This window comes from Labrus bergylta, chromosome 7, assembly GCF_963930695.1.
Source record: "Labrus bergylta chromosome 7, fLabBer1.1, whole genome shotgun sequence".
Taxonomy (NCBI): domain Eukaryota; kingdom Metazoa; phylum Chordata; class Actinopteri; order Labriformes; family Labridae; genus Labrus; species Labrus bergylta.
In genome coordinates this window covers 9,392,628-9,510,143 of record NC_089201.1, presented here as the reverse complement: position 1 = coordinate 9,510,143, position 117,516 = coordinate 9,392,628, and the positions used below count along the sequence as shown (strand labels likewise).

General features: G+C 39.2%; 8 protein-coding genes and 1 long non-coding RNA gene across 12 annotated transcripts; 4 read left to right on the top strand and 5 right to left on the bottom strand.

Moving 5' to 3' along the window:
* The first annotated feature begins 4,213 nt into the window (after nt 1–4,213).
* Nucleotides 4,214–14,274, top strand: znf276 (zinc finger protein 276). 3 transcript variants are annotated; one of them, XM_020642529.3, is made up of 12 exons: nt 4,214–4,342; nt 5,767–6,077; nt 6,256–6,571; nt 6,670–6,716; nt 6,810–7,229; nt 8,874–8,955; nt 9,085–9,168; nt 9,261–9,377; nt 9,599–9,674; nt 10,892–11,009; nt 11,633–11,732; nt 11,866–14,274. In XM_020642529.3, exons 2-12 carry the CDS (start codon nt 5,828–5,830, stop codon nt 12,137–12,139), a joined length of 1,884 nt encoding a protein of 627 aa, XP_020498185.2. In that variant the 5' UTR covers nt 4,214–4,342; nt 5,767–5,827; the 3' UTR covers nt 12,140–14,274. The 3 variants fall into 3 exon arrangements, with proteins under 3 accessions (XP_020498185.2, XP_020498177.2, XP_029134777.2); XM_020642521.3 differs by having other exon boundaries at nt 4,226–4,342; nt 5,764–6,077; XM_029278944.2 differs by having other exon boundaries at nt 4,233–4,342; nt 5,772–6,077.
* Nucleotides 14,275–14,526: 252 nt separating this feature from the next.
* On the bottom strand, nt 14,527–36,060 carry LOC109990382 (FA complementation group A). The gene is made up of 42 exons (XM_020642509.3): nt 35,888–36,060; nt 35,228–35,340; nt 34,179–34,275; nt 33,857–34,011; nt 32,127–32,222; nt 31,819–31,892; nt 31,023–31,135; nt 30,548–30,658; nt 30,299–30,368; nt 28,468–28,580; nt 28,178–28,254; nt 27,168–27,309; nt 26,686–26,819; nt 25,976–26,086; nt 25,659–25,754; nt 25,465–25,527; nt 24,240–24,322; nt 24,075–24,135; nt 23,926–23,975; nt 23,619–23,689; nt 22,928–23,026; nt 22,492–22,625; nt 22,290–22,360; nt 21,771–21,870; nt 21,438–21,625; nt 21,197–21,293; nt 20,569–20,772; nt 20,373–20,446; nt 20,143–20,271; nt 18,992–19,070; nt 18,697–18,872; nt 18,479–18,584; nt 18,278–18,337; nt 18,055–18,159; nt 17,316–17,431; nt 17,048–17,204; nt 16,487–16,549; nt 16,157–16,250; nt 15,903–15,978; nt 15,309–15,459; nt 15,110–15,208; nt 14,527–14,990 (listed from the first exon to the last, which is right to left on the bottom strand). The coding sequence occupies exons 1-42, from the start codon at nt 35,946–35,948 to the stop codon at nt 14,892–14,894; spliced, it is 4,368 nt and encodes a 1,455-aa protein (XP_020498165.2). The 5' UTR covers nt 35,949–36,060; the 3' UTR covers nt 14,527–14,891.
* Nucleotides 36,061–40,182: 4,122 nt separating this feature from the next.
* Nucleotides 40,183–42,612, bottom strand: slc10a3 (solute carrier family 10 member 3). Its single transcript, XM_020642182.3, has one exon. The coding sequence runs from the start codon at nt 42,166–42,168 to the stop codon at nt 40,753–40,755; it is 1,416 nt and encodes a 471-aa protein (XP_020497838.1). The 5' UTR covers nt 42,169–42,612; the 3' UTR covers nt 40,183–40,752.
* Nucleotides 42,613–45,822: 3,210 nt separating this feature from the next.
* chmp1a (charged multivesicular body protein 1A) lies at nt 45,823–53,532 on the bottom strand. Of its 2 annotated transcripts, XR_010666637.1 has the most exons (8): nt 53,397–53,532; nt 52,865–52,884; nt 52,688–52,765; nt 50,328–50,474; nt 50,022–50,150; nt 49,636–49,829; nt 46,637–48,111; nt 45,823–46,598 (listed from the first exon to the last, which is right to left on the bottom strand). XR_010666637.1 is itself a non-coding variant. In XM_065956710.1 (7 exons), the coding sequence occupies exons 1-7, from the start codon at nt 53,401–53,403 to the stop codon at nt 48,090–48,092; spliced, it is 597 nt and encodes a 198-aa protein (XP_065812782.1). In that variant the 5' UTR covers nt 53,404–53,532; the 3' UTR covers nt 45,823–48,089. The 2 variants fall into 2 exon arrangements, 1 of the variants encoding a protein (XP_065812782.1); XM_065956710.1 differs by having other exon boundaries at nt 45,823–48,111.
* Nucleotides 53,533–55,334: 1,802 nt separating this feature from the next.
* LOC109989917 (charged multivesicular body protein 4b-like) lies at nt 55,335–63,846 on the top strand. Its single transcript, XM_065956610.1, has 5 exons — nt 55,335–55,515; nt 56,545–56,641; nt 56,826–56,943; nt 58,589–58,709; nt 63,632–63,846. Exons 1-5 carry the CDS (start codon nt 55,335–55,337, stop codon nt 63,844–63,846), a joined length of 732 nt encoding a protein of 243 aa, XP_065812682.1.
* cdk10 (cyclin dependent kinase 10) lies at nt 61,639–76,224 on the top strand. The gene is made up of 15 exons (XM_020640954.3): nt 61,639–61,784; nt 63,632–63,842; nt 65,491–65,797; nt 66,911–66,983; nt 67,090–67,161; nt 67,340–67,442; nt 68,108–68,189; nt 68,892–68,959; nt 71,496–71,548; nt 72,393–72,462; nt 72,574–72,633; nt 72,877–73,000; nt 73,102–73,241; nt 74,176–74,228; nt 74,318–76,224. Exons 3-15 carry the CDS (start codon nt 65,708–65,710, stop codon nt 74,413–74,415), a joined length of 1,086 nt encoding a protein of 361 aa, XP_020496610.2. The 5' UTR covers nt 61,639–61,784; nt 63,632–63,842; nt 65,491–65,707; the 3' UTR covers nt 74,416–76,224.
* A 13-nt stretch (nt 76,225–76,237) lies between these two features.
* On the bottom strand, nt 76,238–83,859 carry vps4a (vacuolar protein sorting 4 homolog A). The gene is made up of 11 exons (XM_020640941.3): nt 83,642–83,859; nt 82,369–82,480; nt 82,114–82,258; nt 81,954–82,015; nt 81,715–81,834; nt 81,302–81,458; nt 80,608–80,756; nt 80,255–80,336; nt 79,312–79,531; nt 79,082–79,222; nt 76,238–78,301 (listed from the first exon to the last, which is right to left on the bottom strand). Exons 1-11 carry the CDS (start codon nt 83,660–83,662, stop codon nt 78,200–78,202), a joined length of 1,311 nt encoding a protein of 436 aa, XP_020496597.1. The 5' UTR covers nt 83,663–83,859; the 3' UTR covers nt 76,238–78,199.
* A 1,084-nt stretch (nt 83,860–84,943) lies between these two features.
* On the bottom strand, nt 84,944–114,970 carry sntb2 (syntrophin, beta 2). The gene is made up of 7 exons (XM_020642327.3): nt 114,157–114,970; nt 99,400–99,616; nt 97,648–97,858; nt 93,736–93,878; nt 91,907–92,103; nt 88,607–88,797; nt 84,944–87,450 (listed from the first exon to the last, which is right to left on the bottom strand). The coding sequence occupies exons 1-7, from the start codon at nt 114,884–114,886 to the stop codon at nt 87,358–87,360; spliced, it is 1,782 nt and encodes a 593-aa protein (XP_020497983.1). The 5' UTR covers nt 114,887–114,970; the 3' UTR covers nt 84,944–87,357.
* Nucleotides 102,048–115,228, top strand: LOC136179679 (uncharacterized). The gene is made up of 2 exons (XR_010666636.1): nt 102,048–102,152; nt 114,960–115,228. It is a non-coding gene; the product is annotated as an uncharacterized lncRNA (long non-coding RNA).
* The last annotated feature ends 2,288 nt before the right edge of the window (nt 115,229–117,516 follow it).

The following is a 117,516-nucleotide window of genomic DNA, read 5'->3' as shown; positions in this document are numbered from 1 at the left end:
GAGCATGATCTTATGTTTAGTCAGGTATATTAAGGAATCAGTTCTTACTAAGACTATAACTTTGGTTCTGGTAAAACTTCAAACACTTAAAACAGTGATGCTCAGAAAATAATTTGGTGATGAAGCCTTTCTGGAGGTCAGAGACCATCAATCTTTTTATCATTACATTAGTTAATATGAGAGAAGAATAATGGAGCACAAACTTACAAGAAAGCCATGTGTGGACAGGAGCTGTCGGTCTCGATTATGTTCATCACAAGTCTTTCTGGAAGTTGTTTCTCAGAAAATTTGAAGCAGCACTTTGTAGGTACTGTGCTTCTCAAACCTTCAGCTGTGACAAAGGAAGAATAAGGTCAATACAAACATGTCTGTGAGCAAACTGTGAAGATGAAGAGGCACAAACAGAGATCACTCACGTATGGCATCGCAGCAGCAGACGCAGAGCAACAACAGCCCCAGGATGACGCGGAGAGTCTTCATGATGTTGTATGGATGATGAGGATGATGATGCTGGTGATGCTGAACTTCTCTTCTCTCCTTGCTGTGATTGATTGTGATCACAGCGTTTCATTTATACCCTGTTCATTGGGGAACTGAATGTGTAGGACGTCAGTTTTCCATTAAACACTATTACAGCCATTAGGCAGAAATCCCCCATACCTCCCCTGTATTCCACTACCAAGAAACTCAACCAACATCTTGTGTCTAGTTTAGTGGAAGGAAATGTCACAGTCTTCTTAATCTCACCTCCCTACCACACAAAGAGGAAGAGTCTTTTTTTTGTGTTTTATCTGATCTCTGTATTTTTAGATACATGTGTGAAGGTCATCTGTGGCGTGAAATTTTAAAAATTCAGAGGCAAAATTATAGATAATGCCCAAGTGTTTTATTTTTCTTGTATTTGTATTTGGTCTTCTTTTCGATTCATTTTTCACAAAAGAAGACCCAAATTTAGAATTGACAAAGTTTAATCTTGTTCGGAATAAATGCAAAGCACCAAACTTTTTGTAGTTAAATGTACATCCATTTTCAAATGTGTACAGAGCCACTATTTTTATAGCTTTTGAAAAACCTCAAGAGAGCACACACACAACAAAAGGGCCCATATTCACAACTGAAACAAGAAAGACGAACAAAAACAGACAATAAAACCAAATTAATAAATAGAGTGACAAAAAACACGAGAGATACACACAATAAAGGTGAAATAATTACATTTACATTACAATTTTATTGATACTATTGGCTGCAGTTAGAGGGATCAACCATGTTCAAGACTGGTTGCCATATTTTAACAAATCCCTCATAGCTCCTTCTTCTAATCGACCAATATAAATATAAATGGCTCCTTTCCTGCATGTAATTCTCCACTCTCTCTCTCTCTCTCTCTCTCTCTCTCTCTCCCTCCCTCTGTCTCTCTCCCTGATGTTCGACTCTATCCACTGTCCAATCACTCCAACAAAGGCACAAAAAGCCCACACATGAATCTTTAAAAAAAAAAGAAGGGTCGGCCCACTCAAATATCATGAATGGTGGCATTTGCTTTTAAGAAAAGATACTCGTTGAAAAACTGCCCATACGAGCAAAGTTCAAGAAACCGTCCCATGCCAGTTCTGCTCAAGGTTTCTGCCCAAATGGATTCTTTTCCTTGTCCGATCAATAAGTGCTTGTTCAGTGCTTAATTCATAATAATCTCATGATCAATCTCTTTTAACATTATTTTAAAAAAGTAAAGTCTTGACCGCTTCTGAATGTAACTTTTGTTGTGATCTATATAAATTAAGTTTGATAAATTGATTAAAGATATTTACATTAGCTCTCTGTTTGACCAGGAAGGAACAGAAAAACACATTCACCCAAAAAACACAGCAAGTATATCTGAATAAAAAGCATCATGGATTTATAAATACGAACCAAAAGTACTGACTATCGAAAAAAAAAAAACCTTTTCTGTTTAGGTGTCTTCCAGGGTAAACTACATCACTACTTAACCATGAGTCAGTTCTCCTTTATGTAAATCATTGCGGTGTAGACTCGGGTGATGGAGACAAAATGTTAACAAGATCTTATCACAGCTATTTTCAGATGTGTGCAAAAGATTTTGTTTAGCAATGCATCTGTGACCTGTATGCATGCATTTGCAACCCTTTCAGTTTCCTCAGATTCAGATTACTTTGCATATACAGTATATCTCTCAATCGTCTGATCAATCCATTATACAGCTCTTTATGGTATCAGTAGAATACAAGCAAACTACCAAATGCAAAACAGCACAATACAAGAAGATTACATGAAGATCTACTACTATATACTATACTGACTTTAAGTATATATATTTTATTGGCTGCTGTTTAACAAAAAGAGAAAACTCATGGAATACTCCTTTATTGTACTCATTACTTCATGATAATGGACAAACACTGCTAATTTTATTGATGTTTTTCAAACTCAAACACTTGATAGATTAGTAATGAATACATCTTATTCAAAGGAATTTATCTGGGAGAAAACATACCTGTATCTCTGGTCTGATGTTTTGTTTCTACAATGACATTTTATACAAGTACTTAAAGACAAAGTTCAGACAGTTTTTGGGACTGTGTGAATTATTTGTAAATACACAATATTTTATCCAGAGTAGACACTTGTCAAGATGGCTACTAAAGCACAACACAAGTGTACCCACATATGCAGGGAGAACATGCAAACTCCACAGAAGACCCTGTCCAACTGGTGATTTAATCTGCCTTGTATCCATTTTTATTTTTTTAATTTGATATCAGTATCAAACATTGACTTTTTTTACGTTTTGTATTATTTTTAAAATGCAAATAAAACTATCTGTATGTAATCTCACTGTTTTATTCTGTCCATCATTGTCATCATATGTATGCGCTTCTTCTTGTCTTTTACTGCTGCAACACTTCAATTTCCCCACTGGGGATCAATAAGGATTATCTTATCTAGTGTACAATTTCATTAACGTTTGGTGAGAGACTGCTCATAGACTCATCAACTGAACAATCAAAACTCATTATATTATAAATATATATTTTTGCCGCAATACTGTAGAAGAGTAAATCCTCTTGAACAATCAAAAATGTGTGCTATATAAAGACCATTTCCTAGAAGTTTCTTGGCTGGACAACTGGTCTCTTACCAGGAAAGAGTGGGTGGGTATGTGTAACAGAACATGATTCAGTCATTCCCGGGGTCCGGGAGGCAGACACAGTCTGTATTTTCTGAACTTCTTAGACTGCGTTTTAATATCGATGACAACGTTTGTTCATTTTTCAAAAATGACATAGAAACCAAGGACCATGTATTTTTTTGGGTTGAAATCCACAAATGGATTGCAAAGGAAGTTTCATCACTTCCACTTTCATGTACATAAATAATCTCAAGTAATGTTACAAGCTACTACAGTAGAAATGTCATGACTGTAAGGTGTGCTTTTAGATGAGATACACTTTTTCATTGTTACAACTTCCCCAAACACTTTTTCAATTGCACTCCTGGGTCATAAGGAGTTTGCTAATTTTAAGAATGCAATTATAAAAGAAGTATCTTTATATTTACAGATGTTTACAGATGACTTCCTGTAAAGTACAGTCAACTGCGCAAATATTCAAATATCCCCAAAAAACATTTCACCAGACCACAAAAATAATTCACAAAGTGCAAAAATATTCTTTGAAATCAAATACAGTTAAAAAAAAACTTAAAAATATGTCATGAAACTTAAAGCGCATTTAAGAAACAAGGTAAGATGTTATTGCAGAAGGTAAAAAATAAAGTTTTTGTAGGTGTAGTTTCGTTTTTGTTGAGTGACTTAATGTTTTTAATGTTTCATAAAATATTCTTTTGCTTTGTTTTTTAATGTATTTGAGTCTGATTTTATATTTCTTTGCGTTTTGTCACATTTCTTAGCATCTGGTGAAATGATTTTGCAATCATAAACTATTCACACAGTCATGGTGAGCGTGTTGAAGCCTATAACAACACAGACACATCCAATGTAGAGTCATTACTAGCTTTCACTGTTTCTAAGAGTGAAACACCTATCTCCAGACATTTAGTTAGGTAAAAATGAATGAGTTACACAGTTCTGGTAGCTGCAGTAGAAACTACTTGACTCAAAACAAGTTATTCTACATGTACGGAAGATGGCGCTGTAACACATTTCCTCCTGGATTGTCTTCCGTTAGCACTTCCGGGTTTTAATGTTTACATCTGGGAGCAGCGCTGGAGCCGCACAGTGTTGTCTTTCTGGCTCATGAAAACAATGTTTTATATGAGAAACAACACGACTTCCAAGTTCTAGGACTTGTATTCATCCACGGTAGGAAATGCATTTGTCATAACGATCATGCATTTTCACATTTTTACACACTAGTCAGAAAACGCATCTTTTCTGGTCATGCTAACAGCTAACGTTAGCTACCTGCATTAACACCTGCAAGAGGACACACAGTCGTGTTGTTTTAAGAAGATTTCAGACCTGTCTGTTTGTTTTAAATTAAATACATAGAAATTGCAGGTTGACTGTGGATACGGATAATGACTTTAATGTGAGAATAATTTATTTAGCTTATTAAATAGTCTTTGAATGGTTTAGTATTCAACTTGTTTTTTAAATGTTTCTTCATGACTTCATGATAAAAACTGTTATGCTGTTTAAACATGACGTGTTGTTTAAATAAAACTTATTACATACTATACCAAAACAATGATAAAGGAAAATCTACAAACTTAAGGTTGACTCGTGATGCAATATTTGATGTGGAGTGTTTTTTTTTTTAATGCTAACCAGTAATACATTAAGTTATATATATTACATTATATTATATTACTCTTTAAGTATGAGAAGAGTTTATATATGACGCTATATTTGTTATGCTTTACAATCTAATTCTTTTTTATAAATCTGACCCATGGATGTCCAAGAGGCTGAGAAACTATGCAGCTTTTGCATAGTTTTAGGTAACTGTAGTCATGCTATTAATATCAAATACATATAAATGTGACTATTGCTTTACATTTTTTAAAGCTAGATTAACAGTGGTGTCTATTATAAACTGCAAAAGCAAACAGGATCATCAGAAATAAGATTGATTTGTTCAATATACTTCAATTAATGAGCGAAACCTGCTGCCCGGGAGTTGCTGTCAAACAATTTGAGCCACTGCATGCTGCAAAACAGCCCTTATGTTTCATTTATCATGGCAAAGATTCACTGTGAGAGAAAATGTAACCCCTTAAAACATTAAAAAAAAAATAAGCAAAAGACATATGAGGTACCACCTTGTTCACATGATGTGCCCAAAAAAATCATCACAAGACAAAATGTCCTCACAGAATGATTGATAGATTATTAACCAATCATGTGGTTATGGCGACCTGATCATTTGTTAATGGTGAACTCCAGAAACTCACCATGAGTTATGCATTACTCAGGCATTGCTTAGGTGTTTTTTTTTTCATTTTTCTTTTTCAAGGGCTGCAGCCTCTGTACATAGGGCGCACAAACTAACCACTCGGCCACCTGCTCATGAATTTATAGCTGGGCAATTTTGTTAGTTTCAAACTCTTTCCACTGTCCTGTCCCTTCAATAAGACAATCTTTAAAAATGTAAGAAATAAAACATGACGAAATAACTGAAAAGCAACATATGTTTTATTAAATTGTGTTATATAATTCAAAGAGATATAAAAACTGAAATAAACACATTGGAGCTTGTCTTAATTTGTACATCTTTTTAGCAGTACAGGCTGCAGTGCTCCATCATCAGGGTCAGCTGCTGAGAGTCAAAGAAAATAATACATTATGAAGAAGAAAAGTAGACGTCCAAAGTCGGAGACTTCAGGGCAGACTAGCACGACAAAGACCACAGTGAGCGTCAGTGGGGAGAAGAGGCAGACTGGAAACAGAGGGAGACTGCGGAAGACTGTCCCTGTAACCACAGATGGTTTCTATCATGAAAACACTGCAAAAGACAAAACTGCCGACTCAGACTTCAGTGTTACAGCAGCTGACGACACACAAACACATCCAGGGAGCATGTCCAGACCCTCAGGTGAGTGTCTTTGTGTCGGTCCTAATGTGCTGTTTTTTTTTTGTCTCGTAAGGAGTTGACATTGCAAACAGGAGACACAAGTAGTACCATCAGACACGTTACAAATTACGTCCATTTACAAGTTTATATTCCTTACTAAACATGACAGAAAAACATAATCTGATGTATGTCATTGCAGGTCGACTGTCAGCAGCTATCTGTCGCCTCTGCCACGGGAAGTTTTCTCCACGCAGCCTGCGGCACGCCTTCGACAAGTGGCCTCGGGATTCTGTTGATATTGGCGAGGATGACTCCGACTCTGTGGTTCAGTCGCCCCTTTTATTCCACACAGACTTCCAGCGACTGGTCGGCGTTCAATTGGACCGTGACCCCCGGCTTTCAGAGTTCATCTGTAAGAAATGCCACGCCAAGTTCTACAAGTGCCACAGCATCCTGATCAGGTTTCTGCAGAGAGTCAACCTCCCGCCAGTGGGGAAAGAGAATCTCAAAAGCCAGTAAGTCCGCCTTAAAAGTTTGTATTTATTGTGGGGTTTTCTAAAAACTAAGGCAAAAAAACTAGAAATACTACCAGCTGTTTTTTTTGGTTTTTCAGGAAGAATGCAAAGTGTCCAGAATCCTCAGTGAGCCAAAGCTCAAAAGGTAAAAAAAATAAATAAAAAGTCCATTCTCTTCTTCTGAGTACAACACAGGTCATCCCAATTGACAGAAACACATTCTGCTTTCTTCTTTTAGCACGACCTTCCTTTAGCTCGGACCCAAAGTGCCTCCACAGTCTAGTTTCCTGGGCTCATCACCACGGAGAGGGCTGCCACTTCTGCCCCGACCTGAAGGAGGTGCTGGAGGGCCAGTGCTGGGGCTCTGTGAAGGCTGTTTGGGGCTGTGTTGATGGTCACAGATACATCATGGACACTCAGTGCACAACTGCTACAAACCCAGGGTACACTTATAACCTCAGCACTGAAGCATTAGGGACTGGTAACGGTGAGAGGGTGATGTCAGAGGAGGAGGAACAGGAGGACGAGGGCGATGAAGAAGAGCAAGCCGGCAGGTATGGAAAGACTCCAGTGGGAAGTCTGGCTCAACACATCTCACCTGCAGTCCCAGCACAGACCCAGAGCTCAGTGATGGCAGACTGGAGCAGCAACACTGAAGGTGAGACTGAGAGTCCCAGGGTCCGAGAGGGTGTGAGTCATACAGAGTCTTTTTGTCGCCCCCTCAGAACAAAGGTGTGCCTCTTGTTTCTTTGCACTGAGAATCTTTTCAGTGCAAAATGTTTAAATAAAAAGGCTGTTGAGGCAGCGTGCTATAAATCACTACATCTGATGATCCCACAGCAGCAGATACAAATAATGAATATGTGTAATAATGGTTTTGTTTGCTTTTGTAGCATCAATTTTAATTTGGCTCCGTTCCATAATCATCTAAAAACTCCTCACAGGAACTTTAAGCCGAACCAAAAAAGCCAATCTGACATTAGTGTTGATCAATGAAATCAAAGACTGGGAAGGAATTTCCAGAAGCTGATCTTCACATTGTAATGCCGTGAGCAACATCACATTACCGTAAGCAATCAAAGAAAATACAACTAAAGGAAAACTTTTTTTATATCCCTCCCAATATGTGCTTGTATAAAAATCTTTTTACAGACTATGTAATGCTGAAAACAACACTCGGTTATTTTTGTCCAGCAAAGTGCCCTCTGACTCTCATCACCATCTGCAGAAGATCACATCTGAGCAGACGCTCTCCTGCACTAAAAGTGGCATAATGATATATAATAATAATGTTAAACTAAAGTTATTTGTTTATTAAGAGAACAGTCTTCTGTGTACCTTAGTATGGTCCCATTAATAACTGTTATTTTATCCATTTAGAAAAATAGTGATAGAACCAAGTACGGCTGTTAACGTTCTTCGACACTAAGGTCGACACTTTCAATACCGCATGTGTTACAATGATACAGTCTCCATTATCTTTATGTTCAATATTACCAAAAAGAACTGAAAAGAAACCTACGGATCTGCAGTTGTATTTTTAATCCAAAGCTGTCGATAGTGAAAAGAGTGAGCGCATCGTCCGTTGAGTGACACAAGAGGAAAGTGAAGAGGGCGAGTGTTACACCCCACCATAAGGCGGCCCTATGGGGCTAACAACAATACACAAATTGACCCATTGAAATAATTATAACACCTTCACAAAGTCAAAAAGAAGGGCTTTATTACAATAACTTAAAGAGAACAAAACACAACAGACAATCCCTGACTCAGAGGCACAGCAGTCCCAACTCCAAATGACTCTCTTTCTGCAGCCAGCACTGGGCTCTTAAGCACTGAGGCCAGGTGTGCCTCGTTGTGCAATTAGTGGCTTCACCTGAGCTGGAGAACAGAAAGGGAGAAGGGACAAACAGTGCAGGGAAACATGCAGCCGTAACAGGCAGCAACGCTAATGAAAAGAAAGCTGTTAAAGACATTCATTTAGTATTTTCTGATTGTTTATCAGCAGGTTCACTGTTAAGCACGTATAGTATCAAAGCTATGCTAAAGCTTACAGAAACGTGCAAAAGTTTGACAAAATTTCTCAAATTTCAGTGCAGACTTCTATTTTTGTGGTATCGTAACAGGTATCAATATGGTTTGATTTTTACTAATGCAACACTAGAACTTTTGCATTTTGATTACTCAGTAGATGTAAACACATGCAGTAGAGCCCCACATGATTGAAACTCATCACAATGAATTATTGTATCTGTTTGTTTGTATCAACCATTGACTCATAGTAGTGGTTTCCCTCCTTCAGTTTTTACAGGTCCTGTGGGGGCGTTGTCTACTCCTCAAACCCAGCTGCTGGAAAGAGTGGCTGACAGTGATCTGTCTGACAGGTTTGTGTCACTCTTTGTTCTTGTTGTATGAACACCAACGTAGTTTCAGGGTGCATCTCCGTCGTTCAAGAGATGAGATGGAGATTAGGCCAGGTCATTGAGAACATCGTTTTCTGTGTTTTTTTTCAGGGGGATCTCAGAGGATGAGTTCGAGGAGAGAAGAAAAGCGGGTTTATCAGACGATGAGTTGTTTGAGCCGTATTCAGACAAGAGGTGGGCGTAGATATTCTTCAGCAAAACTTTGTTGTTACTTCTTAAACAGCTAAAGTGGGCTGAATGTGACAATAATCATCTTGCCCTCCCAGAGCTCACAGGGTGACTGTCCCTAAGAGAAAAAAAAGCCCAAAAGTCCTGGAGGAGCCCAAAATCAAAAAGAAACCTGGACCTAAACCTGGCTGGAAAAACAAGTTCAAACCCAAAGCGTAAGTCAGTCACATTTGATTGAACTTGAATCTTACCTTTTCTTTAATACATTATACAATATATCTCAGCTAGTTAAGTGTGTTGTCCATCCAAATTAGAAGCACATTGCACTCTGTTGAAAGTCCAAGCTTTGTATTTTAGTCCATTTTGATAACTTATTCAGTTAACACGTCCATTAACTAATATAACTCTAGTAATGCTGTTGTGTTTTTCTTTTAAGAGAGGAGCTGCCCAACATCTACAAGTGTCCTTATCAGGGCTGCACAGCTGTCTACAGAGCTCCTGACGGTTTGAAGGTGAGACTTCACTCAGACAGACTTTCAAAAATGTATTCAGTGAAACAGGTTCTGTAATTGTTCTTCTGCTGATTCCCTGGTAGTTCTTCTTCCTATGTAGGTCCAGTTAAAAGGCAAACTTCCTAAAGTGGCATTGCAGACTAATAGTCCTGATGGTGGCACAGAATAAGAATCAGAATCAGGGTTTTATTGCCAAGTACATTTACACATACAAGGAATTTGACTTGGTGTATTGATGCTAAACAATTAAGAAGTAAATAAAGCAGAACTAGCAACAACTTAATAGTCCAGTATAAGAAACTATTACAATATATAAAATAGAATTTAAAAATGTAAAATAAAAAACACAAAATGTACAAAAGGTCTAATGTAGGAGCTGTGCAGTGGACTATGAGAAAAAATCTTAATGTGTGTAACTACCTACATTTAAAAACTAGAAATAATAATAATGGTTATTTGGCGTGCCACTTTATGCCACTGGAACCAAAAGGGCGCCGGTAGCCTAGGGGTTATGCTGTGCACCCAATGTACGGGGGCTATAGTCCTCGTCCCAGCAACCGGTGGTTTCAAATCTGAACTCGGCCCTTTGCTGCATGTCATCCTCCACTCTCTCCTCTCAATAATTCCTGTCTCTCTTCAGCTGCCCAATCTAATAAACACAAAAATATCTTTAGAAAAACATTAGAACTGGAAAGGTCTGTTCAAAGGTGCTTTTTGCCAACTTAGTGCGATGCATCAACTTTCATTGGATGAGTAATGGTGTTTATTACTATTAAAGGTTAGTATTTGGTATCCTATACAAAGTTCATTTAATTAAATTTTCTGTTTGAAAAAGACATTTCATGTGCAGAAAAAGTAAATTACAGATGATTTAATGTTGAATAAGAAAAGATGAAACCATAATCCTTCACTGGATGTTGATGTGTTAAAACTTTTATTGTAAGATGGTAATATGTAGTCCAAATCAACATGAGAAATGTCAAACATCAGAACCACACCTGAGCTGTTTTAACAGAATGACAGTCTTTGTAGTAAACTCATCAGTGCAGTCACTGAGGTGACCGTATAACAGCGGCCTCTTCATTATTGCACACAATGCTGTAATGAAGACAATGCAACCTTACTACCATTAAGAAGGATAAATTAACATCTGTTTGTTGAATTTAAAAGTGTTTATAAAGTTGCCAGTTGTATGACAGCTTCTATTCTTCTATTAGAAGCACATCAAGGAGCATCATGAGGAGATGAGACAGCGACCCTGTCCTCATCCCGGCTGCAACAAGGTTTTTATGATCGACCGCTACCTGCAGCGACACATCAAGCTCATCCACACAGGTGAGTTCAACTCCAAGATTTAAGTTTCTTTTCAGACTCTGTGTCTTTCTGAAAAGATTATCCGAGCATTATATTGATTATGTGTATTGTGTATATGTTGCTGTATGTGAAAAATGTACATCTTTTTTTGTTGTTGAATTTATACCCTGCATCATGATCCATACAGCTCTGGGAAAAATTAAGAGAAACAAAAAACATTTTCCTATTTATATTCAAATAACTAAATACTAATAATTTTACATATGAAGAGTTCAAAAATCAATATTTAGCCTAACAAAGCTGGTTTTCAATTACAGATTTCTTATCTCTTGGCATGCTCTCCACCAGTTTTCACATTACTGTCGGGTGATATTATGACTCATTAGACGCAGAAACTCAAGTAGCCTGTCTTTGTTCGATGGCACCAAATCAATACCTGGTTTTGTAAAAAGAAACAGATGGTCAGGGGTTGAAATTCAGCAGACACTTGAATTAAATGACTTTCATGCATGTCATGGTGCTGAGTAGTCTTCACATTTTCGCCAGAGCTGTATATTACCAAATGTTTGACAAAAACAGAACCCTGGTAGTTTGCGGTGTTGATGCATGGTTTGTCATGTGCTTCATTTGATCTGTGAGTACAGAGGAGAGGAACTACATTTGTGACCAGTGCGGCCAAACGTTCAAACAGAGAAAACACCTTTCAGTTCACCAGATGAGACATTCAGGGGCCAAGCCACTCCAGTAAGTACTGTCTGTGTATGCTGACATAAAATAAATACAAATTAGATTTAAAAATGAGTTATTAAATTTGAAGATCAGAAAAAAGACAGAGGGCACACTGGAAATGTTGACAGGTTGTTTTCTTCCCCTCTAGATGTGAGGTGTGTGGCTTCCAGTGTCGCCAGCGTGCGTCGCTGAAATACCACATGACCAAACACAAGGCGGAGGCTGACTTGGAATTTGCGTGTCTGATGTGTGGAAAACGCTTCGAGAAGGCCCATAACCTGAATGTACACATGTCTATGGTTCACCCGCTGACTCAGGCCGAGGGTCAGAGAGGCAGCAGCCAGCAGCAGCAGCCGCTCTATGCCAACCTGCACACCATCACTCTGACCGGGGAGGTGGTTCAGCAAGACCAGGACAGATGACAGCAGGGGCTCCGAGTACAGATCTGCTGCAAGAGTACATAAACTGTGGGGAAGGGACCAGTCCTGAAGATCTTTGCTGTAGTTTCCAGATTTTCAGGTTTTTGGACAGCGATGGTTGGCTTCTGACTTCACCGACCTATAGAGAACTGGCTCAGTCCTTTATCGATGTAGCATTTTAGCTTAGCTTTTGTATCATAATGTCAAAGTCAAATTTCATATTCAAGTTTGCTTCGACATTAACTTATAATTCAGAGGATGTTGACCAGGCTTGTGTCAATTAGGTTATCTTATGGGCAGCTCTTAAAGGGTAATTGGGTATCTTAAAAACCTGGACTATTCTTTTATATGTTGGAATCTAAATTAAGTTTTTGTGAAAGGGTGAAGCATTTTTCAGGAAACCAGATGAGCCATTTTGCCTTCTTTAAAGCCTCCGAACTTGTTTGAGTGAAACAATTGTTTACCCACAAAACAGATGCTTGAATCTGAAGTAAACCTTTTTTTTTAAATGTATTAATCAAGGCAGCATTTCCTGTATTCTGTGATGTAAAATGACTTGTTGTTGTTTTTCAATGGTGTCCGGTGGCTTTAAAGAATGTGATGTAACAGCCCTTTCTGGTTCCAACATGTATCTGACCTCAAACAATAAATTGTTTCCGTTGTCAGACACTTAAAATAACACTCTGAACCTGTAGGGTTAAAAACTCTTTTAGTGGATGTACTTTGTTCAGGTGCATTTGCCACACGGGATTATTTTGCGTACGTCGTGCTTGTAGACAGTTTAATGGCTGCTGGTTAATGCATTCAGCGTGAACAATTCCAACACTTAAATATCTATCCATAATCCGATATCTATACTTCTCATCTCTGTAGGGTTTGCTGGGGTCTGGAACAGATCTCATTGGTTAAGAGGCGGGGTAAAGCCTGGACTGGTCGCCTGTCAATCACAGGGCTGACATACAGAGAAAAAACAATTACCTGTCACTCAAACCTCTGGGCACTTTAGGCACTAATTAATCTAAAAAGTGTGTCTGGACAATGGGAGGACTACAGGATACCCAGAGTGACCCCATTCAGGCACAGCGAGAGCACGCAAACAAGCCAATTACTCAAACTAGGGGCTGACAGATTATCGACCTGGCTGATTATCGGAGGCCGATATTTTGCATTTGGCTGATTATCAGACAGTATCCCGTTTTATTCTAAAGATTTTGGCTTCGCTGCAGGTGTGTCTTTCCATCTGGGTCTGTTTTCAAACTCCACTCTGTCTCACCCAATGTGCCGCCCACAACACTATCTGATTGGCTAGACGTCACACAATAATAGCCAATCAACACTGAAGCCTGTGTTCCACTGACATGCACAGAGGCGAGAGCAGCCTAAATCAGGAGAAACTCAAGTTGAGCATTTCAATAAAAGTTTACTGCTGGCATTTTCTGAATTCTAAATTTTGACCAATTATTTTTATGCAGTAAATGCATATCAGTTCTAACTATCGGTTATCGGTCTCATGAACTAATAATCGGCCCTAAAAAAAACAAGATTGGTCGACCCCTAATTCAAACCAGGAACCGTCCTGCATCACTCTGCAGCCCTGAACTTGAAGATGCAAGAAAAAACATGCAAACTGTGGGCTAAGGTTGGAAAAGATCTGCTTTTTCTTCTAATATATTTCAAGGATCCAATCTATCATTCCAAAATTCAACATTTTATTGTCGTCAGGTATTTTAAGCTGTTTGTTTGGGAAGCAGGAGGCTCTTCTTCAGATATAACATTGACAAACATGTCTGTGCAACCTGATGATGGAGGGCCATTCAGGATCTCATAGTTTCTGTGTCAGCAGGTATATGAACTTGAGAGTGTTCAACAGTCAACTATCTGAAAGCAGAAAAGACTTCACAAACCTTATTCTGGCTTTGAAAGTTGTAATCCTTTAGATTTCAGTTCATTTTTTTGAGAAGTAGATCATTTAAAGGTGCAGCTATGTAAACATTGTGTTGTTATATAACACATTCAGTCAATAACGTATTTAATTGTCCTGAAGATTGTTACCTTGTGGAGTTGGCGATAATTATAAGTAATAAGTGAACACATAAAGTGTCTTTTCTGTAAAAAGTGTATAAAATGCTTTGATTTCATGACAGACTTAAGTATTATAACTTGAGGGGACAACAGCTACATCTGAGGTGTTACAGGTGTGATGTAAAGATGAATTTACACTTCCTGTGGACTAAAATGAATCCATTTTGATTTCACAGCTGAAGTACAATGCAGCATCCAGCGGATAGAAACTACTTCAGTGTTAGTCAGATAATGCAATATTGTAATCATGTAACGCACGTGTCTGTGCTGTGTAACATCCTCGCAGTGCAGAGAGTTATACAGAATCGTTTCCTCAAAACATTCAGTTTTATTAAGTTACTGTTTTTTATGAACTTGTTACAATGCTGAGTCTGTGTTGTAAACAGTGGAAAGGGCTTCAGATGTACATGTGTGTTATAAAGTACTGTGTCTATAATGTGAATAAATGTTAACTTTTTTTTACAAAGCTGTGTATAAACAGTTTTTGACTCTTTCCCGTTAAAATCTGAACAGTTGAATAAATATCACAACAGGTACATGTGTCTGTGGGACGTAAAGTAGATTAACATTTGAACAAACGGCTGTACAATTGAAAAGGTGAGACGTTTCTGTGAAGTATATTTAACTGATCACTTTAGATAACGTCTTTGATTGAACATGAGTGCGTAGCTGTTTACAGGAAGTCCATCTCGGGGCTGAGGCTTTGAGGGTCGAGCTGCACGGAGAGAGCTGCTGCCACCTCTGGGTCCAGGTCTGCACACTGAGACTGCAGCTGGACCAGGAAACACAATAAAGCAGGGATAAAGAATACAGTTTGAGAGAGTTGTCCTTGATAAAAGATTTTACCAGGATGCACAATACAGATTTATACGATGTGTTTGTGTGTGTAACCTGTGCGAGTTGGCTGGCGGACAGAGCAGTTGGAGACGTCTGTGAAATCGCTCTCAGAAGAAACTGCTTGGCCTGCCTCAGAATCTTGAAAGGCTCCATCTGACAATACAATGAACAGATTTAACATCAAGTGTGATGTTACAGCTTTGAGTGACAGCGTCTAGACACCGAGAAAAACCATGTTCTGAGGCTTGATCACCTGATGGTCAGAGTGCTCAGTTGTTGGTGTAAGGTTGTGTCCTTCCAGGAAAAGCTGCAGCAGATTGATGTAGCAGAGAACAGCTGTATGAAGGAACCCGGGACCACTCACAGCTCTCTGATGCAGCTCAGCACTCTGCTGGAGCAGCAGGCTAAACACACAGACAGATTAAAGGTAGGTTCGGGTATTTGTCAAAATTTTCAAACATACGACACTGTTATATTGTCCTTTTTCTAATGTTAATATTGATCATGGACAAACTTAGGTATGTTATTACTGTAAGTATCTACATAGATTTTCAAAGCTGAAATTAATGTACATATTTTCAGACAAAGTCCTTGTTGCAGCAGCCGTGGGTTCAATTCCGATCTAAGCACTTCAGTACATGTCACAAATAAAAGCTAAAAATCCCCCCAAAAGTTTTGGCTTTAAATGCCCTTTACTGAGAAGACAGGACAGTGCATAGAGTTTGAACCAAGGATGGAGGCGGAGGGGTAGAAGACCAAGGGTGGGAGTTCAACCCGGGGCTGTCACTTGGAGGACTGTGGCATCTGCACATGGGGCACAACATTTGATGTTTGTAAAAACACTTACCTGTAGAAGGCCCAAGGCATCAGTCGAGTAAACTCATCTGATGTCACCATGGTTACCAAATGGTAAACATTTTTATCTAGAGCCAGGGAAAAATGAGCCCAGTTACAGTATTTAGTAATGTATACATATTTAAAATAGAAAACACTTAATGCCAGAGCTAGTGGCATTGAGTTAAACTACTAAATAATTACTACCAGGCAACAAGAATGATGTATACAGCTTAGTGAACCAATACGTGACCATAGAAGAAATACCATTTGAATTAAAAATGAGCAGCCAGTCAGCTGAGTCCACCAACACTCGCAGCAGCTCAGTGCAAACACTCATTGCTTTCTGGTGGCTCTTCTCCTACAGCAGTAATCAGACAGATAAGGACATGAGGATTACTTCATCTTTTAAACAGACAGACTCAGCTAACAAGACTGTCAAAATACAACAGCTAGCACCACAGAATTGAAATGTATGGTACTCATTAGGTACGAGCTGGGGCTGAAAGACAGATCTGTAATACCTACTCCTATACTACATCCACCCTAAAAATAACATAACATAACCTGTTTGAGGAAATCATTTGTGGCAGTTACCTGAGGAAACAGAAGTGCTGACAGATAGTCGTTTACAAACAGGAAAAACAGAAGAACCACCACCTGCAGAAAGAAATGATACAGCAGCAGGTAAATTCACAAGAGGTGGGAAACATACAGAGAGGAAATTGTAGCTTTTTACAGAGCAGGCATAATACAATCAATGATAGATGAACCAATGAATCAACCACTAACACCTTCAAATGTACTGTAGGGTAGTTTAAAGTAATTAAGAACATGTAGCTCTTCATAGTTTGTGTACAAAAGTTTTTATTTGTAAAGGAACAGAAGCTGTCAGTCGAGTGTAGTGGTGTGGAAAACTTCACCACAATTATCATGATTATAATTTTTTTGTTACTTTTCTTGAACTGAATATTATTTACAAACTATTACTACAGGCAATTACCTGCATGACTTGAATTCAACAATGTTCATCAAGTCAGCATTATAACAAATGTAACTTACTATATGCATTTATAAACTACATTTTTTCAGAGGTTTCATGAACACAATCCTTGGTTTGCATTGACTCTTGTCAGTGAATTGGTTCTTGACACTCACCTGTTTCGTCCTCTCTGGTCTCAGCTTATTTATGGCAGCACTAAAGCCCTGTGGGTCATAACCACAGCCTCGCCAGGCACAGTGCAGGCAGGCTGCCAGCAGCAGAGCTGACGCTGCAGGTACTGGTGGTGACGACGACAGCGGATCCTTCTCTAAACTGAACACCACACAATCAAAATCTGCACTAAGTTCTCTTTATTCCATACACCTACAGTACGTTATAGTATAGTTTAAAAAAGTAGTGAGAAATGAGAATGAGGTTTGGTACCTGGATGCCCAGCTGTGACAGTCAGTGAGGAGCTGCAGCTGCTCTGGCAAAGGCTCTCCATCACACAGACGACGCCACAGAGACAACAGCAAAGGAGACAGACGCTCCCACCAGTGCTACACAAACACATGCAAAACAAATACACACTGACAACTCAGTTAAAGCTCCTGTAAACTCCTTAAACTGTTATAAACAGACTGAAATGAAAACTGATGGCTCTCTATGACCTAAAGAAGCAAATTAAGAACATCAACAACAATTCTGATCATATCTATACAGTTATTTTTAAAGCTTATATCTGCTGCTGCAGGCTGCTGGGTAGGTGTCAGACAAAGTGATTCAAAGCAGAACTGCAGAACCAGCCTTGGTTTACATTTTCCGCAGCAAAGAATCATATCATATCAAGAATCAAATCATATGTTTTACTTTAAAAGACACCAGGATGAGCGTTTTATCATAAAATACTAATTTCACAAATACAGAACAACATAGGCAGGTCATTAAAAAGTTGATGTAAACAAACTGATCATATTATTGGATCTGACAGGAAAGTTGAGGCAGAGAACCAAGCTTGGCAGTCACACTTTTCTACATCTCATCCTGGTTTTTCTTGGTAAATAGAAAAAAAACATATAACTTGTGTTGGCAGACGATATTTGCAAGAATCTATGTTGGATTCTTGGACATCCTTGTAAATAAGTAAATCAAGATCATCAGCTATATGAAGAACAAACATTACCACTGTGGAGAGCAGGAGAAGAGGACAGTGTAGACTGATCTGAGACCAGCCTCTGTTGAATTCCTCCGTTGAGCGACCACAACGTACACTCGCACATAACACACCCTGCAGAGAAAACAAAGACAGCTCCATCACTTGTTTATTTTTTACCCAGAACTCGTACACATACTGAGGCGCATTTTGTTTTGAGTCTTTTTCTGTGTTTAAACAAAGCGGTCCTCACTTTCAGGAGGTGTGCTGTCAGATGGAAAGACAGCAAACCAGCTGGAGAACACGCCTGCCTCTGTTACATGAAGTGGAGAGGAAAGCAGAGAAATAAGGTTGGGAGGAATATGCATTTGACTTAAGCGGACACTTCTCATACACAATCACTGCACAACTTATCAGATTTGGTAAACATTGATACAACATTTCAACAGATGACCTGATGCTGGTTGACATGTTCAATCAGCTTGTTGCAGTCCAGAACTGTCCTCCCTCCTTCAGTCTTTATATGAACGATCAACACAGCTGGGAGAGCCAGCAGCACTCTGCAACACGCAGACATTATCTTTAGTGACCATACATTCAAGTCGTGTGTGTGTGTGTGTGTGTGTGTGTGTGTGTGTGTGTGTGTGTGTGTGTGTGTGTGTGTGTGTGTACCTGTTCCATGTGTTCAGTGTGTGTTGCAGGTTGAGCTCGGTGCTCACGCTGGGAGAAGCTGAGGTCCCCGGAGGAGAACATCTCTGATTCACCAACTCAAAAAGGGAGTCACACACATCAGCTCTTCCTCGACGGCTTCTAGAGAGGTCGGTCACTTCCATCTCATAGACAAGCTCCTACACACTCACACAAGATACACAGGTTGGAGACCAAAACATGACGGTAATCAACAGTTTTTACTTGTGTAAGCTGAACTGATGTGACACACACACACACACATACACAGTAGACACACCTGTAATCTAGACAGGATGTCTGGCAGACAGGTTCCGGTTTCTGACACTCTGTGATGAAGTTTTTCGAGGCTCTCATTGCTGTCGACATAAAATTCATGGATATGTTACATTTTTCCAAAATGTAAAATTAAAGTGGGTATGATGGACTGCTGAATTTTTAAGACAAGAGCACTAGGCGTGTAGACCATGACTCTGCACACACATGAGGGGGGTCGATGGTCTCATTCACTTAACGTTTTTAGGAAGAAAATGAATCTCAAAACTAAATGACGCAGAGTTCAAGAAGACATGCACCCAAAGTTTTCTTATCCGAGATTTTGTTCTTTTTAGCTCAATTCAAAATCTACAAACACCTGAGAACATACACATGTTTGAGTACTGAGTGCAAAATGATCATTCTTCCTTAATTTAAATTCTTTATGCTTCATTTTCAGGAACTTCTTGAGAAAACAAATTCAAGAAAAACTTAGATGTTGGTAAGGAGGTTGGTAAGGAGGCCCAATCATCTTAGATCTGCTGCTCATGAGTCGCTTTTCATATGAATGTTTTCAACCAGGCTGCATTACTGTGGTCAGAGTGGAATCGCCTGAAAATATTCTATCAGGAATAGAGAAAGATGCTTTTTTTTTTTTTTTTTTAATCAAGAGCAGCTGTTACATCAATAGCTAAAAGTCACCAGACACAAAACGGTCATTGAAACCATGCAGAACACACGAGTAGCATGTATATCTAATAATAATGCAAAAGAAAGCTAATGGAATTAAGGGAGCCATGTCACACTTTATGTTAAAATAGTTCCCTTTCTGAGACGGTCGAGCACTTTAACATGCATTACCCCAAAAGGGCCTTAAATACCTGATGAAGAGGCACTTTTTAAACGCAGTGAGCGACATATGCTCCAGGTGTCATACATGCCAACTTCCACACATGAACTTGACTATCATGTCCTTTTGGAGGTTCCTGTCAAATAGACCCTAAAAATTACACCCCCCCACCCAAAAAAGGACAACATCTGAATGAAACCAGTCTGTACCCTTCAGCTACACGAAAGAAGAACATCTAAAAAATGTGAAGGCATTTTTGAGCCAACATGCATTTACAACACAAAATATAACAAACACAACTTTTTTTTAAGAACATGCACACACACCAGTGCTGCTGGTCCATGATAGCACTAAGCAGATGAGTGCACAGGTTCTTCATGTCTCCTCCACAGCCTCCCTGCTCCACTGAAAGAGGCAGGTAGTGCTCCAAGCAGGCCCACTGCTGGTACTCCTGACTTTATTCACACAAACACACAAAGTTACCGTGTGAATAAACATTTCGTATGCTGTGTGTGTAATGGCACATGTGAAAGTGTGCCACTGTTTTCTGCCTCACCGTTCGGGATCTGACAGGGCGTCTTTACTTCTCTGTACATGGAGCTCATTGGCCAGCCATTCTGAGAACAATAACTTTACAAACAATCAATCCATCAGTTAAATTTAACATCAAAGTGAATATTTCAAAGCCTCTCATTTGCTTCTGATGCTTACTACATTATAATTTGCTCTTAATTAAACAGGAACCACTTTACCTGATAATGATGTTTATGTTGTAGCTGACAAAAAGCAGGGTGCCTCCACAGGTGCCAGGCGGTCTTCCTCCAGTTGCTGTTGGTGTCTGTGGCGCTGCTCCACAGACCGGTCAAGTTCTCCTCCTGGTGTTCACTAACTGGACCTCCAGCAGTGACGGTAGTTCCTCTGGCTTCAGGCAACAGTCTTGGGATGAGGTACAGAAGCTAAACAAACACAGTAAGTGTACATGTTGAGTTTAAGTAACATATTGACATTACGTTTATATGTTGTATGTTCTGTTTTTTTTTTATCAGAGCGTACATGGTTGACAATGTACAAAATTATGTTACATATTTAAAAAAAGATGTTATCTGTTAAAGAAAATGGCCTTCTGGGTCATATTGGTGAAGAGTTATCTATTTCCATTCTGTGTGGTCACATATTTCTTTAACTGGCTGCATAACAGAGATCTGTGTTTCTCCCCCTCTAAAATCAGTATCGTTGTAGGTCTACAACACTCATTGTAGACAGTCATGACTCAGAGAGACATTTACAGGATGTACTTGATTTCTATTGTATTTATGTGTTAAATGTTGCACATTCTGCCCTTAAACTCCAAGTTATATATTATCAATCATAATAACATACCTTCTTATAAAAGCTGTTGATGATGTAGTCCTGTTGTTGTTGCTGAGGCAGTGTGTCTCCTCTGCAGATCCCGTAACACACAGCTGACACACACAACCTGGACACCAACAAGAAGACTGTGAGGACACGTAGCAGCCAGGCCTGAAGCCAACACAAGGGCTTTGAGTCAATCGCATCATAACATGTTGGTCACAGAGACATTTTCTAAAACAAGTCTACAATGATTTGTCTCTAACCTCACCTGACACAGAAAAGCATGTTGGTGTGTGTGCTGCAAACCAGCGCGAGGCTCAGAGCTTCTCCAACAGGCACGGGCCTAGGCAGGATGTGTGGGACCAGCTGAACCAGAGGACTTTGAGGAATGGAGGCGTGCAGGTGGACCACTAATGCTGCTACACCGAGTACGTGTGCTGCACTCAGCGATGACCCCTTTTGCACAGAAGAGTTAAACCATCGGAGTGATGTGGAGCAATCAATGGAGGAACTCATTTTAACTTTATCTGATGAAAATCCATTGCAGATTTCAGATACATATGGAAAGACTTGATATACAGAAAGGTGTTCCTTTAAGTACCTGGTTATGAAATAAGTCCCAGAGTCTGTGTAAGAGGCTGGACAGGAACTGTGTGCTACCCAGCAGCATGCCAACAAACCTGGAGGCCCACAGGCTCTGTCTGCAGAGACAAAAAGTATCAACACCGAGGCACAGGTGACATCATGACTGACGGGATCTGTCAGCCTCAGACTTTTGGGTGGAAGTTAGCTTAAAGGCGAGAATGTTGATGTTTTAAATAGGAATGATATCATGGCCTACAAACCTACAACAGATGAATAAGAGAGAAGTTATAGTGAAAAATAGTGCCAGTTAGAGCCTATCTAATAAATATGTCAACAGTAAAATATTCAAAATAACACATAAACTTGAAATGATTTTGGTTTTGCTTCAAAACCGTTTGTAGTTGTTCATAGTTTTACCTCCATGTCAGTATTCCAGCCTGCTTCTCCAGTTAGGAGCTCATTTATTTGGGAGTTGTTGTTTTTACTCTTCCTCACTCATTATCTGTAAGGCTTAAGAAAACGCTGCATTACTTACTTATTAGGAGGGTTTCCTCTGCAAGACCCTAACATGCATTGGCAAAAGTTTCTCAGGATCATATTGACGACCTAAGGATACAAAGAATAGACTCATAAGGAATGCACATTATCACTAACGATCTTACAGCCGTCTGAAATAGCATAACAGGCAATACAATAATATGTTTAGAGAGAAGACAGTAAAATCATTTAGTGCATACTTTGACATGGAGCTCGGGAGACGGAGGAGTGTTGATGTGAAGGTCGATGACTCTTTGTCCAGTAGAGTCGTTGGGACGGCCAGGAAAGATGACGCTCAGTGTGTGCAAGATCCTGGATAGCTGTGCCGACATCTCTAACAGTACATGAGAAAACAGGAAATGTGTGGCAGACTGTGAGAAACTTAAAAATTGTGACTGTTTCCTTTAATGTTGCATTTTGATGATCCAAAAAGAGTTCTTTGCATACAGATGTTAAGGAATACAGGAATACCGCTGAAGAACAAACAAACACACACTGTATGTGATCCATTCCTATTTTGGTAGAGAAAGTCTGCTGATCAACATCAAATCATGAATTCACTACACTTACTACAACATATGAAACATCAATGTGTGTTTGTGTGAGGTATTATTTCTTCTGTCCTTAAATACCTACCTCCATCATTTCCCTCAACAACCAGCTGTGTGAAGTCGTGCAGCTGACTCTTTAGGACCTCCAGAGGATCGTCATTAGTGTCCAAACACACTGCACTTCCTGAAACAAACACATGTCTGAACACAAGAAGGACACGGCCGAGCAACAGAGTCTGATTCTATGAAGACAGCTTTTGCTTTGATATTGATGCTATGTGTAACTGGACCGTATACAAGAGCAGAGAAGAACATTCTGGTGAGTAGAAAAAGAAATGAAGCAGTTTCATTACATGCATTGAGATCAACCAGTCCAGCACCAGTAATAAGATATAAACTTCATCATCCCCGCTCACTCTCTCGCACAGAGTTTTCCTGAAAATAATCGGCTGCATTCAGTCATCGTCTCACCCTGACTTCATGTGGAAAGTTTGTGCGGGGGCTGGCAGGTAAAATTCCAGATAATAGTCAGGGTGAAGAATGTGGCTGTTTGTGCAGCTCACCCCAAAAATTAGATTTTACTTCCTCTCACTGCAGCCTTACAAAATGTTAGCATGCTGTGCTACTCTGGGATATTTCTCTTCCGTTTTAAAATGCATTGTTTGGCATGCCATGTCAGTTACATCATTAAAGGAATCCAAATGTATGTTCTTAAAAAACCACAAACATAATTAAATAAATGATGGTAATCTTGTTTAATTATAGGAAATACTCACTATCTGTCTGTCTCTCTTTCTGACAGGCATCCACATAGGATAAATACTGAGCTGCAGGGATCTTATCTGCTCTGAATACAGACAAAACAAACAGAAAAAACAAAATGAATAATAGCTCATTTCAAAGTATAAAATTAGCTCTCTGTTACACCAGACCCACAAATGCTAACAAAGCAGCAGAACTTAAATTTTAAAAAGAATTCATAGGATTACATGACAAGATAAAATCATATGAAACCGTCATCTATAAATAATAATAAATAATGAAATAAATAAGATGTTGAGAGTCATGATAACAAAATCTCACTTTTTCAGAGCTTCTATGAAACTCATCCGAGCATCCGCCTTCACAGGAAGCTGAAAGTGAAAGAAAGGTGCATTTGGGATGAGGATATCTGACAAATTGCCAGCCTTTTTGAATGAAATAATTAAAACTAGAAAAGTGAAGTCGCTCACTATTCGTGGTGTCAGCAATGCAGAGAGGAAGCGTGTCAGGAAATATGGCCTGCGGAAAATACTGAAAGGACAGAGGTGTCATTAATCTGTCCTTGTTTGTTCAGCTCAGTTACCTGTGATATGTGGATGTGCTGCAGTAAATGAGATGATAATGCAGCTGAATACCTGGCCTCCATAACCGTGGCTGAGATTTTTCCTGTACTCTCAAACAGAGAAACAGCCTTCTCCACATCCTGGGTGGCCTGACACTGAAACAGCACACACACACTACACTGTTTTTAAACTTTAAAACAGTTAAGTTTAACTATTCATGCAGCGCACAGTATCTCATCAGCTATTTCAGTTTGGCAGTTTCATAGAAGAGACGACAAATACTAGAAAATAAAATCATGAGGGAACATACGAATCGCTGTTCATAGTGAAGACAAGAGGACACTTTTATGATGGAGAGTACACAGAGGAGAGTCAGTTTGTTTGATAAGTTGTTCTTTTCTTATTATCAAGTTAGGGCAAGCTTTGGAGAAGCTTGGCTAAAGCAGTTTTCTTCAGGTGTTAAGTGTTTAGCTGCACTATTAGTGGTGAACAACTGCTCAAGAGACTGAACATGGACTAAACAGCAGGGTCAAAGTCTCTAATTCTTCTTTCAGCCATCAAGGCAATTCTTTCAAGTTGAAGAGTGATGTGAGACTGGGAGAGGATCCAGAATCGACCAGAGACTTGACCACTCAAATTAGGGAAAAAGGTTTTCTCTCTCTTCTTTCCAACTCACGCACACACAAACTAACACGTTTACTTTATTCAGGGAACCTGCAGGAGACTTATTCCTCCGCTCTAACAGTTAGTCATTATGTATGGACTAAGTTGATCCCTGTACTTGGTTTTTAGGGTTACTGACGCCTTAGGAACTTGTAACCCTCCTTTAAAGCTGACCGGCAGCTGAACAGTTTTAGGAGGATATTATTCCCTGCACACAACATGTTTGTCAGGACCTCACCTCAGACCCACAAAAAGACCTCTCTAACCTCTCGGGAGGGACAACTTACAACAGTTTCACAAGTTAAGGTTAACATGTTGAAACTGCATATAAGAAAGGCTGGTGTGCTGATCCTCTTGAGGTGCAGATAACTTTTATGGGGTAACTGGCTTTGCAGGTTCAACCACATTCTTACATTGGCAGGGATTTAACATAATGCCCCTCAGGAAATCAAATGTCTCTAGAACATAACAATGTTTAATTGCCTTTCCCCCTTTCCTAAGCCTAGTGATTCACAGAGCCTCGTCAAAATATTCTGCCTGAGGTCTGGCATTAATTGTAATTGTTAAAATTGAAGCATTAAAAATCCACCAACAGGAATCATTACACAAACAAACCACTAGGTGTCAGTCTTACCTGCACTGATGCCCCTCCTGCACCAGAAATATCCTCATATAAACCCATGTCCTCCACTGATTCCTGCACGGACACAAGATAGTCACTGGTTAAGTGTTTCAAAATAAAAAACAATAATGTTTGATAATGCAGTAATGAGGGATTGAGAGTGTATTACTTAATGTAGGAACTTTAGTTTTCACCCCTGCTCCTACCTTGAGATCAGCGAGTCTCGTCTTTGCCAGAGAGATATATTCCATCAGGAGAGTGCGGTGTTTCACGGGTACATATGGAGGGTGCAGGATGTGAACCTGCAAGTGTGTGTGATGAAAAGGTGGTAAAAATCACAGCTGTATTTCTCATTCCTTATTTCAGCTTGCTCTATAGTTATCTATCATCTACATCACTCAACATTTCACCCTCTCAAACAGTCAGTATTTCTTCTACACGCTTCCATTCAACCATCCTGACTATCAAAGGCCCATCTATCACGTATCATGTTTCAGAGTCAGACACACATGCAGGATGTCACCTTGAGGTATTGTGGGGGCTCAAAGGGCACCAAGTCTGAGAGGAACTTCAGCAGAAACACCAGAGATTTCTTGCTGGTTGCATGGAAGCTGCTGCCTCCACCAAATGACATCTGAAAACGTAGAAAGATAGCATGCTATTATGAAAACAATGAACTAAGGCAGAGGTTCTCAAACGTATCAGCTCATGTTCCCAAAAAAAGGTACTGAGTGGACATACAAAGCTTAATACATAGACACACAGTGTGTGTGAATCTTTATGTGTAAAGAGCAAGCGGCAAACTCCTCTGTTGAAAACTAAAGCCAATGCAGAAGTGCAAAATCCTGTAGTTGGTTGAGTGTCCACTTGAGGCTGGCTGCAGAAGGACCAGAAGTCACATACACACCTCATTCAAAGACGCCAGCAGAAATTTACATGTTTACAGTTTGGTGGAAAAAAATGATAGTGGTATGATTGGCTCATGCCTCGATCGGCACACACACAGTACGGACGAATGTTTTGTAAACTCATCCTTACTGATTTTATGAAGGATAAGCGTTATTCAAAGTTAGGTTGAGACAGCATATAGAGCATTGTGACAGCTAGATAATTAAATCTGTAAAGATAAGGCTCAGGTTTAAACATTACATAACACTTTAACTCTAATATAAGCAGCAATGATCAGATGATATCAGTAAACACTGAGCTGATGTCAAAAAGATTTTGTGAAACCTTGAACCAGTCGTTGTACGAGGGGAATATGCCGGGTCCCTCCAGCGCTCCCTGTCGAGCCAATAGGAAGGCAGTTATCATGTTTTCCAAGTCGTACCCTTCGAATGCCTTAGTCAGTAGTCTGGAAAGCAGATCTGACAGAAACAGATATGAAAAGCCTGTTAGAATAGAATCCATGTTCAATACTCTTTTACAAACTACTCAGAGAATCTGATATTTTTTTCATTCACATTGATTTTTTTGTGTGTTTTCATTTGTTTAAAAAAAAAAGAAAATTGATAAAAACTGAGTTTATCTTCTGATCTATTTCTAATGTAACATTGTAATTAAACACACGTGTAAAAATGTAAGTTTTTATGCTGGTTCAGAAAAAAAAAGAAAAAAAAATAAAGAACAGTACTTTTAAATTTTCTTTGCCTACATCAGATTAGGTCATATCCTGGCACTTGGGAGTTTTCATGTAATCAACTATGAGCATGTACCTCTCAGGCTGGACTGGGCACAGGGGTTATAAACCAGCAGAGTGGAGACGAAGCACAGGACATGTTTCCAGTTGACCTCATGGGTTTCCAAAACGTGTTGCAGGTGACTCAGCAGCTGCTCCATGTTGAATATCACAGCCAGCTTTAATGGAAAAAAACAGCAACAAAAATTATATTTAAAAATATCTCTGTATGTTTATTAAGAAGGCTATAATGATAAAGTGGATTTGGGAAGAATCCACTTCTTTTCAACTGTAGACATCTCTGCTGTCAGATGTTGTCACTTTAGAAAAGTTAAGATTCTGTATTTGAGGACGAATTCAACTTTTTTAAAGAAAATGGGAGAAACATCTGAATCCTTGAAGCTTGGCATAAATAAAACTCAAAGGGTTTAAGGATTAACAACACTGTTAATCCTGTGTGTACTGTGCTCTTTAAAAATGCTGAGTGAGATTCCTGCAAATACTTTGTCAAGTAGTGCACTGAGCTTTTGTTGTTTTCTCTTTAAAAATCAATGAAAAATAAGGTTAAAAAAATAATTCAGGTTCCTAACAAATTACTAACTGCGCAGTATTGTGGTAAACGGAAACACGAAATTACAGCTAACGTCTGAAGTCAAACTGTTCTTCTAGAAAAGAGGGCCTTCATCAGTTAAAGAATGGTTAAAGCACAATTAATAATCAGGTTTCTTCAACTTTCACTCAGGAGCAAACAATCTACCTTTATAAATGTGAAAGAAACATGAATTGAAATTTATCATGACAATTATTGATATCGACTGATGTGAAAATGTCCTTTGTGATAACATTTTAATGTCATATCGCCCAGCCCTAGTTTTGACTGCTCTGGATCCATCTTGAACAAGAAGAAACAACCCCTCATTAGTCAGTCTCATGCTTTTCCCTTTAGTTTATATTCTGTGGAGAAAGGTGCAAACTGCAGCGAGATCAGGACACTAAACTCCTTAAAGCATTGTCTTTGTGGATTTCTTGGTGTAACAACAAATGTACCTTACGAAAAAGAGACGTCAACAAGCGGCTGGATTTTGCAAATATCCACTTGTTCTGCAGAGTGATGGCATCTGAAACTGAGGACACGAAGTAGAGATTTTACATTCAGGTTTTTTTTAAATGATTAATAATATTAAAATGAAGGCAGCATGTATTTTACATCACAACACTTGTTTCAAGGTTTTCTATTGTCTGACTTTCTCTAAATTTGTACCTGATGAGTGTTGCTGACGTGTATTTCAAGGTAAATCTTTGTCAAAGCTTTAAAACAATCTGTAACTTGTGCCTACCTGTAAGTCGAGGCTTGTAAGTCAGAGAGTGTGTAAGGGAGTGTGTGAAGAAACGCTGCAGGGCGTCTGCTGAAGCCGACACTCCACACAACGAAGCATCAAAGATCTTAATCCTGCAGAAAACCCAGGAAGAGAAAGAAAGAAACAGAGACAGCCTGTATCAAACACTTTCTCCATTTTAAACACATGACCCAGAATAAAGAAATGTTCAAACCTTCATGAGAAACTTTGGTATAAATATTACTTAGTAGAAACAACACAAAAAACTTTTATGCTGTTGACCAGCTTTTCTTTCCGTTAAGTTGATAGATAAGTTGCTGTCATGGCTGTAATTATAACTTTATATACAGTTGCAGGAAAAAGTATGTGAACCCTTTGGAATTTCCTAGTTTTCTGCATAAATTGGCCATAAAATGTGTTCTGATGTTCATCTAAGTCTCAACAATAGACAAACACAGTCTGCTTAAACTAATACCACACAAACAATTATATGTTTTCATGTTTTTATGGAACACAACATGTAAACATTCACAGTGCAGGGTGGAAAAAGTATGTGAACCTCTTGGATTTAATAACTGGTTGACCCTCCTTTGGCAGCAATAACCTCAACCAAACGTTTCCTATAGTTGCAGATCAGACCTGCACAACGGTCAGGAGGAATTTTGGACCGTTCCTCTTTACAAAACCTTTTCAGTTCAGCAACATTCTTGGGATGTCTGGTGTGACTCGCTCTCTTGTATTTTCTTCTGTTGTTGATTTACTTCTGTGCTTTGGGTCGTTGTCCTGTTGCATCACCCATCTTCTGTTGAGCTTCAATTGGTGAACAGATGGCCTTAAGTTTTCCTGCAAAATGTCTTCATAAACTTGGGAATTCATTTTTCCGTCGATGATAGCGATCTGTCCAGGCCCTGATGCAGCAAAGCAGCCCCAAACCATGACACCCCCTCCACCATACTTCACAGTTGGGATGAGGTTTTGATGTTGGTGTGCTGTGCCTTTTTTTCTCCACACATGGTGTTTGTGTGTTCCTTCCAAACAACTTAACGTTGGTTTCATCTGTCCACAGGATGTTTTGCCAGTAGTGCTGTGGAAAATCCAGGTCCTCTTCTGCAAACATCAAACGTGCAGCAATGTTTTTCTTGGACAGCAGTGGCTTTCTCTGTGGTGTCCTCCCATGAACTCCATTCTTGTTTAGTGTTTTACGTATCGTAGATTCATCAACAAAGATGTTAGCATGTGCCAGAGATTTGTGTAAGTCTTTAGCTGACACTCTAGGATTCTTCTTCACCTCATTGAGCATTCTGCGCTGTGCTCTTGCAGTCATCTTTACAGGACGGCCACTTCTAGGGAGAGTAGCAACAGTGCTGAACTTCATCCATTTATATACAATTTGTCTTACAGTGGACTGATGAACATCGAGGCTTTTGGAGATAATTTTGTAACCCTTTCCAGCTTTATGCAAGTCCAACAATTCTTAATCGTAGGTCTTCTGAGCGCTCTTCTGTGCGAGGCATGGTTCACATCAGGCAATGCTTCTTGAGAATAGCAAACTCAAAGCTGGAGTGTCTTTTTTATAGGGCAGGGCAGCTTTAACCTACACCTCCAATCTTGTCTCATTGATTGGATCAGAACACATTTTATGACCAATTTAATCAGAAAACTAGGAAATTCCAAAGGGTTCACATACCTTTTCCTGCAACTGTATTACTGCAAATGGCTCTGCATACATCTATGTTCCTTTTCATGTTGTCTGTCTACATAACTCTTGGCTCCTTATTCAGACAGAAGCTTTAATCTCAACAACACTGAAGTTTTTTAAATCTCAAAGTACCATAGCTCAGGTCCTGGTCCTGGTCCTGCAGCCTGAGGGTCTAAACCCTCCTCCACAGCATCAAGCAGCCCTGCAGAAGAAAGACACAACAACAATGAAATGTTAAAGAGAAAGATAAAAAAGGAAAGTTCTTAAATAATGCTTAGGTAAAAAACAGCTTTCAAGTTCCAGAGGTGTGAAAGAAAGTGCTGTACTAAATATTTGATAATCACAGAGCAGGGGAAGTGGAACAAAGCCACATAGACTCACAGAAGAGCATGTCGTCCAACGTGGAGCAGCAGAGCAGGGACGTCCTCCGCTCTGCTGGCGCTGGATCAGGGTTCTGCTCGAAGCCCATTCCCACCAAAACTCCAAGCAAAGCTGTAACACAGATCTTTGATTAGTTTTATCCTTTTATTGATAGAAGCGGCATGAAATTATTACTCTGCAGAGGTACCAATGTGTTAGTGTAATACGTAAGAAAGAGCGTAAATTAACTAGTTAGTCACCTCAGCTGCAAAAAAAAGTCACTTCTGTGAGACAACAAAGTTCTGAGATGAATTTAGCAAGTCTTACAGAATCAGATCAGTCTTTTTTTTTTTTAAAGTATGGCTCAATTGGAGAAGGACGCTGTTTATTCTACTCCTGTTTAGCATCCCAAACCTGAAGCAGCATTCGAGAGTTGGGCGTATCTGATAAACAGCTTTAAGTATCATGGACCCATACAGCGGATCTGTATCCTTACTCATTAAAACCTTCTGTTGAACCTCTCTGGTCTCTTCCTCCTCTCCATGTGAAAGTCTGCAGCTGCACAGAGACTTCAACTGAGAGCCCAACCAGAGTCTCACGGCGTCATCACTGAAGGAAAACAACAAGAACAGGGCAGAAATAGCTGATATTTAAGTCCCTCTGTAAACTGGACTCAGAGTTTAACTCCAAAACAGCTCTAAAAACGTCCACAGAGGGGCGCTTATTCAACAAAAACTGACAGTCAAGTGTGTGTTAGGAGTCTTTTGGAGAGAATTTAACAAAGTTTTAAATGTTGTTGTATTAGTGAAACATTATAAACTGAAAGTAATCTAAAGTTAGATCAATCAAGATCTCTTTAACAGAGTCACACATACAGTTTGAGAAAATACTCAAAATACTTGAGCTTATACTTGAACAGTGAAAATCAAAATCTAGACATAAATTAGCAACCTAATAATATCAGATTTTAAATTGGATACACTTGAAGTATCTAATTTGTAAACTCTAAACATTGATTTTAAATTTCTGAAAAGTAAAGTTTCCAAAAAATAAAAATCCAATGCTTTAAACATAAGATTATTTAAGATTCAACACAGAGGGTTCAAGCCGAGTTCAATGTCTAACCAATGTATTCATTTTCCATTGAAATTAAACTCAGCTTCTATAGTGTTCGAAGAAATGACAGTCATTCCAAAGTAGTGATTTTTTTTCTTTAATCTGAATTTACTTCAATGTCTAATTATCAAATGTAACCATCAGCAGCATGATATCAATCCTTGACTATTTCTTACCTCTGTAAGATGTAATTCAGAGTAATGATGCTGTAAACATGAAGTTGGTACACCATCTCCAGGTTGGGTAGCCTCTGTAAGAACACTGACTTTAATATTTCATTTGCTATAACAGGTCATCAAGCTGGCTTTGTCTACAATGTTAGTCTGGGTCAGATGAAAAGAATAGATACAGTGAGTGAACTCTTTCACTGTGTTTCAACTTTGACTCATTGGCTTCAAACTCTAAAACAAATGTGTTTAAAGGAACCTGTATGAACCACACAATGTAAGAAGTAAATGTGTTTTTTTTTAAGCCTCACACACACCTCTTCTCTTCTGTACTCCTGCCACAGGAGTTTGGGGCAGAGGGCTCCCTGTGACAGCAGTTCTCTGCAGGTCTCCAGCAGGACACACATCTGGGCCTGTGCAGGACAGGAATGACACTTTTATATTTAACATGCTGTGTGTGTAATCTGAACAAGGAATCATGCAGTAATGAAAGACAACCTCTGGGCTGTGACTGCTGTGGTGTAACTGCAGTTCAACAATGTTCAACCACAGAGGGAACAATCTGCCAACAGATCTGCAGCACAGATGTGAGGCAGCAACAACTTTAGACATTCAGAACTGGTATAACAGGGAGTAGAAATGTGATGGGACTGTGCATACAACACCGTGATGACAGAGATAAACATACAGATCACCAACATATAGACAATGGTCAGTTTCAAAGGTGAAGCTGACCTTTGAAAAAAGACTTTAAAAATCAATTTGCCACATTCATTTGAAGATGAGTGCCGGATATCTATCACATGCTGATTGGCATTAAGAAGCAAAAGTGTATAGTTTGTGTTTAACATTTATCTAGAAAAGTGGTAAATAAAGATTAAGAAATAACTAGAGAATATTTGAATAAGTCCAGACATAAAGATGGGATGAGCCATTAAAGTCATTAAAGTAGCAGAAGCATTTTTATTATTAGTCCGTTTTCTCCTCTCTGGATCGGTCTCACCAAAACCAAAACCTTGGGATTTTTTTTCTGGCTATAAGTATCAGCAGTATGCAATGAAAAACAAAATACTGTGTGTGTGTGTGTGTGTGTGTGTGTGTGTGTGTGTGTGTATATATATATATATATATATATATATACATGTTTTATGTCAGCAACCTTGTGTGTATAGTCCCAGTTGACAACTGAACCAGTGTCAGAACCCCTAAAGCCATCGTCTAACGGCTCTTTAGCCTCACAGGCCGGTACTTAACATTTTGGGGCATCGATGTAGCCAGTGAATAATCAGATAACCAATACAAGATATCCAGGCCAAGACCTCCTCTTTTGTCCTCTGGTCAATGTTTACAGTCTGACTGACAATTCATAGCTTTCAGTCACATGACCCGCGCAGAGGCCTGGAGGGCAAAAAGAGCGTAGAACAAAGCCGGCTCCCATAGGAAACTATTTGGATCTCCAGCACGGGCTCGTACATTTTCCATCTATACAGGGCGATGCTTTTCTTATCCACCAAGTGGGCGGTTCCATAACTGTGTTACGTCACGTGAAAGCTATGAATAGAGTTCTGTGGTTGGATTGTTGTCTGAAATCATCTGAAGATATCACTTTATGTGGATTAAGAAAAAAAAAAAGGTACATTTTCATTAAAACAACAACAGGTGATACAAGTTTGCATTTGGCTAATGCATTCAACCTCTTTTCCACTCCACATGGGACTGTTTTTCTGCATAATGCCTTGGCCTGCTTAAACATGATGTGTGGTACCATGCACACAAACAGAATCCAGGACATATTTGGCACATAAAAGTCTTGAATGCCTACAATATTCTGCATTTATATTTAGATGTGTGTTTATATCGATCACAGCTGGATTCACTTCTCTACCAAAAAACAATGTTGATGAGGCGTTAGGTAAACGTTCTGAGGGTCCAGATTTAACAACAACTTCATTTTGGGAGTTCTTTAAACTTTAACACGAGGGCATTGATTTTATTCTTGACCTGGATTATGCCACAACGACTTCAAATCCTCCTGTCAGGTACTCACTCGTTGAGAGTAAGAGAGCAGATATCTCCTTGTGTCTTCTTCCTCCTTCTGCTCTTCAACACCAGTGATCTCCCTCAGTCTCTTCAGCACCATCTTGACTGAAAGCCCCACCACCGGGACACCAAGCTTTGAGGCTTCGCGCCTCAGCTCACACACTGTCCACAGACAACACAAAACATGCTGCGGTTATGAGATCAACTTTGGGTCATAGTCAGTTTTTCATCATACATTTCAGCAGCTCACTCATATATAAAGATGTTGCTGAGTCTACATAACACAACAAATACTGAGATTGTATTAATTCAACTGATTGGTTGCTTACCCAGCAGTGAACCTTGAAAAGTAGCTAAGACACCTTCAGACTCTGCCTGACTCTGATTTCCATTCTGTGATTGGAAAATGTTGCACAGATCTGGATTCTACAAGAATAGAAGTTCAAAAAGTTCAATTAATACAGATCAATTAAAAGCATAAAACTAAATAAGGAATTATCAAATTTGAACATATCACAGTCCATCAGTCTAAATAGCTTCTAGGAGCTCTCAACACCTGAGGAAATCAGAATGTGAATGTGAGCAGGCTTTTTTAAATCCTAAAGAAATTCAACAGTTTCTCAAGCATGAATCATTCAACCAACAGCAGTATAATGACATTACAATTTCCTTGAAGGGAAACTCTTTTCGGAACTGCAATGTATTTAAGTGATCTTGTTTCATGACACTGTCAGTTGTTATGAGCCACTTTGTCATTCCTCAGAATAGAAAGAATAATAAACGATGTTAAGGTATTGATTTATAGGATAGGATAGGATAGGATAAAACTTTATTGATCCCCAGAGGGGAAATTCGGGCGTTGCAGCAGCACAGACAAGAAAGCTCAAAATACACATTAAACAGAATAGATAAGATAAATAAAAATAAAAACAGGGGGTATATACAAGTACAAAATGAATAATGAAGTTAACTATGCAGGGAATTGAGAATTGAGGCAGTATTTGCAGAGAATGACAAGATAAAGTGACAAGTGATGATTAAAGTGACTTGGTATGATAAAATAGCAGCAAGTAATGTAAATACAGCAGAGAAGAGAGGCAGTGTTGTACCCCAGTAATGCAGAGTGCAGTTATATAATATAATGTAGTATAATATAATATGATATAGTGCAATATGAACAATATAGTGTAATATAATGAAATGTTATATAATATAGACTAATATAATAAAATATATAGAATGTACAGTATATATATAATGATGATAAATAATAATAATATAATATATATATATATATATATATATATATATATAATTATTATAGTTGCAATATTTGGGTATACTGTGTGTTTGATTTGTTTTTAGTGGCCTCACTCACCTCGACCTCCCTGAGCAGACAGCTGAGGCTCTGCTGCTGCTCCAACAGCTGGATCGCTGCCTCCTGCAGCCGCTGACCATCCTCCTGCTTTGGCCTCTTCACAACACGACCAGCTGAGAACACAACAGCAGGAAGAAAAAAAAAACATACAAGTCTCACAACTATCCAATCATATAGAAAAAGCTCAATTAATAATATCATCAGTACCTCTTCAAACAACAGTGTAATTTGGATACTTGAATAAAGTTCTAGCACAAACTTAGCTGACTTTATGTAAATGTTTGTTAACTCACACCATGATAAAAAGATGCTAACATGGGTTCTCTCTCTCTCCTCACTCGCTCCCCCACACACACACACACACACACACCGCACGCGCGCGCACTGAGCCATTCACAGACAGACAGACATACGCTGCTCGTATAACACATGTTGTCATGGCTACAAACTTCAGCCTTTAACCTGTCAATAGATGTGTGCATGTTCATCGAGAGAAAGGGTTAATACACTTCAAAATAAATCAGTGGCGTTACAGAAGTCAGTCTGGATATATCGACACAATGGGGGCATACAATACTGACATGAACGATACTCACTGACAAGTATTTTTAATGTCTTACTGTTTACAACAACACAAAACATACTCAGGAGTCAACTCACCCAGAAGAGTCGACAGAGTCCTTTTCTGAGAGACCGAGTCACATGTTGCACTCAGTGACATTTCACTTTGGATGCAAGAATAAATCTGCTGTTAAAGTTTATCTGTATGGTGGATATTTATTGTATTTGATGTCTGGTGTTTGGTCTGCTAAATCAAGCTACTTCTCCTCCATTTTTCCCCGTCGCGCTCTTCTCTCTCATTGGTCCGTGCTGCAGCCAATCAGAGTAAACCATAAGCATGTGGGACAAAAAGAAACTAACTCGGAGTTTACACGTCCTTGTCAGTGTTTCTGTTGTTGTTGTTTTTTTCTGTTTGTTTGATAGTTTCAGGTGTTATGGTGTGTTTTACTTTAGATAACCACAACTCATAACACAAAATCATCATGAGCATTTATGTGTTTATGGACCAAATTCATCCTCACTAAATTATTCAAGGAATTAAAAGACAGATCAATCACCGCAGACAAACAGGGACAAACAGATCAATACATGTTAAAGAGTGTCTCCATTTGTTAGCAGACAGACTATGTGCCTTCAGGCACTCACCATAAGCAACGACTGACTGAAAGTATGAAGTTGTTAATCATAGAAAAATACAGTCATTCAAAGTGTTTTAGGAAAAGGGAACAATCACAACATTATAAAACATATACATGTGTTTTATTAGGTGCCATTTCTTAGGATGTTAGATAACATGTGGGTATATACCTTTCAATCTTTCTACTGCACTTTAGAGATGTTGCCCAGAAATGTTCAAATGTTTAAAACTGTTGAATAATATTTTAGAGCTGTCTTGAACCTCTACTAGAATATTGGAATTTTGTTTTTTATTTTTTGTGTATTCCCACAAATATTTTTTTTATGTTTGATTGTTTTTAATTTACTTTGTGACTCAAAACGTAGGCCTTGTGGCTCTGGTATGTACAGAGAGCTTCACATGAACTTGCTTAAAACATTGTGTGCTCTTTAAATACAGCCAAGGGATTTTTATGGAACAGGTTTTGAAACTGGACCTGAACCTTTTGTATTGTGGCCTACTTAACTCTCTCAAACACAGCTGAAGAGTATAGGAGCATTTGCAGTGCTTTGTCTGTTCATTATACTTGACTTTATTCATTCTTCTCAGTTTTAGGATAAGACCTTAGGTATTTGTAAAGTGTAAATCTGTCACACCAAAGTCGTTGTCAAACCCTTGTTGTGGGCTACATAAATTATAGCCCACAATTTTAAACAAAATTTTTAAATAATAGTCAAGATTAATTACAGGTGACTGCACTTTATTTAAATAATTGTTTGTGTACCTTGAATTTTAGTACTGTGACGATAAAAAGTACGACTTCTGGTATCTATCTGCAATTCTTTATGATTCAACTTCTCCTTTGTCACTCTTTCTTGTACAGTGGGGCAATAGTACATGAAGACCAATGCAGATATATAACATGTACAGTTACCAGGATGCGGAGTATGAGAGGAAAAGTGTGACTAACATGTCAATCGTGAAATAGCATCACCTTATGATTATAGATATCTAAGCTAATTTTGAATCGATCTATCATTGGGCAAGAATTTTGACTCAGTTGAGGTATTGAATGGTGATCTCCACACCTAACTCTGTTTGGTTGTGAAAGAACTCCCAGAATGAAGTTGTGAATTGGCCTAGACTGTGCAGCAGCAGGCTCCATCTTGCCCTTGATGTGTTGTATGACTCCTCTCAGTGTACACCCAGTGTGCTTCTCTCCGCCCATGACTTTTCTGGATTTCCCAGCTTCATTGCGGCAGGCAGTAGGAAAACCGTCTCATGGGAGCCGGTGAGAGGAACTCATGAAAAGTTAATGCAATGTGTCCTCATAAATTTTTAAGAGCCCGCTCCTCCTATTGTGCCGCTAATGTGCAGGATAGTAGAATAAACAGGAGTGCTGATGTGCAGACAGCTCTGAGTGCAAAACTACCAGCAAGGCAGAGCGTCATCACCTGTCACCAGCCCCCTTGAGGAACAACACACAGTGACACCTGAGTACATACAGACACACACACGTTCACTTACAGTGGCAGCTCTGAATCATAAGTCGGCCTCTGTCACTGCAGGGCAAACTTTTGATTAAAGAATGACTGGCTCTAGACCTCAGCAGGATTTCCTCTGTGTGTGTGTGTGTGTGTGTGTGTGTGTGAAAAACAAATCTTCCAACACATTTTGTCATTTGGCCTCTACTTGTTCAACTGGAAAAATTACACATTTATAAATTGTTTGTAATACTGTAATGTGGAAATTGCTCCTACTACTATTCATGTTTGTATCTATTCTACATTTACTTTATAAATATGATTATGAAACACTTACATTCCTATTAATGTATTTTTGAATCTGTCTTTTGTGTGTAGTTTTCCCAAAACCAGTGAGGGCTTCTACAACCAACTCACTGATACTTTTATATTTTCTACATCTGTGTTCTGTTTTTTAATTAAGGAGAGTGGAATAAACCCGACTAAATTCAATCTGTATAAAAACTGTATGAGCCTTCTACTCCCAGCACCCCCCTTATTAATTTATCTGTATAATAATCTTTATGATCTTTGTACATTGTTTGTTTCTAAATCAAAACAAGAAGGTCAAGATTTAAAACATGAAATACATTTCTGAGATATACAAATCTTGTGTTTGTATGTGTATGTTGTGTATTAGGTTTCCAGTTGTTGCATTAACGTATTAAGTTACGGTTACACTCATGTAGGTCAGTAAAGGGCTTGATTCTTGATACATGTCCCTGGTGACTAAAATCCATAGTTATCCGACCAAACGGTGAATTGAATGGAAGCAGAGAGATTATATGTCTTATTCCAATTGTGAAACACAACTGGAGACCTGCTAGACTTCTCCTCCTGAGTGAGTCCACCACACCAGCGCTGAATGAGAAGCAGCAGCTCCAGCTCAGCCTGGAGGCTTTACAGCTGTGCTACATTCCTGAGAGCTCAGTCAAATCTGCTGAGCCAATACTGCACGTCTCAACCACCTTGTTCTCCACAAAAGAACTTCCTCAGAAAATGTTTTTTATAGAAGCAGAGCGGTCTGCAGTTTGACACGTAAACAGGAAATGCACTCTTTATGTAAAAATACCTGCAAATTAAACCTCCCCTCCCTTTTTTTCCCACTGAGGCTGTGGGTGGTTTCTAAAGGGCGCAAAGGTTTAGCTTTTTGTCTTGATTGTGAACATCTGGGTGAAAGCAGATTTCTGTTCAAAAGTTCACTTCATCACATACTGTTCAACAAGAGGAAGCTGATAAAAGCTGGACCTTGTTCTCTGGAACAATGTGTTACTAAACTGCAGGCAGGTTATACATGTTCAGTGTGGACATACTGACCTATTGCATTGTTTGTCATTCATGGGCTTTTTCAACACTTGGTTGCTTACGTCATCTGTTCCTCCTGATCTCATTTCATGCTGGTGGGTTCTTACGATGTTTTTGTTACGTGTTTAGATATTTTGTTCTTTGGGTACTTTTCCTGTTATGTTGTCGTGTTGTCTTTTTGGGAGTCTCTGCTTTATTTTAATGTTACTTTTGCTTGTATGCCAAATCACTTTGTAAACCTTGTTTTCCGTACTGGAGTGCACTTGGTTTTTCGACCAACTGGCCACGGACTACGTATGGAATTTAGATCAAATTTAAATCTGACATGAAGCATATTTCACCTTTTTGGACATTGTTTTTTTTGAGCCTGACACAAATAAATGTAGTAAACAACACCATAAAATGTCTTGCCATTGACATTTTGCTACAAACCAAAAGTGTCTTTGTGTTGCTTACCACAAAACAAAGATGTATTTGGCATTCTGTATAATCCTGAGAACAAAATGAATAGTCCTTCTATTAAAAACTGTACACAATATGTTCTGTGGACTATTTTAGAAACACATTGTCTGGTAAGAATTTTTACTTTTTTTAGCTTTTACACTTTTGTTTCAACCTTCTAAGGCAGTAAATCCTATTTCGAAGGATTGAATTGAAACATTTACACGTTTTATACCCATCAAACTGCTATCAGTAGCGTTAATCCAAAAATATCTGAAATTTGAACAGGCAAAATGTTCCTCCTGGGAATTTCACCACACAGTGTGACATTGTCCTTCTTTGCATAACCCTGAAGCATTGATTCAATCACCAGTGTGTTAAAGTGAAACACCAACCATGCAGAGGCTAACAGCAACACGTTTTGTGATCTGACACCATCAGCCAACAGTCTTGTCACAACAGACCGGTTGCTCAAGTCTCTCTATACACACATTGCTGCCAAACTGAAGTCTGCTTTAACAATGTTTTTATTTATGTTTTCTTCTTCTCTCCTCTCCAATATTCAAGTACATGGATTCGCAGATCCAGAAAACACAATCAGTAGCAAATACTTTCAAAAACACCACCATCATGTTCCTGTTTGATTTACAAACGTTTATACTTAACCCCCCCCCCCCCAAAGCTCTCCCCCAGGCTAAGACACATGGACCTCTTGTAAACATGATGCAAATCAATCTTTGCTTGATTACAAAAAGTAATCTGGTACAAAAATAACTTTTCTTTGATAGGTATTTCTCTTTTTAGGAATATTTACATTACGTACCTCACAGTATTTTCTGATTTTAAAAAGTACATACTGTAAAATAAACACAAAAAGGTCTCGGAGGGGAAAAAGGCCTTTGGTTTTCATGAAAAATACGAAAAACAAAGACAATGCACAAAAAAGTCCATTCACTGTCCTGCGTACCACAACAGTGAGGAATGGATCGGTGATTGTTGGCATTGTGTAGCCAAAACTTCCACAGGTTTGAGGGGTTCATTTTTGAAAAATAGTTCAGATAAAAGGACTGTGGCTACAATCAGTCGTCACTCCTGGGGACGGCAGACCCACACAACTTCCGATGGGCATAGTATCCCAGGACGATGAGTAGCATCTCTGAGGTGCTGCTGAGGGCCACAATGAAGGGTGCCTGGGACGCAAAGTCAGCCTCCTCACGGCGGAAGGACAACTGCATGACAGCGAGTGCCAACAGACTGTTCTGGACCCCCACCTCGATGCTGACCGTCTTCCTCTGAGGTGGGGGCAGGCCCGCAAGTTTGGCCAGGACGGCTCCTACCACCAGCCCCAGCAAAGGCACTGTCACCCCGACTGCCACAATCTGCGGCTGCAGATTGGCCAGGATGGATGACCCCATTTGGTAAGCCATAAAGATGCCACCAACGATGAGCACCAGGCTAAACGGCCGTATGAGTTTAAGCAGGACCCGTGTGAGGGCGGGCAGGCGCAGCTTCACCAGCATGCCCAGGGAGATGGGGATGGCAATAAAGAGGAGGGTGCCCAGGATTTTCACAAATGGAACATGCAAGGCGGCATGAACCCCCAGTAGCCACCCGTAAAAAGCTGATGACAAAGGCATAGCTGCTGCTGCCACCACTGTGGACACCAGGGTCATGGAGATGGCCAGGGTGACGTCTCCACCCAACAGCAGGCTGTACAGGTAGCCCCCACCTCCCCCAGGGGCTGAGCAGGTGATGACCAGGCCCAGGGAGAGCGCTTTGGGCAGCACAGCTAGCCGGGATATACAGTAGGCATACAAAGGCATCACCAGGAACTGACCCAGCACCCCCAGGAGCAGGGGCACAGGATTCCTGAGGAGACCCCGCAGCACCTCTACCTCCACCTTGCACCCGAAGGCACACTTGTTGACAAAGATGAGGGGCAGCAAGGCAAACAGAATGGGGTTCTCAGAGAAATGGGACAGGCCACCCGACTGGATCAGCCGGGTGGCCGGATCATCACTTCCAGGAGCCACTCTGATGGAGTAATCTGTCCTCTCCTCAATCAGAACCGGAACCGAATCCTGGTCCAGGTCCAGCAGCTGGATCTGCAGCTGAGCTTTGCCTGGGAAACCCGAGCGGATGCTTATAATGTAGCTCCTGGCGGTTCCTGTGTGGCCGCTGTCCGTCACATTCAGGATGGAGAGGACCTCGGGGTCCAGGGAGCGGACTTTCACAGTCTGCTTCCAGCTCTGACGGCCCTTCCTGCTGGCAGCCGAGCTCCTGTACCAGCTGGAGATTACAATCACGCCGTTGGTGTTTTCAGGAAACTCAAACTCCTGAGAAGACCCGTCCCCGATTCTGATATACCTGCTGCTGCTGTCGGCCGTCAGGTTGCTGTCGTTGCTGCTATCGACTGTCAGGTTTCCGGTCGCCCACGCCTCGTCCGCTCCGCGGGTAATAAGGAAGAGACAACAGAATGTAAATAGCGTCCTCATTTTACTGACGGACAGGGGGCGGAGTGGCGCCGCAGAGACACCAATCTCCCCGACAGCGGCCTCCCCAGACGGTTACACCACCGCCCTGTTAAACCAGGACGGTAAATTTCTCATTCTAGTCTCCGGTAAAAAACGACAGCGTCAACAGCCGGCTCCACATCTCGTCTGATTCCCATTTTCTCGCTGCCTTTATACCGGAACCTAAACATCACCCCGCCCTGTCCTGTCCAAGCCGAGCGAAACAGCAGCCGCCCCGGCACACAGAAAACACACTCCCACAGGTCTCTGACTGCTTCCTGAAGGGCTCTACACGACGGTAAAATGTCCGTCTCGACAAACAAAAGCCTCTTCTGCTCTTACTTTTCTATTATGTCCCCTGTTGATGGAAACTGCGAGCATCTTAGCTCAGCTGCCGTGTATTTGCAGCTCACAGCGGTTACGGTAAAGTTGGCTTGTTTTAAAAAATTTAACTTCCGTTTTTTTTTTTTACCAAAATAAAAGCTTCTCGTCAATTAATTAAAACTGGATTAACCGGGTTGAATCGAGACACCGGCTCCGAGTGCCTCCAAAAAAACCCTACAATTAATACAGTGACAGCTGTGTTTAGTAATGTCATTAAGTATAAATTACATTGGGAGTTGCCACCACTATAATGTAATGTCAAGCAGTATGGACGCTTGTAGCCTACTTTGTCAAATAAAGTGAAATTTCACGGTGGATTTATTATTATTCATCGCATTAATCATAAAAAAACTAAAATGATGTTAGATATTCAATTTCTATCCCACAATGTGCAGCGGAACATCTTCATATTTTACATGAACAGCACATTTAAGGCCAGGTAGTAGGCCTACCAAATAATTACTAGTTTCTTGACTTTACATAATAACAACATTGCTGATTACAGAATATTGTGTGTCGAAATAATCCGTTAACCCCCCTTATAATACATTGTATTCGCTTATTTCTAAAGGAAAAATCCCTCTACTTCCTGTCTCTTTCTGGGTAACTATGACTACCTTGACGTAACTCTTCATTAATCCAATCGGAGCAGCACAAACTGTACACTCTCCCCGTTCCTCAGCCAATGAGCAGGGGCGGCCACATGGGAGAGGGAACACCGTGATTTCTATCCGCCGGGGCGGGGGTAGAGGGGGGGGCAGACAGGGATTACCCATAACAAACACAGGGTGACATGCTTTAATTTTCTCTCCTCCAAATAAAATGGCGGAATTGCGATGATAATAAAAAGATAATCCGGCAAAAAGCAAAGCGTATCAGCTATCATCATGAACACACAGGGTTGCTTGGTGTTCATTTTAATCCTGCTTTAAACTCATCTCTCATTCTCAGTTTCCTTTCCTTTCCTATTGTATTCTGCAAATATGGAAATGTTGTTGCTCCTCCCTTTAGCCCACTCAATCCAGAGTTTCACCGTTTCTGTTTCCTGTCCTCTGGTCCCTGTAGTATCTAGTGACACTGATCCATTATGCTTTCACTCCTTGCTTACTGAGCAGTTTCCAGTTTCACAGTTGCTGCCAAGTAGGCTCTATCTTATTTGTTGAACACAAAACAGCAGACACAACAGGGAAACCTGAAACTACCGCCCATCTCGGGGAATGTAGCTTTAAATGGGAACTCCCACTCTTGTCAGCATAACACTGTGAGCATCGCTTTTTATAGTACCACACACACTGGGAGTCACTTAAATATTTAAAAGCCATTTTCAATTTCATAACATCCATCTTTTGAGTCCACAGAGGGTCAGTGAGGACACTGGGTCAGTATTTTCCGTTGAGAACGTCACCCAGGGCACCCACCACTCTGCTCCAAGTATTAAAGTCAGTCCCGGGATAGCCTGCTCATCATAAATTGTTTTTCCATGAGTTGTGTGTCCTCCTTCTGTCAGCATGGCTAAGTCAAGGCTTCCACAGAGAGAAAAGGCGGGGGAGTCCACAGTGGAAACACTCAGTGCACGCCAAGACAACCTGCTGGTGTGATGACTATAGCCCCCTCTTTGACATTTAATGAAAGGACAGCCTGTGGTTATGTGGTTATGGGGCTTCTGACACGCACATCTCCTGTCTGCCTGTGCTGCTCCCCTCCCCCAGCTGTCTAATTTCTGACCCAAGGTACAACATTTCACCTCATGATTTATTTCACAAACAGTGACAGAGAGAATGAGAGAGAGTTAAAAGGAAAGCAAAATGTGGTTTTAGTTCAATTGCTCATTCTCATTTCCTGAGAAAAGTCTTGAGTGAGAAATTACAGTACTCCTTTCTGTTTATGCCGCAGTTTCAGCTGTTTACCCTTAGAACACAGCAACCTGTGAAGAAACTGCGTCAGTGTGAATATTCATGATCTAGTTGAGAGCAGCAGTAATTATCCTTCTTGTGTTGGGTTGCAGTCGGATCATAAGCAGCTGTGATGACATAAAAACCTTGTTCTAAAATGGCAGTAGAGCAACAGTCCACACAAACAGATGCTCTGCTAGATGGCCTGGCAACAGCATGACAACCAGAGCAGATTCATGATCATCCTGTGATTGTCCTGTATCTGTACTGTAGATTTAAGAGTGCAACTAAAACGACCACCTCTTGGGAACGCCAATAACCTAGTGGATATGTCGTGCGCCCCATGTACAGAGGTTATTGTCCTCACTGCGGCGGCTGTGGCTTTGAATCCGAGCAACCCCTTTCTTGCATATCATCCCCTGATCTCGCCTCCAAACGTATCCTGTGTTTCTTCAGTTGTCCTATCAAATAAAGGCAAAAAAGCCCCAAATAATAACTTAAACAAAAACTACTACCTCTTACTATAATTACTGAAGACGCCTTTTAAAGAAAATGATTCTGATAATTGCAGCAATTTCTATCTAGCTTCCTTCTCTTTGGAGTAATTATAAGTGAATTTGAAACCTTAATGCCTCTACAACATTTTATGAGGCTATTCAACGCGTTATAAATAAATCTTTCATACAGATGCATTTTTTTAAGATTAATGTTCAAGATGTTCTGTGTATATTTTTTTGAAAGTTATTATTTAAGCGTGTTTGCACTTTAAGTTCACTTCAGAAACTTTCAAACCAGTTTGTTAATGGCAATAAAGTTCCCCCAACCTTCTCTCAATGCATTGAAGCAAGTCAAGTTAGAATAAAATGATGAACCAACATTTGCTCTCTTTCCATCACGATATATGACCAAAATCTGGCCATCCCATGTATGGAGGACAACAAGTGTCACTGGAAAAGGAATCAAGCATTTCACAAGTGAAGAACTACTTTTATTCTGAAAATTATTTTTGCTATGGGATATTAAACAATTATATAGTGACCTTTTTATTGTAGGATATTTATTTAGTTTAATAATTAAATCAGTAAACCAACTTATTAACTTGTTACATTGTCAAATCAAAATTCTTATTTTATTTTTTGAAATAATGTTTGTCTTTTCTTTGACATTTTTCAATGCTCCATAAATTTTTTTTTATTGTTATGATGTTGTGGATTCATCTTTAACCAGCACCTTTGAAGCATCTAATGCTGCTTGAAATCTGACCTGACATAAAGCACTGTTACATATTCAGCACACACATCAATTTAAAGATCGGGTGAAGTCTGTCACCACTTTAAAAACAAACCACTGAAGTCATATGCATCAGAGGGCAAGCTTTTATTTTCACAAGGTTAATATACAAAACAGAAGTGCTGCAAAGTTCTGCTGAACTCTGAGTTTAAATAAACCCTCTTTGTGATTAAAATGGACAAAAAAAAAAAAAAAAAACCTGGAACATTGTCAGAGGGTGACGCTGACCCGTTACAAGAGGATGTGTGACTACAGCCTATCTGAACTTTAACATCTATGCCAGCACTTGTAACTCAATGCAGAGACTGGATTTAAAAAAAGGAAGAAACAAATGGAACCAGCTTTTAGTGAGCTCATGCAGCCCCCATTATACATTTTATTCCACTATCTTTAAATATCACCTGCTATTTATGCAAATCACATCTTCTGCATTTCTGTCAAACATGACTGATAGACGTTTTAAGCAAAACCTGTGGGTAATAACAACAAGGGGCATGAACTCCCTCTTGTTGTCATATTAGAAAAAACTGTCCAGCATGTTTATCCCTGCTAAAGATACACTGAAGTGTCCTCCTGATAGAACGAGACACTTGAGGAAGATTAAATTATTTGGACACAGAGAAGTTTCCAAAAATATCTGCATGAGGTTTCCGGGTTGGTATGGGAGATCTTCAACACCTTAATTTAAATCAAACACAACAACAACAACAAAAAGAGATCAAACAACTCCACACGATGCAAATTCAAAGAGATAATGTAATGTTATGATTAAGATCATGTCCTCCTGACTGCAACGGCAACCTGAGCTCACACTTATCAATGTCAGTGATGCTGGTTAAGACGAAGCTCAAAACATCTACAGCTCGTCTGGCAGGAAGACGAACTGAAACCGATTTTTGTCTGACTGATGTCTGTGGAGTCTCGTTTCACTGCTGTTCACTTTCTTATCTACAATCCTTCAGGCACTGAAGAGGGAAGCACCTTTACAATCACCTTCATCCCAAATAAGGCATTCCAAGCAACAACTAAAAAATGAATACAGGCAAAAAACAAAACAAATCTGAATAAACAGAAAGAAGAACACCAAAACAACCATTTTGACACGGGGGCCCACCCGGTTTGAAGAGTGTCCTTTGATGTTTTAGAGTGAAAGAACATGAAGCGGCTTTAACTGGGATGATTCTGAGAAGGAAAGGAGACCCCTACCTCCAGACTACTGTGACAGTAATTTAAATCACATTGAGCTCCATCCAAAATTTGTTTTAGCAAAGTATCATAACTATTCTCTGAAAGCCATTTCACCTGACCATTCATGTGCATGCCGGTGTAAACAGGAACACAAAACAGGCCACGCAAATGTCAGCTTGCCTCCTGCACATTTATGCAAAATTCAATCGCAACACAATGCAGCAGCGCCGACTATTACTTCTTACTGTTCAGATAACCGCAGCATGTAAAAAGGTTTATTTTTCTATCAGTAAAGGCCCATATGATAGCGGCATGTCTGAAAAGACCAATCAGCCAGCATATCTGTTTGTTTCCAGTTTTGTTTCTCAGTTTGCAAATTTAAAGCTCACCATCATTTTCAAAAGCTGCAGTTTTAGGGCCACTTGGAGGTCACACTCGTGATGTGTGGATGTCAGCCATAAACGTACCAAAAGTTCTTCTGTGTTCATAAATGAACATACATTAGTGTGAGTTTAGCATTAGTGTTACTTAAATACAAGTTGAGCCTAAATTGCTCAAGCCAGAACTGATTTACGATTAAATGTCTCGCTCCTTAAATCAGAATCACCCAATCAAAGCCCCCCGTGCTGACAAAGTCTGAAAACTATAGAAACAACATGTAGACACATCTTCAACCCACCCTGCCCCTTATGATCGACTGCAGTGTATAACTGCCTAATAAAACTTTTTATTATTATACATCATACAATTTATAAGATTGGTTTCTTTTTGTTTACATAGCATACATCCATAAGAGTGTGATATCAGAGCCAAGGAGTAGAAAAAAGTGGCAGAGAAGAAGGGATAAAAAAAGGAGGGAGGGAGAGGGAAGGTAAAATGAGATGCAAGGGGGAATTAGAGGGGAAAGGAAGGGACAGGAATAGATGGATCGAAATAAGAAGGTGAACCTGGGTGAGATTCAAGCCCTCTCAGTTGGTATTTCAGGCCGATGTGTCTATTTATAGAGCAGGGGGGATGGTAATCAATAGGCTCGTTAAGTCCTCCCGGTAGGAACAGTTCAATAGAAACACACACAGCTCGTGTTGCCATCATTAAGCCCATCTGCTTACACACAGCTGTAGGCGGCGGTCACCTCTCCCGGAGGAGCCCTCAGTTCCGCAAAGCAGCCAACCTGCAACATGTGACAAGAAAAACAGGAGAGAGATGAAGTGTTTGGAGCGTTTGTGAAACGGGGTAAATAAATTATTATGAATCGACAGCAAGATTCTCTTAAAAAATAAAAAACGTATATAACTTTAAAGCTTTAGGCTGCTTCAACACTTATAACTCTTTGAGCCTCACAAATCCTGCCAGAAAACCTGTCAGTAATGAGAACAACACCTCTAGATTTTAACACCTGCTTAATGAGCTGCAGAATGGTTGACATGTGAAGACTGGTTTCTCTGCCTTGTCCTATTTCATGTGTACAATGTCTAGAAATATCTTTTTAGACAAGGATTCCACAGCTGCACAGCACACGCTGATGCATTTCAATCCAATCAACATCAGCACCATTTTTTAAGCATCTCATTCAGGGTAAAATTTCCCAAAGGGGACAATAAAGTGTATCGTAATCATATCGTTTGGAAATCATGTTAAACAACTTTTAAAACAGTTAATTTGATGATCCTCTGTTGACTGATCTCTGATATAAAGGGGGGGGGGGGGGGGGAGGGAAGAGCGGAAATACATGCAGTACAATCCCCCAGAGCTCCTGGTGACAACCCATTGTTGTTTTGCAAAACCAATAGATAAATATTAAACCTATTTAATGGACAGAGATATAGAACAGAGACAAGCATAACCCCCCTGACATTTGAAAGCGTAAACCAGCATGTTTAATGAACCTCTAGTCAAATACCTGTTTGATTAAAAAAAAATGCCTATCAGATATAGAGCTATGACTGAACTAAAATCTCTTGGGTGAAATCAAAACTAACACTTATATTTTTTAATCTATAAAATCTTTCTTTTTCCAGTGTTATTGTCCCCCTGCAGATACTCTTCTGTATGAAATATTGAGATATGCAGGTTGAAGATGTTTCAGTTACAGTGATCCCACAGCAGCAGGCACCACAAGTGCACCTTAACATTAAGAGAGATGATGTTGTTTGCATTGGTAAGTATGTTTGAGGCCGATGATACGTTTCCCTTTAAGAGCTCGTGTCTGTAAGTATTTTAAGAGTCTACGCGTCAGAGAGAGCTTAGTGATGGTCACAGGTTGGGTCTTACTCATTCAGGTGTTTTTCTGGTTCTAGCATGGCTCTTGTAGAAATCTATCAAGGCTTCTTTAGGGGAAGTAGGCCTATACACCTGTGGGTGCACAGGCAAATGAGCATTTGAGTCTATGACGTGTGTGCTTCTTAGCTGTGCAAAAGAAGGATCCAGTGTTTCTGCCTTTAGTTATTTGTATGTGTGTGGTGGGGGTGAGGGTAATCACATTTTCTCATCTCATGCTCTATTCTAATTGCCTACTCATGTGCTGCTTGTTAGTCTTAATCCACAGAACAGTGAAATTGGGTCTGCTTCAACAGTAACGGTATTCATCACTATGCTTAAAGAAATCCCTCCCAGACACAAAGATGCTGCTTGTGACCTCTGTGATACGAATGTAGTTACCAGGCGCCACAAATCATCTACAGATGCTGGTCCTTACCGTCGAGACAGCTGGTCCTCCTTTTCGTTGCTCCGTGAGCTCTCAGCTCCCACTGAGGTGGCCCCTGCAGGCAGCTGGCTGAGCTGGTCCATCACCTCCAGACCGCTCTCCTCTGCTATCTGGTGGATCAGGTCATCCACCTGGTTCTGAGGTGTGGTCAGTGTAGTCGCTGAGCTCATGGAGTCATCCATCACCTGGTGCAGGAAAAAGAGGCATGGATTACTTAGGGAGAGGGACAAACGATTGCAGAACTGGGTTTAATTTTTAAACAAGATGAGTAAAAACATGCCTTGATCAGTCCTAGTCCTTTGTTATGAAGTTCAACTGTCTAACATCTAACCACACAGTGAAGCACAATATACAAAAAACTATCTTCAGAAACTCACCGAGGTGTGAACGTCAAGGTTTTCCACCTGGCTTTCAAACTTATCCATGACAGCAGAGATCTTTTGGAGGTCCATGGACTTAAGAGCCTTGTCCAGGGACTTGGTCACCTGGCCCATGCTTTTGGAAACCTTAAAAAAAAAAAGAAAGAAGCCTTTAATACGTGTTGGCAAAGAAAAGAAACCTCATCTTTAAAGATCATCACAATACAGTAAATGATGCAAAGTGTAAAAACGTGAAAGTAAAGTTAATCTGTGTAAACTCTCAGGCAGCATGGATAGGTGAATTGATTGAACACTGTTACATACTGCTTTCATTGTGACTGCAGTCTGGACTTTGGAGGACACCGCGTCCACTCGTGACGCCATGCGCAGCCAGTTGAGACCTTCATTTTTTTTCCGGATAGCGTTCTCTGCATAGACTCTGGCAACTTCCACATTTTTCTGTTGCAAAGCCTGTTGATGAAACACAGACGCTTTAGTCAAGAACATCATCCATGATTCATTTTTTAGCGGAACACAAAAAGTTATTTACATTACGTTCATTAAAACAGAGTCTTACAGAAACACGATTGTGTGTTTAACTATGTGATATCATTATTGTAAACATCAATCAGCTAAAAAAGGAATCATTCATCAGCACATTTAATATATTATGGGTAGATTTGTCTTTTGAAGAGATTCGACCAGGGCTTTTTATTTTTTTTAAATTTTGTCCAGTAATGAAATTGTTCTTTTTGCAGTCGTTTCAATATGTGGAAAAACTCTTGAAAAGTGTGTCTACCATTAAGTCTGTAAAAAAAACAACAACAACAACAACCACCACAATCCTTTCAGCAGTCATAAAAACAAACAGCATCATTAGCCGCAGCTCACTCCTCATCTCTAATGCATGAGAGCTGTTAGAGAGGAAATGAGGAAAGTGAAGACTATTATGACTCAACAGGGAAATATCACTGCACGGTGAGATGATAGTGGCGCAAGAGAGAAGTACCCTGAATATCTTCTACCACAACATCCAAACAGAACATGCATTTAAAAAAGGTGACATCAGAACAGAATTTTTTACCTCTTAAATAAATAGGCAAAGACATATCGATTTACTAAACAACTCCTGGTTTATTGCTGAGCTGCAATGCCACCTTCTGACTTTATTAGACAAGTAGAATGCATATTAACAATTTGATTACAATAAATATCAATCATGAAGCCTAAACACTAACTCAAAACTATAATAAGTTGAAGATGTAAAAAGGTTTCCCACTTTTTCATGGTGTTGTTTGTGAATGTCATTAAAAACATGACAAATAAGGTGGTGGGGGAGAAGAGAACTTTCTTTTTACATCTTGTTATCCATCTGTGAGCGAGGGTGTTCTTTGAAAGGGTGGAGCAGGAGGGCTGTGAACCTCAGTAACAACAGACATTGTTGGTAGGTGAACTCTGATCATCAGCTGTTTCAGATAGCTCCCTTACTTTGTAAAATATCAGATAAACAGAAGAACAAATGAACACAAATGTACTCATGAGTCATTCAACACGTACCCTCATTTGATTTTTTTTTCTTTATATGATGTGTATTTTCTTTCGCTTGCAGCCCTTACATCACAATAAAGGATGAAATTTAAAAAAAAAAGGGGTTTTAATTGGCAATCAGAGGCAAACAAAGCGAACTAGCTCTTATTTCATGTTTTAAGTTGAGTTGGATTTCTTTCAAAACCAATGATAAAGTTTGATTTTTTATGAGATCAAAATAAAAGCATTAAAGGCTTTTCCCTTTTAATCAACAGACAGTTGGTTATAGTTAAAGCTTTACATCTTTTTCAGACTTTACATACATTATTTAACTCAATGCCTCATCAACTAAAACAAACAGATACGATTGTTCATGTCTTTTTAAGTCTACAGAACACAAAGACTAAGCATAACAGCCACACCCAAACATTAGCACCACTCTCTACAGGCCCACTACACAGATCACATGACACATTAAACACCTGATGCAGAAAAAGAAGACAAGAGAAAGCAACAGATTTCCTGCACTCATATAGTTACAGTCTGAAAGCTTTTCATGGTTTGCCTGCGTGTATAAAAAAAAACAAAGGTAAGGAGAAACATAAAGAACAGGTGTATTTCAGTAAAAGGGGTTCATTTGTGGAAGACTTATGACATGGAATTAAGAATGTGTAGTTCACTTCTGTTTCATTTTTTGTTTGTTTCATTTGTTTTGTTTTGAAATAAATTCTTAGAACAACTTTTGTTCTGATATGTTTTGTTTTTTGTAACCAAACTAGTAGTGTCTTAAATAATATGATTTAGGTGTAATAAACTAAAGCTTCAGCCTCACACCTTTTCAGTCAAAATGTTTTTGTTTTTTTTTGGTTTCTTGTGACCGAAATAAATGATTACTACTACTACTGTGTTAAACTAAGAGAACCAAATGAAAGAGTTATCCATTATGTTATCCATATTTCCCCTAATTTAGTATTCACATAAACCAAATATGGTGACGCCACATAGATAGATTTGTATTCAGCCTTTATAGAGATCAAAGAAGTAAAATGATTAGATAGAAGAGTGTGACATGCATCAGTCTTCCTAGATGGACTTTATCATTGAAGGACATTTCTCACAGTGTCTTCTACATGCAGCTCAACATTAACTGTGCTCACCTTCTTAACCTTGGCCTGCTCCTTTTCAGACTCCTTCTCTGCTTTCTTAGCAAGTCTCTCAAGCTGCTTAGAAGTGAACTGTGAACCAAACACAAAATTGTAAAGAAAACCTATAAATAATCCACTGTGCAATTTGGATCATGCTATTTAGGATTAATCCTTCTCACAGATACATACCCTTAAATTGAAGATCATATCTGTGACAAGGGAAAGGGACAGGATCAGGAATTTGGAGGGTTTAATGTAAACTGTCAACATGGATTTAATATTTCATACTAACAGATCTATAATACATTAAAAAACAAGAATAAAAGCAGCCTTGGCCAAACATTCACTTCCTCTATTGAGTAACATAAGTCATCGTGATGTAGTCATGGTCAGGAGAGGAGACGTAAGGAGGGGTTCAGATCATAACTTTCTAATCACATTTTTAAGTGTTACATTCTTCAAAATACATTTATTTACATTGACAACATTCAGTGTTAAAACAAGAAGTTATTTCAAAGCAACGACATAATAAATCGTCTGTCCGGCTGCAACAAGATGATAAATAACCGAAAACCACAAACAGGTCTGACAGCTAACCTAGCTAACACACACCCAAGCTAACAAGCTAATAATAGCATTCTGTCATTATACTGGTTTGATAGCTTTAAACAGAGAAGACTTGAATCCAGGTTGATAGTTCAGCTATTAAAACACGACATACCATCCATGGCAAGACGAATATGAGTCCAGCTGCTCAAAGAAATCTTATTTTCAGCTGATGAACAGGCTACTCTTGTTTTGTTATGATACCGACTGTCTCACTTCCTGGTCTAGGAGGAGTTCTTCTTCTCTGCAAGGTTTTCGAGCAGTTGTCACACAACGGATTGAAACAGTATCGCCACCATGTGGTATCCAGTTTAATATTCACAGTCTATGGTTTGAATTTGAAATCAAGAAAACAATTAAAAGAAAAAACAACCAAGAAAACAATTATTCTGTATCAGAATCAGATTTGCTGTTTGGCCTTGTATGTAAATAATAATAATAATCTGAAGCTAGATTTTAACTACCTCTTTCCTGATTCTTTTAAGTGCCATTCTCATTTCTGACCAGAGTTAGCTTTTTCCATACAGTTCTTTTTATGGCTTCTTTGCTGATTATTATGTTTGTTTTTTACTTTTATTAATTTCGTTAGCTCTCACCATGGAGTGGTATGGCCTATCCAAGACTCATTCTCAGTCCTATATTTGAACTCTTTAGGCCTATAATAATAGCCTAACTGTTTGGCTCCTGGCAGGCTCTCTGATTTGCTCTGTTAATTAATTCTGTTGTTAAGTTAAACATCTTACCTAATGATGCCAAAGTTGGAGCATGTTCCAGAGGCACCTGAAAATAAATCCAGGGCCTGATAGTGAATGTGATATAACTTTTTAAAGGAGCTGAACTTGATGCAGATCTAAATATCAGGCACCTGTTATTTAATCCGAACCTAATTAATCAGATAAAAATAGTCTTCATTGCAACTCTATTGCCCAAGTCACTTCCAACAAGACATCTTATATCACAACTTGTTATCATATGGGTTTAAACTGAATAGTGGCCTATTTAGCAAATTATCTTTCTTTAAAAAAAACATTATCTTTTCTATACTACAATCTAAATCCTGTTCACATTAATTAAAACTTCTTAATTATTGCATTATTGCAATTTCTGTAAAATAAAGTCCAAATGTTAATTCCCTGATGAAAGTTTCACGATTATCTGTGGAACAACATCCAATTCTCTTGAGGTATGTTAATTCACTTTCAACAAAAGTGTCCAGAATAGCTCCTCTCAATTCAATTAATCTTTCAATCAAGAGATCCTTGATCCACATAACCAGATTAGCCTAATCTACTGATCTAAACTAAAAATACCTCCCTTCACATGATGTCATGGGTCTTTATATAAAATTGAAAGGTTTTCTACTCCGTCCCCATATTGTTTGTGATTGCTTGGTTAATTTTTCTAAAATTCTTCTTTGTTCCCCTTCTCTGCTCGGACTTTCAATAAGTCACTTCAAGATCAATTACGGCCATCTAGGCCTACTGTAGAGTCTTGTTTTAAGTCTTAAACCTATCAACATGATTTGTTTAACCATTTAGGACAACAAAATATCCCTCCCAACACCTTCTGATAACCTTCGAGCTAATGACTTTCTTATATCAGCAGTCCAGTTTATATCATAGTGAAAGAGACATTCCTATTTTCTTAACTGCAGTGGGCTATGTTTTATCCATAAATTAGCCTACATTAAAGATATTTTAATTTCCGTGTTTTGTATTGACAAAGTTTGGGGTAATAATAATAATTATTATTTTAATATTGTTGTTTTCTTTAGCAAGACTTCACTTGGCTGAGCTGGCCCCTTACAGCCTATCTCGAGGCGGTAAAAGCAATGAATTTTTATCTTACTAGAGACTAATTTATAGAAATAATGCTAGGCTATAATAAAATAAAATAAAGGATTATGTTTTGTTTTAAAAAAAAAAAGTTTCTCTCGGTAAGAAGCAGCTGTGGTCAGTGAAGAGTAGCTATATGCTAACGTTAGCTTGGCTGTAGCTGTGTAACCAGGGCAACACAGTGACGTCACGTCTCCATCAAACGGCGCGTCAGGGTCATGTCTCAGTTTGTGAAGATGTTCAGCGGAGGAGAAAAGGTGAAGAAGACCTGCCAACAAGACGACGTAGAGAAACTTCAGGTCAGAGAGGAGTTGCTTCTGAAGAAGGAACAATATCTGAAGAAAAAGATTGAGCAGGAACTTCAGTTTGTCAAGACAATCAGCACAAAAAACAGAAAGGGTGAGATTTAGCATTTTTCAAGCAACCTTCATACCTATGAAATAACCTTAGTTACTGAGGTCATTGAACAAGGGTTAGTGAGACCCTGACCAGTACTGTTACTGACAATTATTGGTCAGAGCTTTAAAATAAGGATGTAATTGCAATTCAGTGTAGTTCATATAAAGAACAAAGCTGAAATGTAAAATTAAGAAAAAGGTCTATAGCAGTTAATTTAGTATCACCATGGTGACTGAGGCCCTCATTGAAACCAAAGGTTAAAAACAAGTAGTAAGGACAATTGTTTAACTTGTGTTGGTTATCAGGCCTACTATTGTGCTTGTCCTCTGTGACGGGATGCATAATTAGAATTAATACCAAATGTTTTTATAATTATATGGATAAAAAGTAATAAGAGCCACTTGAGATTTTCCCTGCAGACTAAATAGTGTATCTCTCTTCTTCTTTTTTTCTTCAAAAACTAGATATTACATCATGACCACTCTGTGTGAGCCTCAAAGAAAATAATATTTCATTGTAAGAGTTTGATAATAAAAGAACAATTGATGTTTTAAGTGTTTTTTGTAAGTTGAAACAAATCAAACGTATTGTGTTGAAAGAATGTTTTGAATGGTCTTCTTCCTGCGCATTACCTTTAGCACACTGAACTGAATCAAATACAAATGAGTGTGGGAAAGTGTGGCATTTCACCAAATATGATATTGTTGTCAAACAAATCAATAAAACATGGTAACATGATGATGTTTGTGACCCATCCTTTATCATAATCATCATATTAAACTACTCAAAATCCAACTAAAAAAAACCAATGTTATGGCTCTTTCTAATGTGTCAAGACAAAAAGTCTGCTGAAAAAAGGACATTACTTTATCTTAATACTACATTTTACAACAGTACCAGAAGCTTACTTACCTTTTTAGTTTTCTGTCAAAAAGCCTGAAAATCATCATTATTATTTTTTCCCCTTTAATTTGCTATCTCCAACAGATAATCTTTCTAACACTGTTCCCCACTGTGCTTTCCTTCCAGTGGCTCTTCAGGCGCTGAGGAGAAAGAAGTGGTACGAGAAACATCTCAAGAACATTGACAGTGCTTTAAAAGCCATTACGTCTGCTCATGAACACATGTAAGCAGAGAAATATCACAATTGGATATTTACAACAATGAACTCAAAATGTAACTTAACACGCAGATATGAAATATTAGCATGGAGAACACTGTTTAACATATACAGATGCTCTTCGTACACATTTCATTCCTTGAGCTAAAATTAGCCTCAGATATTTGATCTTCCTCTTCTTGTTTTATAGAGATATCGTCATCAAGATGGATGACCTGATGAAGGACTTCAAGGAGGAGCCGGCTGACACTCTGGACATGTCAGACAACCTCCACACCTCTGTGAGCCTCGGATTAGAATTTGATGAGGTACACGATGATCATTCTTTCAAGGATTTTTTTTATTAAGTATTACTTTGTTGACCTCGGACGTTATCCTTAGTCCTGTTTACACCTGACCTAAACATCTGTCCTTGGTGATCAAATCAACATGTGGGTAGATCTGAGTATGTCAGTTTATCCCTGGCATAATAATGTCTCCATTTTATGTCTCTAGTGAGCACTTGTGATCACATCACACGTTCCTGATTCAGATGTAATTACACATTCAGAGTGTGAAAATGCACAGAATGATGGAAGTGATATGAATTATATACACATTTTTGATGATATGCAAATGTTCGTCTACAGCTGTGTGGTTTAACATTACAGTTGAAGAACCATACTGCAGACTGAAGTCTCTATTAGCAGTAATAAACTGACACATAGATCAGCTCTGCACTTGTCTTCTTCATGAAATGTGGGTCACATCTCTGACTTGTGATTTGCTGTGGTCATCATCTTGTATATTTAAAAAAGTTTAAAAAGTTCTCAAACTTCTCAGACTATGAAAATGTAAGGTAAAAGAAACAACTCTACTAAACTAATGATACTAAATATGATAATAATCATCATTCATGATGATTATTATTAGAAGTAGTAGGAGTAGTTGCAGCAGTAGTAGTAAAAGTAACAGTATAGTCATAATAATTGCACCAATTAATTGAGACAAATGATCTTGTTTTTTTTTCCCATAACAAGTATAATAAGTACAAATGTAGTTTTTGTTTTCACATAAGTGAACACAGCCTGTTATGATGCAAATGATTAAAGTAGTAAAGAATGACAGGTTCAACAATTAAACTCAAAGTGTTTAATACGTTACAGTTTAGAAGGTTTCAAACAAAGGTATTAAATCATGGCTGAAGGAGAAACAACATTGTTCCCACACCTAAACGTACATGAGATCACAAATGTCCGTCGTATATTTTTGCTGCCTTCTCTTTGTAACTGTATTTTATCCTTGTTGCATTCATAACTGCACTGTGTTTATAACTGAACTGTTTTCATTTTCTTCTCCTTTTTATTTATCTCTATCTATTATTTCTAAAAGCCTCCCGTGGACAGGTGTTGAAAATTAACATTCTGCTAAAAACACTAAGAGCAGTGCATCTGGAACTTGTGCATGGTTAAATGTTACAGCACCAGTGTTACTGTATGGCCATGTCAAATAAACAAATAAATAAACAGGCAAGTGATCTATCACTGTCAGTGTTGTCCTGGTTCAGTGAGGCCCTGTTCAGAATGTGATCCAACATCATATTACAGTGCATCCTGAATGAATCTTGTGCATTCTGTCCAGCTGTGTACAGGTCATCCAGGTTGCATGTAGATAATATAAACAGGGCCTTTGTTTAGCACTGATTATGCCTTTTTGTATTTTTCTATATGTGTGTGATCCCCAGCAGTAAGCATGAGATTGATTGATTTCTGCTGTATTACCCTCCAGGCTTGCTCTGGAGGGTATTTTGACTAAGCAAGAGTTTTGTATGTGGTGATCTTAGTCAAGTTTATGGTGATAACAGCAACGTGTGTGTGTGTGTGTGTGTGTGTGTGTGTGTGTGTGTGTGTGTGTGTGTGTGTGTGTGTGTGTGTGTGTGTGTGTGTGTGTGTGTGTGTGTGTGCTTCCCATCAGGGCGAGCTGCTGGCAGAGCTTGAGAGGCTGGAGAAGAATCTGGCTGAGAGTCTGGCAGAGAGTAGGGAGGAGAGAGTCTCTTGTCAAAGAGAGCTGTCCACTGCATCACCCTCCAATCCAGGTATGAACCGAGGCTCCATGTCAATTCAATCAAGTTATAAAGCAGAGGACTCGCATCCTAGATTCATGGTCATGTTTGTACAAAGCCAGTTGGCGCTGACTCTGAAGGGGGAGTGGACTTCATGCAAACACAAATTACCCACTATGTTTGTTTTTCTTTCCCTCGAAGCAAAGACAGAGGAAGATGAGGTACAGGATGCGTTAGAGTATCTGCGGCGCTGGGCAAATGACTCTACGTGAACACAGTATCAGCTACAACAAACCAGCATTTGTGGGACGAGAGGAAAGTGAAGGCGGGAATAAAAAGGCAAAAAAATGTCATAGTTCATGAGTGTGTTATGATTGTTTAAACATTAGATGCCATTGAGCACTTAAAGCATGAAATCAAATTTTGTTGCCTTGAAAACACCGGGGTTGTAATATTGAAAAAATGTAGGGTCTTAATGATGTAAAAATGATCTGAACAAAACCTTTAAAACACAAAGTTAAAGATTTGCCGTATAAACGTACCAATCGAGGCAGCGTTAGACCAGTAACTCTCGTGTCAATGTTATATCTCTGTTTTTGGCAAAGGATTGTGGGTGTTTTAAATAGATTTAACGGCTGTTTCTGGAAGGATCTTACCATATCAAAGGTCTATCTCTGTAAAGATCATTTATCTCTGACGTTACCAATAACAAAATGAGCCTGTCAAAGGCAAAACAAGCTCTTCAAGAGGACCTGCTTTAAATGACAGATAAGATGCAGAGTTTTTGTTGCAGCCATTAAAGCCTTTAAAGAAGCTGAAGAAATCTAATGCAGCAGAAAATAGGGCCCTCTTTAAAAATACTGGACTCTCTTTGAGTATTTAGAACGCGCAGGGTTGTTGAGTAAGTTCAAGGTCAGGAAAAGAGTACGATCATTTTACCAATACAAAGAGGCCATTGTACACAATGCTTGAATAATTTATGAGGCTATTTGTTCATAACTATACTTGGCAATATGAATTTTCCCCTTCCTCTGAAACTTCCTTCATTGTGTCAGCTACCAGAGCCTTTTTAAAAGCCTCCTCATTAGTGGCCCTAAATGTTTGTGTATTACTACAAGTAGTTTTTAAATACGCAGTTTTAAGTTCTCTTCAGGTTTTGTGCCACAGTATTTATTCTGTTTGCTGTTAAGCTCCTTCTTACAAGAGTTACTGTTTCAAACAGCTAAAAATAAAAAACATTTGGGGCGCTTGTGGCACAGTGGTTAGTGTGCACGCCCCATGTATGGAGGCCAAAGTCCTCCAAGCGGGCGGCCCGGGATCGAGTCCCACCTGTGGCCTCTTTCCCGCATGTCATTCCCCACTCTCTCTCTCTCCCTGATTTCCGACTCTATCCACTGTCCTATCTTTCCATTAAAGGCACAAAAGCCCAACAATTATATTATTTATACAACACCTGTATAACAGTTTCCAGTATTTGTTACCTTGATAATATTTGAGTGATTGACCGACATCATAAGCACAAAGCTAAACAGGTAGAATTTAAAAGCATGTTACCTGTTTTGCCCTCTTTAGGTAATTTTTATGGTGTTGATATTACTTGTCTAAATTAGCCTTTATTAAAGAACTGTGTTTATAAAACTGCATCATTTTATCTACTGTGGGAGGTTATGGTTTCATTTGAACTGAGTTGATTCTTCCAGACACCTGACAATGTTTTATCACACATCTGCTAAGGCTTGTGGTTCGGTTCTATGGATGGGTCAAACAACACAGGCCCTGCAACCAGGAGACTGTGATTTTAGTCCCAGTTGAGGTCAGCCACATATTAGACAATTAGACCACAGACACTGCCATGTGCCTCTGTATGATGTGCAACAGCACAACCTTGGAAGTTGGGCAGTGTAATTAATTGCTATTGGGTTGTAATCGCAATTGGGTGACGCAAGTAACACATTGCAAGAGTCTACATTTATTGCAACAAGAACACATTATAATGTAAACAGGCGAGGCTTTGTCGCTCAGTATACCTACATTTCTTGTGTTGGATTGAGTCGTGAGTGTAGTGGCCATGCTTTCAGACCATTTTGCTAAACTATCTGCTACACTCTGATTTATTGGTGCCAATTTAGTGATGAAAAAAATAGTTTTTTGAAAAATATAGTTCATATCATGTAAAACATGAGGAACAACATTAAGACAGTTCGTTTTTTGTTGATGTTCACTCTCATGATTTTCTGAATCCGTGTAGGCCTACTTTTAGGTCTGAATTTAACACCACAGGCCCGACACCATTGCTATTTGAAAACCTGAGTGGAGAACGTGTTGCCTCCAGACAGTGCACAGAGTATTGTATATAATGGAACAGGAGCTCCCTCTGCTGGGCAAACTTCATTAAGGACATGCTTTCTAAATGATTTCAAGCATTGTTTTCTGCATTTTATGTTCTGTAAAAACTTGCATTTTGCTTTGATGAGCTCATCGTTGATAATAACAGTTCAACCATTTATATGTCAGCCTTTATAATTAACTCAAGGAAACATTTGCATCAACAACACAAAACTTAGGTTAAATCCCATCAGCCGGGAAAGGTTGTTAATTGGACATAAAATATACCATTCATATTAACAAATTATTGAAAATAAAAAATCACATAATGAATATTTTTAACTGTCAATACTGTCAAATTGAATATGCTTTGGATCACCTGTTACTAAATCACCTGGTATATTACAAATATTTTTTATTACAGTTCAGGAGTAATCGTGTGACCGTTTTGTAATATTTTTAAATGACAAAACAAGAGTTTACACTAATGTGTCCTTATGTACTCTTTAAATCCAGAACTTCTTACTACTGCCCCGGATTAGTGTCTGTCTCCTAGACAGATCGAGTGACGACTCAGGGAGGGGGCGTGGCAGAGACAGGGAGAGGGAGACTGGCACAATCTGTTGCCTCAGACAAAGGACTGGTTTTTTAAATGCACACTCTGAACATTGGTCAACATACACTGACCAGAATGTGAGCGACATGTGTGTGGACATGTAAGGACTGAACAACAGCTTGAGTGGAGCCTGATGGGGTCTGGAGCAAGCCAAAAGGAAAATATAGGTAGGAATGAAATACATGACATAATGACTTCATATTGACTTTGAGAACAGAAGAGATAAATATACAGAGTCATTATCAACAACATGGTAAGCCTTTGATTTATCCAGATTAGATCTAAGGATCGCTGCTTTAAAGATGGATTCAGATCATTCAATTTCAATATTTGTTATTGTGTTTGTGCTAACGTTTAGTTTATTTACAGCACATCTGAGACATGGACTGTAGATGGGAAGGTAAATTGATCCATGTAATTAATGAAGTATTTATAAATGTACAGTTAAAGCCAAACAAAGCATATCATTATTATATACAAATCAAGCCCTCTAAATGTGGATTTCTAGCTGCACAGTGTATACATATGACCTGTGTCAATTGGTCAAAAAATGTCTGGTGCATTTTAATAGTGGGCGCATGTATTAAGAAACCTTATCATCATTGTTAATGTATACTGTTGTCCCTCCTTTTGAGATGTAGACACAAACCTAACGCTCTTAAGAAATTAGCACAATCCAATTTGAAATGTGCTGTTGCTCTTCATACAGAAACGCTTTGATCAGACACACACACACACACACACACACACACACACACACACACACACACACACACACACACACACACACACACACACACACACACACACACACACACACACACACACACACACACACACACACAGCTGAAAGACCTAAGTCAGCAGGTAACTTAAAGGACATATGGGTCAGTCACAGGCCAATGCTAGTCCAGTAGATTACTCTTTTAAGTGGGGGGGGGGGCTTTGTTTATTGGACAGAGATTTAAATGGGGGGCAAAATTACATAACATTAAGAGAACTGGCTATTAATACAGATAACACAAAAAATGATTTACAATCCATCAAATTACCCAACAGCCAAATACCACACAGTCCACCACGACCTGCAACACAAACTAAAAATACAACTCAAATAACACAACGATGTAATGAGTTACTTTGCTCTGAAGTGATTTGTTGTGTTGAGTAATTTGGTTCTGTGTTGAATTGGGTTTTTGTGATGGTGTCTTTATTTCTGATATGTTACTCATTGTGCTGAGGTCGGCGATTTGGTTGTATTGGATTTTTTTGTGTTGTGTTATTTGGCTGTGTTGAGTAATATTCTTGTTTTCTGATTCTTAGCTATGTTCATGGTTTTGTGTGTTATTTCACAGTAGTGGGTATTTTGTTGTATTTCATTATGAAAACAAATTCTGTTATTTTGTTCTGTTTTAGTATTTGGTCATTTTGGATGCTTTTTTTCTCTCCATTGAAATGAGTTGAGTCCTTTTGTTGTGTTGTATTTGGTTGTGTGTAATATTTATTTGTATGATATAAGGTTATGATATCTGTCTTTAGTTGGGTTTTTGTATATGGTATTTAGTCATGTTACAGTATTTGGTTGTGTTGTATTTTGTTACCTCACAGTCTAAAGCTTTGTAGAGTCATTTGGTTATGTTTGGGTATCGCTGATTTAGTGCTTTTAGGTTGTGTGATTGAAATGAGTTGTTTAAGTTATTCTTCTTTTTCTTCTTGGTTGACTTGTGTTATTGGACTGTGGTTTGGTATTTGGTTGTGTCATGGCATGTGATCGTGGTTGTGGTATGTTGCTCATGTTGTGTTGTCTGTATTAGCATGTTTTCTCAAAGTTATTTTCAAAGGATTAAACATGTTTTCTTAATTTTCCTCAGTGTTGTCTGCAAGCTTTTACTCAAACTGCAGTGTTGAGCTCTTTTGGCTTCCCCAGTTTTTGACCAACTATATTGAACTTGTACTTTTGTTAGGCCTTGTCTATCTTCATGCTCAATTTGAAGTGTCACTTTCTCCCTCATAGTTACAGAGAGTCCTCCACCACCACCGCCCAGCCCCGAGCCAGAGCCAGAGCCAACTTACATCTCCCGACCTCCACCTACCATCCTCATCACAGCTCCATCACAAGAAGACCTCTTTGCCTCACCGCCCACGATGACGATAGCTGACGCACTCAAAGAGCGGAGGCCTCTGTGCACGCCTTTCATAGTGGGGAATAAACTGGTAACTGGAAAGTAAGCAAACATGACCTGCCAAAGAAGCTAAAGTGGGAATCAGGTACGATCAGAGAGTAAAGCAAACTCTGCAACTATATTATATTATATTTGAATTATCACGAGCAACAATTATTAGATTAACATCATGAAAAGTTAAAAGTAACACACTGTTGTGTGATTCTGAGGTAGGCTGTCAGATTGTTAAATGAAGATAAACTGTGTCTGCTGTAATGTTAATGAACAATATTAAGAACAACTGGCTGCGGTGAAGTGATAAACAAAGTGAAAGATCCCTGAGATGCTGTACTGACTGTTGTAGAGGTTTTTTAAGATTTATTGTTGGGCTTTTTGAGATATAGGACAGTGGATAGAGCTGGAAATCAGGGAGAGAAAGAGAGAGTAGGGAATGACATGCGGGAAAGGAGCTACAGGATGGACTCGAACCTGGGCCACCCGCTTGGAGGACGACAGCCTCCATGCATGGGGCACGCGCACTAACCACTGCGCCACCAGCGCCCCATGTAGAGCACCTTTTTAAGACTATGTTTACAAAGTGCTTTACATAAAAAATAAATCTGAGATTTAAAAAAACCATAACAAATAGAGAGAATGTAAGCTATATGTGATTTAAACAAGTACAGCTAACCACATTAGCAGTCAGAGATAAAAACAGATGTTGTCTAAAACAGAACATAACATCAGGATAAAAAATACTAGAGGATGGTCTACATAAAAGCCTGTCTATAAAAGTATGTTTTAAGAAGAAATTTACAAACAACCAAGCACGGTACGGGACAACATTGCCAGTGTGACCGTGCCCTTAGAAGATGCAACTGATTGTTCTGGCCTAATTTCCTCTGGCAGACTGTTCCACAGGTGCCCTAACAGAGAACGCACAGTCACCTTTCGTCCTGAGCCTGGACTGTGGAACAACTTAAAGGGCCATGCCAGAGGACCTTATAGGGCTGCGAGTCGGCTCATAAAACGTTTTAATGTAGTGACATATCCGGGGGGGCCGGACCCTTCTGTGTCTTAAAAGCAATCAGTAGAATCTTATAATCTATTCTGAAACTTACAGGTAGCCAGTGCAGGTGTGCTAACATAGGAGTGATCTCTTTGTTAAGTGCTAGTTAAAATTCTTGCTGCAGCATTTTGATGGAAGACAAAGAGCTGCAGTAGTCTAACCCAGAAGATAAAAGCATGAATGCCCTTCTCCAGATCATACACAACGTAAAAATTACTTTAATTTTGTGATACTCCAGAGCTGGTAAAAGCCTGACTGGACCAAAGACAGGTTGCTGTCAAAAATCATTCTTAAACTTCTAGCTGCTGGCACTACATAATGTGACAAATCACCTATAGGTCCTTTAAAACCTGCACTTTGTTGCCCGAAGACTAAAATGTCAGTATTCATTGTTGTTTAATAGAGTAAAGGTCTTTGAATGGCCTTGATACAGTTTCTGAGTGGGTTGAGATAGTTGGGATGGTTGTTTGTGATAGGAAGGTGTAACTGTGTATCATCAGCACAACTATGGAAAAGGACACAATGGAAGAAGGCTACACCACGTCAGTAAGAAAGTTGAAATATTTAAACACTTTCATTCATGCATGTAGCACATACATAGGCCTATATGTATTTCTCTCTCTCTTTTTTTTTTTTCTACAGTATTCCTTGAAGGACTCATGATGTACATCACTTCCACCACCCAGCTGCAGACCCTTCCTCTTTAAACTCTCGCGGGAGAGACCTCGTCGTCACACTGGTGGGCCGGACCGGAAACAAAACAACATGGCGGCCCCCATCGAACGAAGCTGCTGCATTTCGGGATAAAGCTGCGGCGGAGGACAATTATTCTCTTTCTTAGATTAAAATAAGAGAAAGAATGGACTCCATTGGAGACGAAGAGCCGGACCCAATAAGGCTGAAGTCCATCAAGAATAATAAAACGTTTACAGTGCCTCAAAATGACAGGGTAAGAGAGAGCTAGTGTGTGGAGACTGTTCACACACACACATCGTCACATCGCTTATTACAGAAAGTCTTAACTTTTCACACATATATCTGTATTAACAAATTCTGCATATATTTGACAAAGCCACCATTTAATTCTAATATGTAACTATGATAACCCAGCTGTCTCTGTTAAATTAATCCTAACACAACACGTTTAAATGCTATCAGATTAGCATGCAGAGGCTCAATGAAGCATCTGTAAAAACATGACCAAACATGACCGGTGACGACCTCCCTTTGCTCTTGTTACCTGAGCTCATGAGGTCACATCGTTGAAAAGTAATGAGTTAGTGTTGAACCTTTGTTTCGAGGTAAAGTTAGTCTGTCATTGTCTCCATTAGCTGTCAATCTCATTACAGGCTTCCTCCAACACATAAGCCGGCACGAATATCCAACTATCCCCTTCACCTAGTGTGTGAATCCACACTGTGTCCTCCTTACCTTCAGCATACCTTTATGACCACTTAGGGAACTACTTTAAAGAGCAGTCACAGTTTCTTTTGGATAGATTTTTTTCCATGTTGCTGATGGCAGCCCCCCCCCCCCCCCACCTCAAGACAATTCTTCTGATTCAAGGAAATGTTTTGTTGACGATCAATTTATAGATTCCTTGTTCAACTTTTCATTCAGCCTCAGTTGAGACTGTTCATTTTGTTCTTTTTTTGTGTTTGTTTTGGTTTTGTTCTGTTTTTCTTAATAGCTCGATTGGAGTATTTTTTTTTTTGTATTGTCCGTTTATTTTATTTTATTGGCTTTTGCATTTGTTAATGGTGAAGAATGGGGGTAGGACTTGACAACCCTAGGCTTCTTCATATCCCTTTTTGAACGAGTCAAATGTGTATTGTATTGAAATTGGCTTTTTATTCTTTTTATTTTATACAGATTTCTTTTTTTCCATTTTTTTAAATTCATTTTAATCTATTTTTAATCAAGAATAAATAAATACTTTCCCAGTATGTGACACAAGTATTATTTAAGCTTAATTCCTAGCACTGATGGATCAAATTGCAGATAGTGTCACAACCTCTTTGTCTTTTCATACATTTGACCTGTTTTTTTTTTTTTTTTTCAGTTTGGAAGCTGCAGAAGCGTCAGAGAGTTTGAGAAATTCAACCGCATCGGAGAAGGAACTTATGGAATTGTCTGTAAGTAATTCATGATGGAGACTATAGAACATTTTCATAATTAAATCAGACATATTAAGTTCACTGTGACTATGTTAAGTGGAAAACCTTTCTTTCCCTTTTATAGATCGAGCCCGAGACACCAAATCGGACGAGATTGTAGCTTTGAAAAAGGTCCGCATGGACAAAGAGAAGGATGGTAAGAGCACTGCTCTAACACTGAGTTGTGGTTGTGTGTGTTTTGTATAATTACATTTTTCTTGGTTTTGTGTTTTTTATGTATGCATAGAATTTGGGGAATGTAGGGAGCATCAGTGATCCAAGTCATTTCCCTTACCATCTTTTAAATGGTCGTTAAATATTCCTCTCTCTTCCAGGGATCCCCATCAGCAGCCTCAGAGAGATCAACCTGTTGCTCAGACTCAGACATCCCAACATAGTGGAGCTGAAAGAAGTGGTTGTTGGAAGCCAACTGCAGAGGTAGAACACACACACACGGACACACACACACATGCACAGACACACAACTCCAAAAATGTGAAATGGTAGCTAGACATAAGTGAACTCACAAGCATGCAACAGACATTGAGTAATGAATGAAAGAAAGAATCTGGGCAGATACACTTCAGGACCCATTTAATGACTATGTTTCTCATTAACGTGTCCATCTAGGTGTTTATTGTGACCGCATTAAATAACACTATTATATAACATAACATTACATGATATAACTTACGTTTTTAGTGGCTCTTCTGGATCAACCTAGTCGTGAAGAGATAAACTTAAACGTTAAGGACAAAGAGGCTTTTTTAGAATCATAAACAACCTTTAAATCACCAAAACATTGATTTTTACCTCACAAAACAGAGGAGTTGCTGGTCCAACAACATGCTAAAATGGTAGTTATTTATGCTACTCCTTTGTTCTCCAAGGTCTAATCACTTGTGTTCTAGTGGATTCTGGATGCTTTGAGGAGAGAAATGTAACGGCTGTTTTTGGTTCGATAAAGAATCATCTTATTTGAACTTTTCGAACCTATTAGTCATTTGTCACCAAAATGCATTATACAGTATCCAAGGTTTAAAATCCACCAGATTTCCTCCTTGACACTTAATCATCTATTGTTCTGTGTGTTTCATGTTCAGTCTGTTCCTGGTGATGAGTTACTGTGAACAGGACTTGGCCAGTCTGCTGGAAAACATGCAGACGCCGTTCTCTGAGGCTCAGGTAGGACTGAGTGAAGATCTTGTGCACATGATTTCAATTTCTAAAAAAATCAAATGGACTTCTGTCTCCATTTGTTTGTACTAGTACTCCACACAACTCATGAATACTTGACTTTCCCTCCATGTCATTTAAATCAGACAAGAGGCATTTCATAAGTGCTGATATAGAGCTCAACATGGCCTGGACTTGATACTGATACCGTGTATCACTCTGCTCCAGGTGTTCCAAATACAGTCCTGTAATGTTTATTCAAACTAAAGCAAACTCTGTTTTGGCCTGATTGATCAGCCACACATACCAGACCAGCAGCTGTGAACGCACTCTTGTTTAAAACATTTTAATGCTGGACCACACACAAGCTGTCCGATTACAGGGTTAGTAAATCTGAAATAAGAAGAAACACATGTCGATATCGCCTTCTCTTTAATTCTTGAAATCTCCTTGTGAAATACAGCACATTTTCACATTTTCTTTGTCTCCATTAATCTGTAAAAATAATACATCTTCGAAGGAATACAAACCTTTTTAACGTGTTGGTTTCCATAGTGACAGTGTGTCTCGTCTCAGTGAATGAAATCAGTGCAACATTTTGATACATCATTTCCTACTCAGACCTGAAAGATACATGCTCTATTGGTGAGCTAAAAAGACTCCTGTGTGGTCAGTAACTTAATGTCTCCTTTTTCTTAACTCTCTTCAAAGGTGAAGTGTATTGTCCTTCAGTTGCTTCGAGGTTTGGAGTATCTCCATCACAACTTCATCATACACAGGTGAGGTCCAATCACTCACATACATGTGTGTCTTGTCTGTTTATTCAGAATGATAATAGTGACAGCACAGGAACATGGTAAAATCTAACACATGTTAATTATACAACACTCAGTTTGTTAGTTAGTTAACCACAGTATCTTGTCAGCTCACTGTCATACCAGTGAGCTGACAACATACCAGTTTGAATGTGGCACGAGTCGCCATTTGTTGCTTGTTAACATGGATCCTTTTCAAAAGTCTAAATGTTTTAATTGCATCAAAGTCTTTCTAATGGTGGCAGTTCTTGCTGAGGCTCAACTGCAACATTGTAATGTTTTTATGTCTGTATTAGCCTTTTACATAATAATGTAAACATTTTAAATTACTATTTTCATTTATTTTAAACAATCACACAGGGAGTTTGTATAGAGCACAACAAATACACAACTACGATTGCTCTGATTTCTACTATTTACTGCTCCCTCAGTTGCCTGTGTTATGATTTCTGTGTTTGCAATTGCATTCCAGAAACATTCTTAAACATTTTTAACGCAGAAACATCCACCATCATGGAAGACTTCGCCTTATTCTTGCTCTGCCCAGTCACCCATCCTCACCTTAACCAATCAGACTGTATCCAGTTGTGAGAACTTGTTCAAATTGTACAACCTCTCTGTATTGGACATGTGTGAAATTATCAGGCGCTTCTGTGACAAGCAGGCATTAGTAAAACTGAACATCTGGACGAAGCGAATGAGAGTGTGCAGCATCTGCCATCTTCCCAAGTGCAGCCAAAAGAGCAGCCACTTGGCTGTGTTTTAAATAGAAGTAGCAAATGATGGATAAAGTTCAGAAAAAATCTCCCATCAGTATCTTTCCAGGCTTGGACATGTTCAGAAGGCTAAACCGTTCTTCATTTATTCCAGGAGGAATTCACATCAGGGTGGATATGAGATTACATTTGGCTCGTGCAAAACTTTAAAGTGTCACAGTGACCGGCACAGAGCCATGTGGAATTAATCGGCTTAAAGATTAAATCCAATACGATGTCCGGCAGTCAGAGCTTTAAATCTTGCTTTTAGTCAGCTTTAGTTTTGTTGAGAGGAGCACGTCTGTTACCTGTTCGCTTGTCATAGACAGCAGATATTTCATGTTTGAGTGATGGATGGCCGTAAACTCAGAACTACAGCAGTGCATGAAGGGGAATAGGTAAACACCTTATTGAGCTCCTCAGAACTCTTCTCTTTCTTCCTCTTCTTATTCTTCCTTCCTCCATATCATTAAGCTAGGAAGTTTGATGAGCTCAGTGGGCTGATCGGGTTTTCGGAGCTGCTGTTGAATCTAACGCTGAGTTACCAAAGCAATTAATGAAGCTAATGAGATGATTTTAGAGTTCAGAGAGAGGTCTGGTCTTACTCAGCTGGAAAAAGGCTTACGGTAGTTAAACAGCAGATTAACAGTTAATGACGCAGGAATCTATTGGTTTAGGTAAGAAAAGGTGATCCCTACTCTGCTTACTAGAGGAAAATATACTGTATCTTCTCCACTTGAAATGAAGCCTTCCCTTCAGTGAGAAATATAAGCAATCAATATGGAAAAGATCTAACGGAAAAAATATGCAACTTTTTGGTGTGCATGTTATATAACACAACATTTAATCTAGGAAGCCCCTAAAAGTTTGAGGAAGTTTATGAGGAAGTAACAGAGTTGATCAGAATTCTGTCTGTTGAATCTCTTCACTTTTCTACAGAGAGACGCAGGAGCTACTGAACTTCACGCTGTTCATTTTAAAGACCAAATTTCAAAATTACCTTTCAATGTTCATCAAAACAAAACAAATAGACTGGGTGTTTTAGATCCATTCAAATTCTGAGGACGCGGGACGTTAAGAGGAGCTGTGAGCCGAGCTGCCACTAGTTTCTTTTAGTATATGCTCAACTTGTTATTGGGTTGGTATTCCTTCACTATTTATTGTTGTTAACCTTGAGATGATATATTGGTATAGTCCCTGTCTTTAAAACAATTAAAAACACTGAATAATACACTTTTATTTTGAAAATCAGTTTGTCTTCAAATGCCGTGAGCTGAGCCACCACTAACTTACACTCAAGAGGAATAAATCCTTCTTCAGGTTAAATGATTTAGTTCAAAACGATGGCGTGACGTAGAAAATTTAAATAATAGTCAGAGAGCGAGCTTGCAGAAAACTCTGACAAACTAGTCCCAAAACATGAAACACATGAAGGATGACACAAGAGTCTTGTGTTGTGTTACCAACAATCAACTGATTCCAGAGAATTTTCCAGAAACTACAACTAGACAGTGCACGTGTACTTGTTGATTGTGAAGCTGTTCACAGTATCTCTCCCCCCCCCCCTTCAACGTGACTGAGCTTAATCAAATCTGCCAGGAAATAAAGATGTGCTGAGGCAGATATGTTTAGAGACAGTCAGAGCTGTAGCTGACAGCAGTTTGGGCATTAGCTCTGCAAATCAATGACGAGCGAAGGGGGAGGGGCTTCAGATTGTTCATTATCCTCTTCGATCTTCTTATCAGGGACCTGAAGGTGTCTAATCTGCTGATGACAGACAAAGGCTGCGTTAAGATCGGTGAGTCATCCCTGTTACTATAACCACCTCACTGTGATCACCTAACACCTGCACTGACACACATCCCAAACTCTGCAGCACTGACGTTTGACTTCACTGGCTGTCTGACAAAGACAGCCTGAGACTGTTTATCTCCGTCCAGTCACTGACCTTGTACTTCTATCTGCTTTTCCCTACAACTAAATTAGGTTCATCCCATTTAAATGTAAGTTTGTTTGTAGAGCCGCTAGTGAAAAAAAGAGAAACTCACAGCACACAACACCATCCATTCCAACAATGGGCAACCAAAACCATTGGACCAAAAAACTAATAATTGATTTATGTCGCAGACGTTAACAAAAGCAATTCATGTGTGTCTTTGATCCTCCATCAGCTCCTCTTAAAGTTTTATTTATCTTTGAATATAATATCCAAACAAATATAACCTTCCCTTTTAATGCTGCATAATAAGCCCCGCCCCCTACACTCATTGGAGGGCACTGTGGGGAAATGACGCAGTGACTTTAGTCCTCTACATCCGTTTCTAATGTGTTTCTAATGGGCTTAGTGTCACTCTCCTGGATTAGCAATGCCTAGTAAACAAAATAAACAGCTGCTGCATCACACGCACAAAAATATTCCTACTTACTTTATTCGATGCTTTAAGTATAAAATTCTCCAGATCACTGTGAACGTCATATGTGCTTCTTGAAACTTGATGGTATTTATTCAGTTATAACTGGGCTTTTGTTGGCTGTGATGCACTGCTTCATTTAATGAAAAAATGTTGCAGTCCAAATATAAAAATATATTCAAAATTAAAAAAAATGTAAACGGATCATGCTCTTGTTTCTTCTGTGTGCAGCTGACTTTGGATTGGCCAGAATGTACGGCATCCCCCAGCAGCCCATGACGCCTCGAGTGGTCACACTGTGGTGAGTGTCAGGGTGAGTGTGTTGAACCCTGCAGATCATCATTATTTTGCTTTTATTGTGCTGGTGCAGAGCAATCCCCTCATGTGCCCCTTCTCCTCCATCTGTCTGCAGGTACAGAGCTCCAGAGCTCCTCCTAGGGACCAAAACGCAGACTACAGCTCTGGACATGTGGTGAGAACACACAAACTATCCCAGCATGCAAATCAACTTAATGCCGTTATTACATTGAAATAAATTCAGTCCTATGTTTGAGATCCCTTGTGCTTGTTTAATTATTTTATTATCTGAATTGAACATATATAAGTAAATTTATCTGGTGTCATATTCTGGGATTTTGCTACAACAATAAGAGATGCATAACAAGGATGGTTTTAAGAACAAAACAAAACTTGTCTTGTTGTTTTTTCATTGCAGGGCTGTCGGCTGCATATTGGCAGAGCTGCTGGCTCACAAACCTCTTCTGCCTGGAACCTCCGAGATCCAGCAGGTGGACCTGATCGTTCAGCTGCTGGGAACGCCCAATGAAAACATCTGGCCGGTCAGACTCAAGTCCACAGTGTTAACTAAACTTTGTTTATCTTGTGATGTCTGATGATGTGCAAGAATATGCAAATTGATCTGTGTGTGTGTGTGTGTCAGGGTTTCTCGCAGCTGCCTCTCATAGGTCAGTACAGTCTGAGGAAGCAGCCGTACAACAACCTGAAGAACAAATTCACCTGGTTATCTGATGCAGGACACAGATTGCTCAACCTGCTTTTCATGTACCATCCACAGCGCAGGTACACACATACACACACACACATTATAGGGGTCGTGGGATTTTGGCTGGATCATTTGTGGGTCTGCCTCTTTTGGACAAACGTGATGTGAGTTTGTACACATGACTGTGACAGAAGATGTTTTATTTTACAGAAGGAAAATCAAACTTGTGAAAAATGAAATGTAAGATGTTTGAATCCTATCTAGCATTTTTATCTTTTGTGGTGTTCACACTGTCATGGCTTACTGAGACACTAGAATAGTTGTTGGTCAATGTTTTTAGGAACACTTTGGATTTTCCTACTATGACAATTAGAAATGTCTGAAAGGAAAAGACTTGCTTTATTAAAAATCAAATGCTTCTCGAATAACCTCAGTACAGACTGCAGCTGCTCTTCAACAGTATCCATTTGCATACAGTGGGACGTTTTCCTTTAACAAACCATTGCAATCCGTACTGTAGTTTCAGAGTCCTCTTTGCTCTTTTGGTGGCTCAGTCGATGTGACACATTTTTCACTACAGGGAGATCAGAATATCTCAAAAAGTGTACAAGCTTTGACACTGATACTGATACAATGAGTGTCAGGATCATCCACTTACTGATCATAGTTTGAGATGCACAATAATATTCTTCCGGTGATGCACAGTCAAGATGATGTAATAAGAAAAAGCGTCTTACCTCAGCAGGTGCAATTCCTTAGTGACGATTTTGTAGTGTTGTCACACACAGAATACAAATGGGAGGGCGCCAGTTGAACGAAGTTGTTAGAGTAGGCGCCCCGACTCCAGACTTTGGTCCTTTGATGAATGTCTACCCCACTCTCTCTCCTCACCCCACATTTTCCTGTTCTCTGTCCTGCCAGCCTTAAAGCAAAGTAATAGTAATAGGAATCACCCTTCAAATGATTTAAAAGCTTTCATATAAATGACTGTTGTCTGTCTTCCTGATTCAGAGCTAATGCCAAAGACTGTCTGGAGAGTTCATACTTCAAAGAGAAGCCTCTGCGTGAGTGAAGAGATTTTCAGCTTGTTCTCATGACCCTCTGATGGATAAATCGTCAGGTATTCATCTTGTCTCTGTGTTTCTCTGTACAGCCTGTGAACCCGAGCTGATGCCAACCTTCCCCCACCATCGCAACAAGCGGGCCTCTGCTGCTTCAGCTGAGAATCACTCCAAACGCAGCAGAGTGTGATGAAGACGGGGAGACAGTGGACTCAACCCTGCCTTTTCTGCAGGGACCGTGACTGTGCTCATGAGGAGGTTTTCCTTTAGTGTTTGGAGCAAACAGACCAGTTGAACTCAACTAAAGCAAACAAACTGTGGCACAGATAAACATCACACTGGACTGCCCACACAGTCCTCTGCATTGATCAACGTCCCAGAGGTCATGTGATCATTAAAAGGCTGTAACCACACGTTATGTGATAAAGGTCAAGTGATACGGTAACTGAACCAACTTGCTTGTGCTTGGGTCTGTTTGAAGACCTTTGTCAGGAGAAAACGGAAATGAAGTTGAAGAACGTGCCTGTACAATTCAAAGAGTTAGTGGTCAAATAAATGGATGGCAAGCCTTGTTAAGAAAGCATGTAGCCAGTTTTCTCCTCATCACCATCAGTGTGTCTCTATGACCAGTTATGTGTCCAGATAAAGTGTCCTTCATGGAAAATGTGGAACCCCTGCTTTCATTTTTTTGGATTTGTTTTCCTGGCAGTTAAAGTAAAAGGTAAACTTTCAGGGTATTTGCTTACTAGTCATCTTCCCTTTTTTGATTTTTGACTGTAAGTGTCATAGAGTTAGCCTGTATTTCCAAAACATCAGTGAAAAGAAAATCTAAGTAGTCTTGAAAATGATTTTCTCTGTAATTGTTCACAGAAAAATGTTGGAACAGCAGCATGTCTGGCAGTGAACTTTACAAAATGAACAAAGGTCTTCTCCTCTTCATAACAAAGAGGCCTGCTAAAAACGTGGAGTCAGGCGGTTTTAAGGGAAATAATCAATGCCTCTCCAACTGATGTCAGGAGGGGCTACACGATCAGATTCTTGTTCCCTCTTCATTATCATCTTCATTATATAAGGAGCCAAATTATCCAGAGGTTTCCTCCTCTCCAAACCAACTGGCAAATGGCGTCAGGTGGGGGGGGGGGGCGAGGTGAGCTGCCAATTGGTTTATGAACAGTCTCATCTTTTTTTTAAAAGGTCAGGATTCCTTCAATGCTCATTAATAAGACTTTTACCTCTTCTAACTCTGACATGCACAACTTTACTCTTCTGCAAATGGACTTGTTGATTTAAACCTGGAAAAACACTTGAGTGTTTCAGGAACTACTGTGTCTTTCTTATCTCCTGCAGCAGCTGTGGCTCAGTGGTAGAGTCGTTAGTCTCTTAACAGAAAGGTTAAGAGGTTTGATCCCCAGCTCCTGCAGTCACATGCTGATGTCGTGTACTATGGCAAGACACTGAACCCTGAATTCCTACCACTGCAACGTTTGTGACGTCAGTGGTGTGTGATTGTTTATGAATGGAATTAGATGATACTGATGGACACTTTACATAAGCAGCCTCTGCCGTCAGTGTGCAAGTGTAGTGCGAATGTGTAGGTGTGACCTGCGGTGTAAAGAATATAAGTGTTATACAAGCTTAAGTCCATTTACCATGTTATCATTCCGCAGGTCTTTCAGAGCTGCAACTGAGCTGTCACTCACTTTAACTCACTCGCTGATTAATGTGCTTCATGAACTGATCGAAGTAGCAAAGCCCGAACCTTATTCAACCACATGGGGAACTGTTTGAAATGTCTCAGCTTGAATGCCTAAAATGAACTGTGAAACAAAGCTAGTCTTGTCTGCAAAAATCACCAAAAAGATCAGTTGACATTCGGTTGCCAGTAAAAGTATTTGGCTGAAATTCACTGAACTGGGAAAGCAAACTGAAATCTTACTGGACAACCTCTAAATCCATTCACACAAGCAGTTTTTGAATACAATAAAAAATGTCAAACCAGCAGCTGTGTCGTCTTCATTTGAAATGTCAGTTTTTATTTATGCTGGATAAATTAGTAGTAATGGTTACAGGGCCAGCGGCAGGACCTCCCACAAAACAAGTATGCACCTCCACAAACACACACAGACTGAGCAGCACGAGCACTCTGAGCTAACACATGAAGTGCCGTCACTGGCAGACGAGGTCCTGAGGCGACAGTGAGAGGTCAGAGAGTCGCTACACAACAAAACGTCCAATAGCAATCAGATTTCAAACTGATCATGTGTGTGACCCAGTTAGAGAATGACGGCCAGCCCTGAACAAACCGTAAATGAAACATCATGGTAGTGTGTGTGTGTGTGTGTGTGTGCCTCAGAGGAGAACATGGTGTGTGTATTAGTCTCAAAAAAAAGAGACCAACAAACTATCACTGGAGCTCTATCAGAAAACAACAACAAATACTTCAAGTGTAAACATACTGAAATGCTATAATTGTCAGTCAAGTTACATGTCCTGTCATCAAACATGTTGTATAAATAATGTGCAGAAACAAAAAGAAATCCAAATGTTCACATTGGAAGAGATGTGCTTCATTGATTTTCACGGTAACATTCAATGCTTCACATAAAGGAGTACAGACTTCACAATCGGGAAACTTCAGACAAAACCCAAAACTTAGTAAAGTTTGTTCTGGGAGATGTAGCGTAGGAAATAACTTAGCATTATTTAAATAGAGGTTTAAAGTTTGTGTTATTTGAAACGGCAGTTGAAGAAATCTTGTAACCACCCGATCTATTTTAGAAAATGTCCTGGAGCTTTCTGTCATTTCATATGATCTTGATCAGCTGATCAAATATCTTTACATTTTCTTTCTCTTGTCTTGTTACTGATGTCATTACTGTCACCAGAATCTGGCCCAACAATCACAAGAATGCTGTTTGTTTTTCCATCCTGATATCAGGGTGCAAACATGTGATTGTTTCCTGACGTTAAAGGAAACACATAGCAGCCAATTTCAAGTTGATTCTTTTGAAGTATTTTGTGCACTTTTCAGGCTCCAAAGCTGTGATGGTGAACATCATGTAATCGAATCAAAAGCTAACTGCTGTTGAACTTTTTGATCCTCAGGTTTTAAGCAACCATGGATCAGAAGTCCTTTAGAAAAACATATTAATATGTCAATACTGCAAAGAGTGTACAAAATCATATTTTTTTAAGACAAAAAGCTCCAGATGATAATTGTACCTGGATGTTTTGTGATTAAAGCAATGTCATTTTGGCTTTCAATCAAGCACATCTCTTGTTCTGAACATGTCGAACATAAATACATCGCTTAGACACACAGCTTAATGGGAACACTGAGGCAGAGATAATCAATGAACTTTTCTTCAAATAACAAAATAACAGGGCTCTTAACTTAAAGACAAATACAATATGACACACAAGTTTAATAAAAACACTTAAAATGCATTCACACGCTCGCATGCCAACGCAGGAGAACTACTTCCTTTTGTTTCTTCTTCAAATGTCACTGTCCTTCATGGCCATCAAAAAAACAAAGTGCACGACGGCAACAAAATGTACAGTCCTTCAGTTCCATCAGACGGAGTCAGCTCAGAGAGGGGCAAATTTTCAGTTTCCTTGCGGTGATGTGGGTTAGATTCAAAAGTTCTTGTAGTGTATATGCTGTAGCGGCTGAGGGAAACAGGCTCTGTTGTCCTAACACCAAATCACACCAATGTAGCATTTGGTAAACTTCCTTGAAGGATTCAAACACAACTGACTGTATGATAAGAAGGAGGAACTATAAGATTTCTCTCTCCCTTTAATCACATTTTAGTCATTCCTTTTGAACTCCATGAGAGGAAGTAAACCAAGAGCTGGGCTGAGAGAAAGCTTACAGGATGGTACAGCAGTTGAACGGGGTTATGGGGGGCAGCTTGTGGAGAGTAGTTTGATCCTGTGTTTGACAGGTAAAGGTGGAGGGGCTCTGTCCCTCAGCCCTCCATCCCAAAGTCCTCTGTGAACTTCTTGACCTTCAGCAGATCTTCAGTGTTGACTGTGGGACGGGTGGTGGACAGAGAGCGCAGCATGTCCGACTGCAAAGTAGGGAGGTAGAAAAGAGTCACTTTTTATTTTTATTTTTATTAAGTTTCACTTTCATCGTCTGTCAACCTCCTGTCTGATTCCTACAGTTTGTCTTACTGTGGATTCATTTTATCGTACATACACATAAGAGGCACAGTAAGACCCAGAGGAACATTTCACACATACAGTGTTAACCACACATAAACTAACATGAGCTGGCTGCCCGGGGTTTCAACAGCTAACAGGCTAATCTAAAAGATAATCTAAAAGCCAATTTACATTTTTGTTTCTTAACACAGACTATGTCTTTGTCTCCTGCCCAGGGACTACAGATGTAAATGAGCTTATAGCTAACTCTGGTACACTGTCCCTGTCAAAATAAACAAATAAATAAATACAATAAAACCGAATCAGCCACACAAAAAAGTACACTGAGCAAAAAACTAAGATGATAAGAAGAGGATAAGGTGGAGAATTACCTAGATTTTCAATAGACAAATCTGTGCCTATTTATTTACTGTGACTGTGCTGTTGTTGTTGTTTATTTGGTTCTCAGATCTTTCAAAGAGCTTCCCAGAATGGTAGTTTAACTTGCTATATACATTCACAGAAAGTCTATAAGGAAAACAATCATTAAAGAAGAACTCCTGTCCCTTAACCACGTATAACTGCGTCTTTCTGTATTCCACAGATTGCATGTAAAAGTTGAAAGTTTATGGACAGTGAGTCCAGTTAAAGTGGAATTATCATGTCAAGTATTACTGTGGAGGCAGTGGAAGAAAGTGTCTCACCATGCAGACAATGGGTTCCAGTAGCTTATCACTAGGCACATCAATCCAGGTCATCTCGAGGGCTGCAGGGTCTCCAGGGGAGCAAGGAGTCAGGAGGTCGTCCACCATCAGCTGGCTGTTGCTTCGAGACGGCCCACGAACCTTTAGGAAAAAGAACACACAAAAAAAGCTCAGTGATAATTGTAAATTTAAAAACCACAGAATTGCTTTTGAGATGTGTGGTTCTTCACCTTCTTGAAGTGCGTGGCAGACTGAACCTTTCTGACAGGCTGCATGAGAGCGTCCCGCACAATGATGCTGATGTCAGCGCCGGAGTATCCATCTGTTTTGTGGGCGAGCTGTCGAAGATCGACATCGCTCAGGCTGTGTGGTGTGTTGCCGAGGTGAAGGCGAAACATCTGACCCCGAGCCTGCTCCTCGGGCAGAGGGATGTAGATGCGCTTCTCAAATCTGACGCACGACAAGAAGACAAGCACATGGCCAAGCTCTTTAAAAATATAAATGGTTTGCCCACAGGATTTAGAAGTTCCTATCAAAGAACTCCAGGTAGCATATCCATGTTTCTGAAACCTGGATAAGATGTTCAAAAGCAGATCATAAAATGGTAAACTTCAAAAGCACAGTCGTGTGCAGGATAAAGATGCACATTGTTACATCATGTAGTCCATCATGTTAGGACTACTGAAATACACATGTGCCTGTAGTGACAAATAACACTAAGATGAGAAGTCTAACGGCAGACTAATGTTATATAAATAGAATAACTGTAATTTAACTAAGAGACCAAGATCCTGTTCCAGTTGACTAGAATCATCATTTCATTTCATATGCTGTGTCTAATTTGCAATACACTGTGTGCCAGATCTACTGACTTGCTTGTGAGAGAATTTCCCAAGGTAGTGTCAAAATATTTTGACTGTTATAAGTCGACCATGAGTACTTACAATGCACTGCATTATGCTGTAACATTCAATGTTAATTATGTACTCAAAATAAAAGATGGGAGGACATGAATTGAGACACAGAGATAATGTAGAGCTTCAGTGATTCCTCCTCTGACTGACAGAGATCACCTTGCCTCCTCTTGGATGAGTGAAAATTAGCTTCTTGAATAATCTTGAAACCCTTTTAAATAAACACATTGAACCATGGAGTACTAAAGTGACCTCTGACCTTCTGCGGATGGCAGCGTCTAACACCCAGGGGATGTTTGTGGCTCCCAACACCAAGATCCCATCGTTGTTGTTTCCCACACCTGCAAAACCAAGCAGCCACAGTTAACTCTCCATGGAGACTTCTTGTGGTATGTTTAGCGTCTTCTATTCAAATATTTACTCTGATGCTTTCTATTTTCCCCTGTACAGTACATTCTGCATATTTATCACTCTGCATCTGAACGCTCTCATTAGACTCAGTGTGTGAATGTGTAGGTGTGACCTGTGGTGTAAAAGTGCTTCGAGTGGTCAGAAGACTAGAAAAGCACTATACAAGCTCAAGTCCATTTTTACCATTTACCAATTACTCACCTTGCATCTGCACCAGGAACTCTGTCTTGATGCGGCGGGCAGCCTCGCTCTCGTTCTCATTCCTGGAGCCGCACAGCGAGTCCACCTCATCGATGAAGATGATTGAAGGTTTATGCTGGCGAGCCAGGTCAAATAAGTTCTTCACCAGCCTGTGAGACACAGAGACAGGGAATGTCAAAATGTTGACAAGTGAAATTATTAACGTGATATCTGGAAAGTCTGATACCTCTTATTAATGCACTCTATTCACCACCAACTCTCTTACCGCATGTGGCTCATTTATAAACAGTACATGTAGCTTAGCAATAAGACATCATGAACTTGCAGCCCAGTTAGAGGTATATTGTGAATTGTCATTGTTGATGCCAGAATTCTGCCAGTCTGGATATTAAATGGACTTACTGGAGGTTATAGGCATCATTACGCTGTTTTTCAGCAGTTTCTTAAACAGCGACATACCCTCTTGTTACCGTTCTATCATGATTTACAATTAGCTGTTTTTATTTGACATTACTAAAGTATTTCAAATGGCTGGTTCATAAATTAAACTGTATTTGTGTTACATAAGATTTTAAAAGTTTCAACAGATTGTTGATAATTATCAAAAGGGATGAAGTGTGGGAGATTCAAAATGTATTTAATGACAAAAAAAGCAACACATATACAACACATAATGGAATATTTCTGTACGTACTTCTCACTCTCTCCTAGCCACTTGGACATGAGGTCTGAAGAGGAAACGGAGAAGAAGGTGGAGTTGTTGGCCTCAGTAGCCACGGCCTTAGCTAGGTATGACTTCCCCGTCCCTGGAGGACCGAACAGCAGGATGCCTCTCCATGGAGTCCGCTTACCTGAGAACAATGAGCAGATGTCGTGTTAGTCACATGATGCATCTAATACAGTCCAATGACCTGTTCTACATGTCAAGCCTAAGACATATTTTAAACATGTGCATGTAGGTGTAACAGTGAGGGGAGAGATTTTTTCAAGGAGTACAAAGGCATAATGACAGTGGAACTAACCCCCCTGGAAAATGTACATTTTAAACTTCTGATTTTTTATATCGTCAAAACTATAAAGAACTGTAAAAGAAAGATCCCACAGTACCAGTGAAGAGGTGAGGAAATTTGATGGGGAGGATGACTGCTTCCTTCAGAGCTTCTTTTGCCCCCTCCAGTCCAGCCACATCGTTCCACCTGACATTGGGCTTCTCCATTACAATAGCACCTGAACACACAAACACAGCATGATTTAGACTTTAATTAAGAATGAGACACCTTTAACAAAGGCACATCAAAATGCTAATCATTTCTAGTCCATTCTAGCAATTATCCAAGTTAACTCACCCATAAGTTGCTCTTGCAGTTTCTTCTTCTCTGGATTTTCACCCTCGCTGTCACTATCACTCCTAAAGGAGAAACAAACACACAGAGGGGTTGACACAAATAAAGTAAAGCTCACAGACTTGCACATGTGTTCTGAGAAGTCAAAGTACAAGCAGCATACTTGTCATTGCTCTGTGCCTCCTTGACAGGTTTTTTGCCCTGTTTGTCTTTGTTTTTCAGATAGTCCTTCAGTTTCTCTGCTCGGTCGAGATATTGCATACACTTTGCTCGTATACTCTCCTTCGCTTTGTCGCTATGGGCCTCATCTGAAGAAGAGATCAAATTCAAAATGACAATGTCAATGATATCCATCAGTGTTAGCAGCGACAGAAAGATGTAAAGATAGTTCAATTGCCTTTCAGGCAGCAGTACTTACATTTGATGGCATGTAGGAAATACTCAACAGCATGCTGGTATAGTCGCAAGGCCTCCTCATAGTTTTTTGCCTTGTCTTCCTCTGTTGCTTTGGTCACAAGATCAATCGCTTTCTGTAACAAATGCAAACAAACAGATTCAGAGGACAGATGGTGATGTGAGATGAATTTGGATAAAAGCACAAAAATGGGGGCACAAGGGTTCGAAGTGACTAAAATTTAACTTATTTAATCAAACTTAATGGCAGGTCACTTCTACCAGCATTATTTTCTGTGATCAATGCAGCACAAGTTAAAACAGTAAACCATTGGCCTGCTAGCTGGAGAGGTGCCAGTTCACCTCCTGAGCAATGCTGAGGTGCCCTTGAGCAAGGCACCTAACCCCCCTACCAGCTCAGGAGTGCCCCCTGTGGCCCCTCACTGTGAGACCTCTCCATTAGTATATGTCCATAAGATCCTGTTTGTGCATGTGTGTGTATTTTGACCTATGTTTGTGTCGCATGTTTACTAGACAGAGTGTAAAAAACAAATTTCCCCTCGTGGGATCAATAAAGTATAAATTATTATTATTAAATTCATGACATAATGGTATCAAATGTAACCTAATCTCAAACTCTTCTTACCCTTTGAATATCTTTATGAAAAGATCATTTCAATAAAATAAATATATCAGCCATGTTGGCTGAGATCATCATTAATGTTATTGAGCAGTTTTTAATTAAATCCCCTGAATGTTTTCATCTTAACACATACTGAATAATAATTATGTTACATACAGTTTACATTGATACAACATCATCATTTAGGATCTCAGATTGAATAAAGAATCTGTTATGACTAAAGAAACTAGATAATAATTAACTAGATAATAAGAAACTACATAATAAATAACTAGATAATAAGTAACTAGATAATAAGTAACTAGATAATAAGTAACTAGATAATAAATAACTAGATAATAAGTAACTAGATAATAAATAACTAGATAATAAGGTTAATATTTGTGTTTTATGTTAAAGACGTCAAACAGCCACAGCCCAGCTAACAGTGCTGCTATAAACACAACAGAGGCTTTATGTTAGCAATGCACATCTAATAAAACATTAAAACATTGTTTTTGATTGTGCAGCTAGCCACTAATCTCAGTTTAAGTTAGTTTCAGCGTTTATTTATCAGACAATGTAAAGAACAGTTCGTAGGGTCGGTTAGCTTCAGTGGCTCGACAACAACATCAGCTGTTAGCTTGTTAGCTAACGTTAGCTAATAGCAGCCTACCTGTAATGTTGACGTTGTCATTTCATATCCCTCTTTCGCTCTCCGCCCAGATTACTTTCCTCTGACCCTCCCCGAAAGTGGACTTTTCAAGAAGTCGTTAGTGGCCCTGTGTAGTGAGGGGGCAGATTGATCTTGACATGACAAACTAGTGGTTATTACGGTAGCTCTGCTTCGACCTGACAAACCACAGCAACAACACTGCGGCTAACGACCAGCTAGCGGATATGACGACACTTCCGGTTGGCACTTTCAAAATATAAAAGTGTTTGCAAAATCATTTGCCCTAATAGCTCAGAATATACACATTTACCATCATTATAAATTACTTTGTATGTATAGGATCTTCATTTAATTAAAACTGAAGCCATTTTGTTTTGATTTTGTGTTTTTATTTGTATACTTTCCGGTCGTATGGCTAACATGAACTTAACGATTGGTTATACAGTGACACTGACTGTATAGACTGTAAAACAATATACATACACTACCCCTTTATGTTTATACTATGTGACACTTCAAGCCCGCTGCCGCCACCTAGTGGACCGATTAGTAACTTGAATTAAGTGTTCTGTTTTGTTTTAATTAATGTTTTGTAAAAGAGGGGCAGATATTATAAGATTAATCTTCTTTCTGCTCCTTTTCATTCAAAATTTGAGATTTTATGTTTGTTTGTTTTTCTTAACTTTATTGTTTTTTTTAATGAAATAAAATTGACAAATAAAAAAAATAAAAAAAATAACTGCTCATAACTAATTTCATAGCTTCAAATTGTTACAACGTGCTTTACAAAACATAACAATAAATAATATAGACAGCATAGGTAGATAAAATTAGTAATTAAAAAGTAGAGCACACATATAAGACTATTTAATAGATAGGATCAAGTGAATACTCAAACGCTTTTACAATTAAATGTGTCCATATTAACCCAATTCTAGCACCCCTATACTGTCTGTTTAATTTAGGATTTATTTTTCACGTTTTAATCATTTTTAAGGCTAGTAGATATCGTTAGCTTTTATCCCCCTATGAGACAGGAGACACCCAGACTTAGGAAGAACCAATGCCCGAAGAGATCAGACTTGCAGAGTCAGTCTCTTATTACATTTCACTTTTTTAAGACATACCTTTAAGCTTTCGCTCTGTGATGTTGTTTTTATTCAATCTATATGTCCGTTTCTTTTTGTGTCTGTTGTGAAGCACTTTGCTAACTGTATTGAATAGTGCTTCAATAATCAATGTAGTAAATACAATCTTTATTAAGACATTTAATATTGAAAACAAACCACACATCAACAGCTGTTATGTGTAACAGTTTTATTTATAGGTATTTACATTTGAGATTATTACAGTGCTATAATACATTGCAAACTGTATCTTGGAAGGAAGTCTAAAATACTTTGCATATGACAGATTTTTGCAGCAGAAGCACTTTTTAACTTTTCAGTTCAACGATTGTGTCGGACGCAAGCTGCCACAGATATTTTACCTTTGGTTTCAAACCCCTTCTTTGAAGCATTGCTTTGCATAGACAGGATAGTTGAGATTTCAGAACATTAAGACAAATAAGAATTTAAAAAAAAGAGGAGATGCATTGGAAGTACACATTTACAGGTGTAAAGGGGTTTGAGAGGTTAGTGCATCGAGCTCAAAGAAGGACGGCCTGCAGCTTGTTGAAGGCTGACCAACTTCAAAGAAATCACATCTGTGCAGCAGGTTTGAGAAACATGATTGTCATGAAATGAAAAGTTTGGTAATAAAAAAATGGGATGATGGCGTTTAACACTTAAGTATTGCTCCAAAAGATGCAGGAACCAGACTTTAAGGGAGGCCAAGTATAACTCAAACCTCCCAGGTACACATTTTAAGATAAGCAAAAAGAAAAACTGCTTCTCCTTTAACACAACCAGTCATTAACTGTAGCTTTAAGACCTATATAGATATAGGAAATATATGGTTATACTGTTTTCTTTCATAAAAAGCCCAACATTTTTAACTCAAACACCACAAGGACATCAGAGTTTGTAATAGAGGTCATTGAGACGGGCGACTTTGTCTCTTACTGGAGGACAGAGGGGTTATCTGGTTTTCCGCTGTTACACAATGCTACTTTGTTTGAGGCCCAAAAAGAAAACAAAGACACTACTGAGGGGTCACTTTAGCAACATGCACCAGCTGAAGGTCATGAAAACAGTTTCACTACTGTCACGTTGATCTCATCAATGAGTAAAATCTCAACATAGGCACTGACTGGACGAATGAGTGGAGGGGATGATACAATAATTAGTTTAGCTAGTTTCATCTCACCACGACTTCAGTGAAACAAACACAGCTAATGTACGGAAAATGAACTTGCTGGCAACAAAAATCTAATGTCAATTTTAGTTCCTAATAAAAAGTGTTTCTAAAAAAAGGTCAAGTTAATTCTTGAACTCTGGAAGAGAAGTTTGATAAATAACTTGACACTAGGTCCATTTACAAGCTTTTTCTTCAGGGGCTGTGTCTTATTTTAAAAGTCTTCTGAAGCTAATATGTAAGCAAAACATCTTTATTGAGTTAAATACATCAAGTGGGCTATAATTTCAGGGGTAGAGGAGGTAAAACATCTTTAAGAGTTACAGTTAATGAAGCTACTGTAAGTATGAATGGTAACAGGAGACGAGTAATCTTGTGCTGAGTGGAATGTGATGATAGCGACATTGAGACGGTGATGTGGTAGTGTTAGTCAATAAAGGGAAGTAACACACAGTCATGTCATATATATCATCATTTGATACAGAGGTCAGTGAAGTCATGCTATCACAAGATATACACTTGTAAAAAACAAACATAAAAACGGAGTAATACAGTTCACACTATAATACTATTGCTTACGTATGTTCAAAAGGTTGAAATTCTCTTCTTGTGTGAAAATAAAAAGAGGAAACGTTACAAAGAGTGTCTTATGTGACCCTATGTGGAAAAAGGCACAGTTGGCAATCCTGATTACAACAGTATTTTAGGATAACGTGCTAAAAGTTGAGTCAATTAGGCACACTATCGAGCCAACAGAAGTGTGTAGTATAAAGACACACAACACGCACACACACACCTCTCTTCATACACACAATCTGTTCATTGAACTGCATTCTGTCTTTAAAACTGCTTCTTTCTCTCGCATGTCAACACACAAATACATTAAAAAGTAGATCTGAAGGCTGTCATGGAATGATAGGCATCGAGTAACATCAGGAAATATTCACCAATCTGTGCTTGGCGGTGTATTGAAATAATCCTCTAAACATGTCAGTAACACTTTGCTGCTGATAGGAACACAGCTTCTCTGGTTGTTTTTCTCTAAACATGATATCAGATTTTTTTTTTTTGTGAAACATTATCGGATGGAAAAGTAATGAGATTGTTAACAGCTATTTTTTGCATTATGTAACTGTCTCCTTACACTTTGTGACTTCAAGCAAAGCAACATGTCCCTTCACCTGACCCTGCAATGCAGAGTTGAAAGAGAAGGCACATATTTGCGACAATCAACAATACGACTTGTGGGTTTAATCTCCCCCCGGCAGCCCCACCGGAGGCATACATCTGCAGCGAAGGGAAGAACTGAAATTATTTTTAGAATAAGAATCCACCAATATCCTAATTTTGGGAGCGCATCCCACCCTCCCCCACTGTGCCTTGGGCCTGTCCTTTAGTCCATGCTGCTGTAGGTGGCTACCTCACGTCAGTAGGCCCATACGAGTGAGCTTGGCCGACAGGAAGGAGTGGAGGACAAACACCACCGGCTTTGGACCGGAGTGGAGGTCAAACACCTGGAGGATTAAAGGAGGGAGGAAGTGAGGGGGGAAATGGAAAAGAAACATAGCAGTACAAACATATTTGTAATAATATATTCTGAGATATCCGACCCAAGCATATGCTCACTTTTGAAACATGTGCAAGCATAATCCCTCTGTTTATCTCTTATGGACTTATTCCAGTTGTATGACCTTGTACAGTATCTGTACAATCACATTATTAATATTGTTTTTTATTCCAGTATGTAGTCTTCATTGTGAAAAAGAGAGTTGTTCTGTACTATTGAAAAAAACAAAAAATCCCTGGTGTTGCTTTGTACTCCATATTGATGTTGCATACTGTATGTCTCTGGGACATCACCTTTCTGTTACACTTCATCTGAGACACTTACCAGGCTCAAATATCAAGGACTAATATTAAGGGTCACATATTATCCTCCTTTTCAACCAGTTTAAATAACTTCTAGAGCTCCCACAACACGTATTTGAAGTTTCTTATCTTAGTGGTTATAAATTCACTCTGATCCTGTATTTGATCATGCCTATAAACCCCTCTACTTCAGCCCTGCTCAGAATAGGCTGTTTCTGTGTCTGTACCTTTAAATGTAAATGAGCTGTGTCTGACCACGCCCCCTCTCTGGAAGAGCTTAGGTGGCTCGGACTTTCTTGCACCATGCTCTATTGTTTATGGTGAGAAGGCAGAATCAGAGGGCAGAACAAACACCTAGCTGTGGGAGTGTCACCCACCTGGGGGAGGAGCTACTGCCCTTTGTGATGTCATGAATGGAAAAATCTCCAAACAGCCTGTTTGAGCACACATTTTCTGAAAAGTGGAGCAGGCAAAAGATGGAGAGGATGGACTTTTTACTTTTCATAACTGGGGGGATTGTTGACAGGCTAGAGACACATATTAGTGTTAGAAAAACATGGTAACGTGTATTTGGCATAATATGTGACCTTTAAATATTGTGTACTTTGCACTGCAGGTAATTAGAGAACATCACCTGAGACTTAATTCAATCTTTTTGGTATTTTTGAGACCAAACACTTGATCATTAAAATCTATGTTAAATGTAAAATGAAAAGCTACAGTATGATTCTTTCACCTGCTGACGGGGCAAGATTGAATCAATATTTAATATGGATTTTGTTCTTTATCATCTTAACATACCATTTCTCCCTCTGGACCTCCAAAGTCCAGGTAAAGGTTGCGTATTCCATCGTCGGCTGACATTTTAAGCTTTTCGTAGGGGTATCTGAAGAGCACAGCGCCCCCCGTTGGTTCTACGGGCTCCCTGGTCACAGTGAAGCCCTTCTCATAGTGCAGTGTCAGGCGAACATCCTGTCTGTTCAACGTGCAGCCTGGAAAGAGGGGGCGAGAGAGAAAAGGGGTGAGGAACAGCAGGTGTGTGGGTGAGTAATATGTGACCTGCATGTAAACACAACCGCAAACTTTAATAACACTGAAGTCACGACAGGGCGGCTTGATAGCGCTCTAAATACCTTCCTCTTAGTGTCTGAGAGACATGTTAGTAACTTCCTTTATACAAAGGGATTTCTGTTTTTTTTTTTAACCAAGGCCCTTTTCTTTTTTTACATGTTTGGCATTTAAAAAAAAAACGTTCCAGATAGAATCAGTTTTAATAAATTTAGTGGCTCGCTGGCTTTGAAGAGAGTGATGTAACAGAGTTATCTGGTTTTAAAAAAAGCATCATAAGAGTTTATCTCTGTGTGATCCTCTCTGTAATGTGGCGAGGCACCTAGTAGAACAATGTCAATAACTGTGACAAAAAACAAGCACCTTTAATGGACGGACTTTAATCTGGCACATTTGTCCAAAGGATTATAATGCATCTATTACAGTCTCAACTGAAACAGTTTACTGAAGCACATTCAAACCTTTTTGTCACTTAGACCCAAAAGGATGTAAAAATAGAGCCTAGGTTAAAAATACTGGACTCCTTTATGACAGTGGTGCTGATTACTCTACAACATGTTATTCTAAATCAGGGCTGGGAGATACAGTATATCATGTTTTTTTAGGCATAGCTATATACAGCTATATATTTTTTAAACAAGATATAGGGTAACATAATATCGTTTATATGGATATAGTTTATGCTGCGTTAAAATATTGTTAATCAGAACATCTGTAGAGCAGCCAGTTTGCCTGTTTCTCCTCTCTCCGTCTGTCCCTCTTCACCCTGCTTCACCTCTCTCCCTCTCTGAGCACAACTCTAATAAACACCTGCATCACAAAATAAACAGCTGTATGTATTTAGTTATGCAGGAACGTAACTTTGGCATGTATTTTATTTTATCAAGCAGTTATATTTAATTAAGTAGTAGTTTATTTTTCATTCATGTTGACATTGTGCAGGTGGCCGTTAATAAAACTGCGGTGTGACATTTGGAATTAAGCTCATGTGGATTTGAGTTGGAACTGACAATGTTTGCTTTTTTTTATACAGAAAAAAAATAAAGATATATTTATCATGTATTACCGCTCAGCTACAAAAATGTAGATATATTTGGTCTATATCGGCCAGCACTCATCTGAATGGGATGTTCCTCCAAGCTGCAGCCCAAAGACAACTGTATCTCCTAGTATATAAAAATCCCGCCTGCTGTAACTATGAGGTAATGTGACCTGAAAGCATTTCCATGTGTCTTACTGTTGCTCGACTGGCCTGAATGTTTCTGCACAACTGTGCGTTTGTGTACCAGCAGGAGAGGGAAGAAGGGGAAAAAAAAAAAGGCTGAGGCTTTCCAGTGCTGTTCCGGCAGCCAACTATTGTTGTGCACAGAGTGAAAACATTCCCCTCTGCTGGCTCCCAACTTCTGCTTTTTCTACACAGAGCTGCTCTTTCTGAGCTGCTGCACACTGCAAGTCTGCCAGTTGCTAAACGTAGCCTTCTGAAAAAATCAGAGTACCTTGATGTGTATTAGCATTTAAAGGCCTTTCTATACTTGACTCATGTTTACTTGGAAGGTGTCACATCGTATCTTGTTAGCTTAATGATTCCAAGCTGAAAAGTGAACCCACACAGTCTGGTTAAAGCTGTTTAATGATTCTATCACACTGTGTAAACCACAGACAATATAAAAAGATGTGTGTTTTTGTTAGCAGAAGGGGCAATACAGTGTCTCCACCAGCTTATCTCTACAGCTCAGATTGTAACTCCAAACAAAGTCACCAGCACAATATGTCAGCGCCCGTCACACGGGTATTTTGGCACAACAACAGGAGGAGATGGGAAGCACCGTCCGTCTTTGAAAAGAGTCTTTGGTGTGAACTAACACAAACTGCAAACACAGCGTTTTAAACAAGCACACATTAATTCATCATGTCAGACCCACGTGTCCAAAGGGCCCTATGATGTCATTTTGAGGTTGTACAACTGGATGAGCTATTGAAATTCACAATAAGATTCAGTTTTTCCTGTGACCTAAAACACAAGACAGAAACCAAAACACAGCACAAGAGGTGCCCTGGTTTCTATTATTAGCAGAAAAAAGGAGATTTACCTGGAACCATTTTATCACAAGGTTAATTGGATCCTTTTGGCTGATGTTTGATACCATTTTCTGTGTAACAGAATTATTTCCCCCCAATCCCAATTTTTTAGCTTCCTAATCGTTAACCGTACCAATTTTTCACCTGTACTTGTTTTGGCTGCAATTCTCCAATGATGCTAGTTGAAAAGTTCTGGTTAACACAATTTGCTACCAGATATCCATTTAGTGTTTGTCAGTTTGATTCTGTAGTTGATTGATTGATTGATTGATTGATTGATTGATTGATTGATAAGTGGTGGATATTTTTCAGCTAGTTCCATATTTACTCGTTCAGCAGATACAAAGTGACAGTAGCATTTATTCAGGGTCACATTTTTGTTGACTTTTGTGTCCGCTTCGTCTCAATGAACACACGAGGAAATGATGTAGCTACTTAGCAGCCTGATTCTTCAAATTGTTCACTCGTTAGTTTGTCTATGTGCTGTTTGGTACTGGGTAAAGGGCAAAGGGTAACGTTTCTTGCTTGCTTGCTGCTGGTTGAAACTTTGCTAATAAGAGGTCTTTAAAACAAAGCAGTGCAGTTCATTGCAGGAAAACAAAAAAGATTCAGCTAAAAGATTCTTAAAATGTCACTAAAGCTGAGGGTAACAACTAAAAATGATCTAATACAAGCAAACGTGTAGTCAAGTGGTAGTAACATATCATTGTTTTACTTTATGAAGAACTTATTATTTCAACTGATGCATTACTATCTAAGAGGTGTTTACATCTTGAAGCTAGTTGAGATTGTGCCAAGATACATTTAGAAAAAACAAAAACAAAGCAGTATTGCTGAATAAACCGATCATATGCTTTGTGACTAATGAGAATGAAACACGAGACAGAGGCAGCACTACTGTTTGCTCTGTCTGTTCAGATCACGATGACTGATGGATGTCTGTCCGTCACTCACCAATGGAGACTTCTTTGATTATCTCAGCAGCGGCGTGCCCCCCCTGCACCAGTGCCCTTGTCCATGAGGACAGATCCCAGTGGGTTTCCACTCGGAAGATGTGGGACTCGATGCCCCGCCCTGTGCCCGTTCGAGTGGCAAACACCAGGTCTGCACCCTGAGCAGGAGAACCTCGGGCGTTACCAGAATGAACCAGTCTGGAAGAAGAGAGAGACAAATTATGAACACACACACAGCCATTTAACCTTTCCCAAAGACTACTCACACAAATGATCTACATTGGCAACACCTCTTGTTTAGCTCCTCAGCTGTTTATTTCAGATGTCGAGGTGTGCTGGCCTTATATTGACTTGTTTAGCGATATAACATTTCCTGATTGGAAGTATGTTTTTCACAGAGACCCTGAAGTCCCATTAGGAGATACATTTTTTCATGTGCATGTAAGTCCTTATCTGGTGCGCCCAAGTTATTATAGAAGATGTAGTATTAGTGTTCCTAAGGATTAAACTTGTCCTTAAATTCTGTTTGGGGATTAGAATGAGTTGGTTCACCCCATGTTGTATTCATATGTAACAAACTCTGCTAACAACAAGTTAAAATAAGTTTGGTCTTGGTAAAAGTGCTATATACTGTATCTGTGCAATGACTTTTAAATCTAATATCAAACATTATTTTGCTGTAGAGTCTCACTACATTGTGCTTTACTAGCCAAATCATAGTTTCATCATTAATCTGCGTGGTGAAGCTCACTAACCAAGTTACTTATTTTTCTATACTTTAGCCATTTCAGGAGCTTTTCACGACAAGAAAGGTGGCTGTGAGAGACCATTTTGTTATCATCAGAATCTATGATATGTTGGGGTCAAAATTGAATGTTAGTTCCTTGTTCATCAAACAAAACTGCTAATGAGTTATTATTTAAACGAACAAACAAGTTATCAACTTTTGCGCACAAGATAAATGATGATCACCTTTTCTGAACATCAGGGGCTCTGTATTTTTCACTAACAGAGACCTGCAAAGATGATTCAAGTCATATATATATAGTGTGAAAAATATTGAAGATCTATTTTTTTTTTTTTTTGGTTAATTTTGATGTCAGAGACCTGATATTGTTATTCTTCAGGGTTTATGATTTAAAAACAAGTTTAAAAAAAGTGTTGCCAGTATGACTCTTAAGATTCATTTATTTTAGGGTAAAAAAATACATGTACGTTAGTTACATGTTCCCTTTTCATAATTATGTTTAAAAAAGTTTGACCGCTAAAAAAACAAATATATGCTAATTTTATTACCACTTTTGTGCAGATTAAGAGCAACACAACATGTTCTAATTAGGACTGGAATTTGATTTGGTTTCTTTTTTTCTTAACTTGCCTTTCAGGGCTTCCGTATTGACATATGTGTAGTTGTTCTTATTTTCACATGTGGGGGTTCCCAGCTGAAGTTTCCCAAAAATGAACTGAGCTAACCCTAACCTCACACTTTTTTCACTTCTACATTGATGTTTAAACTTTCAGGTACTTCCCACACGTTACTGCTTATTGAAAATGTATTGGCAGCACTGTGTAGGGAAACTACTGACCTATAGCTGACATGAAAAAATGTCCCACTCAATGGATTTTATAGGACGCACATGAACATCTGTACCTTCAAGCAAGAACATGTATAAACCCATATTATAATGATGACACTGAAGTTTCCAAAGCAACAGTGAAGTTTGAAAAGGAGTCATGTTTAGAATCAGGGCAGACCAGTAAGCTTTAAGATTTGAATTCTCTGACAGCGTGAGGTTAAAGCTGGATCATCCTGCGGTGGGCTTTCTTTACCTTGTGGCGAGCAGCGGGTGTGTTAGCAGAGGCATGGACCAGGACTCTCTGCTCCACGGCACAGATTCAAACAGCAGGATGTCCTTCTCTGTCAGGGCCATGACCACTGGTTTGTACTGCTGCCGTCCACCTTCTAACTGAACCTGTTGAAGAAAGGAAAAAGTGGATATTGGTATTTTGAGCTTAAAGTCATAAATCGATGCAATTCAAAACTTCCAAATGACATTTGTTACAACACGTTTTGTTTTCTTCTCAGTTCTTACACATGCTTCAAGTCTATAAACCATTTAAAGCAGGGGTGGGCAACTGGTGGCCCGGGGTCCACATGCGGCCCCCATCAACCCTCAACCTGGTCCTCAGGTCATTTTTTACATATCAATTAATTGGAAACATGAAGAAAACATGACAAAATCTGCCATGTAATCATGAAAAACAGTAATATGTCTATAATAATATTTGACCACTGGTATATGTTGAGTTAAATTTGAGACAAAATTGACTGTAATCGTTTTTGTATACTACAATTTGGCCCTCTGGCAGTGAGAATTAAATGAATGTGGCCCTTGCTGTGACCAAAGTTGCCCATCCCTGATTTAAAGGCAGCAATTGCTCACAAGCCACCCCAATATACAGTATGAGCTACAGTTAAGTACTTTCATGGTGAATAGGTATAGTGATGCACTTTCACAGTGCACAGGGAGAACTACGTGTCTCAACATTGTACAGCAGCTTTCTCACCCTAAAGTCTGACCTGAATTTTTAACACTCTAAATAGACCAACATGTGTAAGTATGAGTCATGGCTGAGTGACTGGAGTACTGGTTGAGTCACACCAAAGAAGTGGTGACATTAAACCAGAGCGTGTGCCTGCGAGCTGAAGTGTCATGAGTAGGTGGGCTCTACAGGAAACAGTGCAATGCAACGGAAACTAACATTGGTGTTTACTGCTTTAACCCAGTCCAGATAAACAGATAAACATGTGTGCATTCAACAGGACCCTGAATGAACACTTGATCAAAGTGAGATGATAACATTTACAGTAAGTGTCCTGTTCCTGGCCCTGGCTCAAGTAATTTAAGAAAACACACTCTTCCTGTGTGCAGCTGCTTTACAAAAAAGAATGCCAGTGTGTGTGTTTGAGGTCTGGGTATGTGCAGTGACGTAGGTGGGGCGAAACAGGTACTGAAGCAAACTAAGCTAATATAACTTTTCTTAAGAGAGCTGTGTTGAACTGAATATCAGACTAAAAACACTCTCAAGTGGGGCAGGTATTCAAAGTTATCTGACATATCATTGATATAAATTGAATCTTAAAATTTGAGTGAGTTGTACTGAGTTCATCAAAAGCTTCCTTTGAATCGGATTTAAATGTGAATCATTCTTAATTCAAAATAAGACACCAGACAATTCGGAAAAAAAAAAAAAAAGTTCAAGTATTGCTGCACATGTGAGATGTTTGAAGACTTAAAGTGAGCATGCCTGCAGTAAGGCAGGGCTCCTTTCAATGGTCGACAATACTCCTCAGAGTATGCTTGAGGGATTTTCGCGCCAAAAAAATCCAAATCAGAGCTGAAATCTTGGAGCAGAAGTGTTATGTGTGTGCAGAGAGAAGCAGTGCTGAAGGAGGAGCGCAGGAAACCTGTGAAAGCAATACAAGCAGGGACTCTTTGAGTGCAGGGCAGAGATTTGAGGAAAAGCATTATGAAATGGGTTCTGATAATGACAGCCTTAGCAAACCGTCAGACTCTATTCATTTCTCTCAAGGTGTAAGCAAACCTACACACCCTTTCAATCTTACATTTTTACATGAATATTGCATCAGAACAACTAATCAGGATCATTTTTTGTCAAACCATTATTAATGAACTTCAATTTTCTATTGCTCCAGTTCTCACTCGATGTCTGTCTGATAGTGCCGACACCACAATATTTAGGGTGACATCTAATTCAAACATCATGTCTCAGTATAATAAAGGATTCTTATGCTAAGGTTAGTCTCTGAATCATCCTTCTGACAGTCGACACTCTTAATGGCATTTGATTCTTTTCCATTGAAACTTGGGAGGACATGGTGTTACAGCAAACACAAGAACTCTCATTTAGTCTGGCAAGATATTCTCAAACACATGGGTACTTCAGTAATAACATTTGTAGACATTAGAGACTAAATTAGATTTTCATTTGAGAACATAGAAGCCTTTGATATTTCTTTATGGTAACCATCAACCTGTCTCTGAAACAAGGATTTTTTTTTAACCCCTATTTAACACTTTGTTTCACTGGATTAGATCACTCTGTCTTTGTCATCAGGCTGTGTACTACACTTTCAAAGACTGTGAAAGCTATATTTGAACCTAGATTGGTGAGCCTATAAAACATTTTACAGACATTTTATCCAACTATAGACCTATAGCTCACCTTCCCTTTTGCTCCAAGATTCTTAAGTATGAAGTTTTATGTTTTCAAGAGAAAGCACTGCTGCATATACACATACTACAAGCCTCTGACAGAGGGCTTTCTCTGTACTCGTCCTGATTGATCTCAGTGCTGCATTTGACACAACTGACCATCACATCCTATTACTGACAGGGTTTGCCATAAATCCTCTGCACAAGGCAAAGTTAGTCACCGAGTTCTAAGAGGTTTGGTTCTTGGTCTGACTCTATTTACTTTTTGTAAACTCAATTAGATTAAATAATCAGACCACACACACACACACTATTACGTGTATGTGGTGCTACATATCAACATAGGTACATGAAACTAACTGCTTGTCCCACACATCAATATCAAATAATAATACAGCTTCTTAAATGGCTTCACCCTAGCCCAAAATCATTGTTAGGCATATGAATATTTAATCAGGGTAGGCTCTTCAATTCCAAGATAAAAATGGTTCCAAGGACAGTTTTCTTTTACCTGTGTACCGACTCTTTTTCTTTAATCATGATAATAGTTTTTAATGCTTATATTAATTATGTGACTGTTACTACCTTCAAAGCCTGTTGGCTCTTCTATTATTTGCCTGAGCAAAACAAGCAGGAAAGTTTTGTTCATTTTTCATTGCAGGTCAAAAGTGAAAAGTAAAAAATTGTTATTCTTTTCTGCACCATCCACAATCTCCTCTCACAGCAGAAGCTCCCACTACAGTGTGTGATGACTTTGTTACATTGGATCGAAGCAGTCATTAAAATCACTTATTAAACATTTATGATGTGGTTTCTGGGAGACACGTTTTCCAATCCTGTTCAAAATGTAAACAATTATTCACATAGCTCATTTGTTCAGGTTAATAACCAACTATTAACAAACGTATCCCATCTGCTGTTATCAGGGGTCGCTGCAGACTTCAAACTAAAGGGACTATGACCGAATATATTGGAAGGTGGAAACAGTATGTATGACCAAGAAACTTAAGATTTTATTTTAAATAAATCAAACTATTTTATCTACTTTTACCCTTTGAATATCCTTTCATAAATATAAGAGCTGAAAAAAGCTGCACTAAGTTTACAGAAGTTTCCTCTTCTTACATTTCCTCTGTATTGTTTTTACATCAGCTTAATTTTTGGGCCACCAAATATGACAGTCCTGTTGGGCGGCTGCTTAAAAATGTGTCTACCCCTAATAGCTTTAAAACTAATATAATACACATTCCCAAAGATTATATCCAAATAGATATATTGTCTGACCGAGTTAAAAGTCTGTTTATGTAATTATTAGCTGTATTAACTTGAATATGTTTGAGTAATTGGAGATTCCCCGTTTGTGTTATTGTTGTCTTTATCCTGTACTGTGAAGGTGCATAGAATGTAATATCTAAAGATTAGCAGTAAGCCCTGAGCAACTAAAAAGGATTATCACCTGCATAAGATAGCACGCAGCTGTTAAATCAATCAACGCTTAAGATACCTGTTCAGCCAACCAGCCGATGTGTTTGAGATGGGGGTGTGTGGAGGCTGAAGAAGAGGCTCCAAGGTAGGCGTTGATGTGAGCCAGCGTCTGTGGCAGCAGGGCGGCAATGTTGGTGTGGATGGCAGTGAACCAGGAGTTGGCAGAGGGGCCGTCCTTACAGCGCAGCACCACCGTGTGCTGGCCGTCTGGGGAATGGAGCTCCAACAGTCTGCAGAGGACAAATGAAGTTTAATAACTGATTCAGACTCAAACACAAGCAGCAGAAAATATAAGACTTCAAGGAAAACATCTTATCACCATCACGAGTGGACCACTACACTTTCTTTGGCCGGATTATCGTTGTACTTATCTTAACTGAAAATACATTTTGTTTGTTAGTATACTACAGAGGCCTAACGTCATACTTTTGCTTGTTTTCTTTAGAATAACTTAAGACAACCATGAAGTCAAATAAGCAGTGTTCAAGCTGCATGTGCATTAATCCAAATAGTATTCATTTATTTTACATGAAAAAAAAACACACATTTTGAATAATTTAGCAGCATTTGAAATTTAGGCGGCTGTGGCTCAGTTGGTAGAGTTGGTCGTCTCTCAACTAGAAGGTCGGGGGTTCGAGCCCCAGCTCCTCCAGCTAAATGTCGATTTGCCTTGAGCAAGACACTTAATCCCAAATTGCTCCCGCTGCTTCGTCGGCTGCATATGAGTGTGTATGAATGAATGGGATTAGTTTCTTCTGATGGTCTTTACAAAGCAGCCTCTGCCATTAATATAGGTTGGGTAAAAAATCGATACAGTAAAGTATCGCGATATTTTGTGTGACGATATTATATCGTCTCATGGCGGCCAAGTATCGATATTTTTAATATGATATTTTAGATGTTTTTTTTATTTTCACCTGCTGAAGGGGTTGCACAATTAATTTTGAACAAGTTGCATTGTTACGAATTCATGTTCAAGTTCAATTAGACTGAAATACAAATAAAAAGACTGAAGTGAGATGAACAGATTGAGAATTTTATCTTATTTGACAAAACAATTCTTGATTTAGTTTTGTGTAGTGGACATAATATGCAGTTAAAAAACTTAATCGCAACATATTGTATCGCAATTCTCAGCATATCGCAAAATGTTAAAAATCGCAATAGAATCGTATCGTGTCTCGAGTATCGATAATATCATATCACTGGGACTCTGCTGATTCCCAACCCTAGCCACAAGTCTGAATGTGTAGATGTGACCTGTGGTGTAAAGTGCTTTGAGTAGTCAGAAAACTAGAAAAGCGATATACAAACTCAAGTCCATTAACCATTTAAATAAAGTACGGTGACAAAGGAGAACATACCTTGAGTTAAATTTACCAACAGAGAACTGACAGATAGGTTTAAAAAAACATTGGTCCTAAATATTGGAAAATAATCCCACAGTGTAACATGACCAACGTGTACAAATCTTTACAACAGGGATTCAATGTTCTTTTTTTCCCCACTCATTTGAATCGCTGGCTATGGTCCATTTGTAGTTATTGATATCTTTCTTTGGGGAGATTACAATCCCTTTATCCCAATCATTATCACTTTCTGACCAGAAAAACTACAATGTAAGTAACAGAAGATGATTAAACACTGACACGCACAGTGTGAAAACACACACATCCCCAGCTGCACCCGAAGTCCCCCCTGCTAAGCTATTTCTCTCTGTCGTACACACACACACACACACACACACACACTGAGGAGTCACGTATCCTACCTGTTCTCCAGATCTGGCATGGTGAGGTTCCTGCTGATGAAGCACATCTTTAGGCTAATGACCTTTCTGTCTTTGGAGGAGGAACTGCTGTGTTTGGGTGACCCGGAGTCCTCGCTGCCGCTGTAGCTGGGTGACTGAGGGCGAGCCCCATCCCACGGTAGGTCGGCTACCAGAGACGGCTTCTTAAAGAGCGGAGAAACCTCACGGATGTACTTCACTGTCGAGAACAACACAGAGGAAACATATATATATATATATAAACAGATGTACAATGATTACAAGGACAAAAACAAAGTCATAAGTGGCCCCCCCACTGGCTGTGAGAGTTATGCTATAAGATAGTATCATATTTACTGCCCCTGCTGTACCTAAACCAATTTTGAGGGAGGAAAAGTGCAAAGATTATTACCTGTAAGGCAGCTGATGAACTAAATTAAATGATAATAAACATTTTATTTTATGTGGATTTAACTGTTATGCTTTGGCCTCAGACAGTGTCGAGAGTAATGGAAACTATGAAGACGAGTGCATTCCACTGGACAACCTGTGTGTTGACATCAGTACACTGGAAAACATATTCAATGTACTGATTTTTCTCTGAAAGGCCTTTCTGTGCATACATAACAGAAGTAATGGTGAACCTGATGTATCTGGCTAATGTTTTCATGTTTACATGTAAACTGATAGTTTACATGTAAGTATGGCTCTGGTTTGGTCTTTGCTTTAGTGCTTCAACTCTGTAAAGCACTTTAATTGCTCTATATATGAATGGTGCTTTATAAATAAACTTGCCTTGCCTTTGCCATGTCTTGAAAGAAGCTCGTTCTTAATCTCTTTAACGCTCAAATCTCTTGTGGGACTTAAACCAAGACAATGAGCCTAAAGACAATCCAACTGTGAGGCAGGGGGTACATTTCTTTCTTTTAGGTTTGACAGCATGATACACATTTAAAAGATTTCACATAATACTAAGTCAATCGATCTTTTGATAACTATTGATAAATACACTTTTAAAAAAAGAAATCTGGCTGTCAAACCATTTTATCATCAATCCTGTAACCACACTAGAGGAATCTGGAAAACATTTAAATGTTTAGTTATTGAAAATACAAAAGATTTCTCGCTCCAGATTATTAAATGTAGAGACTTTTAGCTTTTCTTTGTTCTGTATCGTTGTAAAGTAAACATCTTTGGGTGTTTGAACCTTGCCTGATCAAAACAGTGAAATTGAAGACGTCAACATGCACTGTGATTTTGCAATATGGCCTTTTTCTTTCGGGGGGGGGGGGGGGGCATAACAACTGGACAGTGTAGCAGAGGTAAAGCTGAATCACTTATAACACCAAGGATCCATAAAATGTAGCATCAAAGGTGCCATAATCTATAACTTTTTTAAATCTGTAGAAAGAGAAACAACAACGGCACAAAAAAGTCCTTTTCACAAATGTCCCTATAGTCCAACAATCATCCTCTTAACTCGCCCAATAAACTAAAATCTTATACAAATAAGTGAGAGCCACTGGCACTTGTTGTTAACATAAAAGAAAAAAGAAAACATGTATGCTTCCTATACTTTGTTAGGATAAAGCCAACCGTGTACCGACAGCAAGACAGCTGTTGAATATCTACAGATCTAGAGCAAATAGTGTGTTGATAGTTTGACCATGTGTGGGTCTCAACTCAATAACAACCAGTCACTCAGGATATATGGTGTGGCCAGTCATGAACCAAGCCATAAGGAAACACTCTGGGATGGTTTCTGCAAGAAGACATCATTTAATCTGCTTTTAAAAACACTTTAGGGCCCAGTTAGGGGGAGTCTGTTTGAATATGTTGGGAGGAAACTATGGTTGGATTCTCTCAACTAACTGCCTGTAACTTTATGTTGGATGGAAAATCGATTTTGTTCTGCATTTATCATACCTAATTATTCATACAGTGAGGAACTCTAATGGAAAAACACTGATCATATTCGGGGCCAAACACTTGGAATGTAAACAGTTCCTGCTTTCTTCCAGCGTGTCTTAAAAGGACATACTGGTCCCGTGTGGGAAATTATCAAGAGTCGACTCTGCCGTACAGCTGTGAGCTCTGCGGGACGGCTGTTTGGGAAAGAACGGCTTTTGCTATGATAGGATGGATTGGCTTTCCAAATTTGGTGAAGCAACCTGGTCATGTTCCCTCCCTCCCTCATGCACGTTTTCATCCTCCCTTGTACTCCAAATGTCCATTTTGTCTCCTCAGTTTATTCTTGAATGCACGCTCCCTTAGTCTATTTCAGTGCACAATAAGAGTGAGTGTGAATACTAGCTTCTTGGTATGCATGTGTGTGGTTGTGTTTGTGTTGGCCCTTGGTCATTCTGCTCTACATGAAACCTGAGACTCTTTAGAGATGAGGTCATTGTTGGACGTGGACTGAGATATTGGATTATAAGGATGTGTGTGTGTGTGTGTGTGTGTGTGTGTGTGTGTGTGTGTGTGTGTGTGTATTTGTGTGTAGAGAGCAGCGTGCTTTTGCATGACTCTAAAACAAGCAAGACAAAAGCTACATGGAGTTTATGACTAAATGAGACTAGCAGCACAGTGCAAAGGTCCGTGCATTATTGTGTGTACATTACTCCATGTGTGATTCAGAGTGAAGGGAGGGGCTGGTAGTAATGCCGGGGCAACAAGCCAAGAAATGGAGCCTCGTTTCACCGGCCCTCTTAACCACATCACCCGTACCAACAAGGTCGAGGATGATTTCTGCAAACGTAAGTAGTTTTGAGAGAGTAAGTAAGTGAGTGCGAGAGCATTCCTGAACACCATGTTTGTGTCTAGTTCATGTGGGAGAGGATTTCTCGACTGCTTCTTTCAAACCTAATCAGATCTGATGCAGAGATGTTCAGATGAGATATTTTCCATCTGCAGAGCCAGTGGGCCCTTTGTGGTCCTCCATGTTTATATCTTTAAATACTGCATGAAGAGCTCACTGAGGAGAACTGTACTGCAGTTATTATAGTCAACTGCAAGCAGATTTACATTTGATATGAGACTTTTTTCTACACCTTGATTCCAATATCAACGACATATCACAATCTCGTGACTCAACAGTTCTACAGTTTTCATGCTAGTTATGTCTGCACACTGTCCGGTTGCATAAATACATTGGCAACGTGTCGAAACATTGAGTAAGTGCTCTCACTCTTTCGGCTTTGAGCTAAGATGACTATAAGGATCTACTGTAGTCTGGTTCAACCATCTGTTCATTTTTCTGTGTATAAATGATCAATGTCATTGCACACTGTCCCCTGATTAACAGATGAATTGAGACATTACATACAAATGAGTAACAGTATGCAAAGAAAAAAAAGAAATACAAAAGATACATGTGCAATTAGCAAAATATGTCAAACGTGTGCATTTTTGCTACAATTTACACAAACTTTTAGTTAAGTTTGTGTAAACACTTTTACAATGAAAGTTAAAGCTTCAGGGTAAAAGTTCGCCTCTGGTTATGTGCTGATATTTGCAGCAGGTGAATCATTAATTCATTTCAGGGAAGCAACGCCTAACTCTTGTTGAGATTAAGTGGGCATAGATCCAACTGTAAATGTCAGAAAGACACTCAGACGTGTCTGAGCCTGGTTGTTAAAGCTGAGAAAGACATTACAAGTAGGGTGTTAGATTCTTATTCATTCACTTAAGCCATAATCAGCAAATCCCTTTGATAGCATTATGTTTTTAGTGTGCAGGTACCAACCTTTGCACCACATTCTAGCTCATTTTAGCTCTAGCTACACTATGATAGGGCTAGTTCCTTACCAAATATGGGCCAAACTTACCGCTGTGCAGCAGAGGTTCCAGATTCTGCTACATTGGCTAGTTTTAGAATTACGTGCTCAGACACCACACACACACAGGTGCAGGGAAGGGAGAGGTATAGTTGTTAGGTTGTGAAATATTTTGAATTATTTGCCTCCAAATTGCATATTCTTCTTAAATGTAAGGGTATATGTTGAAGGAAAAAGCTTTGAAAAGTGATAATAAGGAAAAAACTGGTGTACAGAGAAAAAGAAAAGGAACAATTTAGCCCTGAGGGACCCCAAAACCATCTCTCCTTACAGCCTGGGAAGAGAAAGTATGGCAAATGTGGGTAGCACTATATAGAACTATTACAAATCCCTCTTTAGAAATAAAACCCTTAAAAGTAAAACTGAATGAAATCAAGAGTGTTAATTCTTGGCATCACATCTCTGTTTTGAAAATGATGTCTTGAAATGTTCACAGTTACACATCACACAAAACAGAATTTAACTGTTATACCTAAACGTTTTGAATCTTTTATGTTAAATATCATTTGGCTAAAGCAAGACTGAAAAAAAACTGATAACACAAGAAGGACTCACTGCTGCATATGTCAGATAAATGTTGGTGTTCTGCAAGATCAAGCCTTCTACTAAGAAGGCCAGAAAAAAGAGGATATGGGAGCAATGTATTTCCCAGCATTGAGTTTTGCAATGATGGCTGTTCTTTGGAAAGTGAAAGTACTTATTTATCAGAAGCTTACATTGTTACATATTGGAAGAATTTGACACCGTATTCAAGGTCAACATTTTGACAAGAGCTCAGAAAAGAATGATGGTGACTGTGCGCTGGCAATTTTAACTGACAAAAAATTAAAAATCTGAAGACTGATCCGATATTACGTGTAACTTCCTCCATACACCAGGTGAGTATATTGTGTCTCAGCATCACTGAAACGCCTGAAACTGGACCTACTGAGGGCTGAGATAGACGAGTACTTGACAAGATAAACCCAAGAAATCCAAACAACAAAACAAAGACATTTTGTAGCTGAAGAAGACAAGAAAGCAGCCAACAAGTTGGAATTTAAATCCATGCACATCTGTTATAAACAAGCATCTTTAGCACCTTAAGTACAGTACTATCACTTTATATGTATTGAATATTTGCTGCTTTGTTGCATATGCATTTCCTGATGTGTCACATGTTGGCATAGTGGACCATTGTACATCTGCATTTATTCACTTTCTTTCTTGCTTTTGTTCAGACTGAATAAAAGGGTTGGCAGCAGTTGCACTCTTTGATGTAGTAATCAAATCCATCCTGTGGGATGTAGCAGCTTTTTAACAGCTGAGATCCTGCAAGCAGATTACAGTCGGTTTTTTTATATCCATTGTGCTGCCTCTGTCTACTGCACTGTTAACTCCTTCTTACTTTTGACTACAGGAGAGCTGCATGTACTCAAAACTGATTCATGTGTCATCCTGTTAAAGTCTGTGGATAAATACCACTTAAAGCACTTTATATCTGAAGATAAAGAATAATAGAGAGGAGATTGTTTATGAATTTTCTAAACTTTGTTGGTGATAAGAAACGCTTGTTTTGATTTTCGACAAAATGTAGCCTTATATCACTCAAGTGATGAAATCTCTGGCCAATACATGATTTACTGATACAATAATTCCCTAACAAGAGCTAGCGTGTACAAACAAGCTACAGATAGTGTCCAATGTCCATGCTAGCAGCTCTGGGAGAGTGTACATTAGCAGAGCAGGGCTTTGAGCCGAGTGCTAATCTAATTGTTCACAATGACAATTCTAACGAGTAAAAGGAATTACATCACCTGCGCTCACCTTAACTTTTGGGCCTCATCCCTACACCTGAGTCCACATTACTGCAGCATTTCAAACATATACTTTTGAAGACAAGCACCAGAAAAGAGGTTGTTTTTAGTTGAAAACGGATGAAAATGAAAACAGATTAGTAGGGATGTAGGTTGATGCTAATGGAAGTCTTAGAAGCTTTGCAGGTATTTGGTCATAAACGACAAACATTTTGTTTTGATGATTATGTAATGATGTCAATGGTCACTACAATTACTGCAGTTATTTCTAGGGCATCCAATTTCAATCCATTGAACAGCTGGCACAGCAAGAATAAACTGTCAATGTCAAGATAGAGCCATAGATGTAGTGTTAAAGAATGGATATTGTGCTAAATCCATCAAAATAAATTCAATGGGTGTAGAAGCCCCAAAGCTTAGGATAAAAATCCATATATTTATTTTGGCAGTATGGCTCATCCCTTTTCAGTCGTTGACATCAATTGTAGGAAAACTTGCGATGTCAGCAGATCTTCATGTTTACAGCTGCATTCAGCTTTTTCCTCATGTTACAAATTTCCCTAGTTTATTCTGCCAGAACTAATACCTCTCCCTCTTCACAGCCTTTTAGTTTGTCTGTCTCACTCTCCCTCCTTTCCCTCTTTGGTGCTTTTGCATGAACTCATTAGTTCTGTCAGGCCTGTCGCTCAGCTCCATGTTGGCTAATTAGGCCTGTACACAGAGGACTGCCACTGTGCACATCGCACGTGTGAGTGCTCAACACATTTTTGTATGTATTTATCTATATGTACTGTAAGTGTATAAGGGAGATCCCTGCAAGAGCAACGTCCCATGAGGCCAGCTCATCTGCCTCCTTTACACCTCACTGCCTGCACACACAGAGGGAAAGAGGAAAACAGGGAAGAGGCTGGGCAAAAGGAAAACATGTAAAAGCAGAGAAGTGCATAGAGCAGAAGAAACTGACTCGACACATATTTGATTGTGGCGTTATTTGTGGCAAAAGCTATAAACTGCCTTCCTCTCTTCTTTCTCTAACATCCACACAAGTAATAATCCTCTGGTATGGCCTAAATAACAAAATAATAGCTTACAGAGCTGCAAGTCATGCTGTCAGACCCCAGTCTCTTTATTTTCCCCCCAAAACTGGCCAGAAATTCCCCTGTGGTTTGGCCTTCTACTCTCTCCTAATTCTCCTCTCTCATGCCTCTCTTTTACTCTCCTCCCTTAACCCTCCTTCTCCTTCCTTTCTTCAATCCAGTGTCTACCTCTCCTTCTCCCCCTTGTTGCCTCCCCTCTCTCACCCTTATGTCCATCCTTTTCTCCGGTTCCCACACCCCACACCTCTGATTAAGTCCTTCCTCCCTACCTCCGTCTTTTCCTTTTTAGTCTTTGTGTCCACTGCTCCACACATTTGCCCCCCTCCTTCCAAAGTCCATTTCTGCCAGAAACCTAACGAGAACAATGTGTGTGTGTGTGTGTGTGTGTGTGTGTGTGTGTGTGACATAATGAGGTCTCGTAACGCATATTTCAGCAGTTACTGTACATACAATACATATACAGACATACAGTACACCAATAATCTTTTTTTCCAATGTTAATGTCTCTTTGTTATATAGTCGATATAGTGCTCATTCAGTGTTTACATGCAGATATTAACAGGTATAAAAGATCAATTCTTATTTGACAGGAATTTCAGTATTCATCTTCCTGCTTTGGAAAATGTTATACTTGAGTTCTTAAAAATCCTTGAACATCCACAAGCTTCTGGGGTTGTAGGGGGTGAAGAGTGTGAAGGGGGTGTTAGTTGCCTGATTCAACCAGAGATACGTTTATGTGAAGTCCCTTGAGTTGTCATTTCATTTCTTAACACTGAATTCACCTAAAACATTTTTTTTTTATGTATTTTCAATAGTATTCTCTTATTACAGGTAAACCCTTTCGACCTCTTAGTATGTGTAACATATTTCCGCAACACTTGTCAAGCATCTCTCTCTCTCTCTCTCTCTCTCTCCCAATATTTGTCTGTATCTTGACAGTAGGACTAATTTATATAGGTAAATATGTCAAATACAGCATACGGCTTTTACACATACAAAAAATGCACCAGATTGAATTGTGCTAACTGGAGCCCGACCAATTAATTGGCCAGCCGATAATACCAGCTGATATTAGCATACCCAATGACTATTTCGTATTGGAATCGTTTCTCTCCCCATTATTGATATCTGTCGGGCCCTAATGCTAACTACTGACCAATTAAACAACTTATGGGTGTTCCTCTTTATCTTCAAAATTGGGCATACAAATTCAACATAAGCCTTTGATGATAAGTTTGGATTCTGCATTAAGGCAACTTTCAGGAACTGATTTAGTTGAGAATCAGGACAACGGCTGATGATGGTTGATTACATCTTGATCCGGATCAATCTTAAGAAGTAACTTAAGACTAAAGCCCCCAATGACCATCTGAAGCCTGTGACAATAAACATGACTAAAACGAAAGCCTGCTTCACACTCTGTTAGGTATCTCTCACACACAGATCAGATCAAGAAAGTGTTGCCTCGATTCCTCAAACACGGCCAAACCTGCTCCTTCCTCTTTGTTGTCCTCTGACCAGGTCAGAGAAAAACCTTTTAGGAAATCAGGCTGTAAAAATAAAATGTGTTGTTGTCTGCATTGCCACACTAAAATCTACAAAATTAGTCTTTTTTTTTTTTTTTTTAACGGTCAGACTCTTCAGTGATGATCTGAAAGTGTGTCTGAATATGAGTGCCAACTGTCTACAAAGGATAAAGCAGATTATGGACAAAAATAATCACATTCATCATTCTCTACTGTCAAAAGATTACAAATGTCTATCCAGCATATGAGATTGAGCACAGATTGATGCTGGTTTATGCACAGTGGCTCCCAGAGCACGACCACAAAGCAACACCACAGTAACAAATACTAAATACATGTCACATTTCCTGCTCAGCGTAAAGCAGCATTAGAAAACAAGTCTGTTCAATGTGCCTCTGGAAGGGAAAACATCAGACTCAATTTGGCTCACGTGTTTGTTCTCGAGCTGAACTGATAACAAAAAAACAAATATATGAACCGACAGGATGGACTGTACTGCCAGATCTGAAGCCACAACATTTCAGGATGGGGGTCAGCCCTACTCACAGGCCCTAAAAACATAAAAAGATCTGGAAAACGCCACGAGTGTGTTTTCCTCTGCTGCGTTTTCCCCAAAAGAGACTTTGCTTCAAACAAACACAGTCAATTTGTTATAAAAGTGTCAGCGTGGCTTTAATGTGTCAGTTACTCCAAATCCTAAACCAACTCAAAAGTAAGATTTAGATGCAGGTTTTTGTTTTTGCTTTAATGGGCCAATATGTTTAGTATTCCACTTCTGCATGTAATTGAGAGTTTGATGTTGGAGCCCCAACCAGAAAAAGTGCCATCTCAAAACATAAACAGCAACTTTCACTTAAAGAAACAATGACCTAATATCAATTGTCAGGATATATTTTCATTCAGTTTCCTCTTACAGTAAGAGGACCCCATTTGTCTTGCCCAATACCGATTCCGATACCTATGAGTATCACAGAAATTAGTGTCTCTCCGATACCAGAATGATATATATATAAATAGATATATAGAGCATTGATCAACCAAATTATAGTGGCTAATAAAACACTTACACATGTACAAAACGAAGCCAGCTGAGAGATACGACGCACTGCTCGGTCCACAGGGGTCACTTAAACGGTCACAAGAAACTTAAAGTTCCGTACCGGAGTTCTGTTTACAGGCAGGCGAAGCATCAACAACTGGTCTGACATGATCATCCTTTTTTTTATTGTTTGGAATTCATACTTTTAAAGCTTACTGTTTAAGCATCCACACATCAGCATGTCCAAGGTAAAGGAGTTCATCCTGACACAGAAAAGACAAACGTGGCCTAGTTCAGCTTGTGCAGACTCATGCTCTGAGGCACATCTCGCCCCATGAGGACAGCATACGGCCCTGTGCAGCGACGGCCGGCTAGTTTTGGCCCCCGAACAAAAGAAAAGTCTCATCAATAGCCTGCGAGTCTGGTATGTGCTCTTTCTATTCCTCCAATTACTCCCACAAAGAGATCAACCTCCATCTCCTTCCAGTGACCAGCAGGATAACCCAATAAGACACGAGCTGCTGCTGCAGCAAGCTTCAACTAATCATTGGAACATATGGGTGGTTATGTCTATCAGTCAGCTGGCGTGTGGAGGGGATTAACCAGTGGCATGTCTGGGATGTATGTCACGTGTTAATGGGCAAAAACAGAACTCATTATTTCATTCCTGTGAGCTGGGAGAGTGAGACAGGCCTCATAAAGCTACAAGGCCAACTCTGACAGGCGACATCAAGATGACGGTGCACATGCGAGTTCCTTTGATTCACTGAAGGAGACCAATTCATTTTGAGTTTGATCTGTTTTCTGAACAATATCAGGATGCTGAATACAACACGGTGTGAGGCAAATCACTGCACTGGAATAAAGAAAATCACACTCAGACAGGAAGATAATTTCATATGATGTAAAGAATTAATAATAAATCTTGTTGTAGTAATTTTAGACTATAGATGACATATATTATGAGTAGTTTTCTGGCAGGCGGTGATCCGACTTCCCTTTTGATGACCCGACTTCCCTTTGCATTTTTACTTCTTTGTCAAACCAAGACTTATTACAATAGATAGAACTTATATATTACAAAAGCAGACAAACAAAATACAGTTTAAGAAAGAGAAACTGGCAAGTAAAAAACCTCTGATGAAAAAAAAATCATATTTTCTGTGCTGGTTTTAAAAACATTATTGCATTTGTAGTACAGGGACACGACACTTCTAAACAGTGGGTTGGAAGTTCATGCTTTTTAACATGCTGTAGATACAGAGTAGCATTAGCATTAATGTGCAGCTTTAATTCTGTTCACCTGATTTTAGTTAGTCAAATGTTTACTCTTCTTTCCACTTAGGTGCGGTTTTAAAAAACAAAAGCAGATTGTCCTCTTCAAATTTAACATCATAAGCAGACAATTATCATCAAACTTTGTTTCTTGCATATTACAGTTAAACTGCTATTTGATTATTAATAGTGATGTGCCATATCAAAAAATCAATTATCACAACTTTTTCCTATATTTTGTCATGAAGAGACCCAAGTGAACACTACAAGCACACATATGCTTTCTTTGAGCAGCATTTTTAAAGGAACATTCAGCCTCTTGTGAAGAGACAGAGTTTGACTGAAAACATCTGCCTGCTGGAAACAAGCCTATCAGCAGTTTGGCTCGACAGAGAACTAAAACAATGAGCTCAAAGTCCCTGAAAGAATTCTGTCGAGATGAAAGAAACTGCAGAGTTGCTTTGACAGTTATAATAAGTCGTTTTGCTTCACGGTTACTAAATTGATGAAAATGCAGCTCAAAATCGATCTAATTTCCAAAGGTGTTTAAGTCGAGACACAACCATGCAACCAACTTTCCCAACCTGTTTGGATGGACCAGAAATCTTTAAATAAGTTTAATCGTCAAATGTAAACATTGCTTGACAAGACTACCTACATTGAATTGTAGTATAGAAGACAATACATTTCCAGAATTGACCCGATGAGGATTAAGTGGCAGATTAAAATGATTCTCATAGAAGTGTGCAGAGCATTCTTACTGTAACTATGTATTGAACATGGTCCAAAACTGGATTGAAGATCTATCGTCAGCATGCAGTTTTTACTCTAATGTTTTGGAAGAAAGTGAAATAAACCCTCAAACTCTCCCTCCATCACCTTCTCCGATGAGTCACTCTTCTCCCTCTCATGCAGCACCAGCAATAAAAGTCAGTGTAAGTGTGCTCCAAGTGTGGAGAAGCATGATTTATCCCAGGCAGAGCCACCAGTGTTGACCTTTGGCCTAAATACGCACATGCAAGCGGAGGTCAGGAATGTGGGGCACCTAGGCTAATTGTGAGAATATCAGGGGGTTTATGTATTGTTTGAACGGCTCGGCGCTCTGGAAACTCAGCCTCGTTCTGTGTGACAGCCATTTCTTTTCTCAGAGTGGTGGGAGACGGGCAGAGACGGAGGGGTCCACAAACAACACAGCTCACTGCCTGTCACACTGACAAACAGTGACAGGCAGTTGACACATTCTTCCAAACAGAGGCCCATGTGTGGAGAGTGTGTGTTGAGGCAGGAGGCAGCACATCCTCTTGTCTGTGCCTTAGGGTTCACTGGAAATCATTTAGTTCCAGTGTAATGCAACAGGCCAAATTCCATCTCCCGTTTTGAATTGATGGGTGTTTCAAAAACTCTTTTACAGGGTTACAATCGGTGCAAGCTCTGAATCTCTGCACTAGCTTTTATTAAAGCTGTTTAATTGCACACATATCAATGCTGCAGGTTGTTCTCTGTAAAGCAGACTCATAATTCATCTTTTAAAAAAGTTTTTTACCAGGAGCCAAATTATCAGGAGAGGTTCCCCATCTTTCCAAAACAAAGTGACTCTATAATTAAGTGCAGCACAAACACAAAAAAAAGACAGTTTTACAGTTTAAAAAAAACAATGTTTCTTCCTTCCTTTACTGACAGATTCAAGATGTCAAGAGGGGCTGTGAGCTGAGCTGCCACTGGGTTGTTTTAGGTGCTAAGCTTGTGTTTCTTCTATTACAAAACATAAGGAAATAAAATAAATAAATTACACATTAATCCAGCAATTCAAACCAATCAAAACTCTTAACAGAGCACATTATACTCATTGGCTGGCTAAAACTTTTGTTGTCAGCTGGAAATGTTTTATTTTTAAAATAAAAGTCAAATCGATAGTTCAGATGATTTCTATTTGATAAGCTTGTGGTGGACTAAAACGTTGATTTGTTTTATTGTGTGCTTTGAAATAGGTCTACCTCTGCCTTGAGTGCAAATGTGTAACACATTGATTACTTCCTACAATTCAAGCTCGTCAGTATTCATCCAGCGTCCATTCCAAACCATTAAACACTGTATTTAGCTCTTCCTGGCCTGAAGTTTCCAAACCCTGGGGGCTCTGTGGCCTCACTCCCTCCAATTCACTCTTTTTCCACCTTCCCCACAGTGAACATTTCAACATCAGCAAACTTTAGGAGCTGAACTAATCTCCATGGATTTGAGTTCACTTCCAAAATGAGATAGGACATATCTCCCAAGCACCACATGTCTTACTTTGTATGTATTATCATCTGAAGTTCAGTCAGCTTTGTGCTATGTGCATAATGCATATCCTCACAGCTTACCTTAAGTAACCTCTGCTGAGCAGCTAATGTGAATACAATGCAACACACAAGCACAGAAGTGCTGGATCGTTGAGTTTTAATGATTAAAAAAGAGCAACAGAGCAATATTCGTTTGGAGTTAAGCTTTTGACCTTTGGATGATGGCGTAGATGAAAGATTCACGCTTCTTTTAGCTCTTTTTTTGGTCTCCACCAACACCTGAGAGGAATGTCAAGCTCTACAGCCCACTGATGTCTGACTTTCTTCACCTACAGCTTCAGCTAGCTTTGTTTGTTAGCCATTTAGCGCTGGTAGGTGGAGGGAGCATAAGGGGTTAATAAGAACTACCTTCATGGATTGATGAAACCTTGGATGCTAAACCATGCAGTTTATGTTAAAACCAATCACTAAAACAATAAATACTTTGTAAAGCTAAAATCTTACATTCACATTACGCTTGTTCATTCAATTCAAGTCTTGTAATAGACAATAAATTAAGAGATTAACAAAAAATATTATTATAATGTGCCAATTCAACAGTCTGATCCAAGCCATGCAGGATTAAAAATAATTTTGAAATTATTAATAGATGTCGACTTAAATAATATAATGTTGATAAACTGGTACATTTCATTTGTACGTAGGAAAGAGTGACACGTTGTGTTTTATGGTGTTTGTCGTTTATAGTGGTTTAGGATGTGCTCATCAAGTAGCACCTTAATACACTTCCTATTTTACTTCCCATAAGTCATAACTGGTAATATTCTGTTTCCCCACAGATCATTTACATGTTTTCCTCTTTCTCTCTCGCCTGGACTGCATCAGTACAGTCACACAGACAAATCTCTTCCAATATGTTTACAGTGACCTCTTATCTTTAGTAACCCACAGCCATTCAAATACAAGGAGTACAATGTATCTAACTCTGAATGAGACCACAACTGTGGTTACTTTCCTGTTTACACTAATCAAAGGCTTTCTGTTCTGTTGATACTATTTGAGCCCTGCTCCTCCTATTCCTCCTCCTCCTTCAGAGATCAACCCTGTTTGTGAGCATGTTTGTTTGTGTAAAGTTCCTCTGCTGTTCTGTAACATGGGGAACTATGAAATACTATTAGAAGCGTTTTAAAGGACCCATGCAGAGAAAATATACCACGTGTGAGCTATTGAGTTATCTCTTATCTATATATCATGTAAATATATATTTAAAGGAAGAAGTGTGTGGTGCTGATGAATATATTTCACATGAATTGTCTTGTTGGCATTGTTAGGAAGGACATCAGTCTTTTTTATTGTTTTATTTATTTTTCCAACTTAAATTGTAGGAATGAATGGACCATTTGGTTTTATTTCAGTGCCTGGCCAATATGCTGTTGGCTGTCTTGGCCATGTCTCTCTTAGAGAATAGATACTAATTTCATGGGACATCCTGGTTAAATAAAGGTAAAGTAAATAAAAAATAAAATAAAAATCTGTCATCTGCTATTATTATCTTATCTCAATATGGGTGGATGAAATAGTTATTTATTCAAGGTGAAGCCTCTTAAATACTTTTGCAAAAGCTTTATCAGTGCGAAAGAGATGCACAGAAAGATTCGTTTTTAGAAATCATAATTTGAATTATATCCATCTAAATATTGTGCTAAAATATTCACATGGGGATTTAATGACTTCGTGGATTGCATGCTCTGTTCTTCCAGCCTGCCTTTTAACAGTTTACTTTACTTCTGATAAAACTGCACCTTCACATTACAAAGTGTACCAAACCAAACTAAGTTGTTGCAGACCCTGTGGATAACATGAGTCTTATCTCGGCCTCAGTAAATCCCCGCTCTCGAGTCGGTCACCTTACCCTCTAACGTCACTTCTTTTCCGGCCTTCTTGAGCGCCTGCACCGCCAGGTCATGCGTTGCCTCCCGGAGGTCGTTGCCGTTCACCGAGAGAATCGCGTCCCCCACCCGGAGCGCCCGGCTCTGGTCGGCAGCGAGCCCTGGGAAGATCTTGGAGATGAGGATGGGCATCCGGTTCTCGCGTCCCCCCTTGATACTGATCCCCAGCCCGCCAGACTCCTGCTTGACAACTCGCACTTTCCGCACCGCTTCTGAGGGGCCGTCAACACTGACGGGAAGGTCCCCCTGCCTCGACCCGAAGCTGGACCCGGGACTGCCATAGCTGGAGCCAGGACTTCCAAATTCAGAGTTTGTGCCGTTATTTGGGTACTTTCCGGGGCTGTTTAGACCGTAGTTCCCGTCGTACGGACCCCGGCTGGACGCTCCGCGGGCTGGGCTGCTGCTGCGCCCCCGAACCCCGTGGTTCTGGTTTTGAAGTTGGTCCTGACCCGAGGATGTACCGCGGCCAGGGTTCCCCGGACTCGTGCCCGGGTCGTTTCCGTTCGACATACCATTTCGCAGGCCCGCCGAAGAGTTGTTGTAGTCCCAGTGGTTACCCCCCTGTCCGGTCGCCTCCGCTTCGGCCGTCAAAGTCAGCGTTTCTCGGGTAAGTTCGGCCGCCACTCGGATCCAGCGGTCCCGGAGCAGAAGGTCCAGTTGCCCGTTCTTGTCCGCTCGGGTCCAAACTGCCATCCTGGACGGTGAGCCTGCTCCGTGGCGGGCCGCTTTCACTCTGAACTCATCATCAACTTTTTCCTCTTTTCAGAGTGCGCACAAGCAGCGACTAGGCTACACTGGCCCGCGTCGACACACCCACTCCCACTCCGTGGCTTCAGGCGGAGGAAGAGGAAAAACAGAGGGACTCCCGAAAAAAGAGAGGGAGAGGGAAAAGAAAAGAACAACTGGCTGTGATGGGCCAGCCCAACAGGGCTTGTTTTTGAGTTCAGGTTGTAAAGCTGTCCGACTTCCAGTACAAAGTGGGCAGCAACAAATACAGACATCCGTTCTCATCTTTCAAAATAAAATTCACCACGACTCCTCTGTTGTTTTTGAGCCAGTCTGGAGTAAGAAACAATTTATGAAGGGATTATGAAGGGATTCTTGTTATGAAGGGAATTTTGTCATTAAGTTTATTCAGAATTTCAAAAATAATGCCAATCTTTTAGAATAAAGTTGAATATAAACCTTAAACTTAACTTAACTTAACTATAATTCCCACATCAGACAAAGTTAGCCTATGTACTCGCAAAACCAAGATTTTTTATGACTTTATTGAAAAATATTTAATAACACAAGAGTTGGCTTATTGTCCAAACACAGACAAGAAGAAACAGTTAATTTACAAAACAGTTTTCGTTAAAACTCACACATGGTATTACATAGGCCCATTACTTCTTTCTTTTGAAAATGATGTGTAGCAAGATTAACAAAAAAGACATGATGTTCAGCAGATTTCTTTATAAATGTTGGCTGAAATAAAAAAAACTGTCTAGTCTTACAGTCAGATATTTTCAGCACTATAAGTCCCGACTCGCAACCATAAAGTTATGGCAATTTTTGGAAAGTTCAACCCCCCCACGAATTACTTGACATAAGACTGGTGGTTAAAAAACTCTACAGTATAACTTTCACCGAAACAAATCCCTATAGTTCAGCGGTGGATGCAGCTTTCAAGACCAGTCTGATACATTTATGATTTATACTGAAAGTTTAATCCTTTGATTTCCTGTTTCATTCTATCTGACGGCCTTTAACTTGACGAAGTTTATGTGCATGAAGAGTGAACTGAGAGCCGGATGAAAGACTCAGGCAGCCAATAGACATGTCGACCCGTAGATTATTTATTAATGATGATAGAGGTGGGGCGTCCATGTAGCATTATGGACACACTGACTGTGTTCAAAGCCTACTCACATTCATTCACTCTTTTTCTCTATCAATGGATACAACTGGCTAAACATTTGTTTTTACCTATTGCAGGTTTTAATGTAATCTCTATTAGTAGTAGGCTACACTGCTGTGCTAGGCCTTGTAACTTTAATGAAGGCAACATATACAATAAATGTGGACGTGTGGTATAGTAAAAAAACGTATTAAATTCCTCACAGGATATCTAAACCTTACATTCCTCGGGTCCAGACTCTTAAGGACTGACAAAACATTCAACAAACTAATTTGAGATGATTTCCTCTTTATTTGTTCAGGTATTAACTAATCAGGTAGCATGAAGAAAGAAAAGAAAATCTTTTTATTGTTTTATGTTTCTGTCAAAGTGTCTTTGAGTTTTTAGAAAAGCGCTATATAAAACTAATGTATTATTATTATTATTATGGGGGATGTAAAAATGTAATTGTAAAATTGTGATAAATCGATTCAAATGTAAAAGATTCACATCTATGATATGGTGAGCTTCAGCAGCTGCAGAGCAAGATTTTGAAATTGAGGATGCGCCACCGTCTTTTAAATCGGAGGTGTGGAAGCATTTTGGCTTCCCCAAGACAGAAAATGAAAGAGGTGAGAAGATAACAGACAAGACAAGAACTGTGTGCAAATATTGCAAGAAGACAGGAAACTAACACAAATAGCACATCTAACATGATTTAATGTTAGATTGTTAGAATGTTAGGATTTAATCGACACCACAATGAGAAGGGCCAATCACCTCCTTGTTGTGAGAAAAAGAACATTAAAAGGCCAAACCACTGACAAGTGGGTTTGAAGCCCCTAGAGGAATATTTTTCAGTCATCATTTGTCTAAAGTCTCATTTTGTAAAATCAATCATGAGAGAATCGTATCGTGAGTTGAGTGAATCGTTTCATCCCTATAAAATAGACATTTCATCTCTCTTTGACAACCAAAGTGTTTACCTATTGTCTGTGTCAAATTATTGAAATTGTAATTGTATGAAATGTATAAAAATGCTTAATAGACTGGAAGGTGATAAAAAAAAATCAAATCATTTGAAGACAACAAACTTGCAAGATGGATGTTGGCATTGGTTTCATTATCCATTAACAGCTCTATGATTATAATCATGATGATTTGAAAACCTTTTTTTCCACATCAGCTTCACTTAGACGATAAGACACATAAGCATTATTTATTTGCTGTCATACTTTAATCTGAACCAGCTAAGGGTTGAAATTAGAATCCAGTTTTGAAAACAATTCATTGTCATATAACAACCATTTAAATCACAGCAAAAGTAACTTGTGGTGCTGAAATGAACCACAGTGACAAAAAAAAAAAACGTCAAAGGTAATATTAAAAATATTTCATCATTGTAGTAGCTGACTACAAGTTCACAAAGGTAGATTTCCCT

Coding starts and splice junctions, on each gene's coding strand:
- LOC109990382 (XM_020642509.3), bottom strand. CDS start 35,948: ATGTCACTGAGTGCAACATGTGACTCGGTCTCTCAGAAAAGGACTCTG. Junction 30,369..30,547: donor GTTGGACGACATGCTCTTCT/GTGAGTCTATGT, acceptor TTTCTTCTGCAG/GGCTGCTTGATGCTGTGGAG. Junction 28,581..30,298: donor GGACCAGGACCTGAGCTATG/GTACTTTGAGAT, acceptor GGTTTTCTGCAG/GATTAAGATCTTTGATGCTT.
- znf276 (XM_020642529.3), top strand. CDS start 5,828: ATGAAGAAGAAAAGTAGACGTCCAAAGTCGGAGACTTCAGGGCAGACT. Junction 8,956..9,084: donor GACAGTGATCTGTCTGACAG/GTTTGTGTCACT, acceptor GTTTTTTTTCAG/GGGGATCTCAGAGGATGAGT. Junction 9,675..10,891: donor GAGCTCCTGACGGTTTGAAG/GTGAGACTTCAC, acceptor TTCTTCTATTAG/AAGCACATCAAGGAGCATCA.
- LOC109989917 (XM_065956610.1), top strand. CDS start 55,335: ATGTCTCAGTTTGTGAAGATGTTCAGCGGAGGAGAAAAGGTGAAGAAG. Junction 56,642..56,825: donor ACGTCTGCTCATGAACACAT/GTAAGCAGAGAA, acceptor CTTGTTTTATAG/AGATATCGTCATCAAGATGG. Junction 58,710..63,631: donor TGCATCACCCTCCAATCCAG/GTATGAACCGAG, acceptor TCTCCCTCATAG/TTACAGAGAGTCCTCCACCA.
- cdk10 (XM_020640954.3), top strand. CDS start 65,708: ATGGACTCCATTGGAGACGAAGAGCCGGACCCAATAAGGCTGAAGTCC. Junction 67,162..67,339: donor CATGGACAAAGAGAAGGATG/GTAAGAGCACTG, acceptor TCTCTCTTCCAG/GGATCCCCATCAGCAGCCTC. Junction 73,242..74,175: donor ATGTACCATCCACAGCGCAG/GTACACACATAC, acceptor TTCCTGATTCAG/AGCTAATGCCAAAGACTGTC.
- chmp1a (XM_065956710.1), bottom strand. Junction 50,151..50,327: donor CTGCAGTCACAATGAAAGCA/GTATGTAACAGT, acceptor TTTTTTTTTAAG/GTTTCCAAAAGCATGGGCCA. Junction 48,112..49,635: donor GAGGACCAGCTGTCTCGACG/GTAAGGACCAGC, acceptor CACATGTTGCAG/GTTGGCTGCTTTGCGGAACT.
- slc10a3 (XM_020642182.3), bottom strand. CDS start 42,168: ATGAGGACGCTATTTACATTCTGTTGTCTCTTCCTTATTACCCGCGGA.
- vps4a (XM_020640941.3), bottom strand. CDS start 83,662: ATGACAACGTCAACATTACAG. Junction 80,757..81,301: donor TGGCTAGGAGAGAGTGAGAA/GTACGTACAGAA, acceptor TGTGTCTCACAG/GCTGGTGAAGAACTTATTTG. Junction 79,532..80,254: donor GACGCTGCCATCCGCAGAAG/GTCAGAGGTCAC, acceptor GTCGTGCGTCAG/ATTTGAGAAGCGCATCTACA.
- sntb2 (XM_020642327.3), bottom strand. CDS start 114,886: ATGGCAGTTTGGACCCGAGCGGACAAGAACGGGCAACTGGACCTTCTG. Junction 93,879..97,647: donor TCGGCTGGTTGGCTGAACAG/GTATCTTAAGCG, acceptor TTTCTTCAACAG/GTTCAGTTAGAAGGTGGACG. Junction 87,451..88,606: donor GAGGTCCAGAGGGAGAAATG/GTATGTTAAGAT, acceptor TTAATCCTCCAG/GTGTTTGACCTCCACTCCGG.